Below are 143749 nucleotides of genomic sequence, written 5' to 3' on the forward strand. Positions count from 1 at the left end.
GGAGCTGTTTGTATTTAGGGTTACATGCTCACCAAGTTTTGTTCTAATCGAAGATCTGGCCTTCTTGTAAGCACCAAATTTTAATGCATAAGTATAATTTTTTCCTTTAATATGTACCTTGTTGAAATTAATTTCATTACATTGTACCTATCACAAAAAGATTTTATATGCCAAATTATGTGTGCATATAATTGCATTTTTTACATGTAGCATATTTTATATTTTCATGCATATATACTAGGATTTAAGCTTTCTGAATGATTGATCAATGTTGGACTATTATCTAAGTTTCAAAATATTGCACATTATCTTTACTATGAGATGAAAACAAAACAAAAACCTACAATTATCATCTGGAACTCTAATTGTAAGTCTACTAATCCTTATAGGAGAGGATATACACTAATTTCATTGTCAGTAATATTAGTGTTGGTCCCTCTCATTCAATGACTCACGAATTGGCCAGAACTATTGTTCTTTATTTGGTGAGTCACAAAAATTCTCCTAGATCTAGAAAGTTTTTTCTGTGATCTAAGGAAGCATTCTTCAACCTTTTCACACCTACAGACTGGCAAAAATAGGAATAATATTTTGCAAATTGTCAGAAGGCTAAAGATAAACTTTCTTAGACTGAAACTGCTTAGACATGGGTGACATGTGTGACTGTCATAACTGGCCATAACAAGACAGTGTTTACTGTTTATTGCAATGGTGTTGCTTTCCTTTTTCACATCAATCACTTGCTCTTGAGTTGTGCATGGCTGTACTATTACAGGAAGCAGTCCAATCACAATTACTCTCATTAATGCACATGTGTTGCTTATGTTAATTATTATATTGTTAAACTATGCAAGGATAAAATGTTATTTATTCAAATTTCGAGAAATATTACAGATAATGTAATTAAACATTGATTGTCCTAAACTTTCTCTATTTTTTTTTTCTATATTCTATAGATGATTTGTTTGAATTCCAATTAAAAAAAGATTATAATCAGTTTTCTTGGCTAAAAAACAGTAATTAGGGCAAAAATTAAATTAAATCCTCATATTAAACTGCATTCAAGAAATCCTATAACCTTAGGACAGAAATAAAAACCATTGTAGATAATATTTTATTTATTAAGATTATTGTTCTAAAATTACAATGTTTAGTTAGTATGGCATCTGCTGCTGATTTCTTTGTTAGAAAATTTGATATGCATGGCTGTAGTGTTGTTTCAGAAAGGCAAAGTATTGCTTTAACATCTATTCTATTTCTTTGTTTATTTTTATTATTGACATTGCTGAAAATGTTTTTTCACACTCAAAGTTGGATATTCTTTTTCAAGTGATAACCAAAATTGAGACAATGATTGCATTTTATGTCTGGATGTCAGAGTGATATCAGACGACAATTCAATCAGCTTTTCTTTTTCATGAGGTTCAAATGCACGTGATATCTTTCAATAAAGGATTTTTAATCTAGAGGTTACCTTTATGAGGATCTTCATTTTCAGAAAAATAATTATTAAAGTTTTCAGCTAACATCCTTAAATGATTACTTATGTTAAATATGACTTTCTGGTTGACATCAGCAGCAATCAAAAATTCTTCCAAAAGTAGGAACATATCTATATCTTTTACTAGCTTACCCATTGTGCATTGCTGCAGTCTCAGAAGAAACGAAATTCAAGCAAACTCGTTATGATAAAATTAAATTTACATTTTATCATTTTTATTGAAACTTATTATTATATTATTATTATTATTCATTTTCATCGGGAAAACATTTCAAAGTGTCGTTTCAATTCTATTTATTTATTGGAGTGCTTGTGGATACACGATATTTTTTGTTTTTCATCTGGTGCGTACACGAATAAATCAGAAGGTTTTCCGACACATGAGCTTGCCACATACAGTTGTACATGTGAGAAGCATGGATTCTTTAAATTTAGCCCACATACACGCAGAGATTGTTAGAAGTGCGATATTCCCCATTTTTATATATAATTTTTAATCCTTTATAATTTTGATTATTTAATTGCTTCTTCCTCTTTTCCTTGGCATGTTGTGAAATTTCTCATAGTTGGATAATAAACTGTTTTATTGTAATTTGTCTTTTTAAATTATTTTGAGTTGATATTAAAATTTGGAAAAGGGTGATCCCTAGATCGCTAAAATAGGTGAATTTCCTTCTACAACTTCAGTTGTTGTTCGGGATACAGTTAAGGTTTTAACAAAGTTTGAGCAAATACATAATTAGCAAAAAAAAAGTTAAAATAAAGTGATTAAACAAACATTATTACAAATATCGTAAATAACAAATGCATATATAGAGATATTTTTTGGAGGGGGAAATGGTCTTCACAATTTGAAATCGATCAAACACACAGTAAAATGCTCATATACACACACGCCATCTATCATAGGATAAATGTACACGGGAGTGTATTAAAAAACTTCCCAAAGCTTCATGGCAATCGTACTATGCCAGAAACCTTTGCGAGAGTATATTAAACAACTTCCAAAAGTTTCATGGCAATCGGATAAACGGTGTGGTAATGCATGAAGGACAGACACACAGACATACATTCATTTTTATATATATAGATTATATGCAGCTATCACAAAATGACATCTTTCTGAATGCATACATTTTATTTCTCAGTATAAAAATATTTATACTATGTCCTGGAGAGAAAGATTAAGTCTGTTAAGAATATCAAATATATGCACCCAAGTATGCAAGTTTAGCCTTCCATTCATCATTCAACAAAGGTTCTAATAGGTCAGGTTTTCACTCTTGCAGAAACTGCTTTACTTCTTGTCTCAGTTTGAAAAGGTGTGCAAGAACTCTTCTCTTGATATCCACCTCACTTCTGCATGTAGAAGCTGATGGTGTTGTAAGTCCATGCTCTCACACAATATTGTGAACAGACTATAAATTTCATTAATGATCTTAAAAGTGTCATTCATCTCAGTATTACTATGATTATAATGCTAGTATTTTATTAAAATTCTGTATAGTGAGCTAATAGGATTGTCAATAATCTTTCTTACATAGAAAAAGATCTTTTGGTACTTGTCACTGACATAACTATAATGCAACTTCTAGTTTGGGAAAAGTCCATAATGAAATCTACATTTTTTTCCAGCAAGGATGGCAGAAATTGTTCTTAAAACTTAAGTTAGAATTTTTCTCGGGTAGCTCACAGACTTTTCAGCAGCTTTAACTCCTAAAGGATCTGGAATTTGTCGTATGTTTTCTTTTGCTAACTCAATGTCTAACTGTTTCTAAAGTTACAATCTCTTTTCTTTTAAACTTTCTGTAGATTTTGCCAAAAAATTAAAATTTGATGGTTGGTGAGCAGTAATGTGAGCAGATTACTGCTCATCAGGAATATATGCTATTTCCTTATATGACTCGCAGATTGATTATTTGTTAATATATATTGGAGCAATCATATAAAAAAATATAAATATAGTAAAGCCAAACAATTGCCAAATTAGATGAGGCATTATTACTGCTGCTATTAAGAGTTAAAATGCTAAGTCATTTGGCCTAGAGGTAGATGCCTAAAGCCTCTAGTTTGGCTTTCTTATAACTTTTAATAATTAAATTTGTATACATAAATGTAATATTAGAAAAAAACAATATAACACCTCTTGGGTCACATATGCAAGTGTGATGATGTTTTGGTTGCTTATGATGATAGAAGAACCAGAAAGTTTAAAATACTTTGAGTTTCTAGAAATTTAGAGGACTATGAAAAATGAAATTGTTTTCAACTTCAGGAAATTGGACAATCTTCAATGGCATAGAGAGCATGGTTTCAACTATAGTAAATCATTTTGTGTATGCTCTCAATTTTATTTATCTTATTAATTATTTAACATTTATTTATTCACTTATTTTTTGTTATCATATTTATTCTCAGCATAGAGTGCATGCCTGAATCTCAGCTGTTTAAAATTTGATTTTGTGTTCTGTTCATTAATAGGCTCATGTAATCTGAGGATGTTGATTGATACAGATGAAAACATTTGTTATATTAAATGTTTTTGGTGTTTGTTTAACTGGTTTGGTATACTGGTGTGTTTTTAGATATTTGCCAGTTCTTAAGGTGTTTAATTTGCAATATTGCCCACAGGAGGAATGCCACTGTGATTGCTAGACAAACTTTGGAATTCAACTGTGAATCCTTGTGAATTGATGTGAAGCTATAGCATTAATGTAGTGAAAGAAATGTATTATTTATCTGGAAAACATTACATATTTTGACCAACAATACCATCAATAGACCCACATTAGATATTCCTGATTTATGGATATGTTTTTTTATAAACAGATAAAAAAACGAAATAAATAAGTAGCCAATGTAAGCCAGCCATTATTATATACTTTTAAGTAAAGCCCAGTATTATATTTTTACCTAATATCCATTGAACATGTTTCCAAATTTTAAATTGCATACTGCCATTCAAAAGTTTATTTACTGTTTTTAATTTAAATATAATTACTCTGTTTTAAATAGAATTTTAGCTGAAGAAAACAATGATAAATTAATTAAAGTACTTACATTTTTTTCTATATGTTAATAAATTAGTGTAATGCTGAGAGACAGTGCATTTTTCTTCTTTATAAGTATCTATTTAACCATGCTCAGGAAATTCGAAAATTGAGAAATCCAGACTACTTTCTGACTCAGTTTTGCTGGATATTTGGTCTGGTACTGTATTGGAGATTTAAGGAAATAGGGAAAAAATTCATTGTAATCAGTAATTTGCAATAGTTGGTTTTGTTATGAGTAGGTCTGACTGTACAACAAATAATGTTCTTGTTATACCCATTGTGATATCTGAACCAAATAATTTCAGTATTACAAATTTGTTTGAAGGGTATTTACGAAAAATTTATAAGTAGTATTAGTAAAAATAGGGGATGATTCCCTTCTTAATGACTCATTTATTTCACTGTATTGTTTCACTGAAACAAATGAGTGAAAAAAATTGCTAAACTGTGTAAGTAGTTTAGTGTTTTTTTTTTAATCAAAATTTCAGTTTGATGCTACAAACTTATTTTTAATAGATCTTTATAATAGGTTGCCACCTATTATAATTTTATATTAAAATATCACTATAAGAAAGCAAAACAATAATAAAAATAAACTATTTTTATTATTGTTTTGCTTTTATATAGTGATATTTTAATATAAAATGAACAGTATATAGTATATAAATTGTCTACTGCATATGAACAAACAGTTTCTAATAGGGATTATTATACAAATTTATTTGTTGTGCTTGTTATACAAATATCTTCTGATGTCCTTGTTAAGTGTTCATTAGTAAGACAGTTGAAGTTTGTAAGGCTTATATCAAATTCTAAAATCATTTATTATTAGGTAAATAAGTGTTTTGTAGTGTTTAGGGTCATTTGGGAATATTGGTGTGATGGTTCTTTCTATTATCAGGAATTTTCTTTGTTAAAATTAATGAAAAAATATCCCAACACCTGAATTTTCAATATTTGAATTGTTTTTAGTAATGTATTAGATTTGGATAAAAGTGTGGCTATACTTGTTTCATTCTAACCTATAAAGAATGTAAAATATTTAAGAGTAAAAGTTATAAATAAAATTATATTTTGCTTAGTTATTTTCATAATTTATTCATTATTAATTTTTTCTTTACAGGAGCGCACATGTTCAAGTATGCCCCTTTTACAGCGTGTAATCGAGCCTGTTCATGTGTGTCGTGAAACATTACCTTTTGATGAACAAGGTGCTCTAGCAATTGCAGTTCCCAATGAATTAGAATGTGTAACTAATGCTACATTAGCAAATGTTATTCGACAGTTATCATCATTATCCAAACATGCTGAAGATATGTTTGGTGCTATGTTCCATGAAGCAACCAGTCTTGCAGCACGTGCCAATTCATTGCAGGGAAGAATTGATCGATTGGCAATTAAGGTTACACAGTTGGATTCAAGTGTGGAGGAAGGTACTATTTCATAATGATTAACTAAATATGAAATTTATATGTAGATGATTAAAATTATGATTTACTGTATTTTTAATATCAATTTTGAAGTTTGTTTTTACATTTAAATTGAATGATTCAATCTTGGCATAAACTAGTTTATTTAATATAGGTGGTACTAGGAATTATAAAATAAATTTAAACTGAAAATTGCTGTTACTTAAGTTTAAAAATTTAATAAGTTTTATTATTTCATTATTCAGTAAGATTATCATCTTTTTAAAATAACAAGTCTCCAATATCATTTTTATGTCTTACACAGATCAACAAAAAAAAAATTTTTTTTTTGGTGCCTAGGATTTTAGAACTGATTTTAGCTATATTTGGGTCGCTGAATCCAAATATGAAATCAGTTTTTCTCTATCAGCTCTACTTTTTTAGATCTGTGTTTTTTTAATGTACAGTGCTACATGAAATGTGAAGCTGTAATTCCAGTTTGTACAGTTGTAAATCACATATGCAAGAATTGATTCCTGTATATTTTCCCCATTGTTAGTCTGCCATTCAGTTAGTTCCAGGTAAATCCACCAAATGAAGTAAGTATTCGGTAATGAATTGATGTTCAATGCTTCAACTAGAGTTGATGTAAGTTTGTAAGTTCTAGCCGTGCAGTGTCTAGATCAGTGTTTCCCAACCTTTTTTGTGCTATGCCCATCTAAGCCTTTCTAAAATTTTTATGCCCCCCTAATGTATACACTTAATTGCCACACTGTTTCATCATAACCACAATAAAACCTGATCCTTTCATCAAAGTCTCTTGTACTTTCCAGTCATTGCCAAACGCAACCTGGAACACAACTCATGTCTGTCCATCTCAAGGTCTGGGCAAAGAATGTCCTTTCTCCTCTTTCATCAGCATCAGGACTTCATTCATCTCTGTTCTCAGTGGTTCCAAGAATTGTTAATCCCACCCCAAGGGAAAAGGGTTATAAAGGAAAGTTCTAGAAGGAAAGGGAAACAAAGAACAAAGTATTGTGTTCTAGATGCTTTTATTTGTGTTGTTGAATAGAAATAAAATGAGTTCAAGTAGAAGTTGTGTAAATCATTCTGATGTGTTTTGCTACATATGCGGAGAATATACGTTAAAAGAAAACAGAAAAACTATTAGTGACTTTGTAAAGAGAGCTTATCTTGGATACTTCAGTGTTAAACTTGGTGATCAGGATAAAAGCTGGGCACCGCATCAGGTCTGTAAAACTTATACAGAACATTTACAACAGTGGACTACTGGGAAAAGAAAAAGTCTGAAATTTGGCGTACCGATGGTTTGGAGAGAACCCAAAAATCACTTTAATGACTGTTATTTCTGCCTAGTAAATATTAATGGAATCAATCTTGACAACCATAGCAAGTGGACTTATCCTGATTTAGTCTCTGCAAGATGCCCGGTCCCTCACTCACAGGAAGTGCCAGTTCCATCATTTTACCAGCTACCAGAGCTCTGTGAGGACAAGTATCCCTCTGATCCTAATGAAGGTGACTGTGATTAAGAGAGAATGTCATCAATTCCTCAGTGTTTCGACCAGGATGAGTTAAATGACCTCACCAGAGATCTCAACCTGCCAAAAGAAGCTTCTGAATTATTGGCTTCCAGGTTGAAGGAGAAAAATTTACTGGAGCAAGGAACCAAAATTACCTTTTACTGTACAAGAGAAAAGGATCTGCTACCCTTCTTCTCTCAAGAAGATTATTTTGTGTTTTGTCACGAAATTAGAGGACTCTTGGAAAAAATGGGCCTTCTTGAATATTTTTCAGATGATTGTGTCTATTTATTGACAGCTCAAAATGAAGTTTGAAATGTGTCCTTCTACACAATGGGAACAAATATGGTTCAATACCAATTGCTCACTCAATGAAAATGAAAGAAGAATATAACACCATAGCTCTGGTCTTGGAGAAGATAAAGTATCATGAACATCAATGGGTAATTTGTGTAGACTTAAAAATGGTAAACTTTCTCCTTGGACAGCAAATTGGCTACACCAAATATCCTTGCTTCTTGTGCCTCTGGGATAGCAGAGACAAAACACACCATTAGGTTAGAAAAGAGTGACCTAAGAGAGAAAACATGGACGTTGGAGAAAAAAATGTCATTAAAGACCCCTTAGTTGAATGAGAGAAAATCATCTTTCCTCCACTGCACATCAAGCTAGGCCTAATGAAGCAGTTTGTAAAGGCTCTTGATAAGAAGGGATCATACTTTGCACATATAGGGGAAAAAATGCCTCATTTAAGTATAGAAAAAATTAAAGTAGGAATATTTGATGGCCTACAAATAAGACAACTCATTAATGATCTTGCCTTCATAAATTCGATGAATGAAGCTGAGCGAAAAGCCTGGACTTCATTTGTTGCAGTTGTCAGAAATTTTCTAGGCTAATGCAAAGCTGAAAATTATGTTTAACTGGTAAACGAGATGCTTAACAGTTTCAAATCTCTTGGGTGTGTGTAAATAGTGCACCTTAATACCTATATTACAATATGAGTATTAAGTGCACTATTTACACAGTCACTTAGACCGTTTTCCTGAAAATTTAGGAGACACCAGTGAAGAACAAGGTGAAATATTTCACCAGGATATTAAAACTATGGAGGACCGCTACCAAGGAAGATGGGATACGCATATGATGGCAGATTACTACTGGAGTTTAAAAAGGGATTGCTCCAAAATACATTAACGAAAGTCACGGAGAAGAAGCTTCCTCAATGTGTAACTGTTTAGTTTTATTGATGACTTTTTCCTCTATCTTTGTATAGGATAATATTTGCATAATATAATAATAAAAATTCCGTGTTTAGTTTTTTTACTTGATCCATGGATTTAACTTAAGATATTGAAACGTATATTTTGCTAAAATGCTATATCTTAAAAATTAGAGCTCCTAGGCAAAAACTAATGCCATATTTGAATTCAGGACATCAAATTCATATGAAATCAGCTCACAATACCTGGGCACCAAAACCACTGTTGACCTGTGTTATCTATAGACTAAATTTCAGCAAAGATTTTAGTATACTAGAAAGTTGTTTTTGTGGTCATGTGTTTTAAATTGCATTACATTTTAATATAAAAAGGAGGAAATATACTATATAATAAACTTAAAATGAAGAGTTGATTTTTTTATGAATTAAAACAATTTTAAGGGTAAATTTAATTAAATTACTCTGAAAATTCTAATAATTTGGTTCTCTGGTTTAATTAATTTATATAATTTGAACTGTGATTTTGTTTAATCCGTTTTGTTAAAATTGAAAGAACTAATTGGAGTATCATCTGTTTTATAGCTTTTTTTTCTTTGATTAGCTATTTTACAGAATAAATTCATCATCAATAATGTTATATATTTTTAAATACCATAGCAAATGCACATTAATTTCTGAAATTTATTATATAAATAGTTTGTTTAGTAGTATTTTAAAAAATAGTTTACAGTATTAAAATGTCATACTGAGTTAATATGACGTTAATATAATTAATGATGAGTTAATATATATATTTTGTCATACTGAGTGCAAATAAATATTTGAAGAAGGTTTACATAAATCTCTTAACAAAAATTTTAAATACAGTAGATCTCCCTATAAGACGGTAGATACGTTCCGTTCTTTATGAATCAATTTTGTAGGAATCATAGTTTACGGACTACGGCTGTTTGAAAGGTTTTCTCTCATAAAATTAATCGATTCTAGACTAATTCGACTCAACATTTCCAAAATACGTATATTTTTTTAAAAATAATCCGTATAAACTACGTTATAAACAAAAAATTGTAGGATTACTTACCGAGTGTGTACCCTTTGACTACGCTCGTTGCTAAAGCTTGGTTTCGTCGCGGAACAGCGCATCAAATTGCGGCCGCGATTTCTGATATTATTTTTCTGCGAAAACTTCGTTGACCTTTGGAGACATCATTAATATAAATAATTTTTATGGCCGTTAAATAAGAAATGTTTCTTTCACAAGAAATGTATAAAATTACAGTACTAAACAGACGATAGGTCGCCTAACTCGCCGTAGCGTGACGCTAGACGGCGAAAAATATATATTTAATTATAATAAAGTTACAATAAATTAAGTTAATATATAATTATATATACAGTACCTAATTTATATATAATTTATATAATACTGTCCAGACGATAGAAATCTCTCCGTAGCGTGGCGCTACGGACGGCGGGTAAGTAGTTCGGCTGCCCGATGACGTTTTACGTATTATAGGAGTTATTTTTACCGTTGTTTACGGATAATGCCACAATTTTTATAGGAATCATAACTATAGGAAACGCTTTTATAGGGGGATCTACTGTACATAAATATTTTAATATATGAGCATTAACTGAAATAATAATTTGCAATTTTCTGTTTTTCAACTGTTAACTTTTACTTAAAAAGTATCCTAAAATGCAAACTAGAAACTGTGTGTGTATCTTTGTTATTAATATTATTAGATAGAATCTATCAAAGATGGAATCTTAAATAATCATTTTTGAATTGAAAATCATTACATAAAAACATTAGAAATGAAATGAAATTTATCAATATTTATTTTCGTAAAATTTAAACAATGGGATCGGTAATATTCTTAAAATTTGTAAATTCTAAAAATAAGTAAGATTATTTCCAGACTAAAAACTAGTAAAATTACTCGTTCTTATCTGACTTTGAGTGATTCATTTAAGCAGACAAACAAATAACGAAGAAATACTGAACTTTAATTATCAATAACTCCATTTTCAATGAGTTCACAAAATCCAAATGCATTTCACTTACAGTAAAGCCTCATCAGTGGACATAATGAACTAACAATTACTGTTCTTTTTATGCTGGGTGATTTTTTCCCAGAATGCATCTACATTCATTCCTGTATTTAGATTTATCACGTTTGCATATGCTACAATACAAAAATGTTCTATGATTCTTCTTTTAAAACAATTTTTTACTTTATATAATATTTTAACATTATTCCTGTTTATTTTACAATTAAATTTATTACAATGTAGACACTAAGGTGATTCTTGTCTTTTTAACCTAATAGCAGCTTCATGTTCTTTTAATGTTGTCTCTAACTTCCTTCCCGTTTCTTCTATGTAATGTTTCGGTCTTGGACAAGTACACGATAGCTTGCAAATAACACCTGCAAGTCGAAGTTGATTTTTCAATATATTTGGGTCTTTGTTATTTAGAACGTTAATTACATTTATCATCATATTTTTTTGTTTTGACACTATATACATAGAAAATTTATTAAAAACTGGTTTTTATTTTTCAAATAAATTACTGTATTTATATAAGGAAATTTAACATATAAATTATTCATTATTTGATTCTTAACTTTATATCTATGATTTATATAATATTTATACCACTTACATACTGTATTCTTTGGGTAATCATTTAATAAATATTTTTTAAAGAGTTGTTTTGTTTCTATTTCTATATCTTCTTGTAGCATTGTTCAATTTAATATTTTCTTTAATTCCATTATAAATACGTTCTTCTTTGTTTTTATAGAGCAATATGAATTGTAATTAATAGTTTTCTTTGTATTGCATAATTTTTCGTACTTACGGAACAAAATTTGGGTGTCTTCTCTTTTTATAATAACGCCTAAAAAATTCATTTCTTGATTTTGTTCTTCCTCACTTGTAAACTTTAAATTCTTATCCAACTTATTTGCATGTTCTTCAATGTCTTGGGGTAAAATTAAATGTGAATCATATATAATCAGTATATTGTCTATGTATTGTGCATAATATTGAATACCTTGAACCTGTGATTTCTTTTCATCTATTGGTATCATACAAATGTCAGCCAGTTTTGGTCCAACAATTGATCCCATTGCAATTATTTTCCTTTGTCGATAATAGTCCGTAGCGATTTTAAAATAATTGTTTTTAAATACAAATTCTATAAGATTTAATACGTGCTCAGGCATTTTATACTTATTAATAGTTTCTTTAATCATTTCTAAAGTAATAGATGGATACATCGATTACTTTATCAAATAGATGTATCAAAAGAGTAATTTTACTTGTTTTTAGTCTAGAAATAATCTTATTTATTTATAATAATTTACAAATTTTTTAATATTTATTTTATTTATACAGTGATGGATATTAGGATATAGTTTAGTTTAGTATAATATCATCATTGACATTAACAAGTTTATAAATTATAAAAGCATATTATATGTGATTTAAGCCTAATGACATACCTATACTATAGACTTGATTAACAGCTCATATGACACTGGACCTCTAGTTGTAAAAATAGATGGCTGGTTAATTCAAAAATTCATGCAAAATACCATTTATCACATGAAAAATTAAATAAAAAGCTAACACTGTAGGGGACTCCATGTACAGTTTTGGCTTCAGACATTTTTCTTCCAGGGAATTTTTAGGAGAAATATTTTATTATAAAGGTTGCTTTGTGGCCCCTGGCAATTGTCCTTTTTGTCCATATGATAATGCCCCACTGGATATGTTTATATATATCAGGTTGTTCGGAAAGTAATTTCGTTTTTTTCTGTGGAAAAAACACAATATTTTTATAATAAATAAATGTTTTATTGAATTATATATCTACTATTTTGGTCAAATACCTGTTGTCATTGTTTCTGGTAGTAGCATGATTTTACATTCATAAAAGTTTTGATCGTTGCTTACAAAAAACTGATTCAAGTGATTTTTGACATTGTCATTTCAAGTAAATGTATTACAGTTAAAAAAATTTGTATATAGACAGAACAAGTAATAATCTGAGTGTGCTCAATCTGGCAAATATGGTTGGTGTGATAGCACATCCCATTAAGTTATAACAGTTTCTGAGGAGTTACCTAACTTGTGTGAAATTTGACATTATTGTGGTAAAACATTACACCTGTTTTGTTGATCAATTCTGGCTGCCTTTTCTGTTTGATGATATTACTGAATTTGTTTACTCGATAGCAGTATACTTTTGAATCAATTGTTAAATTGTCTGGTAAAAGCTCCAAAAAAAATTTTCTCAAAATCCTACCAAAGAGAGCATCTGTCTATAAGAACATGTGGAATCCATATATTGAGCTTTGAAACGAAACCAATTTGTTTCAAGTAATCATAAACGGTTCAATTTGAAAAATTTAATCTCTTAGTGATTTCACATATTGTTATTCGGCAGTTTGCTTCAATCAGTATCTTTATTTTGTTTTCATTGGTTTCAACTGGCCATCCAGAACATGCACGGTGCATCTTCAATATTCAAATTGCCAGAACGAAATTTTGTAAATAGTTTTGGCACTGTCTTTCTCTCAACACATCATCTCCATACATGTATCATAATTTTTTTCTTGCTTGAACAGAATTTTGATTTTTTGGTAATAAAGAAGCAAAATATGCCGAAAATGCTGCTTTCGATCTTCCATATTTGATGGGACACAAAAAATAAACAATTGCACAAGATCAAACAAAATTTTTTACAAATAAGCCTTAAAATGCTAGCTATCAAAATATATAATGATACTATGGTTTAGAATGAAAATGGCAGGAAAAATACGACTAATCCGTCTAGTGGTAAAAAACCGAAATTACTTTCCGAACAACCCAATAAATATTTATTTTCATTAAAAAAAACCAGTAATTTTTATTTTTCATTTTGGTTTGAATTTTTTTAATGCAAAATCACACTACTACTTCTTCATAAGGATTATGTCAATGACAGATGAATTATTTTGCTGTTTGATATAGTCTATTGTAGTTTCAATCACTTTCTTTTCTTCCACATGACTTAACTCTTTTATAAGTTTTATGGCCTCTCGGTTCCCTTATTTTCTGCTTGCCTGCATTGATGATTTCATTAACTGTTAAAACACTTCATTCTCTAGAATATTTTCACTTACAAGGCATTTATTGATGTTTCTTTCTTATAAGTTATTGTACTTTGATAAGTTGTTTTAAATTTTTAAGCAGAGCACTGTTGTTAACTGTCAGATATTCAACATCAAACTGTTTGTCCAAATTATTTGCAGATAAATTTTTTTACATCAAGCTATAGTTTTCTTTATGACCTCTCAAGCAATAATGGCATTTGCTCAAAAGCAGATGCTAATATATAAATCACATATTTCATATTGATTTTCTTAAGATTTTGGTAAATTTGTTTCTTAATTGTCTTAAGAATTTCTGAAAGAAGATTTCTTTTGTTGTCCCTTTTCAGACTATCTCATCTTGATCTGTATAGGTTGCTCCAACGATTTAATGGTAGGTAGTAAAAACACCACCACGGTTTCAAGATAGCTCAATGGAATGCATTGGAGCATTGTCCAAGACAAAAATAACTTTTAGATCTTGTTCAACAAGTATTACTGTAAGAGAGACCTTTAGGGTTAGTGGTGTACAACAATTACTTTTGGTTTAATTGTTTTCTTCTTCTTCTATTGTTACGCAAGCTTGATATTACACGTGCTTTACAGTCGTTTTAGCGCGTGCGTAACATTCCATGAGTATTCTTAATCGGTTTATAAATTTTGAATCGTATACGTTCCGTTCCAAATGCGTTCGAATTCCTAAGTAAAGTAGCCTGATGAAGACCTCGATGAGGTTGAAAACGTTTGCTGAGGTGTAAACAAATACCACTGGAGCTGTAAAGGTTGTTTGAAGTGTTGAAGTATAACTCCTCTAGTGTTGGAAGACGTTTAGTTCTTAATTGTTTTCTTTTTCTCCATGAACAAGGGGTTCTAATGGATTCTCCCTCATCAGTAATGCTGACAGAAATAGTTATGAAGGCTTCAGAATGAAGTAGCTGTATGACTTCATTGACTATTAAATTTCTTATTCTCTATTTAACTTATCTATCTATAATAGTTAAGGTTGCAAACCATCAGCTTTGGACTTGTTTGGTTTTGTCTGGTATCCAGTTGTAAGAGGTCAAGCCAAACACTGGACAATTCATTTGAATAATGTACTGTGATAATTTTTAATAACTTATTTGCTAGTATAATCAAAATTATTATAGTAAATTATTTCTAACAAATTCTTACTAACTGGTTAAAACTAACGTCATCTAATGTTTTCAACCTACTCCAAAGGAATTTGGAATACTGGAATGTTATTTTAATTTCAGTTTTGAATTGAATGAATTTTTTAATTTTTCTGTCATGAGCATTAGAGAATTCCTTGATATGGAGCTTATAATGTGATGTCAAAGCATGTTTGCCATTCTTTTGAGATTTTTATTTTTTATTCTTTGTTATATGGAAAAAAAATCAGTTATTTTTAATAATTATTTTTTAATAAATTATGTAATCTGTTACAAAAATGTAATTTTATTAAATTTGACCTTTAATAATTTTCCTGAATTTTATATTAATAAATTGAAGAAAATTTAATCAAAAATTAACTACATTATTTTGTTACACAATCAAACTTGTGAAAATGAAAAAATTTAAATTTGATAAATTATTGTAATTTAAATGGTACTGTTTATCATTTTTTATGCATTTGTTTTTATTTTTAAACTATTTCATTAATGCCTGCTTTCAAACTGAGTGTATGAAGGATAATAAGCTGATTAATACTATGCTAGGGCATGTTTGATCTAATTTACTGTATTTTGTGACAACTCATTGTTATACATTGTTCTTACATTAACATTAATAGTAAATTAATGGAGAAGGTTTTTCTTGTACTGAAACATTACTTCACCATCATTTGGATTACAGTTCAACTAACTTCTAATAATTAATATAAAATAATATTTTCTAAAGGTAGATGGTAAGGTTACCCTATATAACATTACCCTTTACTAACATAATTCATAATTACAATAATTTTTGAATTAAATTTAATAATTTTATTTATTTTTATATCATAATTATTAAAAGTAATTCAAAATAATAATTAGCAAAATCAAAACTAAAGGTGACATTACCTTTTTGCTTTATTTTTTAAATTCTGTAATGTAGAAATTCATTTTACATTAGTAATAATCAATAACAATAAACGATAACTAGTAATTTGTTTAGCTAATTACTGGTTAATTGTCCAAGGAGCTGATTTGGATGATTATCAATTATCTATGAATTAATCTGTGCATCACTACCACATTTCTCATCATCTAGCCACCCAAGGGCTTCTTAGTGCCTAGGATGGAAAAAGTAAAAACAAAAAGGGAGTTCCACGTGTTTTCTGATTTTTTCTTCACATGTACAGTATCTAAATAGGAATCAGTTTTTCAAATAATGGAGGCACTCCCTTTTTGGCAGATTGCCCATTTGTTATGTTGCCTTATCCCATCAGTCCAATCTGATTCAATCCTTTCAATACGAAATAGTTTTTGTATTCCATTTAGTGTTAAAATCCAGAGATATTTTGAGGTTTAAAGAAGTCAAAAATAAAAATAAAATTGTGCAAATAATATAAATTATGAAATTTTACTGATAAATAAGTTACAAATGTCTTCTTGATAAAAATTTATTTTTATCAAGAATATTATATATCAAAAAATATTTATTTATCTATTTCTGTTACAAATGTTCCTGCTCTGACGTATTAACTGAAATTGAAATATTTTGTTTTAACATATTTTATTATATTAATTCGTTTATTGTGTTATTTTTATTGGTTTTTAAGGTTGGAAACAAACTTTTGTTTTTTCATATGGACAGTATACATTTTTTCCCCTTATATGGATTCAAGAATGCAAAAACAGAATTGGATGTATTTAAAAATCTTTATTCTACTAATTTTATTTGATTGATGATTATTTTAAAAAAATTCTTTATTGTTTTTAGAAGTTAATGATTCAGATCAATAATTTTATTAAAAACTTTCAAAATAAAAATAAATTTTGAAATTAAAAAGAAGAAAAATCAAATGGAGATACCAATTTTGCTTTTTAACAGTGAGAAAAGTTATTGGAAAAATATATTTTAATATCAGTTTTTATTTCAGCATTAAAAATGATTCTGGTTTCAATTCATATTGGCATTGATTCCAATCTTCAGATAAGATATTCTTTAAAAAATGTATGCATCTAAACTCAAATAACTTTTGACGATTGCATTTATACTATGACTGTTTTTAATTGATTAATTTAGGCTAATAAATTTAATAGCTTAAATTTTAACATTTATTTCTCTATGCAAGATAGAATATCAATTGCTATTAGTCTGAATTTTAATGAATACTTGAACAGATAATTGCAAATATTTTATTATGAAATATCAATGATATTTTGTAACAAGTGTTGATAAATCNAATTTTTAAAATATTTGAATTGTATATAGTGTAATTATTAAAAATTAAAAATAATATACTGCTATTTCTTTTAAATAATTTGTCAACATTCAACAATGAAATATCAAAATTAGTCAAAAGTATATGTAATCATACTTGAATATCCATATTCTCAGATCCAATATGAGCCGTATGGCGAAAATCTGTTGGAGTTCCAATAATTGATTTATCTATTCTTCGAATTCTTTTCTAAAACAACAAAAGACAAAACACATTAATACACTGAAAAATCAACACAATGCTAATTCTTACTTTTACTTAATTTTGAACAACAAAATAAATACATGTTGATTGACAAAGAAATTAAGTGAAAACAAACTGAAAAAAGTTATCACCACCACACAGATCCAAGCACTGGCATGCATAGAATTGGAGCAAATAGATAATGCTTCATCTGAAGTTTATTAAAAAGACCCTCCCATAAAAACTTGAACAGTGATAAGACTTGCACAATCAATTCCTAAAATTTCCTTACAATTGATGCTTAAACCATTTTCTTTAAAGGTTTGTTTGGACATTCCACGTAAAAAAAAAGGTTAGAGAGATTATTTGGTTGACAGAGGACAAACCATTTATATTGTTCAAATATTGGAAGAAGAAAACAATAGCATAAATGGTTGATTTTGAGTACTAAAACTCATGGTGAGTGAAAGTGGTTGTACCCCTACATACAAACAAGATTTGATCTTTGACTTCCAGCAGATTTCTCTGGCAAAGAGGAAGAGGAAGATGAGAGAGAGTTGAGTTTGCAGTGCAAAGACAAAAGGGATATACAAACTTTTAATAAGTACTGCAATCAAAGTCAAAAGATTAAAAGTTGGTGGTTTGTGTTTCTTGTGAAGTTTATGAATTTTTGTTTAATATTGTTCTAATTAAAGTTATCCTATTTAATTAAAAAATGAAGCAGCTGTAAGTTGTTTCATTTCTTACCTAACCTCAAGTAAGTTTCTGAAATCAGATTTTCAATTACTTGATTTCTTTGAAAAAAATCAAGGTCAAATAAAAATTCAGATAACATATCCAACAAGTGATGCAATTTTCAAGTCGATATTTTTAAATTGAGAACGATTTCTACTAGCCATTCTTCCTGACTAATGAGGCATATGAGGCAATTTTAAGAATTCCCAGACAATATATTTGTTGAAGCCAATACTCAAAATTTGTCTCATTAAAAGAAGCCAAATAAATAAGTAAGATATTTAGCTTTTAGTTTTGAGTGAGAGACCAATTACTAAAATTATTGAATCTCACCACTTGGTAGGATGGTTAGATAGTTCTACTTTTGAGCACACTGCTCTATTTGATGGCATCTTGAGTAACATTAATTCTCCTTTTTAAAGTCTGCTTAAAAATAATTATTTTATTTTTATGAAATTAATTTTAAAAAAGTTACAAATCGCGTTTGAGTTTTTTGAAAGGACTTTATAGGCAAACAATAAGAAGGATTCAAAAAGTTTCCATTTAGCACTGCAGTCCCAACTGAAAAACATTGTAAACAACTGTGTGTGCTTAGATTACATGGCCTGTATTAAGTGAATGTGGCATCATTGTGAACTATAATCAAGTTTAAATAATAATGATACCAAAATGATGATGTATAGACTATAACCAAGTCTGATCACAGGGCAGTTATTCAATTCCTGTGCACCAAGGGTAAGACAGCTATCTCAATTCATCATTGTTTGAGTGCAGTATATAAATACATGTGTGTGTTGAAAACATTGATAGTGGAATGATGCTTATATTTTAGACATGGCTATGAATCTACAGCTGATTTGCTATAAAGCAGTTGTCCATTCACATTCAGAATAGATGAGAATATTGCAGTGATAGAAGCTTGTATATGCTAATATTGCAGTATGTCAAAAGACATTGACATATGAGTAGGAAGCATATTGCTATCATAAATGGTTTGGATTTCATATCTGTTCCAGTTGGATTCCAAGAGTGCTAAATGAATCTCAGAAGAACGATTGCATTGCTTTTCAAAGACGTGCCAATATCATAATGAAGGCAACAAGCTCCTGTAGACAAAGTATGATGATGCCACTTTAAACCAGAATCAAAATAAATAAGTATGCAATGGTCCTTGCTCAAAAAAGTTCAGAGAACTGACATCCGTAAAAAAAATCTTTGCAATATCAGAATTAAAGCCATTCAAAAATTATTTAATTTTATATTATTACAAAATTAAATAAGAAAATGTTGTTTAAATATAAGAAAATATCTACTTAACTTGACAGATAAAATAATAAGCTAACTAATAATTTTCCTAAAAATACAATAGGAGTATTGTAACACAAAATTTTACACACATTTATCTAATTACATAAATACTAATATTAAATAAATTTAAAAGAGTATTATTACTTAAAGTACTATTACTTAAAGTACTTTATTAATACTATTAAATGATCTAAATAATAAGAAATATATTAAACATTAACAAAACTATAAATACTTGCCCTTGGCCTTTGTTGTGTAACACAGCAAGTAAAGCACTGGATTAATAGTTCACTCATTTTTTTTGATTGTTGATGAATTTTAATGAAAATAATTCAACTTTCATATATTATTTGTAATCTGAAAAAAAATGTTTTAATTATTAATGAAATTATAAAAAAATATGGTAAAGTGTTGAAAATCCAGATGTTGAAATCAGAATTTGGCCACTGAAAAATGAATAATCCTTTCAATGATAACTTTGTTATTGATGTTCTAACATTCATTCAGAATTTGTAATTTTTTAATTTTGAAATTATAATCAGTATTTTTTTTTTTAAATATAGTGATTCTGTAAATTATATTTTGAATCTTTTTAAGTATTCCTACATACTTTGTGAAATACTGGTTTGAACTTAGAAAACCTAAACTTTAATTATAGTGTATTTGGAATTTATGGTACTTAAAATGCTAATTGATAAGACTACGTCTCATCTCTAAAATTGTGCTGCTGTCAACAGCTACACACCTTAGAGGTATGAAGGAGTACATGTCAGGAGTTGCAATTTGGCAGAGTATTTGGTGCCCAAATCATGCACACACAAAATAAACCAGACTTGTAGGTAGTCAGGGGACCGAGAATTGGGTCAAAAGAAAATAAAAAATGCTGAGACTGTTTCTACAAACAGGCGTAAGTGCGAGATTTGCGCATGCATTGCTCGCACTCTCTGAGACAGTCTCATCCCAAAAATGGCTTTGCCATTTTACTTGTTTACAAATACATTTGAAAATCTGAATGGGTTCAGCTCCAATTAGTCCAGATTTTCAACACTTCAATGTATTTAAATTCAAAGATTATTTCACTTGTTAAATATTTTTTGCTAAAATATCTATATGTTAAATAAATTAATATATATATTAAACAGAAGCTTGTATTAAATAAATAAATACTGCAACATTTATTTATAACTGTATAATTAGTGAGAGTAAAACTAAATTATTAAAAAAATGTTTCAATTAAGATTTAACACTTAAAAAAAATCTCTTATATTCTTAATTTCAAAATCTTGTAAATTACATATTCCACACTTGGAAACAAATATTCTATATAATAAATTAAGGAAAATAATTAAAATAAAACACTAATATTAAACAAACAACAAAATTTGTCTTTTGCTATAATATTTTTTGACCTTTACAATTTAATATTGGTTATTGTAAATATTTAGACAATTACAGTTTCATTAAATAAGAATCAACTATTACACGATTTGTTCTAAGTCTTTCTCCTTATTTCAACGTTTTAATGTTTTTAAGTCTATTGTAACTGAACTTTGATAAATTACAAAATTTGTTTATTTTTTTTTTATCTATTCTTTAATATAGATGTCATGAATCATTATAAATATATTGAGATTACAATAATCCTAAAAGTTTGGAAAATTCTAAAAAGATAAAAATTAATTTAATCATCATTTAAATTACTAATAGAACTTCCTAAAAATCATCACTCAATGTCATTAACAATTTTTTAGCTAAGTTGGTTAAATCAATACAGTTTTGTAACAGTTTGATAGTGTTTACAAAATTGATACCACAAAATGCTTGCAAAATTTTGATTTGATACTGCCTGGAGGGTCTTATACAAGATCCAAAAAAATCTCATTGCAATATGAGATTTTTTTGTTTCAAACATGTCATTAATACTAACCGACCAATTGCAACATATATATATATACTAAATTTTAAACAATCCAACATGTGATATTATATTTTTAAAAATTAAAAAACATTTGCTACAAGCATCATTCTATGTTCATCATAAATGTTGTTCTATTATCAAAAGACTTCAGAACCTGAAGATGGAGACATAAGATCCCCAAAAACATTCCTTCTATAGTGTTAATTTTTTACCACAACAACGCGCCGGCTCATTTGTCCCTCAGAACTCAAGTTTTTGTCCAAAAACAAGACCGCTGTGCTTCCCCACCCACCCTACTCACCTGACCTGGCCCCATGCGACTTTTTCCTGTTCCCCATACTAAAAACACAATAAAAGGAAAAAGATTTGCCACCATTCCAGAGAAAGAAAAAAAATGACAGAGGTGTTTATGAGCATTCCAGAAAAAGCGTTCCAGGACTGTTTCAAAAAGTGGAAACACTGTTGGGATAAGTGTATACGTTGGGGAGAAGACTACTTTGAACGGGACCCTGACAAATTGTAAGTGAAATATCTTTTAGAAATAAATAACATAACATTTGGGAACTTTTTGAACCCTTGTACATGGTTTTCTCAAAAGTAACACACCGTAGGAGATCGTGCAAAGAAACTTGTAGACAAAACATCAGGGGCTAATGTATACTGTATTGGTTGTATGTTGCATCATTTCAGGTTTGCAATACTGTCAAATGGAAATTAATTGCACAAAATTCATTTACGTAGTCAAATCACTTTCAATTAATGAAGCCTAGCTGCACAGTTCTGTAACTCACAACTAGGGTATGTTATGAGATAATATAACCCACAACTTGTTCTATTTAATACATGAAACATTACCAATTTTTCTATTAAAATAAAACCAACAACAATTGAAAATCAGTAATATGTTGTGTTCTTGCTAAAATCTGCATGTTGAATATTAAAAAAAAAAACAAGTCAATCCTCACAATATACCACTTAGTTACAGAACTATGCAGCTGGGCCTACATCACTTGAAAGTGATTTGTTCACAAACATGAATTTTGTACAATTAATTTCATTTGACAGTATTTCAGACCCAAAATGATGCATCATACAACCAGTACACTATAAACTTGCTCCTGATACTTTGTCTACAAGTTCTTTGCACAATCTCCTATGGCACATTATTTTTGAAAAACCCTGTATAACAATTTTCACAATAATGAAAAATATGAGATTTATTAACAGTAACGTTTAATAAATATAAAACTAAAATCAATTGAAAACCTAATATAAAAATAAGAATTATAATTATCCAAACAATAATAAATGAAATGCATTAAAACAAAATGAAGTGACATATATATCATATTTCTATATGTATTTATTAGTTTCTCATTCTTGTTTATGTTTATAAGAATAAGACCAAAGGGCATAGAAAATCAGTTTTGACAAGAAATGTCTTTAGATACCATCTTGAAAACATCTCTTCAACATTATAATTTTTTAAAAATATACTTGTTTGTGATCTATGATGACTGTTAATAGAAAATATATTTGAAAAATTTGATAAATTGTTGTTTTATGTGATAAGTATATTTTTAAATTACTCATTATATAAATACATTGTCATTATATAAATACATCAATATTTTATAATCAAAGGACAGTCTTTTGTTTATTTAAATTGTTTTTTAATCTTTACAATTTCTCTAAAAATAATCATTTGTCCTTTAAATTAACATCATCATCCATAATTTTTTAATTGTAAAACAGCTATTTTATTTTCATTGTAATAAGTGTCATCAGTTTTTTTAACTTATTAAAATTCATGATAGAGGTACACATTAGAAGATAGTAGGTTCAGTCTTCTATGCACTTCTATTTTTACAGATGTGCTTTTCTTTTAACATTCTACGTCAATTCATATTATAAATGTTTAAGCCGAACTTCTGACTTAATTGTTTTGTCAGTCAAAATTCAATAAAGAAAAAATTATGTCTGGTTTATGTTATGCTTCTTTAACAACAGTTCATAACAGTCAAATGACTAAACGATTTTTATTTAAAATTATGCTTCAGCAAAATTTATATTTTATTAATTATATTATTATTAAATTTGCAAAAAAGCAAAATGCTATGTAAAGACTTTGAAGAATAAAAATTTGTGTTATTAATAGATATAATAAATTAATAATCTTAAAAATTAAGTTTGCCTCTAAATCTTTTCAAACATAATTTAAATCAATGTATAAAATCTAGAGAATTTAAAATAAATTCTAACTTTTATACTTGCAAGTTTTGGTACAGTAGATAGTAAATTTGATTTTACTCAAAACTAGAGGAAGAAACAGACCGATCTAGATATCACCTAGACCAGTTCATTGCTTATTTTTCTACTTTAGAACATTGCCAATTCTTTTGTGTCATGGTAGTTAAACAAATAAAACATTATTTGAAAGATTCAAGCCTTCAATTAAGTCATGCATGACTAATTTCGAATGTCTGTATCTTATTTGAAGAATGTATATGACAAGACCCAGATACTTCAGGAAAATTCATTTCTTTATACAGCAAATTAAAGACTTGTTTAATTTTAATCCAATTCTTACTGAGCTAGAGACTAAGAAAATATAATCACGCATCATTATTATAGTCTATTCTTATTTTTTAAATTAATTTCAAATGAAGATTGAATAGATTTAACACGAAAAATTCCCATAAAGTCATTTCCATTTTTAAGTTATTCACAAATTTAAAAAAATCAAATAAAATTTTATCAAATGCAAAACGCAACTTATATACTTTATTGGTGAAATAAAGCATATAAGTTTCAAGTGTTAATCTTACCTGCGACCCACTTAATATGAGTAAGCTATTTTATTATAGCGAATTAGCAGAATAATTAAAGTTAACGAAGAGAAATTTAACCTCGCCCAACTTCCGTTACAATTTGAAAGAATGCAAGTTGGCAATGTGCTACTTATGACACTTCCTTTAAATTCATTCTCACTAAAACTGATAAAAGAGTGAAAATATTCACCGTATCCTTCGAGTTTTCAAGCCGTACAACGCTATACGAAATTGCCGTCTTTACGTGGTATATCGTCGCTTAAAATAGCGTGGCGTATTATCTGTCTCGACGCGTATTTATATCAAAATAAGCAATTAAACACGTAATCAAACCTTAAAAGCCATTCACTCCGCCGTCACAAACTAACGGTGACAACTGACAGGAAGTTGACTTGTAAATTAGCGGACGTGACATCATTCGATGCGTGACGGAATCGCGGGAAAGGAGATGACTCAAGTCACATGTTCTGCTTTATCAACAATGAAAATTGCTGTTCCGTTTCCAAAAACAGTAAAACTCTTGTTATTTCTCGGTGTACTGTTATGAACAATTAATTGTTTATTTTAAATAATTTTCTTTTTGTCTTTCTCATTTTAATATATACAAAGCAAGAAAGTTAGCTTTGTAATTCTCGTATAGTATTTATCAAATTCATGCAAATAAAGCAAGAGACAACACTTACAAAATAGTATTTAAAGTAAATAATATTTTTCACAATGATTTTGAAAAAAAATAATAATTTTTGAATTAGCTATACGATATCACATTACGTTAATTCTATTCTCGTTAATTTGCTTATTGTTAGAATGGCATAATGTTCATTTTGTTACGACTTCGAAATCCTTTATGATATTTTAAAGCTTTTATTATTTGTGTACGATGAATTTATTTTGTCTCATTCAAAAATTACCTTGAAACAATTTGTTTATCAAAACTTAATTCGGACTGAACAATGACAGATATACACACAAGGTCGTTTCTTCCTAAACGCTAACTAACTACAGTAATTGGAATTAACTCTCACTTTCGTCATTACTAATCAAGGAAAGAACACGAGTTATCTCCGTAAATGGGAATTGTCTGTTTTATTACAAAAGGAGGACAGAATGCAGGTCGAATATTCTGATTAACCCAGAAATTTGTTGTTGTGCATGCCACGGTCACCCAATAACCGCGTGTTTCGTTTTTATTTATTAAGATTTTGGCATAAAACATACGAATAAACTAGGTCTATTAACACATATAAAATTATGTTTCACGTTTTGAAATGTCTACTACCTTGAGATGAGTTCTAGCAATTAACGAGTTTCGTTCATAAAAAAATGAAAATTTTCCCATCTGTTATAAGATACGGTAATATTTATACGATCTGCGCTCTAATATGCCTAAAATCATGCTTTATTTTTCAGAAAAATATTTAAAATATATTAAATAGGTTAATTAAATTTATACACGATACCCAAGTTATATTAAATCAGATAGAAAGAGTCTAGAATTAATATTTAAATTCTTTAGCGCAAAATATTTTATTTTCTGCTATAAAATCAATAAATTAAATCTATAAAAATAGACAAATTAATTAAAAATATGTAAAAGTTGTAATTAAAATAGTAGAATTTAAATACTTACTATAGCCGGAGACAATTTATCATTAGCTTTCAACCACTGACTGCATTCTCTCATCATCAACTGTGACCCACCCTAATGAAGTGCATTTACACTAACGATGCTTTTTGCGCATGTGTATAATTTTATGTACGACACATTGAAGTTTTCTTCCTTTTACGTAATAATTTCATATTAAATTATGGAATGACAGATGTATTTTTCGGAAAAAATTTTCTTAGAAGCTGAATTAAACTTCTTGTCCTTGTTTTGCTATTCTAATAATTTTAATAATAAATTCAATTTAAATTACGAAGAATTTTAACTGAAATTTAATAACTTGTTTTATTTTACTTGTATGTTGCATCATTTCAGGTTTGCAATACTGTCAAATGGAAATTAATTGCACAAAATTCATTTACGTAGTCAAATCACTTTCAATTAATGAAGCCTAGCTGCACAGTTCTGNAAAATAATTATTACTGTATTATAAAATATTATTTTATTGTTTCCGACACAAAAAATCTTACGTATCTACTTTTTGAGAAAAAGTGACTTAATTACCAATCTTCTTACTCAGCTGTACTATGTCCACTGCTGCCACTGTCTTCCCCATGCTTCTATCAATATGTCATATTTTGCTGTCTCAATACAGTGGCATAGCGTAGTGGGGGCGGCAGGGGCGGCACTTTTAGGGGCGACAAAATTTCACAATAAATAATATCTTGTAAAAATTTGAACCATTTCATTTCATATTTTTGTCGCACCTACGATTCGGACCGATTGAAATGAGCACGGAATTTTTCATTACTTATTCTGTGACGAAACTGAATTTTAGTCTTTTAAATTGAGATAAATAAATAAGGGGACGGCGAAGGGGGCTGACACCCACACTACGCCACTGACACCATTCATATACTTTATATTACACGGAGCATTAGCATCATTAAATTAGAAAATTGATAAGCAATTCCATGTTTACTATTCTCAGGAAACAATGAAGCAACAAACTACAGTACCTTTAATATATTGAATAAAATAAAAACATGAAATTGTTTACAAATATAGCAATGGGGATAAATTTGAATAAAAACTTTAAAATTTCTCGTTCGTGGAACACTCGAGGTAGGTTTCGGAACACTGGTTAAGAACCACTGTTTCTACAGACAGAAGCTTGATTCATCCGTAAACAATACCCGATGCCATTCAATGTTCCATTTGCGATGACGACGACGCCACGCTAGGCGTGCAGCCCCGTATCGAGCGGTTAATGGCATCCCGCTCCATGTTGCTGGTTGCACACAGGGAAACTGGCAAATGGTTTGGGTGGACAAAGATGCACTTGCCGGTGACGGCAGTTTTGGATGTCACGTGCCATGACAAACGTGTCCTGATGGGCCGTTCGCGAATCTGCCGGTCTTTGAACTCTGTCATGCACCGGTGTGATCCAATACCTCTTCGGCATGTTCGCAGATATTCCTGTGTCCATCGTGTCACACATTGGTGGATGGTATTCACGTCGTGCCCAACATGCGTGGCAACGGCGTGCATCAACAAACCGAGGTCGCGCAGCTCGAGGATACAGTCTCGTTCCCAGCCGTTAACTGGTGGTATTCAGCACGCTGTTGTTTCCGAGGTATTTTCTTTAGCTTCTTCGAAAGTTCGATGACGCGTAGAAAATGGGCAGTACAGCCTGAGGTGGTCCAGAGAAACAAATTTCAAATAATCCGACTATTCACAAATAGAATTATTATTATACACAGGTTTGTTAATTCTAAATTTATTAACAATCTTCCAAAATTCAGCAGAATTTTTTATTTGTGACATATGAAAGTTAATCTTAGTCCAAAACAATTTCTTTTTGGCCCTACAGTGAAGTTTGAAATTTTTATTTAAGTTAGAATAGGTAATAAATTGTTGCTTAGGTCTTAATCACCTAAAGATCTGGTATAGCTCGATTTTTCTCTCTCTTCAGTCGTAAACAATCAGCATCAAATAAAAACTTCATAAATTTTCTTGAACAATCATATCTGACAAACATATCACTTTGAACCGGGGATTCAAGAATCACCTCAACAAAAGATGAATAAAAAGATAAGGAATCCAAAAAGAATCTGCGTTTAAAATCTTCGTATCTCTTGATAACATTAAACAAATATTTATCAGAGTACAAAGATCTCCATACGTAATGAGAAATTTCAGTAGGCCGTCTTTTAGTGTGAAGAAGAGAATCAAACCGGAAAGCAATAGAAACTGGGAGATGGTTGAAATCAAATTTATTCAGAACCTTAAAATATATTAAATTATCAACTAATTCCGAGTTTATAGCAATTAAATCAATAACTGATGCATCCAGAGCGGAAATAAACGTAAAATTGGCAGGAAAATCAGTAGCAAAATGATCGTTTATTAAAAAAATCAAGCCAAAAGATTTAACAAAGTTCTACCCTATAGTTAAAGACCACATTCTTGGAATCCCTAATATTATAGAAATTTAAATTAGTACCTGTATATAATGTATCTATTTCAGAAGCAATTCTGCCCTTGCATCACCAAGAATCAGAATATCATCATCTTCCTTAAGTCAAGGATTAATCTGTCAAGATAGATACTCAGCCCACCAGTGGCCGAGCGGTCTTCGTACCCTAAACACTGGGAGTTCGGTCGTGGGTTTGCGCCGCGATCGGACAGGCTGGCTGCTTGGAGTTTTCCGGGTTTTTTCCTTGCCGATAACGACTAAATAGGAGGCCAGTTCCCCATAAAAGTCCTCCCGGAAGGCATTCTTCCCCTCGCGTAACATCGTGCCCCAGAGAAGGCAACGGGAAATCACTCTGGGTACTAACTTTCCCTAGTAACGCCTTGGCGTATTATTTACTATTTACTAATCTGCGCCGGGTGTCGCCGACGTCAGAAATCTGATATGGCACCAAGAAGAAGAAGAGTCAATGATTCATGTCTGTCTATAGAAATATAAACCAAGACAATTAAAAGTCTAGAACGATCATTAAACAAAGATTTATCAAAAATAAGTTTAGCGATAATAAAATTAGCAGAAAGATGACAAATTTCCAACTTACTCAGTTTTCGAGAGCATCATCAAACAATGATGCTTGACATCATGGTTTGATATCAAGTCTCTGGACCTGGAAGACCATCAAGCTGATGGTCTTCCAGGTCTCTCGGATTTATGTACCAAAAATTCAGTAAACCAAAATTGGGAATCCAACGTTGAAAGAAGGATTTTTAATGGAAGATGTCATCCATGTTTCAATTTTACCAATAAAATTATATGAAAAAACAAAATCAATAAAAGTGTCAGCAAAATTAGTATAGGAAGAAGGTGGTATTATGGAACCCCTCCATTTCAAACTGATAATAAAGGCGAACTGTAGCGGATTGTGGCTGAACTGCACTAAGCAGACATCCATAGCAAGGGGAAAACATGTTTCACTTCAGTTAATTTTCTTCCATTTGACGAGCCACCAACTTTCCTAGTAGTACAAAAGATTCAATCTTCATCAACTTATTATTCAGTAAATCAAACGTTAAACAGTCAGGTGTCATGACACACAGATTTACTTTTCTTCTTAGCCTCTCTATAAAAAGGAACAAGACTCTTTCCGAATTTTGATCTCCAATGTAAATCATCAAAAATCCTGACCCCAGAACATTTAGCCTTCTTTCGAATATTAAGTATATTCCTGTAAATCAGAATTTTTTTTAATCGGAAACAACGACAAGCTCAGCCACCACCAAATTATTTTTAGAAATTTTATTAAGAGCTTTCACCGAAATAGAGTCACCATTGAGTCTTTTAACAGATGATAAAATATCAGAAGTCAAAGTTAGAACCTCCAATGAATCACACTGCAATCCGGCGATAACAATATTATTTCGCTGACGCTCGTTAATTAAACGATGCGTCCAAGAGATATAAAAAATAAGAAGTCCGAACAGTAGAAAACACATTTGAATTAAAATTAATTTCTCCTTCTTCTCTACATTAATTAGATGATGTTCGAAGTTTTTATGCAAATTTGCTAGAGGATTTAGCTATCAAATTTGATAGCTAAATCCTCAAGTTTAGTTAGAATGGTGTCGAATCTCTCTTCCAAAAATGAAATTAAATTTTGAGGTACATTAGAAGACGAGCCTAATAGTGAAAAAGAGATTCGAGTCGTTGAGATTTTAAAACTGGTTCGCTAGAAGATCTTCGACGTTTTCAAACTGACGATATGGACGACTTTGAAGGAGGGGAGAGAGGACCAACACTGGCGAACGACACAAAGCGCCCCTCATATTTAAATAAATATTCCAATATTTATTGAGTTACTTTTTTGGCGTTTTTTTTCTTGTTCGGTTTGGATATCTTGAAGTTTATCAGAAGTTTTGATTACTGTTTTAAAGTGCATTACAATTTCTTTACATATTTTTTTTATTTTTATTGGTTTTTCATTTCCTACTAGAGCATCCTAAACAACGAGGTTTAAGCTGTGTACAAAACAGAGTATATTCCCGATTTTTAATATGCTGCATGCACCTAACATGTCTGCATTATCCATAGTTATACATACGATTTTATCTTCTAGAGACCATTTAAAAAAATCTTTTTTCGACATATTTGTTATATTCTCAGATGTATGAGCAGAAGACATTATCGGTATTTCAAGTATACACGATGTAAATATATCATTAAAAATAAAGTGGCATGTTAATCAGTTAAATATGACCGATTATTTATAGAAGTCCAAATATTTGTTGTTATGAATACGTGTTTCACTTCGCCGATCATAACTTTCAATTTTTCTTTACACTCTTTGTATAAGTTGAGTACAAGTATGTTGCCGATATATTTTGGTGAAAGTAGTTTATATCTTGGTTCTAATTCGTGCATAAATTGCACAACTCCTTATCCTTATAATGAAGGGAGGCGCCACCATCTGGGACAACCACCACACAAGTACACATCTCACACAGCATCTCTAGCGCCTACCTGCCGCTCATTTGCTTCTTTTCGTTCCCCTATATTTACTCACCGCCCACAGGAGAGCGATAGTGCCCACTTTGGGAACCAATGTTCTAGCTCGTTGGTTAACCTATAGAAATGACGCTATTAACAAATGTCGCCAGAGGAGAATAATATATTCCAGTGTTAAGTTATAGAGATGAAAATTAGATTACATGTATTTTTTTTCGTTTGTTTATTGAACGATACAACGAGTTTTATGGAATGTCGAGTTTTCAGGACTTTGCTGTATTATATAATTTTAAATCGATATAAAATATTAAAACATTGAATGATACATTAGAATTTTAGTAAACACATAATTGAAAGAAACGTAAATATTAATAAATTATATTTTAGATTTTAATATAAATAATGGATAATTTATTTTGTTTTTGTTTGTTAAGTTATTTAAAAAATAAACTACTAATTTAAAATCTATTCGAATAATCGAATTTAAAAATAAAAATTGCTAATATTCGCGTCAGCCAGCAGATGGCTGCATTTACAAGTCACGTGACGCGTTACAACCAATCGTTTTAGAAACATTTCTCCGAGTGGAGAGTTCTCTTCTAAAGAAAATGGCGTCGGTATCTTTAGCCACTTTATTACCGTTACCTACGCAAGCTGTGTACAATGAGGATGAGGTGGAGAAGTCGAGAAAGTTGCCTTTTCCTTCTCAAGCTATTGTTCCTTCACGTAAGTTACCAGCTTATGGCCAGAGACAAGGTTGGGTACCAAGAAATCCCGAGGATTATGGTGGTGGAGGAGCCTATCCAGAGATTCCTGTTGCCCAGTATCCTTTGGAAATGGGAAGAAAGAAGGGGAAAACGAATTCAAATTCGTTACCTGTCCAATTAGATGCTCAGGGGAAAATTAAATATGATGTAATTGTGCGTCAGGGTCATAGTAAAGACAAAATTGTTTATCATAAATTTCAAGATATGTTGCCTTCTGAAATCACTAATGACGAAGATCCTGAACTTCAAAAGCCCAATGAAGATGAAGTACGAGATACAACGGAAGCCACCCGAATGGCTTTAGAAAAATTAACTCACACCAAAATATCAGCTGCTATGCCAGTCAGAGCGGCAGAAAAACCAGGTCCTGCACAATATATCAGATATACACCGTCACAGCAAGGTGTTGCATATAATTCTGGAGCAAAACAAAGAATTATAAGAATGGTTGAAGTTCAAAAGGATCCAATGGAACCTCCTCGCTTCAAAATAAACAAAAAAATTCCCAGAGGACCACCGTCACCACCTGCTCCTGTCATGCATTCCCCTACTAGGAAAGTAACAGTGAAAGAGCAGCAAGAGTGGCGTATTCCACCATGTATATCCAATTGGAAAAATGCAAAAGGATACACAATACCATTAGATAAGCGATTAGCCGCGGATGGTAGAGGTTTGCAACAAGTTCATGTAAATGAAAATTTTGCAAAATTAGCAGAAGCTTTATATGTAGCTGACAGAAAGGCACGTGAAGCTGTGGAAATGAGGGCCCAACTTGAGAAAAAACTGGCACAGAAAGAAAAAGAAAGAAAAGAAGAACATTTGCGTCATTTAGCGCAGAAAGCTCGTGAGGAACGTGCAGGAATTCGCACTCAAGCAGTTTCGGACAAAGATGAAGAAGTAAGAGAGAGAGAACAATTGCGCTATGAACGACATAAAGAGAGACAAAGAGAGAGAAATATTGCTAGGGCTGCTCCTGATAAAAGAACAAAATTGGAAAAACAACGAGAAAGGGATATCAGTGAAAAAATTGCACTTGGATTGCCTAATACAAGACAAAATTCTGGAGAATTGCAATTTGATCAAAGATTATTTAATCAGAGTAAGGGAATGGATAGTGGATTTGGAGGAGAAGATGATTACAATGTTTATGACAAACCTTGGCGTGGAAATCAAAGTGTTGGACAAAGCATTTACCGTCCTCGAAATGAAGATAAAGACATGTATGGTGACGATATTGACAAATTAATTAAAACGGCACGATTTGTTCCCGACAAAGACTTTTCTGGAACTGATCATTCTGTCAGGCGTGATGGGCCTGTTCAGTTTGAAAAGCAAGAAGAAGAAGATCCTTTTGGTTTGGATAAATTCTTAACAGAAGCTAAAAAAGCTAGTAAGAGACCAACAGAGGACTCATCTAGAGATTATGATAGAGATCGTAGTAAAAGAAGGAAGGAATAAATTTCTTTGTAAAGATTTTTATTTAAACTTAGTGACACTAAGCTGGAACTGTCTTATAATAAACTAATCTTTTTATTATTGTATATTACAATAAATGGCAATAAATTTAATTATTGCAGTTGAACTTGTTTAACTCAAGCATGTTTATCTTGAAATTTATTTTCTCCTGCATTTTCAACCTAAATTCAATATATTTTCCATGTTTACATCAAATAATTTTCTCCAAAACACCTATATCAAATTATGGACTGAAGTGTCAATTACTAATTCAAAGCTCATTGACTACATTTTGATAGCATAAATTAAAGTTCAGAAACATCTCTTGTAATACAATACATATTTGCAATTCATGTTGATTTTCTCTGGCTATGAGTTTGGCTTGCATCTTATTGATTGAAGAAAGTCAGGCATCAGAAACTATTGACAAACTATTTCTGTTAAGGTATGTTAAAAACTGTTTTATTTATACCTAGTATTTGCCATTGTATTAATAAAATATTGTACCTCCAGTCAAACCTATTATTGTTTACTATGTAGGAACCTATATCTTGAAACCTGTCCATCTCGAATTTTTTCTCGTTCCAGTGAGATGCGAGATAGACAAGTTCAACTGTATATTGTCATATGAAAACAATTTTGAAAACGAAACAATTAAAACTTCATTCTTATATAATAATCTCATAAAGTACTACATTATGTGTGTTGTTATAATCATCTAGTTAGTTCTAAATTACTGTCACCAATATGTGTACATTAAATGTACTTTTCTAGCCATAAAAAAAAAAGGTGTAAAATACATGTGTATCACTTGTTTTTAAATATTATGACATCTGTATATAAAAGAATTCAGTTTTGTGTATGTCATGCTATGAAAGGCTTTATTTTGCCAAAATAAACAGTTAAAAACTCACAAATTGTTTTTTCTCTGCTCTTCTAATTTGATGTATAATATATTTTAATTCGGTAGTTCTTGAACAGTGGTCTATGGATCTCTGGTCACAAGCATACAGCCCACAGACTGACCAGGCATATTCCAAAATGCAATTGTATGCTGCTTAGTCAGAGAAAAATTTTCACACACCATATATATATATATATCAGATTATAAGATATTTTGGCACACAATCTACCATTACAAAAGGTAATATTTACAGGATAAGTGGACTGATCATACAGTCCTCAATTCATCTATGACTTGGTTTAAATGGTCTGCAGATTTGTAATTTTGAGAACTACTGTTTTAACCCTTTGGTGAGCATGCTTTTTAGAGTCATGAGAGGGCTTACTGTGGCTATTATACCACATTATATTACTTTATATTCTCCAATATTTAACTTTTATAATATCCCACTCTTCTGACTCAGTTTCAGTGTCATAAATCAGTGTCTTCTGGTTCTCTTTCCTCTATCAATTCCCTCACAACTTGTTCTAAAGCTCCATTTAGTTTCTGGGTCAAAGCTGTATGAGAACTACAAACCACAAAAATATAGGTATCCCTAAATCTGTTTGATATATTTTCAAAATAATATGTCTAAGAATTTATTGAAATTTGTCAAAGATGTTTGCAATAGGTATGCAAAAATTAAGCTATGGTTTCAAATACATAAAAATAAATAAAAAAAAAAAAAGTAAATGCAAATTATACTTGCATCACAAGACATGTGGCAAGTATACTTTGATATGTAATAACTATACAGATACAATTTTATCTAATTCATAGCTCAGACAGAATCAGTGAGGTCACGTGACATTGGTAATGACAGGACATTGTCATTACCAATGTCACGAGACAACTGAGTGACAAAATACGAAATTTATTATTATTATTTTTTTTAAATTGCCATTCTTTTCCATTGATCTATTACCCAGTAAATTTAAATATTTTTTAAGAAATTAGTTTAAAAGAATGGTTTTGTAATTAAAACATATTTATACATGATTAAAACAAAGTATAAAAAGTTTTTTGAAGAATGGCTTTTCTTTGATATGCTTAATTAACAATACTACAGTACATTGTTCCAAAACATTTTTCTTTTCTTAAGTTTGAAATAGTTTGTAACTTATAGTTCATATCTTATAACTCATATCTTGTAAGTTTTAACCATATTTATATTTATATATGGTTTACCAATATTTACAAAAAAAGAGAAAAATATCACAAAATTGTATGCTTGCTAAGTGTGCAAAAATTTTTTTGTTGCCCACTTGACTATCGCCCAGCTGTTCTGTATCCGTGGTGACATATGCTATGAATAGGGAATACCAAAGTGCATTTCTGCATCATCTATGCACATCATCTTAAAACATTATCAATATTCTATGGCAATTTGCCAAGGGTATACCCTATGAGGAGTTAATGACTATTTTAACTGATTTGAATATTGTTATTTAAAACATTTTTAAAATCAACTAAGTAAAATTGGTATACAAAGTAATTATTACACTGTTAGACAGAAAAAGTAAAACACCCAGAAGGCATTGTTGAAACTTTATTAAATGCATAACAAAATGAAAGACCAAACACATGGTAAATAATATGCATGACGTACTGTAAGTTGTAAAAATAAGGATGAGAGCTGCATAATAGTGTCCAACATAAGATTCAATATGGGATATTCCCCTCTGGAGGTGATGTGGATTGACCACTCAATGGGACAAGGAAGCATAAAGTTTCAAATAGTGTCTTGGAATAGTGCCTCCTCTAACTGCACATAGTAGTGCAAATGTTTGGATGGGTCTCTTGACATTGCAGCAGATATCCCAGCTGGTCCCATATGTGCTCCATTGGCAATAAATCTGGTGATTTCACTGGCCAAGATAGGGTGTCAATGACTTGTAGAGCTTGTTGCTCAATAGCCATGCATTATCATGCTGTGAAATGCCAGATGGAGTGTGCTCTAGAAAGAGTTAAAAATGAAGTTGTAGAATCTGTGACTTGTCATTGAGTCTGCACAAAGACATGATCTGGAATGATAACTAATGGCAGCCCACACTAACTTCAGGTGCAGGCAACCTATGATGATGATGATGATGATGAATATTTGTAGAGTGTCAACACTGACCTCTACAGTGGCATGTCCATTGTATATATTTAGACTGAAGAATGACTTGTCTGATAAAGCAATGTGATGCCATTCATTGTACCCAATTTTAATGCACCACTGCAGATGTTCCATATGATGGTTTGTTGTCAAAGGCAAATACTGCTGAGGATGCTACAATTGTAGTCCAACCTTGTTTATCCTCAGACAGATAGTTTTCTCTGGGAAACTGCAGATTGTATCAGGTCAGTCCATAAGTTCGTGCCTATTATATGACCTTGAGAAAAATCTTGTTTTGCTGTTAAAAATGCCAGTCTAATGTGATACTTTTTACATTGAAGTATTAAATTGGATCTCATTCATATAATACTGTTCAGAATTGGGAAAATTTCAGTTGTTTATTTTCGTTAAAATGGAAGTAACAGATGAATATAAGAGACATGTTTTATACTTTTTATTTTTAAGTGATGAGAATGCTACAAATGCAGCCAAAAAATTAAATACTGTTCATAATCAAACTGTAATCAGTGTAAGGACTGCGCAGAAGTGGTTTGAAAGATTTAGAAATAATGATTTTAGTGTGGAGGATAAGGCTCGTACTGGAAGACCCACTGACTTTGATGATGATGCTCTCTCTGCACTAGTTGAAGCAGAACCATCTTTAACAGTTGATAAAATTGCGGAACATTTAAATTCATCCCATTGAACTGTTCATAGACATCTACAACAAATCGGAAAAGTTTCAAAGCTAGGAAAATGGATACCACATAAACTGTCAATAGCTAACTGACAACAACGTCAACTGCTCAACTCAAAAGCTTCAACTGGGAAATTTTACCTCATCCACCATATTTGCCAGATATTGCTCCCAGTGATTATCATCTTTTTCGGAGTTTGCAGAATTTTTTAAAAGGAAAAACTTTTGAGGATGAGAACAATGTAAAAAAGGCTATTTCTGAATATTTTGATTCAAAACCGAAATCATTTTACAAAGACGGGATTAAAAAGCTATCATCAAGATGGCAAGAAATTGTACAAAATAATGGTGAATACATTATAGATTGAAATAAGATTTAATTAAAATTTTTTGTTGCTTTTTTTGTAGATAAAAATGCGCACGAACTTATGGACTGACCTGATAGTACAGGTCTCAAACCTCTCAAAATCTCTGTGGATGTTGCAATTGGGTTGACTGTAGCACATCACCAGATGTGTCTCTTCATGTTCTGTAGTGTGACATATTGCACCAGAATCTTGCCTATGTGACGTGCATCCCATGTCTGCCCATGCTGCAAGACACTGTCACAGTGCTGACTCTATGACCCATGTGTGTGGTAATTTTGTGGGCTGACCAACCAGCTATGTAAAGACAGACTCTGGCCTTATTCAAATTGATTTAATTGCTGATATTGCACTTGCTGTTGACATCCTGGAATACAGTCGACCCCCTATNGTGTAGCCACAAGTTAAATGCAAAATACATTGTTGTAAAATATGATGTAAAATGTTCCCGTTTACACGGTCTAAAAACAGTACACAGTTCCTTTATAACATAACAAAACAATTTGAACTTTAATTTCTCAAACAAGCGAGTAACGCTCTGGCACTCCACAAGTGAGCAACACTCAGGCACCCGACAATTATTTTATAACCACAACACTGGTTGTGGTTATAGCCACACAGCTACCCACTCTGGTCAGCACTGACTCGACACGCCAAAGGGAAGCGCACAATTTCTCCCTCTCTAGGCGGGACAATCTCACCTTGCATTCTTAGGGATACGATTACATCAACCCACCTGACACATGTGACAGTTCTATGGACTGTACATCAATGCTCGATAACATCCACACACCTGACACGTGTTACAACTGAACTTAACATACATATTCAAAGCAATCAACATATACATCATCCCAGTATCCACATTTGTTTAGAACTATACATTGGACACAGAACTAAAACAGTTTTAATGAAAAACACAAACATTAACAAAACATAACAAATGCTCCTTAAGTCCTCTGTGAAAAGACTGACTCTTTCTCATAAAGAGGAAGAAAGAGACCTTACAGATATTTAAAATCTGCATTACAAACACAGACACTGAGTGTTTATTCTACAGAAAAGAAGAAAATACACAATTACATAAAGTTGTAAATCTTGCAAACAAAAATAATACAACATTAAACTTAAACAACATTGACATGGGTGTAATACAGTACAGAAATGGATAGACACTGTGAAGCATTCCAGGATCTAGGAGGAGCTCTCCATCCTAATGATCTTGGACATGATCTCATTGACAGAACGCATCAAAATGCTCAGAGAATTGCATTTTGTATGACAATTGTAAACACTTCTGTCTCTAGACAGACAAATGGATTTACAATTGCCATAAAAATCAGGACAGAAATAAAACAAAATAACTACAGAAAGCACATTTTAAAAGATACAACACTGGACGGCAGTTGAAAGTGAACATTCCACTTTTAAGTACCATGTCTGAATTAGGTTGAAATTAGTGTGATTTAAACTTCATTCACAGTCAAAGGTGCATTGATTAATTCAGCTGAGTAACTGCAGTGGCTAGTTCACCCTTATTACTTAATATGTCATTTTAAAATACTATATATTATTTATATAATAATAAATTCAAAATAGACATAACATTATATACTGTTTTGAAACTCGAACACCAACTATATAGTGTATTCACTCGGACACAAGGCAAATCTCATCAATTTTTATTTAGTATCAACTAAATAAAAATTAATGAGATTTGCCTTGTGTCCGAGTGAATACACTATATAGTTGGTATTCGAGTTGCAAAACAATTACTGGCACAGTTTCATAAGTACTAAATTATATACAGTGGGTGATCGGTTAATGAACATAATTTGTTCCAAGACTTTGTTTGCTATCCGAATTGTTCGTTAACCGATTATCGATTTACCATAGGTTTCTATGGGAATTTGATTAATTCATTCTGGAAACCCCCCAAAAATAAAAAAAAATATATCCTTTCTGACTACATTTATTCACATGTAATAATAAAAATACATATATACACGGTCTTGCTTTTTTATTAGTCATGTTTTTTCCGTTTGTGGGAGTTAAAGAATCTGCCCAATGTCGCTTGCTTTTCTCTCTTCCTCATGATTTTTTGTAATTAATAGCATTGTAATTGTAGAGATCCCTAGGCCTATTAACCTCAATCTAGTTTGGATGCCATTNATCTTTAATAGCAGATATCGGCATAAATCTGCATTTTCAGAAGAAAACGTAAAAGAATTGTTTCTGTCAGAAATATAAAAGGCTGGAATTACAAGGGAGAGTTTCAAAGTTCGGGGGACTATTATTTGATCAGTATATACTGGGTAGAACGTCGATGTCTCCTGTGCTCCGAAAAGTTTTGAATTGTTGCTTGAAGACAAAGGAAGACCAATTGGTATTCGTTATTTTATGTCGCTTCTTCTTGTGTTTGTTCAGTGAAGTGTTTGTTATCCGAACATGTGTTCGTTGTCTGACCATAAAAATCTTTTGCAAAAGTGTTTGTTATCCGATTTGTTCGTTAACTGATCACTCACTGTACTGTATTTTATTTGTACTATGTTTTGAATTTTATCAGGTCAGTCCATAAGTTCATGCATATTTTATGACCTTGAGAAAAATCTTGTTTTGCTGTTAAAAATGCCAGTCTAATGTGATACTTTTTACACTGAAGTATTAAATTGGATCTCATTCATATAATACTGTTCAGAATTGGGAACATTTCAGTTGTTTATTTTCGTTAAAATGGAAGTAACAGATGAATATAAGAGACATGTTTTATACCTTTTATTTTTAAGTGATGAGAATGCTACAAATGCAGCCAAAAAATTAAATACTGTTCATAATCAAACTGTAATCAGTGTAAGGACTGCGCAGAAGTGGTTTGAAGGATTTAGAAATAATGATTTTAGTGTGGAGGATAAGGCTCGTACTGGAAGACCCACTGACTTTGATGATGATGCTCTCTCTGCACTAGTTGAAGCAGAACCATCTTTAACAGTTGATAAAATTGCGGAACATTTAAATTCATCCCATTGAACTGTTCATAGACATCTACGACAAATTGGAAAAGTTTCAAAGCTAGGAAAATGGATACCACATAAACTGTCAATAGCTAACTGACAACAACGTCAACTGCTCAACTCAAAAGCTTCAACTGGGAAATTTTACCTCATCCACCATATTTGCCAGATATTGCTCCCAGTGATTATCATCTTTTTCGGAGTTTGCAGAATTTTTTAAAAAGGAAAAACTTTCGAGAATGAGAACAATGTAAAAAAGGCTATTTCTGAATATTTTGATTCAAAACCGAAATCATTTTACAAAGACGGGATTAAAAAGCTACCATCAAGATGGCAAGAAATTGTACAAAATAATGGTGAATACATTATAGATTGAAATAAAATTTAATTAAAATTTTTTGTTGCTTTTTTTGTAGATAAAAATGCGCACGAACTTATGGACTGACCTGATAAAATAAAATTTTTATAACAGTGTAAAAATATTTCATATTACCAAAATTTTATATTCAAAAAATTGATTATTTTCTTTTTAAATTTTAGGTGCTGATTCTTTTAATTATCCACAAATTGTCTGTGATGTTTATTTTCCACCACACAAAGAATGTGGTGGAGGAATTCTAGCTTTAGATGGAAACAGTGGTCATGAACTTTGGAGATATTACACTTTACATGAAATATTTGCCATTAATTGTAATATTGATATTGATAAAGATGGAGTTAAGGATTGCTTAGGAGGAGGAAGAATGGCTGTGAGTTGATTAAATAATTTGATGAAATAGTTAAGAAACAATATAATTAGTAGGTAAATTCAATTTGCACTCTTCTGTTAGTCTTAGAAATAGTAAAGTAGAATGTTATAAAAGTTTAAACAGAAAAATACAGATAAAAGACATCTGTCTTAAATACAGTTTATGTCAATTTGATTAAAAACATTAACCAAATTGTGATAGTTTCAGTTTTCTTTGTCTTTTAATTTTTCATTACTTTATAATGGAAGCAGTCATATTTAAATTTCCTACAAAAAGTAAGTTATGATTGTCTCACCATCTATTTTATTTTCTGTCTCTTCTAATGTTGTAGTGTTTTTTTTTTTTCATGGGGATTTAGCCACATATTCATTGGGAGTTATAATTGCAGTTCCACTCTACTATACATAGTTCCATTTTTATTTTATTTTAAAACAAATATTTGTAAAAAGAAATTTGCCCTTTATTAAAAATGAGGATGATATTAATTACACAATAATGCTTATAGTATAGCATATGTAATTATAATAAGTCATAGAATTCAAATTTCACATGTTATCAAATTTTAAAATAAATTAACCGTTAATGTTATTTTTACTAACAAAAAACTAAAATATTTAAGACTGGTTTTTTATTAATAAAGAAACATTTTATGTATTTCATTTGTTCCAAGATAAATGGAAAATGGGGCCTACTCTACTCCCAGATCTGATACAAGTTCTCAATGGCCCTGACACTGAGACCAAACCAACAGACTTTTACATAGGGGAAAGTTTGACTCTAAGATACAGAGGTTTGAAGAATTGAAACAAAACATTGGTTTGAAGAAAAACTTCAATATTTCAATGAAGTTTTTCTTCAAACCAATGTTACGGATATTTCTGTGGTTGTGTTAATGGATTAATAGATAGACTCAAAAAATTAAAAATTTTTTGTAAATAGTCTGAACTTCTAATTGGAATTGTATACGTAAAAATAATATTAAAGTAGCCAAGACATAGCCAAATATTGTTGCACCACATCACTAGTGGACATTTGAATTTGCCGACTAGAACATGGTCAGTTAACCGATGTGACGGTTGATTGGGGGTCGGATAATCGATGCTCTACTGTACTATCATCTTGCACACATCATTAAAAGATAAAAAATATTTGAAATACTGTAATTATAAGTATTTTTTGAGTTTGGGTCCCCCTTCTGGGTTCTAACCTAATCTACATATTTTTGAAAGATTACTAAAATATATCAAAAATTGCTAAATTCCTTTCCTGCTACTGTCGCAATTAAGTGATTAAATTATGTATTAATTTATTAGTTTGGTTTCCGTTCTTTGAGATTTGGCCCAATAAAGCAGCTGCCCTGATTAACTGGTGTCCCAATTAAGCAAAATCCACTGTATTTCCAAAATATTATATGTATGTTTTGTATTAATACAAGTAAAGACAAATTATTCATATAATTCATTTGAAATAATAATTAAATGAAAAATTATTATTATTTATAGGGATTTATTGCATTGAGTGGTAGAGATGGTAGTTTACTTTGGAAATTTAATGATCCGAAAGTGAAAATTCCAACATCTAATTTTTATACTCCTATTTATATAAGAGATTTAGATCATGATACAATTCCAGATATTATTACTATTCATGGAGGAGATCCGCTAAAAGAACCAGGTGAGTTTACACACAATTTTTTATTGAAAAAAATTTTCTTATGCAATTTAAATTACTTACTATATACTGAAAATTGATTTTATTTTACAATTAAAATGTTTTTATAATTATTTCATAAGGCAGTGAAAAACGCTTGGTTGGAAGAATACTAGTTATAAGTAGTAAAACTGGTAAAGTATTGCAATGGGTTGAAGTTCCTGATGGTAAAGAAAGTTATTATTCACCTCAAATATATACTCAACCAGATGGTAATGTATCTTTTTATAATAATTTTTAAAAATAAATTGTTATATTGAAGTTAGTTTTGATCAAAAACATGTTAATTATACAATATATATTTTATCATTAATCAATTTATATCAATGATAAAAAACATAATATAATTACTATATATTAATGACTATTACATACAATATTTATAATAATGATTCTCAATTAATTAATAATGCTTAGTGTATTATAAACGACACAACTGACCAGATAATATAATACAAATAACTCTTTATTAATATAACTAAACACTTCTATATCCAGCTGGTTCCCTTGAGCTACTCCCTCACTGTCCGTTTTTTCCACACCCTTTCTCAACCCCTTTAAACCCGTGTTGCCACCTTGGCACCTACACAATTACATTTAATGTTTATTTAAATCAACAACATATATTACACTTAGAAATCCTATTTATAATTTCTGAAATAAAAATATATTACAGTTATAAAATAATTTACAGGAAAAATGATGATAAGACTTAGGCCAGTAGTTCCCAAAAGTTTTTGATTCTAGGCACCCTTGCTAAATGCAGATTTTCCCAAGGTGTCCTATGTCAAATTCTAACAAGTACATTACAGTCGACCCCCCTATAAGATCATTGATTTTTCCGTTTTATCTGAATTACATGTTGTACGAGTCACTTAGATTTTACAAATATGTGAGCCGTTCACAGTCCGGCACACGTATTTGTAAAATCTAAGTGACTCGTACAACATGGAATCCATATAACACAGAATTATCTACAGTGTTAAAGAGAGGTCTACTGTACAGGACCCACCAGTGGCTGAGTGGCCTGAAGACCGTAAGATTCCCCTCATCTCGTGTAGAGAATGAAAAACTTAATCATGATCTTAATATGTACAGAAACACATTAATCATCCGGATATCTTCTATCAATACAACACAATTCAATAATTCCCAAACTTTACATCTTAAATTTGAAGATTTAAAAGGATAAATATAAATTTTATATCCGTGACGTTTAACTTAAGCATAAATGGCTTTCATACTACTGTATTTGCAAAATCAGACAATTTCTTATATATTTAATGCAAATTTAATCATGTAAACATAATAAAGAGACTTAACGAGAAGACAGATAAGTTTTGTGTCTTGATTGACGTGCTTGGATGAACTAGGAGTAAGACTATTTATAAGAATCGTTTCACGTTGACGCCCTTTTCTTGTAAACAAGAAACTACCATCCGAATTTTATCGAAGTTTCCCTTATATCCATCGTCTCTAGTTAATGTTCGATGATGTAACTGCACTTTTTCTTGTTGATAACCATTAAAAACAATTGCTTTCGCTTCAGCTGAACTTCTTAATGAAAAAGAAACAATCGTTTAAGAATTTCTGTAGTGTTTTCGTTTCAATTTTAAGCCATCAATAAAATCGATCATATAATTATTAATTTAATAATACGTCAGTAATTTCTCTGGGGTAATTACTGTATTCATTTCATCCAATACATTAGGCACAGTTCACACTACACGTTGTACAGTACTTGTAAAATATTGACATCTGTAAACAAAACCTTTCAAACTTGTTTCATTAGTAGAAAAATTTTTAAAATTTTTATTTTGAGTTAATTAATTATTTTATTTTTATTCAGAAATAAGCGATGATTTTGGTAGAAACGTATAGCATAACAAACATCTTATAAGAAAGGGAATAATGTAAAAGACATTTTTCACCCCTTTAGCGTTACATCTCCACAAAATTCTGCTTTTAATAATTAAAATACAGTCGACCCCCCATAACACTGTTGATAATTCCGTTTTATATGAATTCCATGTTGTACGAGTCACTTAAGATTATACAAATACTTGTGCCGGGCTGTGAACGGCTCACGTATTTGTAAAATCTAAGTGACTCGTACAAAATGGAATTCATATACAACGGAATTNGGCACTGGAGGAGAAACTCATGGTGGCTCTTTGTGGTGTATTAAAGTTGAAGATTTATTAAAAGGAAATATTAGTATGGTAACAATTTCCCCCTCTTATTTAAAATAAAAACATACTGATAATTTATAAGAATTTTTAAGACCAGGAAAGAAAGTAAGAAATTCATTTTAAATTAGTACAATTAAAGTTTAGAATCCAGAATTATTAAATGCAGTCATTTCCCAATTTATAATCTCTTGACATAACAATCAGTACTTAAAATGGCTAAAACTGGTATATTGAAAACTCATTTAGGAGTCCAAATAATCAGTTGCACTCACAGCATATTCTAAATTTTCTGTACAATCACTCTTTTCGAGACTATCATTCTAATTTCAAATTTGTAGTAAAGTTAAAGTAAATTACAGTAATAATAAGTTACCAGTAAATAAATAAAAATTAACAGTGAAAATAAAATACATTCTATATTAAAGCTGAAATACCTTCTAAATTTGATGGTGATTCATTTGAATGTGATAGTTGTCTTCATATTTTTGTTCACTTTTGTATTAATACAATAACTTATCATATCTCATGTCTACTCCTACCATTTTGCATCATTTGAATGTGTCATACTTTGTCAATTGATATTTTAATATGGATAGAAAACAGGATAAATGTGTTATAGTTATGTTACACTTGAAATTTATAAGATTTACGATATAATTGGTTAAACTTAGTTACATGAATAAAGAATGAAAGACAAATTATTCGATGGAATTTTAATACTAGAAAGGGGAGAGTAAAAAGATTCCATAAAAGAATCTAAAATGTTCATAATTTAAAATGAATTTTACATTGTATTTGTTCATATTCCAGGCTAAACAAATTTACACTGATCATAAAAAGGGTATTATGACACCTCCTGTTTTAGTTGATATAACTGGTGATGGAATAATTGATATTGTTATGGCTATGTTCAATTCGAAAGTTATAGCATTTAATGGAATTGATTTCAAGCAAATCTGGTCATTTCATATTCCTTCTTCAGAGTCTTACAGGTAATTTATCTTATATATTATTATAGGTCTTAAAATTAAAAAATCTTATTATTTGATATGAAAAATGTAATTTTTTTTCATAATTTCTAAATTTTAAATGTGAAATTAATGTTAATATATAATAGCTGATTTTATAAAAACATTTGAAAAGTTAAATTTAGTTATAATTAAATTAGTTTTTTCTTTTGCAGTACTCCAGGTGTTGGATTTTTCAATAATGATGATATTCCTGATTTTATTATAAACTATCAAATTGGTCCAGGATTTCCCATTTATTATTATACTGAAGTGAGTTATAATATAATGATAAAGAAATATTTTAAATACGTTATTTTAAATTATTTAATACGAAAATTTATTTTAGTAATTTTTTTGTATAGACAACAATTTTGGATGGAAGAAATGGAAAACCTTTATTAGATAATCCTATTAAAATGGTTGTTGGAACCCAAACATCTCCTCTTGTTATCAGTTTAGAAGGTTTTGGAAATGATATATTTCTATATTGGATATCTGACTGTAATGGAAACAGAAAAAATCAGAATTTAGAATATGATTTTATTAAAGGTATGTTTTAGACATGAAATTTAAAATTCATGTATGGTAACTATTTTATAAAGAAATAATATTCAATTTCAATACTGAACCAAATATCCTGCTTCCAGAAAACTGGCTATTTTTTTTTTTTTGAAACTGATTAGTTTTCAATTTGGTGAACTGTTGTACTGTGTAGTACTAAGTGACTACAGTACTTCCTTTTGGTTTCCTTCGCATATGCTTTGCAAAACACTAGTTTCAGTGTGACTGCTGGCATACTGATGTGTTAAATACAATTTTGTTTTTACTTTCCTCCATTGTTTATTTTGTATTTTAAGTATAAATTTAACTTGTGTTTAGAAAACCAGAATATGCAGAAATCTGGACCACTTCCAGTCTCAAGCTTGCTGGCTGTTTGGTCCAGTTCTGTATTTCTCTGAAACTATTTTCAATTAATCTCAAATAGAAAATATTTTTTTTTTCTCAGTGTTTTATCTAGAGCTTCTTTTAAAAGTTTTTCTGATGCTTCTGGCAATTATTTAGTTGTTATTACATGTGGTTTAGCATTCCTCTTGAGAGTTATTTTAAATTTTACTCTTCTTGTATCACCTATTAAACCTATAGAACTGGTTATATAAACAAAGAACAAAATACATTTCACAGTTTGTTTAACAGAAAAGTTGGCACTAGAAAAAAAAGGGAGGTTATCATAACTAATCGTTCTCTAAGGAATTCTCATCAATTTTTTAAATTGATGCAATTGAAAAATATTCATTATAAAACCATACAAATGAAATAATACAGCCATAATCTAAATATATAAAATTGCTTGTCCTGACTGACTCACTGACTGACTGATTCATCATCGCCCAGAGCAAACCGCTTAACCTAGAGAGGTGAAATTTGGTAGACAGTTAGGGTACGTCATGGAAACGCACACTAAGAAGGGATTTTTCGAAATTCCCCCGCGGGGGGAGAGGGAGAGGATTAAGGCTTAACCGGAAAAACGGCTTCTACTGTACTATTTTAGATGCGACTTTTTCTTTTTATATGCGTTTTAGTAGGGTATGCCATGGGAATTCACACTAAGAAGGGATTTTTCGAAATTCCCCCACGGGGGAGAGGATTAAGGCTTAACCGGAAAAACGGCTTCTACTGTACTATTTTAGATGCGATTTTTTGTTTTCAACTACGTTTAGTCTTCATTGAGTACTTAGGTGTATTAAATTGATAACATTTCAGATATTTCGATTTTAAAAATGTTCGATCCGTTTTAAATTTGAATTTGTTATTGCATATTGGTTCGATTATAGAACGATTGTAAATGTTCCAGAAAATTGATCAAATTGAAGATAGTTCGTTTGATTCTCGGCAATTCTCTTCAGCGGTAGGTGTTATATGACAATTACTATGGTTATTGAAATATTGAATGTAAATGGGGTTTGCTTACAAAACCTCTGCGGACGAAGTTGCGGGTAACAGCTAGTAGATTATACATGCAGATAAGGTTACAAGAAATCCTGCTTTTTGACCATCTTTCCTCCCAAACAGGTCATCTGTCCTCCTCCTGGAGGCTGAGTGGTGTAAAGTTGACAACACTGGTTGACAGTGCATCCTCCATGTGCTACACCATGTCCTGTTTATATGACTATGTGGTGTGTTCTCTTGCTAGCTAGCTCATTCTCAGTAGACAGTGTGTCAGGCTGTGGGAAGATGACAAGCGATTTGCTTTTCCTTTTTACCCACATTCCATTCCCTTCGATTCCAGAGACTGACAAACAAAAGTGCCTTCCTTTAAGGCAGCTCAGTTGTGTAGTCAATGATAAGCCATTACAATGGGTAAGAGAAAATCGATTTTCACATCTGATATGGAAGGAACCTTTAAGTTGTCCAGGAAACTACACCATCCCCAAGTAGCTGTGCAAACCACTTTGCATGGGAAAGGAAGATCGGATCCTAAAGACAGTGTTCCTGTTACTTACAACCCGTATCTACAAAAGCTTTACTCTCAGATTGCTAGGAAGAAATGCATCAGCATCGCACATAGGAGATGTCCTAGTGTATTTGATCTACTCTGCAATGCTAAGGGTACTCCCAGCCAGGAGATGCTATCTGGAGTTTATATCATCCCACTAAAAGATCATAGGTATGATGAGGATTTAATATACATTGGCTCCACTAAGCAGTCATTAGGAGTGAGACTAAAGGAACACAAAGCGGACATACAGTGCAAGAGAGTAACAATTGCTCTAGCTCGTTACGCTACAGATTCTTATATCCAACCAATATTTAACGAAGCCAGGATCATCCATACCACGCCTCATATGGAGCATTTGAGGTGGATGGAGGCAATTTATATGTACAGAGCTGGCCAAGATAACAAATGTATTAACAATAAAGAGGAGTTATCCCTATCATGGCAAACACTTATATATGACAAATAAAATCTAAAACATATATAAATTTTTGCTTCCAAGGAATGCGCATGCCCATTGGTGATAACAGCTGCAGAAATAATCATTCAATTCGACAGATCAAGTCTCTTTCAAATTGTTTTCCATCGAATGTATTTTACAATTTCTGTTATTCACCTGATGAAGAACCTTATGATGGTTCGAAAACGTTTGTGAGAACTTTTTATTTTTATTTAATGTTGCACCGTAAAAGATTTGTGGATGTAAATTTTCTAACCTTTAAGTTCTTTAAGAAAGCATAAAACCAACAATAAAGCAAGTATCTGGTGTGCAAATTTGGATCTACATTTGTATCTGTTGCAAACCATGGCAGTACAGGTAGGCCTCCTACAATGCGGCACCTTTACAACGCGTTTTCGCTCCAACATGGTTGGAAAAATGCGGAAATTTTCTTACAACGCGGTACTTTTATAATGCGGTTTACGGTATTTAGAAACGAATTATCTTTCACATAACAGAAAAATTGCAACGGATAACGTAATATGCGCCGCAGTTCAGTGTACAGAGCTAAATGTCCTCAAAAACAGCTGTTTGTCCACGTTGACGTGTTATTCCCATAATAGTTTCAGGGGAAGACCAGTTTCTAGACAGATATGTATCAGTTACCATAAACACTCAAATATATCACTGAATTTTCGATAATTTATACTCTTTCAATAAGTGGGGACCACAAAAGTGGTCCAAAATACAGTATAAACTTCTATTGGGTGTATATTTTTAACAACATAGTGAAGAAAAGTTATTTTTTTGATTTTTACTGTCCACAAAACTGCTTGAAAAAATTTTAGCCACAACAATGTCGAATGAAAAGAAAGGACCGTCGTTAAAAAGGAAATTTATATCTCTTCAAACAAAGGTAGAAATTTTGGATTGAATTAAAAATCAAGAGTGGATAGATGATATTGGTAGGCATTTTAATTTAAATGAGTCAATTATTCAATTGATTAAGCAATAGTAAGAAAAGATTAGGAATTCAGTCGCATCCGGATCATCTATTCTTGCGAAAAATGTTGCTCGTCCCAGAGCACCTATAATGAAAAAAAAAAAAAAAAAAAAAAGGAACAAGCGTTAATATTATGGGTAGAAGATATGAACAAAAAACAGTTGCCTTTAAATAAAAGTGCAGTTAAACACAAAGCCTTAAAAATATTTGATTATTTAAAATAAATAGGGCAGTCGTCGGCTGATGAAACCAGTGTTAAATTCGTGGCTAGCAATAGCTGGTTTGAAAACTTCAAAAAAACGCCATTCAAATGCCAAGTTTTTCTCTTTTTAGAACCGAATCCCAGTTTTTGTATTAAGTTGGTGTCTCCTATAACGCGATTTCCCACAACGCGATATTTTCAAGGAACATATCTACCGTGGTGTAGGAGGCCTACCTGTACTTCTCTTCAGAAACCATAGAAACCAACAAACATAAGACAAGTGTGAGAAGAACAGCAAGCAGTTCAAAAATGATTATTTTATAAAATCTGACTCTTAGGAGGATGAGAATGTGCATGCTTCAGAAGCAATATTTTGCTACCATATAGTTGCACATCATACTAGTTACAATACTATGGACTGTACATCATGAGTTAAACTCAGAAATTTTTCCTGATTCAGAAATATCAAAGAAAATTGTGTGCACTTCAACCAAAGCAAAAGCAATAATAAATGGTGTAATTGGCCCTCAATCCATTGACAAAGCAGTTTTCTCAATTAGAAATGTTTCTTATGTGGATATCTCTACAGATGGTTTGAATCATGCCAGTACCAAGATGTTTCCCATAGTGGCACAGTACTTTAATTCCAAAGAAGGCAGACTTGTTCAAAATTAGTTGATCTAGAGTAGGGGTCCCCAAAGTGGTAGATATCGACCTCAAGGGGTTGATAAGAGTTTTTCAGGGGTCGATTAATACACAAGGGTCAAAAGGGGGTCAATTAATACCAAAGAGGATCAATTAAACTGTCTAGGAAAAAAATAGAATACTGTATTTCAATAAAAATTTGAAATACGGATATGATCAACATTACTGACTACAATAGTTATAACTTGAGTTTTGTCTTAGCCTACGCCACTTTAAGCATGTGTTACTCTGTTTTCACACATCTGGCAACTGTACTAGTGTTGCAAACATGTTATGAACACTGGTAGTTCATTATACTCAGACATATGTTGTATTGTTACACTCTAATAGAGTTGTCACTTTAAGTATTTTATATCTAAATGTAGATATTTTGTCCTTTGCAGAGAAAATATTATACTGTAATATATCGAAAATCATTAATATAGTACAGAAGCATTTACAAGGAAAAACGTTAAATTGTTCAAGTTCGAACAATCATAATGTCCTTTCAAGTAAAAACGGAGCTATTTAAATCTTCGCTGGCACGATCCGATTTTAAATATTTTTCAAACTTGTGAGTACTAAAAGAAAATGAAAAGATTTCCGACTGTGATTTGGAGATATATATTAAACATCTTGATAAATTAAGAGAAGACTTTAAAGCACATTTTGAAGACTTGGAGAATATGCATGTTCCCGAATGGTTTGCTAATCCATTTGATGTAAAAATAGATAATGAAGATAGTGAACCTGGCTTAGAAGATGAACTGATTGAAATATGTGTAGATCTCAAAGCTAAAGCGTTGTTTAAAAATAAAAACCTTAGTGAATTTTGGAGCAATAGCAATATTGCCACTAAATATCCCAAGCTCAGAGCAGAAGCCGAACCTTTCTTACTTTCATTCCCAACTTCATACATGGTTGAAGCTGGTTTCAGCCACGTGAATGCAATTTTGGCAAAACAGAGGAACAGATCAAACATGGAAAACCATGGTGATTTGCGACAAAAACTTACCAATTTTCAACCGAATATCAACAATCTTGCTGCTTCTCTTCAGACACATCCATCTCACTAATATCAACTATTTTAATAAAAAGGTATGTTAACATATTTTTAAGGTATTCATTAATAGTTGCAAAATGACAGTAAGAGGTTTTTTCAACCAATATAAATTATGTTATGTTTTCAAAGATAATTGTATATTTTATGTATTATGACATGTACGGTTTAAGAACTATAGGCAAATTTCCATCTATTCATAATTTTGCTATTATTTTTTAAGATTATAAATCAGTGGAAAATATCTCCTTTTTCCATTAATGTTATTAGGTGGATTTTATAAGATATGGGAATTCTTTTGTTGGGTTGTTATGCAGGTCTCCTTATCGCTTAATATCAGAAATGCAAAAATGATTTAATGTTTTTGTTAAATACTTAATCTGGGGGTCGATAAGAAGGCAAATATTCTATAAAGAGGTCGACAGAATAAGAAGTTTGGGGACCCCTATCTAGAGTATGAAAAATGCAGATATTATAGCCATTGTAGTTAAAAATTGCCTTGAAGAGAAAGACATTGTAAGTAAATGTATTGCCTTTGGAGGTAACAGCTATAACACAAACTTTGGTGGACATGGCAGGCATGAAAAAAAAAATTAATGTATATGTCAAACTAAAAGAACTGATAAACGATGAATTGGTAGGGGTTGGTGCCCATATCTTACATAACTGTGTGCAGCATGGTATAGATTTATTATCCTTTGATATAAGGGTGGATCAAATATAAACAGGATTTATTTTATGTTTTAAAATTATTTACAGTCGACCCCCCTATAAGATCATTGATTTTTCCGTTTTATCTGAATTACATGTTGTACGAGTCACTTAGATTTTACAAATACGTGTGCCGGACTGTGAATGGCTCACATATTTGTAAAATCTAAGTGACTCGTACAACATGTAATTCAGATAAAACGGAAAAATCAATGATCTTATAGGGGGGTCGACTGTATTAAAAAATAAAAATCATTATGATTTATTTTTCTACATAGCTTCCTGCTATAGAAATACATTTTTCCTAGCAAGAAGGAAGGTTTCTTATTCCAGTATTGTAGAATGAAGTTGGTTGTGTCAGAAGCCAGTTGCGCACGAATTCTTCCACTCCTGATCATCTTCGAATCGCTGCCCTCCTATAGCTTCTTTAAGTGGCCCAAACATGAAAATTACAGGGCGATAGGTCCAGGCTGTAGGGAGAATGATCAAGTGAGGTCCAGTGCATTTCGTTAAGTTTTGAGACTGTTAGAGCCGCAGTATGGGGCCTGGCATTGTCATGGAGAAGAATGACATCTCGAATCAGTTGGTTTCGTCCAATATGCAGCCTTAGCTTTATCCAACAGCTTGCAATAGTAAGCAGCATTGATTGTGCTTCGAATAAGGTCTCAAACTGCTCGAATGTTTTTGCTTGTAATGCTGGTCCGAGGATGGCGATCGTGTTTCTGATTTTCCACTCATATCCGTCCTTCCTTGAACTTTTTATGCCAGGCAAACACATGAGTCCTTGACAGTGTTTGATCCCCAAACTGTACAGTCAATCTGCAAAAAATTTCTGTCACATTGATTCCTTCAAAAGCAACAAATTGTATGATTATGCATTGCGCAACAAAGGGGTGTATCTGTTGCTCCGACATTGTGAGCACTACTGACGAATTGGTTTAAAGTATGAAACGGCCAGTGTTCCCCACTCCTAATGACCTTACCCAATCAGACCAGACGTGTGGACCCTGTACTGCCAACCTTAGTTGCTCAGGAACAAAAATCCCGTTTATATTTGATTCACCCTCATACTAAGAGCTTCATCTTAAAGATTTTCAACTACTTCTACACTTACACTGTTCTTGCTGCAGAGTTAATGGAGTTTTGCAACTTTGTAGATATAGGCTATGCTTCTTTGCTTTCACATTTGAAAACATGCTGGCTCTTTCTCTTTCCAGTTTTTGAGTATTGAAAATTTACCCTGCATTTAAATCATATTCCTTGCTTCAAGAGAACAGACATACTATTCTGAATAAAGTTCTAACAAATGAACTGTGTGAAAATTATCTCTGCTTTTATCATTCATTAATGTCTATATTTCACGAGAGAATTCTTTAAGTTGGGAAAGAAGATAACAATATGATAGAACTAATTAATATCATGTAGGACACAGTGAAAGTATTGGAAAGTCATTTGACTTTCCAATACTTTCAGTGTCCTGCATGAAATTTAAGGAAAATTTGAAACCATTTGAAATTTAATTAAAATTTCATACCATTAAAAGTTAAAGGATTCCTCCAACAAAAAACTGAGCAAGGCTCAAGGAACACTTCAAAAGTTAAGTGGCTATTTAAATAAAGTACAGTACTTAATTAGTTACAAGTAAAAGAGATAAATAGCATCTGCAGCAAAAGGGAGTACCCATAAATGACACAAAATTATTTGATCAGTAGCAAAACCTTCAAAATTATTTGGAAGAAAGTGAAAACCCACAGCTCTCCACCATATCTTGATATTTAATTAATTTAAATTCAGTTGTAGTTCAATCTTGATAGATGGAGACAGCAACTAGATAGATGAAAACAGCATACCATGAAGTAAATTTGCTTTTGTGTATAAGGTTGCATAATCTCTGGAGTAAAGCATTGGGACCAGTTATATTATCCCAACTGCTTTTATTATAATATAAAGCATTTTAATATGAATTCAAGACAAAATCCATTAAAAATTTGTGACACACAAGTGATAGAGTAGATGAATATGAATTACCTTTGCTTCTTAAGACTTATAATAATTTGTCTATTAAAATGAGTGCCAGTACTTTTAATAATGTGTTATTTAATTAAAAAGATATCTTATTAAAAATGAATATTGTCATCTAGATTCTTTTGATTTTGGCTTTATTATTATATAGAATAGATTATTCAAAGATTGCTCAAAGATAAATTGCAACAGTTTATCTTTGAGCAATGTTAAAAATTATATGTAGTATATCTTGTAAATGGAAATAATCTACTAAAAAAATCTAAACTTGCATTTATCATTCAGAAAAACAAATTAAAGAATTTTCATGATTACATTTTTATCAACTAGGTTTTACCCTGCTATACCCTGGTGTTGCCTGGGCAAAAAAATAAGAATAAACATTAAGATTAGCTAATTTCATACTTCTAATTTTCTATTGTATTATATTGTAGAATTTGGTTTATATAACTACAAAGGCTATCTTATATAGCCAATTTTACCCATTTTCATGGGTGGAAGAATTAAGTCCCCCCTCTTCCAAGGCTAATTAGAGAATTATTAGATGGGTCTACAAATATCTTGGATTTCCTGCAAAAATGCAAAACAATGAATCTAAAATAGTACAGTAAAATCTTAGAGAATCCTTAACTCTCTCCCTCTCTACCCCTGAGAAGGGGAAATTTCCAAAGATCCATTTTCTTAGTGTGCAATCTCATGACATACCCTAAGTGTGTACCAAATTTCAACTCCTAACAGTTTGGGCTCTGCACTTATTGTTATTATCATCAACTCATCTTGATTATATTATATGATTAGGGTCAAATTTATAAGAAATTCCGTTTTCACTATTCTATTTATTGAATATCTAATAGAAAAAAATGATTAAAATCATAATAAATCTTTAGTATTTAAAAAGTTTTTTTTATTTAAGTAACCTAAAAAATAAAAAATTAAATAATTTATAAAATTAAAAAAATCAGAAAATTTTTCATTATAATGGAGAATTAACTGACTTAACCTTTCTTGAATAAAATGATTAATTTTAAATTCTAAAATCTAAAAAAACTTGTTTGGAACATTACATTTCAAATTTGGAACAAATTCAAATATTCGCTCAAATTCATTTATTTTGGATTTATTGTTTTTGCTTTATCCGAAAGGTGAAATAATTAAAATATTTATTATTTGCCAAAATGTATACTATATGTGCCACTATTTATTTTCCTTCTTTATTATTTACACTTTATACTGACTAAAACTAACTTTCTCCTCCTCTTCCCTCAAGAGGTGGAATTTCCAAAATTCCCTTCTTAGTGTACATTCTAATGGTGTACCCTAACTGTGTACCAAATTTCAACTTTCAACACCTAACTGTTTGGGCTTTGCACTTATAATATAATCAAGATGGGTTAATAATAATAATAAGATAAGAGCAACTAAATATGATTTGACTATTTTTACTTTATTGAAATGTATAACTGTAAATTTAAATTCTTTATCATCTAGTTGCTCCATTCATAGCTAGTTAAATCTATGATGGGTGTAAACAAAGATTCTTTATTTTCTTTATTTTTTGCTTAATTTTAAGAGTTTAAGTTTGTAAAATTAATATTAATTTGGGAGAAAAACAAAGCAATCTTGTGGCTTGTTAAATTGGACCCAAGTAAGTAAGTAATGAAGTAATGAAAGTAATGAATATTTTCTCCATAATAATAGAAATAATATACAATTTATATTGTTTCATTTAAAGACTTTCATTACAGGGACAAGTGTTCATGAACAGTCCAGAGCAGATTTCTGTAAAATACGTTTCAAAGAAAAATTATTTACAAAAATGTTTGGATTAACAAGCAAGATGAGTCCACCTGGAGTTAATATTTATGATTCAGGTGAGAATTTTTCAAGATAAAATTTGCAAGATAAAATTTTATTCAAATAAAGTAAAGTATATTTGAGAACACAATATAAATATTTCAAAGTTTTTTAATGCAACAGAAATAACTGGTGATAATTTGCATCAGCTAATTTTTTAGAAACTTACCACCAATTATTTCTGTAACATTAATAATATAAGTTACATCTTCCGAGGTAAAATATTAAAAAATATTTCAAATTTCTTAATTTTTTAATATAATATTTATATTATTTATTATTATTAAAATAATTCAGAAAATGCTTTCATTTTTAATGTTATCTCTAATAGTATGTTTATTTAGTTAGATATTAGTTTGCCACCTTCTGAAAAACAGCTGACCCGGACAGCAGGTCAGGTTTGTTCAAACAGAAGTTCCTGACGCATGTGCAATGTCATTTTACAATGCGAAGAATAACATGCATGGCGGTTCTAAATCAGTTACAGTTAGGGACTAGGGACTTGCATAGGAGTAACCTAAATTAAGAAAGAACAGGTACAGATGACTTAACTCTATTGGATATTGGAGAGACATGTATGATCGTACACGTATCTCCAATATTCATGTTTTTTGCATGTACAATCATACATGAAAAAAAACAACAACAAAAAAAAAATCAACAGGTTGTGCGCCACACGTTGGCATAAACAGACTAACATGGCAGAATTGCAGATGAGTTTCAGTGAGTGTGAGTTCTTTTGCTGTTAAAATAGTGTAAATTTGTAAAAATATTTGCAAGAACTTTGTTTCATCGTAATTTCACAATTTCTACGAAATTCCCGGACAAAATTAATAGTTCACCCGGACAGTGAGTCAATTCCCAGACTGTCCAGATGAAAACCAGACGAGTGGTAACACTATTAGATATATATACTTCTTTTTTAATAAAAATCTAAAAGAATTGAAATATATATAAAACTTTTAATTTTGGTTTCTGTTTCAATGTGTATGCAAACTGGATTATATTTTAAATTTAAATGTTATTTAATTTAATTTATAGTATTCTATTTGATTTCATAGATATTCTTTTAAATTTTAATGTATAGGTATGTTCTTCAATTTCATGAATATTTTATTCCATTCTCACTTAATTTTGTTTGTTGAAGACATCCCAAGAGCATAGGAATCAAAATTGTTTTAATAGAATAAACACATTTGATTCCCAAGAAATTTTGCAGTAATTTATTTAACCTTTGAAATATTTTTTTAATATTGTATAAATTAAATTTTATTTTTGATACTTTACTTGATATATTATATTTTAAGTTAATAATTTGTACCTGTACATTGAGACACATGTCTCCTTTTTTGTCTAAGTTGCCCTTTTTGTAATTCTAAACTTCATTTAACCCCAAATTTCATTACAGTAGAGTCCCGGAAACTCGATTCTCAATAACTCAACATTCTGTAAAACTTGTCATTCAAAAATAAAATAATAATAATTTTTACCTCTAACTTAACACTAGGTCAAATAAGTTATTGTTCTTAACTGGCAACACTTTGACAATACACCAATTCCACATATTAACAAAGAATAGAACCCTTTTTCCAAGATGCCACTGCAAAATAGCACAATCCACAATGCAAATGTCACTAACTTAAAAATATCCACTAAGTAGCCATTATTTTTTAAAATTAAAATTTAACTACAAATAGAATGAGCAATTATTGTGACATCGTCACAATGTAGGCTGTAAATTTTTGGCTCTCAATGTATAATACTCTTGATTTTAGTGATGTCTTGCCCCTGTACATTATATTTTTCCTGTTAACAAGAGAGTCATGTCAATCATCTATTTAACTTTGTTCTGGAGAAAATTTTTGAATTGAAATAACATGACTTCCTGCCCAAACCAGAAGTTTGTATATAGTTAATTGTGCCTCTGGCTTCTAAGCTTGCCATATATTGTCTCAACTTTTATCTATCTAACTCTGTTAGCAAGATTAAGGAAAGACAGACTGTCAAACAGATGGATACCAGTGAGAATTTATAGGTCTGCAATTTTAAAATTGTAGCCCAAATAGTCATTTGGTACATAAAGATATTATATATGCAAATTCATATAAATATTAACTATGGAAGTTCTGCTATTTAGAGTAGCATCATTGCTATGCCACAAAATTCATCATTTTTAGTACTCATCACCTTTTCAGTCCACATTATGTCAGGTTTGTGGGACTCTATTGTATCACGAAACAACTTTGTGACTTTAACTAACCTATAAATATAAAAGAAAGTAATGAATATTTTGTCCATTGTTCCACACAACTATTTTTATGTAGTTATTTGTTACTTGTACATGGACAAAAACCATATTTCTTGTTTTCAAGGCCATGTAAGCCCCAAGTGCAACTAGCATAACCTTGTGAAAGCACTGATCCAATCTTGAATCATAGAGTTTGAAGCTTCTTGGATAATGTACAATGCCCAATTTTCATAACGTGTTCCTCTTTTCTATAGTTTGTGGGTGCTGCTGATTGGATCAATATGGTCTATTGCAGTGTTTTTCAACCTTCTGGCAACCCCTCAAAGCCATATTAAAACTATATCAGTGATTTTAAAAACTATGTATTTAATTTTCTTTCTGTTGAGACCTAAATATCGATCGAAAAACCAATTATACTGTAAAATAAACAGGTATAGCCTTCTCACTAAAATTGTAGTTTTTGTTTTTTATTGTAGTGTAGGACCTACAAACACTTGTCTTTTTCTTTTACCCGCAACCCCCGTGTAAGGCTTTGTGACCCCCCTGGGGGTCGCGACCCACAGGTTGAAAAACACTGGTCTATCAAATCTAAATATCTACATTTGATAAAAATTGCCAGGACAAAATTTTAAGTTTAAAAAAATTTAAGAGAATTCTTAAGTAGACAATACATAGATATTGAAAAGACACATTTGTATCTAAAATATATACCAGTAAATCTATTCATCCAATCTATTTTAAACGAAAATTTAGATCTATTAGAATCCAATATGCCTTTAAAGATCAGTAAAAATTACTATTGATTTTTATTAGTTTCTATTGTTTTCCTAATAGGATAATAAAATATTTTAAAATTAATAGGCTATATTAATTAATTAATATCTTAAATAAATTAGTATTATATAGTAATTTATTTTGTAATTAAAAATTTTATTTTTGTACTAGATTATAGAAAGGCTATAGAATTTGGTAATCAGCTAAATTACACAGCAATAGGTTTATCATTTAAACGGAAACAGCTGAATCATTATCGTAATCATCATATGTATAACAGTAACTCAAGATATAAGCAAACCAATGATGCTAAATATCAGTCATATGAACTTAATCACCATCCTGACTATTATCAACATCGTTTACCAAATGATGAATATTTTAAAGACTCAAGATATCCATTAAATGGTTATGCAGAAGAATCTGTAGATAATGATGATTTAGAAAATATAAACCAAAGAATATTTAGTCCAGAAGATGAACAGATATATAATCAAAACCCAAGTGCATATTATCCAAAAAAGTATAATGATTATGATAAGAATGGACCAATAGATGATTATAGGTATGAAGAAGAAAACAAGGAACCTGATAATGAAAATATGAAAAATTATTATAGCAAAGATGTATCAAGCAAATCTGAAAATAATTGGAAAGGATGGTATAATGAGGAACATCCAAAAATATACCATAGAGGACAAAACAGTAGACACAATTATTGGAAGGGTAGACGACCGTATCGTAAAACAGAGGAAAACATCAAAGAAAATTACAAAAATAATTCACCAGAAACAAAGCAAAGGACCAAAAATGGTTTGTCTATTTCAAATATTTTTTACTTTTTATGGTGAAAGTTGTCTAGTTATTACAGTAATTAAGTACAAATAAAATAAATATTGTATTTAATGGAATTTAAAAGACATAGTCAGTTCAAAATAATTCACTTCATAATAAATAAATAATAATTTTATATGAATGAACATAAGTTAAATAACTTAGGTATTTAATATAAATTATTTTTAATTGCTCTATGTTCAACTTATTATGTGAAATGTTGGTTAATATTTTTCCTTTTTTGTAAATTTTAAACTTACAAAAATAAAAAATAATGTTCTTCATTAATCTTTTATTTTTTATTTCAGTATATATCAGTATGCATTAGTACAGGCAGTAAGACAGTCCTTGACTTTCAGATCTTTTGCTTCTTCATAGCCCCTTTAGCTATTTTTTTTGTTTTTTTTTGAATAATGAAATACATAAACTGTTTCTTTATTAATTAATTAATAAAATGCAGTCTTAAAGATTTTATTTTCAGTCAACTAACTGAACAGTAGTTCCTATCCTACAGGGATAAGAACTAACGTGGGTCCTAAATTTTTCCAGGCTTAGGAAATTCCCAGCTCACCCCTCTTTTCCAGCAATTTTGGCTGAAAGTGCAAAATTTAATGTACAAAAAGTAATTCAGGATATCAAAATGTGATGTATTGTGAAAAGTGCAACTGTGCCCGATCGCCACTAAGGTGATATTACAACAATATTGAGACAGTAAAAAAATGAAATAATAAATTTATTGAGATAACACAAGGCATAATAAAAGGATTCATATACAGTCGACCCCCCTATAATTACGGTCCCTATAGTTACGATTCCTATAAAACTACAAAAAAATTGCTACCGGTATCCGTAAAAAATAGTAAAAGTTCCCTATAAATACCTCAAACGTCATCGGGAAGCCGAACTACTTTCCCGCCGTCCGTAGCGCCACGCTACGGAGAGATTTCTATCGTCTGGACAGTATTATATAAATTATATATAAATTAGGTACTGTACATATAATTATATATTAATTATATATAAATTAGGTACTGTATATATAATTATATATTAACTTATTGTAACTTTGTTATAATTAAATATATAATTTCCGCCGTCTAGCGTGGCGCCACGCTACGGAGATTTTTACGCTAACTATCGTCTGTCAGTATGTAAATTAGGTACCGTAAGTCTAATACAGTACTGTAATTTTATACATTTCTTGTGAAAGAAACATTTCTTATTCAACGGCGATTAAAATTATTTATATTAATGATGTCTCCGAAGTTCTACGAAGTTTTCACAGAAAAATAAGTTGTTAGAAATCGGCCGCTCTTTGCTGAGCTGTTCCGCGACGAAAACAATGTTGAGCAATGGCAATGTCGAATGGTGACACTCGGTAAGTAATCCTACAATTTTTTGTTTATAGCGTAGTTTATACGGATTATTCCCAAAAAATATATACGTATTTTGGAAATGTTGAGTCGGATTAGTCTAGAATTGATTAATTTTATGGAAGAAAATCTTTCAAACAGCTGTAGTCCATAAACTTGATACGTATCGGGTTGTGATTGGAAGGATTCGTAAGAAAGCGGATTCCTAGAGAATGGAACGTATCTCTATCTTATAGGGGGGTCGACTGTAACAACTCTAAGGCATTTGCCCAGCTCTGCCCAAGAACAAAAGTGTCCAGCATGTGGACCTGCATGACAAACAAAGATGTTCTCATGTTTACAATAATAAAAATAGAGCACAATATTTATTATAAAATATACTTTTTTAAAAACTAACCTATGCCTAAAAATGTAGAATGAGAAATTATGATAGAAGAGATTAGGGATACCATACTCGATTGATCCTTTTGTTTCTGAGATGACTATTTTAATTGATTCTTGGTGGGATTTCATCCTTTCTTTTTGGGGAGGGGTTGTCATGTACCAGTACCTTTTTTTCTGGGGATAACAGAGATTGTCTTATGATTGTCTTAAGCCTTAGGACTCTGATGGCACGAAGCCTTCAGAAAACTTCTAGGTTCTTCATTATGGTCTGGATTGACCTCCTCTGTCTCCCTTGTCTCAGCTCTTCTATCCCTTCTCGGAAATACAGAAACACAGTTACTTCCCATTATGGGTCATTAGGCATTTACTCTCCCCATGGGACAGTTCAGAATGTCAATTAACAACCAAGTGAAGTAGAAATAAAGGGCAGGAGAAAGTTCTAGAAACAGGAAATGATAAGAATCAAGGACAGAAACCACAATCCAGAATATTCTATAACAACTTAAAATTATGACTTACAGCCACAGTATGAAAGAGTGAGTTGTCCAAAAGCCAAAGAATGACTGTTTTCAAATATGTTGTATTTGCTGAAGTTTCCTTATTTAAGGATAAAAGTGATTTTTTACAAAATTTATTATTTATACCAGTATATGGTAAGATAATGTTTCTTGTGAATATTTATTATTATTATAATACAACATGTAGGAATTTTCAATCGTTTATTTTATTAAACATATACAACAATTAACTCCCCCATATTAAATTATTCACTCAAAAAACTCATTTATTCTAGTTTGCTTTGGTATAACTATTTGCAGAACAGTTTTTAATTTTGATTTTATTTCATTTTAAATATCTCTCTCTCACTGTTTCTGTGACAGTTTTAAGAAAATTTATTGATACATTTTGTAAACAGTGTTTATTGAATAAAACAATTAGCAGAAATCTTTAATCTTTATATAAAATCATTTATATATGAAGAATGTAGAATAAAGATGAAAAATGCAGTTTCTTCCCTTGTTTTAACATATTTGAAAATGCACTATACATTATAAATTTATATAAAATAATTTTATTTCTTTGTTCTTCTAAAAGAAGACTGGACCAATGCTTAACTTGATGCAGTAACTTTATTTCATTTTTACAATGATATGCAATTTATTACCTTTAAAATACAATTCTAATAATAATGAAAATAACATAAGGTTATTTAATTTTAATGTGACAAATGTGCACGATTTTCTTTGCACAACTTTGTAAAATCTGGTTGCTTTTTGGTCAGCTTCAGTCTCAAGTCATCTTCGAGTTGAAATTGGTGACAATGTTTAGTTTTCATGTTTGTCATGGCTGAAAATCCGCTCTTGCAGTTGTATGTTGTGCAAAATGATAGTAAATATTTTATTGCTGCTTCGCTGACATGATAATAATGTTAATTGTATAACATGAGAGCCTATTAGATGTCTATTAAGAACAATTAAATTTTTAGAATTTAAATTAAAACACTTTGTAAATACGTATAAAATTTTTGGCACGCATGCGCCTTAACATTTACGTATACAAATACGTATTTACAAAGTGTTTTAATGTTAATTGTACAATTTTTGTTTCTTGTGCAAGAATTTCATTTAGGTATTGTCACAAATGCATATTTTGATGAAATTTCGAGAATATATTTAGTTATAAATAAAAAAATTTGTGCATTCAACATCATGTTGTAAATTGCCGAATTTTTGATGGTCCACCAATTTTTTTTTGATTGCTTCATCTCATGCATTTAAATTTTAAATCGACCGATTTTAGATTGCCGCGCGTACCCCTTCATGCAATTTCGCATACCCCCAGGGTACTCATACCACTAATTGGGAACCATTGTTTTAGATGAATAAAGAAAATAAGGATGAAATATTTAAACATAAACAAATAAATTGGCAAAACACACATGTTGGCGCACACACTAAGAGAAGTTCTTTATAATTAATAATAAAATAATTTTTTTTATCCAATAAAATTTATTAAAAATTTGTAATTAAATGATATAATCTTTTTCTAGAAAAAGTATGGAAACGATATAAAAAACATGTGGGCCCTCATGATGCTGGAGGCATTCAGAGAACAATTTCCACAGGTATGTTGATCATTTATAAATATATAATCTTAATAAATGGTTAATTAGTATCATATGTTTAAAAAAAGTAGTTCACTTGTGTGGGTTACCTCTTGGACCAGTGCTTTTAGATCTAACGTCCTCAGCCGGTAATTACTTTGATGCAGACAGATTTGAGTTTGAGATTAACCGTCTGACCGTTGTAACAACGTGATGTTTGTTACGACAGTCAGGAAGAAACACAGTCAGTCACCACCTGAAGCAGGCCTCGTGGAGGTCAAAAGCGTTTGTGGAGTAGTTAAGAACATAACACTTGTACAGAAAGGTTTTCGTGGATTATTATTAAAGAGACATTTATACACAAGATCCAACAACATACAGTAACCGTAAAATAGAAAATTCATGTAGATTCTTGTAGTTAAAAAAAAAAAATGCATATTTACTTTTCAGTTTCTCATCCACAAGCAACAGAATGATGCTACCTTGATTCTGTCAAAAGTTTTGAATTTCTTATGAAATGTCTTCAAAATGATGTATTATTTATTATTTTGGAATTGGCATTACTTTTCAAAACAGATTCAATTACTCAAAAAACATGTTTACATAAGGTGTTGTAGGACTTTCACATCAAATTGTATACATGCAACTGCTTTTATTTATTATATAGATCAATAAAATTAAATTCATAAATAAAATAAAAATTTCATTTATTTTATCTATGGATAGGTGCACTGTTTCCCATAAGAAAAGGAATGCAAAGTGAAAACAGCATTGACATTGTTTTTGCCACTTTCTGGTTTTATCCTGCTCATACACAAGCTCTTCTTCCAGATGATATTGAATGTATTAAAAACCGTTTAGCTCAAGAAAAAGAACGATTTCATCATCAAAGTAAGATTTTAATATATTTAAAATTTTTATAATAATTTTCATATTATAACAATACTGAAATTATTTTTAAAATATTTAAGGTGATTATTATGGGATGGACCATGATGAATATGAAGCTGCAATCAGAACCGAATGTCTTCGAAAAAATAATCACTACGTGGATGCAAATAAATCAGTTTACGATAACTTTGAAGATTACGATCCCTTCGACCGTCGCATGGGTCAAATGACCGTTTACAGACTACGAATCTCTTGCCATTGCCTAAAACAAAATTTAACCTCAGATGCAAAATGTGCAAAAATTCTTCCATATGCACAACAAGGTTGGACAGCTTACATGGGAATGCATGGTAATTGTCTGTTTAACCCACATCAGTTTACATAAAATTTGAAAAAGAATCATATGTATAGAATACCATAAATGTTGCCTTCAAGTACGGATGATGATTTATTTTAAAATAAAAATGATGCAAGAATATTGATTTGTACAAAACAATTAATTTGACTTTTATCTTGGAACAGAAAAATATTTGTAGTAAAATGAAATCATAATTTAATTTTAAAATTCATCATTTTAAAGTGAAATTCAAAGCATAGAATGTCAAAAGGATAATTATGATAAACAAACAGATCTTCCAACAATTTAAGAATTGAAGAATTAGCTAAAAGAAAAATTTGCTAAATATTTTTTGAAAAAATTCATAGACAAATTATATAAATTTTCTAGAATAGTAAATATTCTCGATGAAATTCACTTAGCAGATAAAAAACACGAGTGGCTTATTCTGTAATATACAAAAATTTAATAAGACAACCATTTAAATATTAGCAATTTAATAATTTAAACTTTGGTCAAAAGTAATAAAAATCTGTTAACATATCAAGTGGAAAAAATTAATTAACATTAGAGTTTTTGTATGTTCATTTTTAAAAACAAGCACAAAATTTTGTGACATTTTTTAATTGGAAAATATTTTATTAACCAGTTATATATATGTATGTCAAAAAAATATTTATTTATATTTATTTTTAGCATTTTATTTACATATAGTAATAAATACATACTGTTTATTAATTACTTAAAAGAGACTGTGAAAAAGTGCATTGAAAAGAAAAATGTAATTGCAAAGAATTAAAGATTGCAAAAATAAATTTATTTCAAAAGTACAAAAACTTGCTATTTATCTTTTAACAAAGTTTTTACAAAATATAAAATTTGTAATACAAAAATTGTAAAAAAAGTTGTTCTAATATGTGTGATAAAGTTATTATTTTTAATAATGATTATCTAATAATTAATAAAAATTTGTCCAATTTTATTATGTTTAAACATATTAAAATTCTGGATTTGATTATTTTTTTCTAAATAAAAAATCTTAAGCTACCCAAGATATACAAAGATGTATGTATATTCATGTATTAACTTGATAGATTTGACTTATTATTTCATGTATGGCAAATTTTTGAGGATAATCAAAGTATTTTCTTATATATTTTCATTAATTAAAGAAATACATATTTATTTCATTATTTAAATATGTATTAATATAGATTTGATACACTTTGGGCTATATTTTATTTTCAGATGACATTTTCTAGGTTTTATCTAACAAGTAAGCCAATGATACCCAAACTATGTCCCCCAGACCAAATCCGGCAGTAAACAAATTTGACACATTACTTACAAATTATTGCACCTATTTTTTGTATGTGAAATACATTTGAAATATTTATGGCCTGCCTAATATTTACTTATGACTTAGGTACAATTTGACTCACCAATCAAAGAGTTTGGGCACCATTGATCTAAACCAGTAGTTCTCAACTTTTTTTTATCCATGAATCCCTTTTCCTCTTAATTTTTTTATGGACCCCCATAGACATTGCACAGAAAAAAAACCTTATATTTTTCACTAAGAAAAAAGAAAGGAAAACATTCACAAATGTCACTGTCAAGTGACATGATGCTGATGGTATAAGATTTCCTAACAAACCCCGGCTTTATAATCTCTCTTTGACTTTTGTCAATGAGATATATATGTTGTACACATATTCAATATTTTAAACCTTATGCAAGAAATGAATAATAAAGAAAACAATATATATATACTGTAGAAATTTAATTCTAAATAAAACAATTGTTCTGAAGGAGAATTACCCTATTGATCACTAAAATATCACCGTGAATCCCCAATTTGGTATTTTTTTATGTGGACCCCCAGTAATGTTACATGGACCTCAGATGAGAACCACTGATCTAAACTATTACAAATACAGGTAGGCCCACTTTACAAAAGTAAGGCATTCTTATGAAACCTTTTGTAAGCCAAAATGGCATAAGGTGAAGAAGCAATTATTATTAATTTACATAAAAAATTTTTTTTGAGTGTTCATCATCATCAAATTTATTTAATGTATTAGGCATTCATCTGTTACAGGGGCATGCTATTTTAACATAAATTATAACAACTTTACAATCAATAACTTCTTTACATAAAATTTATATCTGTATCTAACATATATTTCAGTTTAAGTTCTTGAATAACTGTTTATTATTTGAAAAATTTCCTCATATAGTTATAAAGATTAAAGATAGTGTTAACATTTGCTCTGTCCAATATCTTGTACTGTACATATCAATTTCATTCGTACAATTGGCTATTTGCTTAATTTCAGAACTTTTAGCATTATCGTTTTCATTGTCGCATTTACTAAAAATGTGTATTTTTGATAATGGCATACCACAATTTGGGCATTTGGATTGCAAATATTCTATGTATTTGTTTCCCAACATTATTCCATTTTGATTTAATCTTAATTGTATAAAGAATTTTTTAATGTTAAAGGCAAGATTTGTTAGCATATAATCGTTGATTAATGGGTAGTTTAAAATTATTTTATACCAATTTCTATTTGTTCTTTTTTAAATGTCTTCAATATCTTGTACGATGGAATATTCCATTACTCTATGTATTAATAACTTACTTTGTTGTTCAAAACTGTTAGTCTGATCCAAGAATAATTCCATAGAAATATCATATGTATTTAAAATCTTCGATAGTTGTACTATACTATCCAGTTAGTTTTAAGTCCATATCTCTTGATTTATCATATAGTAAATACAGTATTTTTGTTATTAAGTCTCTGGAAGTTATTATTTTTTGTAGCCATTTAATATATCTTTTTATCAATATTGTATTTAGTTTGTATCTATTCAGTTCTAATTGTAGCATGCTGCCTGGGATAAATTTTTTAAGTGTTCTCAGACCCAAAATATAATCTACCAAATAACACAAAACCTAAACTAACACTAAAATATAGTAAAAACACAAATGATATGATAAATAACAGTTTGTACAAAATAGAAATAATGTACAGTACACCTACATACAGTATAGTTTCACTTACTATCAGAATAAGGATGTCAGTGAGTGCATTATAAGATGCTGAGTTAATGGTGGCTATGTACTGTACCTTGTATGTTAGACTGTCATTAAAGGTTGGTGTAATGGAAGGTACTGTACAGGACACTGATGTAAGGAACAGGCTCATCTATAAACATCTCATCGTTGCCTGATTCCATCAGAACAGGCAGGTCACTAATGTCTACTACACCTATGTTTGCCTGCTTCAATGCTGAAGGTCAAGGATTGTCTGCTTTGGCTGATATGTGTACTTGAAATACCACAGTATGTTTGACTGCTTAGCCTCATGCATTTTTCTATCATTCAGTTCTTCATAGGCACTCAAAACATCCTGTAAACCTACCCTAAACCTACTCCTACATACCCTTTCAAAATTAATACTTTTCGGTAATCATTGCAAATGCTAATCTTACCTGTTAGCAAAAATCTCACATAAGTGGATCATGTTCAGTTGCATCATGATCATGATCAGATGCAGAGCTACAATTGTAAGACACTTATTGTCAAGATTATTTTCTCTATAGTATATAGCAAAGCATTGGCAACAGGGTTACAGCAATGACATCATAGTAGATGCTAAAACAAAATAAATAAATAAAATGGATGTTACCGTCGTACCTGGTAATGCCAGGTGGATGCGCATCCAATTAGGAGCTGTCCACATATGGACATAAATGACAAACATTGGAAGGGAAGGAAGGGTTATGACAAGAGGATGGAATTGAACTTCAATAAACATCAATTTTATTTCATTGAATTTTATACAGTACTAGCTGCAAGATCTCGCTTCGCTGGGTTTTTATTTGTATGTAATAGTATAGTTTTATATATATATATAAAAGACTGTTTTTCTAAGTAATCTAGAATCTAGCTGCAAGGACCCGCTTCGCTGGGCAAAAAGTAACGATAGTGAAGATTAAGATAATTACATTATAGCTAATCTTACCTGTTTTCACAAAATGCAAGAATTAAGTCCCCCATTTCCAGACTAATTAGAGAATTTTTACGTTTAGTCAAATGAACAAATTTCAACGTTTCTGGAACGTTTTCAATCGTTCTATAATCGAACCAATTCGAATTTTATGTTCGAATTTAATTCGAACAAATTCGAAAAAATCGAACAAAACATTCGAAATAGAAAGCCACTTTCAACCACTTTGCCTCATATCTCCTGCACCCTTATAGCTATCGAGACGCAACCACCCCTATGCACGAATGGAGACTTGGGGCTACCACCACATACAAACACCATTCACGTGCGATATGTAGTTTTGGCAAAAAAGTGAGATATAGGGACATACATGTCCATTTATACATATATATAGATATACATTTTATTCATAAAGTGGTAAAGATTTTGAAGGGAATTGAGTTTCACTGAACATCCGAAGAGGAGAGGGAGAGTAAAAATTTCGAGAAAAATGTGAACCTAATTTATGGACAGTCTCTTATCTACAGTCACAAGACATTTATTGTCAAGGTTATTTTCTCTATAGTATTTTTCACCAAAGAACTAACATAATCTACTCATGTACTCAGAAAGTTAAGCAACTCATTGCTGCTTTCCCAGCAAAATTTAAAACTGCATGTAACATATCTGTTCTGATATTTTATTTTCTAAAATTTTTATATTTTTAAAAATTCCTGGTTGTTATCATGTATGCTGTTATTTTATATTTTTAATTATTATAAAATGGCAAAAAGCTTAATTTTGAGAGTTGGGATAAGAGTTTTATTTGTATATATATATACACATAAAACTCTAAACATAATATATATATATATATGTGTGTGTGTGTGTGTGTGTGTATATATATATACACATTTTTTTGGTATATGTGGGAGCATGATTTTGATATTTTGATCACTCTCTTTGAAGCTTGATAACTTTTGTGTGTGTGTGTGTGTGTACCAAATATACCAGAAAAAACCCCAAATTGTTTTGCATTTTTTGATGTTTCAAGGTCACAGAGTCCAAAAATGGAGGGGGTCGTTTTTTTCACCAATCACCATACTTTCCCTCTGTTATATAGAAGAATGTTGGGCTCTGACATCCACAAGGAGACAGAGAGACGTTTGAAGTCTCCAATTCGAACAAAAGTTGGTGAGCATATAGCCCTAAACACGAACAGCTCCATGTCTAAAATATAGGACCCACTTCTCAAGCATTTCCGAAAGATGAGTCTCTGAAAATTGAGTGTTTACTTTTCAAGTCTTTGGAAGCTTCATTTCACCCTACATAGCATTACCAGGATGAATGGTACACTAGTAGAAGCCTAAGAACAGCATCATTAATTGCATTAATAGTAGGCATTAGCATAAATTTGTCTTTCAATGTCTTGTGTCTCATAGCGTGCTTTTCTTCTATCAAAATAAATGTTTTTCTCGGAAATTTCTTAATAAAATGAAGTTTCATCACAGTTAAGTACTTGCGTATACAAATAACCATCTTCTGTTATTATTTTTTTGTTTTTTAACTATTTCCACCCTGTGGACACTAAGAGAGCCTCTTTTAGCAAACCCATTATGAATTCGGCCAGGCACACAATGGGGCCCGAGTGATGAGAGATGGATTCAACATATCCAGACGGACTATCCCAAAAAATTCCTGGGAATTTATCGACCTGTCCGGATTCAAAACAAAATCCCCCAGAGCAGTAGGTTGCCACCTTGACCACTCGTCCATGAGGGATGGGGTGATAAAGGAGTAGGGTTAGACTTAATGGCAATTTTAATCGTTATTAGCATTTACAATTTTTTTCTAAAACCCATGTCTACCTTCAAAATTAAGCTTTTTGCCATTTTATAATAGTTAAAAATATAAAAAGATTTTAAACAAAATATCGTAACAGATGGCGCCACCAAATGTTGCAGGGAAAGTTAAGCAACTCGTTGCTTGTTTTTTTTGCTTTCAAACCAAATAATGTATGTATGTGTGTTTAAAGGGAGCATGGACTGTAGATGATAACAAAATAAATTTTATTAATATATCCTTAATAACGTACAAATATTTTATGTGTATCACTTGTTAAATATGATACACACAAACCGAAGTATTACGTCATTCGTTTATGGGGAAGTGGCATTCATTTGTAATTGCCCGGATTTTGAGATCTTTCTTACTTTCTAAAGAAATCAGACACGAACTTACCCTGTCGCTTCAGTTTACTTTTCCGGCTGTACATAAGAATACAAAGTATAATCGTGGAAATTTGAATTCTACCGCCACCCTACTAACAGACGACATTTCTTCTTTTCTCTTCTACGCATGTCTAATTTCCCGAGATTCCACGGGCGAATTAACATCGTCTGTTCGGTTGTCTTGACAACAGAAAAAGCAAACAAAAATGCATTCAGAATTGTAAACGTTGGCGAATTTATTGTATCCCAATATATTTATTGCTTTAAGATAAATTAATTTAAGAAATTTATTAAAATTTGAAACGAATAAATCTAAAAAAAATTTTATAATTAGAAACATCACGTTCTTGATCCAATGAACAATTTGGCAGCCTCCCGTTCTGGGGGACCCGAAAACAAATCCGGACGGGTAGAAAAATCCCCAGGAATTTTTTGGGAGTGGTCCGTCCAGATATGTCGGGCCCCTTCACTACCCGGCCGCTCCATTGTGGGCCTGGCCGAATCCATAATGGGCTTGCTAAAAGAGATCCTCTTAGTGCTCACAGGGCGGAAAGAATTAAAAAAAAATGTCTTCACCTTGGAATTCGATTACAATATTGTTATCAATATAACCACAGTTTTTTCAAGGTGCTCTTTTCAATGGCTTATATTTTGGCGAGCATAATTGATTATAAATTAATGAGAACACCACAAAATTTTACACCACAAAAGTTTACACCACAAAATTTTCGGTTAGAATAACCGAAAATTTTGTGGTGTAAACTTTTATGTCTCCGAAAAAAGCTCCATAATTAGAAGGCAAAGACAAATTTTAGAGTACAGTATAGAAGTATATCTATAAAGTATATCTAATTACAAAGATTTTTTTAGCAAATTGTCCAGGTTATACAATTAGGCCTATCATTAAAAACTGATATATTCAAAATATTTAATATTGTTACAATTAAACCGAATATTTTAGTGTAATGAAAAGTATAATAAGTTTTTATTAAAGATTGGTTCGTAATGTTGAAATTATTTAATAATGTGTACTTTTAGAAGAACAGTTAAACAGAAGTCATACATAAATAAATAGTAGAAAAAGGTTTTATTGCGTCGACACAAATTTAGTGATGTACTCTGAAACTGCATGGGAGAAATTCAATGCCAAAAAGTGTAGCATCCGGCATTGTAATGCCTTTATTTATCCCTATTTATAAAACAATGTAACCTTTTTACCTTTGGTTTACTATGAATGATTTACATTATCATTTTCATATATTAAAAATAGGTCATATTTATGTAGAAATCGTCTTTTACAATAGAATAACCCACTTTTAATGTTAATTTATTGTTGTATATCTCCGGTTTTTAATTAAATAAATTCATATTTTCTTTATATCTCCACGTACTTTTATGCAAAATTTTATAAAGAATAGCCGCGAAAGTATCGTTTGCTAAATCTAAAATGGTCGAATTGCTTCAAATTATTATTATTATTGCCGAATTTTTTCTGTTGGGTTTTAGTAGAAAACATCTTGATTTCGGTAAGTAAAATTCTACTTTATGAAATAATTTAAATTGTAATTCTAATAGATTATATTACAGGGAATGCGAATTACAGTGAAGAATTTGTAGTAAAAGAGAGAATAGTTGGAGGCCATAATGCGGATGAAGGGGAGGTGCCTTGGATGGTAATAAACTAAAATTTTCATCTAGTGAATAATTTCTCATACCTCTTAAAGTTGTAGGCTTACTTGTTTCAGGCAAAGATTTTTATATACGACAGATTTATCTGTGGAGGATCCATTATTGCTGAGAAGTGGATTATCAGTGCGGCTCATTGTTTTTTAATGTATGTTCAACACACCAGAATAATAAATCTAAGTGAATAATAATTCTGGTTATAAAATAATTATTTTCTTATAGTTCGTCTGTACCTTATATTTACTTTGTACGAATTGGAAGCCGCTATATTGACAGTGGAAACTTGGTTCATATGAACTTAAAGAAAATATGCATCCATCCAAACTTTGGCGATCCTTACATTTTTAGCAATGACATCGCTTTGCTGAAAGTTAATAACAGCATTTATTACAATGACTTTATCCGATTTATCTACTTGAATAAACAACTTATCGAACTGAACGATGAAATGGCTACTGTTGCTGGATGGGGTACAGTGAATGAAAGTAATTATATAAAAAAAATTCCATATTTTTATATTATGAAAGTATCTACTGTAGTTAATATTGATGAATAAATCATACACAATTTTACTTTTTATATTTTAGGGTATAGTATTTATCCGCGAGTATTACAGGTTGTAGATCTACCCATCATCGACAATAGAATGTGTGAAGATTGGTTTAATTATAGAGGAATGGATTTGAAAATCGAAGATAGTCAACTCTGTGCCGGTTTTAAAGATGGAGGAAAAGATTCTTGTCAGGTAAAGTGGATGAAGTTTATTGTTAAAAATTTTTTTACTTCTTTTCCAATGGTTTGTTATTATTTAAAGGGTGATTCTGGAGGACCTTTGTATCTTAAAGAGAATAATAATAGTGGTATACTTATCGGAATCGTATCTAATGGTCTCGGATGTGCTCGACCTTATGCACCAGGCATATATACTCGAATTAGTTCTTACATACTCTGGATTGAAAGAATTATAAAATAGAATGTTTAAACTTTATTAGCAAGGAGTTTAGACTTAGAGGACATATTTTATTTCTGTTGGCGGAAGGATGTCAAATGGCTTAATTCTCGATTGCTTGTTAATCGGCAACACAAGTTTATTAAATCTCTATTTATTTAACAGAAGTAATTGATAAGATTGATAACACCGTTACATTTAATTATAAAAATCTACACATTTACTAAATAAAACTAGGAAAATTACAACTTCTTGGAAAAATATAGGCCTAATGGCGAAGAATACAAGATTGACGAAGAATACAGATTAAGAATTATTCTTTTATTTCCGTCTTTATTAATGATTCTAATAAAAATAAAATATTAAAATAAATTTTAAATAAAATAAATAATATAAAATATGCAAAGTTTACTTATTTATTTGTTTATTTTAATTTAGATTTTATTTATTTAATTTAATTAATCTAAATTATTTAATAAGAATTTTGGGAAAAACTAAATAAACAATTTATTAATTAATATAATAAAATTTAATCTTAAATTAGTTAGTTCATTTACAATTTTATCGAGTTATAATTTTGTTTTACGATAAATCATATTTAACAAACAATTTTTGATGACTAGATAGGAGTTTTGTAGATACTGGTGAATTTAACTGAACTAAACTTAATACTTTAATAACCGTCAATTTAATTTAAATGAATTGGGATATTCCTGAAAATTGTGAAAAAATGGCCTCATAAAATCATTTAGGAAAAGCATAGAAAACAAAATGTTCGGCCGAAATCAAATCCGAATCTTACACTATTTCTTTTCCAGCTCTGTTATATATAACTGTTATAACAAGGAAAGTATGGCGATCGACCGAACGACCCCCAAGATTTTTACATTATTGGACTCAGGAAACCTTGAAACCTCGCGAAATCTAAAACAAAAAAAAAAAAAAAAATTTCGGGTTTTTTCTGTATGTATGATGTTAGTGTGTTGGGGGAACGATTATGTTCCTCCTCTTCTTCTTCTTCAGTGTTAATATGGAGAATTTAGCTCTTTCTAGCTCTTTCTCCGATTTTCCCACTCTCAGGTTCCCCTACTTAAATCGTCTGGTTCATGCGATGTATGCTTCTAACGCCACCACTAGATGGCGGGGTGTGATCTTTGTCGTCGGCGCATAGATTTCCCACATTGTGCTCTTATCAGTTAGTCTTACTCCTAGGGCGGTGCCCAGGTCTCTGCGAGCGTTGGCGTATTCCGGACATTCTAGCCAGAAGTGCGCTGCCGTTTCCCTCTCCTTACAGTGAGGGCATTGAGGCGTGTCGTGTAGCCGTCTGGAGTGCAAAAAATCATTCAAAGGGGCCGTCTCCGTATGCAAGCGCGCGAGTACAGTCTCCATATACCTGTTCGACGCGAATTTATAGTGCCAGTTGGCAAACGGACAAAGATATTCCCTGCCCTTTCTCCTCAAGTCGGATGTCCAACACTCCGTTAGCCGGTGAATTACCCTCACCCTGTCCGCCCTTGCCACGTCCCGTGGCATTAACGCCCGCCAGATCGATCCGTCAGGTTCCCCGACCCTTGCCAACCTATCTGCGCCTTCGTTAATAAGAACCCCTGTATGCCCTGGGGTCCACCCGGCCACGCAGGCTTCCTGCCTTAAACCCAGGCCCGCTGCGAAATCAATAATTACGCCCGGGGATGAAAATCCCACGTTCGCCACAGCAGTAAGTACCGACAAACTATCCGAAAAAACCGCGCACGGCTCTTTAACCTTCCCCATCACCCTTAGAGACCACAGGAGCCCCTGTGCCTCCGCCCCAAACACACTGCAGGCCTCATTTAGTAACCAGGCCCCTGACCTCCCCTGCGACGGGATCACTATCCCTAAAAACGTATGGCCCTCCGACTTCGAGGCATCCACCCCCATAAGTATCCACTTTGGCCACTTATTATCCGTTATCCAGCAAAAATGCGCCCGATACGCTTCCGGTAATAACCCTTCCACCTCCCTATAATCTGTCAAACTCAGCCTCCTCCTTACTGCCTCCGCCTCCGGCGGCACCGACTGTTGTCTGTAAATCCGGTTGATTGGAATTTTTGAACGGCTAGCCTCCTCATACAGCCACGCTACATATGGCTGTTGGTTCTTCCTCCATTTGTAGTATAGAATACCTTCCTTCGTTGCCAAGATCCGATGTAACGGACTATATTTCCCTCTGGAGAAGTTAACTATCCCGATCTTTAACGCCTTCATCCGGATCCGCTCCTTCAGTGGGATATAGCTTGTTTCAGCATATAATGACCTCAGAGGGGTCGTACGTGGGACGCCCAAGGCTGTCCGTAACGCCTCCCGGATCGGCCCCTCGATCCAAGCTAATGTCGTCTTCGGCGCTCCCACCAGCACCGGTGCCCCGAACACCGCCATTGGGCCCAATACCGCCTTTATGATCCTCAGTAGACACTCTCGTCTGGCCCCGTTACGCCTTGATGTAAAGTACTTTAATATTGCCCCTGCTTTCGTTAGTTTAGAACGCAAAAAAATCCGCATGCACCCTCCAGGTAAAAGTTTTATGAAACATGATCCCCAAAATCCTCAACACTGCCCTTTGGGGAAAACGATTATGTTCTCCCTCTTTAAAGCTTAATAACTTCTGTGCTTTCTGTCGAAAATTTCTGAAATTTTGCATGGAGATTTGTATATTAGTAAAATTGATGCTATTAAATCTTGATGCTTAAAGGCTAGGGGTGGGCAGATAAAGAGAGATCGTGTATCATATCTCAAGTAGGATCGGATTTAATGACTATTTTACTCGTTATTAGCATTTACAATTTTTTTATAAAATATGTCCCTACCCTCAAAATTAAGCTTTTTGTCATTTTATAATAATTCAAAATATAAAAAGTTTTAAAATAAAATATAACAGATAGCGTCACACGCAATTTTAAATGTTGCCGGAAAAGTTAAGCAACTTTAAACTCTTTTCCACCCACAGGGCGGAAAAGAGTTTAAAGAAAAAAACCTAGCCGATTATTTGAAAAATTTGCAAATATATTAAAATTTCAAATTAATTGATACAGATTTAATTTATATTAGATATTAGTTTTAATAATTTGTTAATAATAACGAGAAAATATTTATTGTGACATTGTCACAATGCCGAGCTGCAATTTTTAATCATATTTTTAATTTGTTTTATTTAAAATACAGTAGAGCATCGATTATCCGACTCAATTGGGGACTCGGGTTGGTCGGATAACTGAAAAAATCGGATAACCGAAAATAATGAAAAAATAATTATTAGTATAGTACTATAGTATATTAGTATATCCCATGTAATTAGTGTATTAGTATATCGCTATTAACCTACTTCGCGTTGAATTTTCATCGATGTTAAGTATAACAAAATTTTTTAAAAATAATAATCGTCGCTATTGTATCGTTAAAAATTATTTTTAAATTATTTTATTGCTCACAAAACAAACAACCACTCACAATTAGAAAATTAAGTCTCGTTTAAATACTGGCCTCCCTTTCATGGTCAAGCCATGTTGACAGCTAAATCACGCAAAAATTTAACAAAAATAATATTAAAGTAGCCAAGACATAGCCAAATATTGTAGCGCCACATCACTAGCGGACATTTGAAATTTGCTGACTAAAACGGTCGGTTAACCGATGTGACGGTTAATCGGGGGTCGGATAATCGATGCTCTACTGCAGTGTTTTTCAACCTTTTTGAATACGCGACCCCTTTACAAGTTAAAAAGTTCTGGCGACCCCCTAGGGCGATATTAAAACTATATCAGTGATTTTAAAAATTATGTATTTAAGTTTCTTTCTGTTGAGAGAAATTATTGTTGACTAAAATGAGAATTTAAGAAGGATCGACATTAACTTATGACACGTATGGTATGATACTTCCCTCTCATAGGAACATTGAGTTCGGAGTGCTGTTGACTTTCTTTTACCCGCGACCCCTCGTGTAAGGCTTTCGCGACCCCCAGGGGGGTCGCGACCCACAGGTTGAAAAACACTGCTCTACTGTATATGCTCTCCACCTCAAATTAGTAGTGGCTTGCCCCTGTACATCATACTTTACGTTTAACAATAGACTCGTGCCGGTTAGCTATTTAACACCTTTCAGAAAAAAATTTTAAATTGAATCAACGAGACTTCTGGCTTACATCAAAATTCGTATATAGGCCTGCTGCCCCTATGGTTTCCGTATCCAGTCTTGTCTCTCATCTTTCTAACTTCATTCTCGAGATTAAGGAAAGACAGACGGACGGGTAGACGACAGTAGAAATTTATAGATCTACAATTGTTTAAATTGCAGCCCGATAACTAGAATAAAACACGTTATTTATGTTAAAATGAAAAGTTTCAATTAAATAAAACGTTTCTAAATCAAGTCACAGCGATGGACAGCAAGATTACCAGTTTCGATACCCTATGCCGATACTGGCTGATATTTTTATTTTTATTTTTTACTCTTTCCGCCCTGTGGGTACTAAGAGGGCCACTTAAAGCTGGCCCATTCGACCAGGACCACAATGGGGCGACCGGGTGGTGAGGGACGGGGCCCGACATATCCGAACGGACAACCCCCGAAAAATTCCTGGGGATGCTTTGACCGGCTGATATCAATACTTTAAGTTCGATACAAATACCGATACCGGTATTGACACTTTAAACTACTCGTGATACTGGTGTGGATACTTCTGTGGTATCCGGACGTCCCTACTTGTTACACTCGTTATATCTATCCTTATCAGTTTGAATCTCACTTCTCTTTCAAAATTTAAAACCTTCTTTCTTCTGCCTTACCGCATCCTGTGTTTCTCTATTCTACAACAGCTTTCTCCCTTTCCTTGTCTTGCCACATAACTCCTCCGCAGTTTCTTTCATAATATTTGCCATCTTATTTCACTCTTCACTAATCTCACTTTGCTCTTGTCTCAAGACTTCCTCACTCTTTCCATTCAAGATCTACTAGAACTTTTGTCAACATTTTCCCCTTTCAGTTTCCAGACCTTGAGCCTTGAATAGTATTTTATGATATATTTTCTTTTTTTATCTTACTGTCTCCATGTAATGTCCATAACCAGAAGCGTGTGTTATTTAACTACGCCCTCTCCTATAATCATCTTACATTTTTTTTTTCAAGGATGTTATTCAATCTAATAAAAGACAAACTAAACCTAAGACTGTAATTTTACTTTTTTTATTATTATTTCTTTTGAAATTTCACAAGCTGTTTCTAAATTGTTTCCAGAGAAATATATTAGATGGAATGCTATTTTTGAAAGTTCTTCAAACTAGAGTTGAAATCCTAATTGCTTTTTTTTAATGTTATGTCTAATAGTAATAAATAATACAATGAAAAAATTGCCCAAAGAGCAGATAAAGCAAAAAATAAAAACAATAAATATTGTTCATCATATATAACATCTACAATAATTCTAGGTAACCATTAAATAATCTTTAGAATACGCAAATTCTTTAACAGAAACAGCATTAACAAATACAGTAGTTGTGTTTAGACTGGAGCACTGGTGCATCCTAGTGTGCACTAAGCCGTTCATGTTTGCATGCATTAAGCTGATGCGCATTCAGGTGGACGCCATTTTGAGAGAACCAAGATTCATTTCAGGTATTTTAAGACTATTAGAGCACTGTAGGGCGCACTAGTGCTCTAACCTGAACGCTACCTTTGGAGTTTCGACGCGATTGCAGATGTGTCCTTTTCTGGATATTATAATATACAGTACAGTAGAACCTCGAAAACTCGGCCTAATGTGGACCGAAGGGTGGCCGAGTTTGTGAAAATGCCGGGTTATCGGGAATGGGGTTAAAAAAATAAGTACGAGTGTTTCCTCAGAAAATACTGTACTGTACTTGTATGTATTGTTTACTTGAGAATATAACAGAGAATAAACTGCCCAAATACCCTTAAACAAAGGAAAAGTACGTCCTTTATGAAGGCATAGAGCCTTTACTACATGAAAATGAAAATTAATGAATACACTGTGTACAGTAATTTACCTGATAAGACAGACCTCAGAAAAATACTTTATGAGAGCTTTTATACTTTTATAAAGCTGTCTATAATGAAAATTAATTAACTAAGGATTTTTTTGCCCTGCCAGGGTGTGGCCGAGTTATCCGGAGTGCCGGGTTATCGAGAGCCGAGTTTTCGAGGTTCTACTGTATTTGTATTATAAACGATTTATTTAATACTTTAAGGTATAATACTACAAGTTTTAATATTTGTTGCATGTTACTCAGTTTCTGAATAGGGAAAAAAAATTTAATAACGAATTTTATAACTTTCCCGGTTTTATCACGGAAGTTTGCAACTTGCTTTTTTATCGGACTTCTTTCACCAAAAGCTATGTTGTTCCAAACTTCGATCCTTTGTAGAAAAATTTTCTAACACAAAATCTAAATCTACTAGATGCATAGTTTTATTTAGTTTTTTTTTGTTATTTTATTTCAGTTAGTAATTATTTAAAGTAAAATTGTGTGTGGTGCCATGTGACCATATATCTCCCTGTAAAGTATGCATTCGACAACGCACTCGACGGCGGATTGTAATTGACGGGTGCAGTTTTCCGACATGCAGAGAAATTTTGTCTTTTAATACGGCTAAGTTGAAAACACCGCCTTCATAAACAAATCTCTTCAAGTTTCTCCAGTGGCGTAGCGTGGGTGTCAGCCGCCCGGGGCGGAGGAAAATTTCGCCCCCCCTTATTTAGGTATCTCGATTTAAAAGACTAAAATTCAGTTTCGTCACAGAATAAGTAATGAAAAATTCCGTGCTAGTGTTGCTACCTTTTTAAAATCGCTAACCCGGACAGTAGGTGAGGTTTGTTCGAACAGCATGCGTATGTCATTTTGCAATGCGAAGAATAATGTGCAGTGCATGCTGGTTCTAAATCAGTTACAGTTAGGGACTAGGGAGACTTGCATAGGAGTAACGTAAGTAACCTAGATGACTTAGCTCTATTGGATATTAGAGGTGTATATGAGTATGAATGAATCATACAAGCAAAAAAATAAAAAAAAGGTCGACAGGTTTCGCACGTTATCGCCGGGTAAAATTAATAGTTCACCCGGACGATGAGTCGATTCCCGGACTGTCCGGATGGTAACACTATTGCCCGTGCTCATTTCAATTGGTCCGAATCGTATGTACGGCTAAAATATGGAATGAAATGGTTCAAATTTTTACAACATATTATTATTATTTACTGATATTATTATTATTTTGCCGCCCCCTAAAAAGTGCCGCCCGGGGCGGGCCGCCCCTGCCGCCCCCACTACGCGAAGCCACTGAGTTTCCCCATAACCAAAAATCACACGAAGTCAAGCCTGATGATCGTGGTGGCCATGAGTGACGCGTTAGAGCTTGATGGGACCCGAACGAATTTGAATTAGGCAGCCCATGTGCAGTGTTGACTTCAGACATTTTTCTTCTAGGAAATTTTTAGCGCAAAATATTTTCTTATAAAGGTTTGGTTTGATCCCAATAATAGGGAGCCCCAGGCAATTGTTTTTTTTTTTTGGCCATAGGATAATATGCCACTAGTGGCTATGCGATTGCAAATGATCGGCTAATCACTTTCATTTGTGAAATGCTGACGCAATAATTTTCATACATTGACACAAATATGAGACGGTGCTCGATCTTGAATAAAGATTGGGTATCCAAACAATTTCTTTGCTAAAGCGCAGGATGACAGAGTTTTGAAAATGTCTCCATACCTAATGGCATTATCACAGAAGACGTCACTGGTTCAGATGCAGTTTTCTTCAAATATATACAGTCCAATAGTAACGGATGCTGTGAATCCGCACACATTGTGATTTTTGGTTGATGCTACAGAATTTATTGACAAACATGCGGGTTTTCTCCAGGAGAAAAACAAAACGGAAGTTGCAAATATTCACCAAATCATTCAAATAAAAATAGGTTTCATCTGTTCATAGAATTTGGCAGGGCCAGAAATCGTCGATCATTATCCGAGCTATGAATTGCTTGGCAAATGATTTCCGCCTAGCACAATCATCAGAAAGCAATTCGTAACTATGAGACATCCCCGCAAAATTTTTCGCACTTTATGATATCCTACGCGCACTGGATCTGTCCTGAGGATTCTCCATTTGCCGTTTCACTAAGACGGTTGCAACAATTTGTTTTCACCGGTTTCACCGGTTTGAGACCCCTTTGTGAGAATCGGAATTAATTAGGTTAATTAGTATAAGAAAAGATATTATTTCTTACATATTATTCACAAAAAGGGTAGTTACATTCGTCGTGTTTTTCGAAAAAAGGGAAATCAACTTCCTTTCCCACAGAACTTTATCGGTAATTCTGACCACCATCTGTATTTTTATCACCTCTACACGTCATCGCGCATCCCGTTGTAACCGCGAATCATTTTATGCTATTAGAGAGCCCGATAAAAGGATAGTATTCCCATCTTTCAGGGCAGTTCATGAGAAGTCGAACGTGCCATAGAAGACGGTAGTTGGCCGAAGAATCCCTGGTCCGTATAATTAACTAGTGCGCATATAGGTTTCCTCCAAGATTCTCATTCTCCTCCCGAACTTCCATCGCCGTCGTCCCGCGTATCAAAGTCTAGCAGCCGACCAGAAGAAGTCTACTAATTGATTAACATTGTAAGGCAGTACAATTTATATCATACTTGTAAACTCTCTCTCTCTCGCGAGGATAGGATAGAAATTATTACTTTCTCATTTAAGATCAGCTGTATATGCTCGGCATAATAATATATCCAAGAATAGAGGCGTATTTAGAGTTAAGTTCGATTATGTTAACTTGTATTCGATTTGGAGCAATGTATATAGTATATTTCTTTTATCTATTAAACGTTAATTGTTATGTTTACTTATTGATCCCATTTATTTGCTAAGTTTGGACCATTCACCCGCTACGAGTCGCATACTCTCCTCACTCATCAACGTAACAGCCTTCCTAATTAAACGATAACTTCAACGCGTGATAGGGCGCGAATCTCATCCCTATCTGGTGTCGGAAATCCTGACAGGAGACGATGGTTATACGATCGCCTTGTCTCCGCACCTTCTTTAACTTTCAATTTAAAGCCATCCTACGACCCTGTGGGCATGTCTTACAGACTTGATTGCCGATTAAGTGATAAAGAGTAAAAAACTAAACTCTTTACTCCTGGTCATCCTCACACCTTCCTGGTTTCTCAGTGAATGATCCATTTTCCTCAAAACACAAAATTATTTTCCCCAGATTAATAATAGTCTGAGAACTTTTCGCAAATACTTTAAATCTCTCGAAATTTCTTTTGTGCAGCACTAGCATTGCTGCTCTTTGATAGTAAAATTTAACGAGTATGAAATCTAAGAACGATGTCTTGTCGTTAACCCACATTGGAGATATTTTGCAACCAGGGCTCTCGAGAAGAGAGAGCTGGAAATTTTTACTCGGGCATAGTAATTCCTACTCCTATAAAATTAATGTTATTTTTTATTAACAAAAAAATAAAATGTCTCATATTGCTTTTTATTAATAAACATTCTACGCATTTAAATTGTTCATAAAAAAATGATAATGTTGCTCTCAAAAAAAAACTAGCTCTTCCCGAGTTCCATAGAAATTCTTGACGGCCCTGCTTGCAACCCTTTATAAACCCTTAAGTTGTTCTGCATCTTACGTAATATGCAAATTACAGAGACATTAGCGCCAAATTTCCCATCGAGAAATTTTGGAACTAAACTTTTTATTTGAGAATAGAAAGTATGGTCAAGGACAATATCCCATGGTAAAAGAAGTGTGCACACCAAAATTGGTTGAATTTGGTCTATTAGTTCTTTCTGTATAGAGCTCTAAACTTCTATTTAATTATACAAAGTGTCTATAATTACCATTTTGTATAATTATATTTTATAAAATTATTTACTGTATAATAACATTTTATTTTAATTTCATTGAATTTTTATTGTTTCATGCTAGAATAAAGTAATTCAAAATATTTAAATGATACAAATTAATATTTATTTCTATTCATTAATTTGAGAGAAATTTACAAAAAATGCTATCATTATTTCAAATGTGTAGATCAGTGAGAAAATAATAATAGTAACACCAAAAAATAGCGATAAGAAGTTTAATTGAAAGTACATTTCTCTGAAATCTATTATTGCTTAAATTTTAAATTAGACAATTAGACACAGGAAAAATCAGCGAATGTTTTAACAGAAAGTGAAATTTATCTACGAATTTTCCTGAATATTTTCGTCAATCCAGTCTCTGAAGTATCCGATGCTAGCGTACACTCCAGGACGATTCTGTAGGGCGCATCCGATACCAAAAGATACAACTCCGCATTGATAACTTTCATCTCCATTTCGGATATATAAGGGTCCACCTGAATCACCCTTTGTGTACAAATGATTCAAAATTAAAAATATAAAACATATAAATCATGAGAATTGTTACATTAATACTTACCTGGCAGGAATCTTTGCCTCCTTCTTTATATCCGGCACATAAGTGATTATCGTTGATAACAACATTATCAGTCTTGGGGGTATTGTACCATTCTTGACATTCTATATTATTGATTATTGGAATTTCAACAGTTTGTAATTTGTCTTTAGGTTTTCCTGTAATAAAATAATAAAATGAATAATTGCCGTACACGGTTTAATCACGATAAGAAATTATATAATGAGCATGTTTAAAGTGCTAACCTTCTTCTGTTGTTCCGAATCCGGCAACAATTCCCATTAAGCCAGGTTTTCTACACATTTCTTCAGTGCCCAAAGAAATGGGTCCTATAGATTTCTTGAATAAAAAATTGCTTTTGCTTTTCAGCAAAGCAATGTCATTATCATGGTTGTCAGGACTATAACCTTCGTGATTTTTTATCGATTGCACTTCATAACTGTCCCCTCCTTCTCCATCTATATTGATTGTACCAACTACCAATAAGTAATCCTGGGGTCTGTTTGGACTGGAAAAAATTAATTAATATTTTAATGAGCATTGTATTTAATTCATGCTTCTTTAAATATTGTTTAATGAAATTTATAATTGTCTTACTCAGAAAAACAATGCGCAGCACTAACAACCCATTGTGCATTAATNGCAGGAATTTTTGCCTCCTTCTTTATATCCGGCACATAATTTATCATTTTTGATAACAACATTCAAATTCGTGCTTTTGAACCATTTTTCACATTCGTCATTGCTGATTATTGGAATTTCAATAGTTTGTAAATTCTCTTTAAAAATACATTCTCCTGTAATAAAATAATAAAACGAATAATCGCGGTACACGGTTTAATCATGATAAGAAATTATATAATGAGCATGTTTAAAATGCTAACCTTCTACTATTCTTCCGAATCCGGCAACGATCCCCATTAAGCCAGGTTTTCTACACATTTCTTCAGTGCCCAAAAAAATGGATCTTACAGGTTTCTTGAATAAAAAATTGTTTTTGATTTTCAGCAAAGCAATGTCGTTATCAAAGTTTTCAGGATTAAAATCTTCGTGATTTTTTATCGATTGCACTTCATAATTGTCTCCTCCTTCTCCGTCTCTCTTGATAGTACCAACAACCAATAACAAATCCTGGGGCCTGCTTGGACTAAAAAAAATTAACCAATATTGTAATGAGCATTATATTTAATTCATGCTTATTTAAATAATATTTAATGAAATTTATAATTGTCTTACTCAAGAAAACAATGCGCAGCACTAACAACCCATTGTGCATTAATAATTGATCCTCCACAATAGTGTTCATAACGTCTATTCCCGTTACTCCACTTCTTTACCGATACCTAGAACATATTTTAAAATAATTTTTAAAAATTTGCTATCATTAATAAAACGCGACTTTAAAAATCATTTACCATCCAAGGAACTTCTCCTTCTTCAGCATCTTGGCCACCAATAATTTTTCCTTCTTTAACAGGCCCGTATAAAGTTCCATTATCTAAAAAATTATTATTAGTTTATATTTTTATGTTTAGTTGAAAACATGTATTATTTTTTATATTCAAATTCATCGCTCTGTAAGCTTAACAAGGCCTTTATATTTATGAGTGTACGAGATAAACTAAAAGATGATTTTATGATATTCCAACATAATAAATCTAGAATTAATTGTTAATTTTCATGAGTAAATCAGTCTACACATTTAACTGCATCGATTAAGTTTCCAAAGTAAAATATTAAACAAATTTTTACTTACAATTACCAATTTCTTTCGCAAAAATTTCGACCAGAAAAAATTGAAAAAGAAAAGCAAAATATAACAATTCAGCCATTTTCTTTTGATGAAGTGATGGAATTTTTGAAATAATATTTAAAATAAACATACGTAAAGATAATTTCTGCTTATATACTAGTCCATATCACAAACAGGAAGAATTATTTCTAGTCATCCCGCAGTTAGAACCTTAAGGATAATTTTCTAAAAACAATATTCTATTGATTTCACATGATTGAAAATATATCATTATCATTTATAAACTATTCACTTTTGTTAACAATTTCCAATAAAGGAAACAATTTATCAAATGCTCTATAGGATAGCATCAAGTAGATATACTAAAAAGTTGTTCCACGCATCTCATTTTTTCACTTCCTGCATCTAATCGAGCGTATCTCTATCTGATTAGATGAAAAAAGAAAATACACATCGATAGATCCCATATGTTGTTACTATATGAATGCTTTTCTATGCTTAGAAGTTTAACGTGCAATCAATGTTGATTAATGTAATTAAAAGTTAAATATATCTTATACTTTTCTTTTTATAAACCATACATAATCTTGACATTTTTTATGGGATGTCCCGGATATGTCAGTCCCATCTACAAAAAATAATTTCAGTATTCTGACTTCCGCTTGACGTAATAATTAATGTGATATTACCAGNGAACCTTAAGGATAATTTTCTATAAATAATATTCTATTGATTTTACATGATTGAAATATATATTTATTTACATATCATTATTTACTTATCATTATTTACATATAAACTATTTACTTTTCTTAACGATTTCCAATAAAGGAAACAATTTATCAAATGCTCTATTCAATAGCTGATGCTATCCTATAGAGCATTTGATAAATTTGTTTAAGTAGATTCAAGCTACACTAAAAAGTTGTTCCACGCATCTGATTTTTTTCACTTTCTGCATCTAATCGAGTGTATCTCTGTCTCATTAGATGGAGGAAGAAAATATATTTCGATAGATCCTATATGTTGTTACTATATGAATACTTTTCTATGCTTAGAAGTTTAACGTGTAATCAATATTGATTAATGTGATTAAAAGTTAAATATATCTTATACGTTTCTTTTTTATAATCTAGACATTTTTATGGGCTGTCCCGGATATGTCAGACTCCATCTACAAGGAATAATTTCAGTGTTCTGACTTCCGCTTGATGTAATTAATAATGTGATATTACGAGCAGAGCCCACAGACTGTAAGAAGATGGGGCACAAGTTATAAAAATGGGCATCGTATGTAGATACATTATGCAAAAAAATACCTATATACATATATGTATATAGATTAATATATTAACATAAAAAATTTATATATTTGTATGTTAATTTTGTCATCAGTAAAAAAGTTTTCTGTAATAAAAATGAATAGCTAATCTTCTATATCTGTAAATGAGAATGTTTATTTGTTTTCTTAGGCCCTCTTAGGCCGTTCGAGAAATTGCTACAAAACTCGGCAGTTCCGTAAATATACTACTAACTCAGATAATGTCGAACTTACTACCCCAAAATATTTATTGGACTTTTATATATTAATTAATTAATTTTTGTCTACATTCGATTTGCAGGATATACATTTAGCACCATACGTGGGTTCGCACATCACCAACGGGGTGGACACGTGTAGTTTTTTGGGTTTTCTTCAAGTTAGTAACACTTTAATAGGGGCCAGTTTTCTATAAACCTCCTTCGGGAAGGCATCGTTTACGTGTCGCGTAGCGTAAACCAAACTAATTGTAATAATTTTTCTGTAAGCTCGCTATTTAAGAGAATAAACTTCTCACTTAGTTATAGGTATTTTGATATTGTTCTTAAAATTGGTTTTTCTACATATATTTTTGAAATTTATGTTTAATAACTCCAAGAGTAGCAATTACTGAGAGGGGTAGGTCTACTTTATAAACAGGCTAGTTTAAAAATAAAATGAGATTTTAGAGTTCCCTTGGGAATTAAGAAAATGACAACTCGACGACAAAGAAGGCCTTTTCTCTAAGCCCATTTTGGGTTGATTCAGGCACCTCAAACTGGATGGTGAGGAACGGAGGCCCCAACGTATTCAAGATAGACCACTCCCGAAAATTTTCTAGATTTTTTATCTTGCCAGGATCGATTCCGGATTTTTCAGAGCGTAGACTTCCGTGTTAACCGCTCTGCCATACAACCAGCTATATGCGATACTTAATGTATTTATTTATTGTTATTATCTTTATTATAGGCAAAGAACCTCCTTGGCTCTCTTGCACCGGCCCTCCCTAGTGCCTTTGTATGGCCTGTAGAATAGAAAATATTAAATTAATTTAAAATAAACGCATCGAAACTATTTAAAAACAGATAAGAATGGCCCATTTATGAAAAAATTAAAACAACTTAATAAAATATTATTATTGGGTTCTAAAATAATATATGTCACATGATCACTATATATTTAATATTTCTTATTAGAAAATGATAATTTACTCTATATTTTCTAGTGTTATTGCTTTTGAATACAATCAATCCTTGAATTAATTTTCATTTTTATGGAATTTCCATATTTTATGAATTAATTGAAATTTATTATATATTATATAATACAATATCTGTTTTCTAGAAACGAGAATTACGTCAGAGTTTTATAATTTATTTTTATCTATCATTTTAATTATTTATTTGTTTTATATATTTTAATATTATTGTCAAAACAATTGAATATTTGAAAACAGTTCTTTAAAATATTGCGATATTTAATTATATTGTATAATTAATGACGTAAATTCAGAAGAATTCCATAAAATTGATAATAATCAAAAATAAAAAATTAATTGAAGTACAAAAATATTGTAGATTATATGAACTACAATTAATGTCATTTTAAAACGTGTAATTGCTAATAACCTTCCATTTTTATCATATCTAACCATTTATTATAAATTTTTGATATAAAAGTAGCCTATGTTAAAATTCTCTAGAAAATAAACGAATGTTTATAGCTGATTTTAATGCTTTTTTCTTCTCTTTTAATTTTAAAAATTCGATGACGTACGAAGCAAGGTTAAAAAGGAAATTACGGTACGTCCGTTTATTAAAATTATATTGATTGGGTGTAACTTTTTTTTGTCATTAATAACAAAATAATGTAATAAAATTGACGTTTATGTATTACAATTCTTCTGGTTTTAATTAATTCTTTTAATTTTTCCATTTACTGCTTTTTTCTTTTTATTTTTTATATAAATTTTAAGAAAATTGAGATAGGGAGATACTTACAATACTTCATTACAAAAGTTAGAAAATTTTGTCTTATTTGGAAAACAGTTCCAACGTTCGTAAGTCAAATAAGTTGTAAATAAGTTGTGATAAGACGAATTATCAGCATAATTAAATTTATTTATTAATTTTTGAAGTATGTCCGAGCGAAGAAAACCATTAAACATGGCAATTGGTCGTGGGTTCGCTCCTCACCAATGAGCTGGCCACCTGTAATTTACCGGGTTTTCTTCTCATTTCTAACACCTAAATAGGAGACAGTTTTCCATAGAAAATTCTCCTGGAGGCATTCCCTGTTAACCATTTCCCTGATCGTCGTTTTGTGTTGCATTACTCATCGATCCAATCAAATCAAATTTTAAATTAATTTGTAAAATATTAATTTTTCTTTTTTAATTTCAAGTTACCTTTGTTCTATTCTTGAAATAAGGTTTTATAACAACTTTAATATTTCTAATTATCTCTATGGGCAAATCGATTATTCAAGCAATCTGAAGAATTTCTTCTCATCCTCAGATAAGAAAAGTTTGTCCATTCTTGTGTTACTATATGAATACTTTTCTATGCTTAGAAGTTTAACGTGTAATCAATATTGATTAATGTGATTAAAAGTTAAATATATCTTATACGTTTCTTTTTTATAATCTAGACATTTTTATGGGCTGTCCCGGATATGTCAGACTCCATCTACAAGGAATAATTTCAGTGTTCTGACTTCCGCTTGATGTAATTAATAATGTGATATTACGAGCAGAGCCCACAGANTAATATTTCTAATTATCTCTATGGGCAAATAGATTATTCAAGAAATCTGAAGAATTTCTTCTCATCCTCAGATAAGAAAAGTTTGTCCATTCTTGAGATATCTCGTTTAATGTGTGTAATTTAATATTGCACACATTAAACACATGTTTTTAATATTGCACACATTAAACACATGTTATTAATATTGCACACATATTAAAAACAATATTCTAATTTAATCATTTTATTCAATAGTACTGTACAATACTCGTATAGTTTGCAAATATTCCTAAAGGAATTAATTAATATATTTTAGTGAGGTAGACTGAAATTTTATTAGTGATTTCTCATTGATATTCAATAATATTTGAACCATTAATACTTGTTTCGAAAGTTCATTAAAATAATTTATTTTGTAACCAAAGAATGTGAGATTTATGTACATTAAAATTTACATTATAGCATTAAATATATATAAATATAACACCAATTTCCACGACTGTTGTTGAAAAAACGGAGGGAAATAAATAAGTGTCACAAGAATTAAATGAAAATACATTTTATTGTCAAAATAAAATGTCATACAAGTACACATACAATTCTGGATTGCATTAAAGAGCTGAAAAATTCAGATAAACAGGACATGTGAATGATAAATCCACGTGGAAACTTTTATAAAGATTGTCGTATGGAACATTGCGAAAAATAGAAACCGAATTGATGTAAAGAAACAAAATACAGTGGGTGATCGGTTAACGAACAGTTCGGATAGCGAGCAAATCGGACAGCGAACACTTTACTGAACAAACATAAAAAAGAAGCGACGGAAAATAACGAATACCGATTGATTTTCCCTTGTCTTCAGGTAACAATTCGAAATCTTTCGGAGCGCGGAAGACGTCGACATCGACGCTCAACCCGATACTGATCGGATAGTATCCCTCCGAATTTTGAAACTCTTCCTTGTAATTCCAGCTTTTTGTTTACCTTTCTGACAAATATTTTTTTATAGTCCTCGCGAGACTGTCGGATGGGCACTTGTTAAGTTTTGCGTCGGGGTTTATTTACGAAAGGTAAAAGTTTAACTGTCCCATCGGATATTCGTTAACGTTTTAATACCAAATTTCGAATTTCATCTGGCCTTGCATTTAAATAAATTTTGTGGGCTAGTTGATTTCTGTTCTCTGAATTTTGAAAGTGCTTTTCTGAACTTTTTATTTAAAAAAGAAACTGATAATATTATGGAGCCTAAAAAGAGCAGTGTCAAGAAGTGTGCTCACCGTAGAAATCAAGTGAGAGATAATAACCAAGGTAGAAAGTGGGCACAGGATGTCTGATGTTGCTAGGCTGTATGGCTTAAACAGGTCTACAGTAGGTACAATCTTAGCTAAGAAAGATATATCAAGAAGTCTCAAGCTGCTAATGAAGTAATGAAAATCACATTTGAGAAATAAAGAGCATTTTAGAAGTCATAACGGAACCTGAAACTGATCTGACGACAGAAAAACTCCGAAAACTCTCAAATGAAGAATACCAAGAAACTCAGCGAGATGTTTTCTTTCGGAAAAGAGGAAGACGAAAGAAGACCAATATCGACATCTGCTACTAAAGTTCTTTTGAAGTGGCATCCAAACTAGAATAAGGTTAGTGGGGTTGAGGATCTCTACAATTACAATGCTATTAATTACTTCCGAAAAATCCTAAAGAAAAGAGAAAAGCAATCGAGATTGGACAGATTCTCTAACCCCCATAATAACATGAACTAATAAAAATGTAAGACTGCATATATATGTATTTTTACTATTACATATAAATAAACATAGTAAAAAAGCATATATTTTTTAATTTTTGGAGTCTCCGGAACGAAATAATCAAATTTCCATAAAAACCTATGGTAAAAAGATANGTTAATTACTTTCTCTTCTTATATTAAATCATTCATCAATCATCATCTGTAGAAATGAAGAAAGATGAATGAATCTTACCATCGAAAGATTCTTAAAAATTACAATTTAGTAATTTTAAGAAATCAAAAACTTTATTCGATTAAAGTTTAACCAGATAATTTAATATTTTCTTTGAATTTTAAACGAGCAATTATTTATTGTGACTTTGTAACAATGCCAGGCTGCAATTTTAATCATATTTTTAATTTATTTAATTTAAAAAATAAGACAAAGCAAGCAATTATTTATTATGACATCGTCACAATGCCAGGCTAAACATATGTTCTCCACTTCAAATCAGTAGTGTCTTGCCCCTGTACATCATACTTTTCCATTAACAGTAGAGTCGTGCCGGTCATCTATCTAATACCTTTCAGAAATTTTTGAATTAATATAAACGTGACTTCCGGTTTTCATCGGAAGCTTTTATATAATTAACCAGGGCTTTCTATTCTTACGCTTTCCGTATCTTGTCTTGTCTTTTATATATGTAACTCATTCTTAAGATTAAGGTAGGACAGACAGACCAACGACAGTGGGAATTTATAGATCTATATTTTTAAAAAATGGAATTTAATTAAATTTTTAATAAAAATTTTAATGGAAATTTTTTTGTAATTATAACTTGATGAATTACTTATTGTCAAATTAAAAATTTTACTATTCTGAATGCAAAAGTGTCCTTGTGGTTAAAAGATTTAAGATCTATTGATACGTATCTCCATCCTGCATTTAATTAATTTAATTAGATAGAAAGATATGGCTCATTGGATTCAGGAAATTAAAAATAGGGACCACATGAGGCAACTTTCTATTCTAACAACTTGAAACTATTCCATAGAATGTTCCATTAATCATCTTCTTTATTGACTATAATAAATACAGTTCATAAATTAAAATGACTTCGATATGAATACCTTAAGAACTGCGGGTGAATTCAAATAATTCTTCCTGTTTTATTGTTTTAGATGGGATATAAAGCCAGCCATATACGTTTACTTTTACAGGAAACGTTATATTTCGTTCAACGATGATTAAATTCTTATGGTTTCTCTTCATGCAATTTTTCCTGATTGACATTCTCGCGCAAGAACTTTGTAATGGTGAAAAATATTTATTTTTGAAAAAATTGCGTATAATTTAACTATTACTGCATAATTTTATATTAGACTTAACCTTTGAATTCAATACGTTAATAAGCCTTATGTTAGATTTATAAAAATCCTAGTTTATATAAATTAATGTAAATATTTAAAAGTTATATAAGAAATTTAATTCGCACGTTTAGATAATGAAGCTAAGTGCGGATTGCAATTTTTAAATGACGAGAAGGTTGTAGGAGGCGAAGATGCTAAAGAAGGAGAAGTCCCTTGGATGGTATAATATATTCTTATAAAATACAGGATTTTAAAATAGGAATTATATGAACATTTGTTAAATTATTCTAGGCAATGCTTTCCTTTCATGGCGAATTTGTATGCGGGGCGTCAATTATTGATGTGAATTGGGCGCTTTCTGCTGCTCATTGCTTTGCCTAGTAAGTCAGCTTAACGTCTCTTTAATAGCATTATGTCTTCATTGTCCAGTAGTTGCTATTAAAATATGCATTTCTTTCAGCTCAAAAAAACCTGAAGATTACCATTTAACAATTGGAACTATTAATAGATATGGCATAGGCGGTGTTAATGTAACTTTAGAAAAAATAATAATTCACGAAAATTATGAAAACCTTACTAATGACATTGCTTTATTAAAAACTGAAACTATTGAGTTAAATAATAACATTCAGCCAATCCAATTAAGTACCAAAAAAGCAGACAGTGGCACACTTGCGACCGTTTCAGGATTCGGAACTATTTTTGAATGTTGGTATACGTTTTAAATACAAAATGCAGGATAAACTTTCCATTTATCCGAAAATATCGACAGATTCCTCTGAAATAATGCGTTTAAATTATTATTCTATACTACTTATACTTACATATTTTATTATTTCTACTGTTTTTTTTTATTATAGCTGCTATTTTGTTTAAAGAGAAGTTACAGCTTGCTAATTTAACAATCCTCAGCAACGAGGAATGCCAACAATGGTTCAATGAAATGAATGTATCAGTTGGAATCAAAGAGAGTCACTTATGTGCAGGGGATAGAAAAGGAGGGAAAGGAGCCTGTTTTGTAAATATTGATCTAATACTTTATATATAATTTAAATATTTTATATTTTTAAAATATTATTTGCTTTTATTTACAGGGTGATTCAGGAGGACCTCTTTATATCAAACATAATAATGGAGTCGATTCCCAATATGGGGTTGTATCTTTTGGCGCTGGATGTGCTCGACCTAATTTACCAGGAGTTTATGCAAATGTCAGTTTTTTCAATGATTGGATTGAAGAAAATAAACAGAACTGAAAATAATAAGTCTGTTTAATCAAGAATATAATTTTGTTATTGTCTATCGTATATTTCTAATTATTTAGCTAGAATATTCAAGTTGAATATTCACAGTATATGAATAGTTTTAAATTGCACTATATAAGCCTACCATAAATTTCTCATTTGTAGACATAGGCCTACAAATGTATTTTTTTTTTAATCTTATAAAACGTATAAATTTATATAGTTTAAGCAAAATTTTCACATAAGAGCTATTTTGTACATGTATTATTTAATTTAACAATTTTTCCATAGTTAATCTTATGTTATCTTTAAGTATACCCGTGCTATCCTCCCATTGAATATGACGTTCATTTTAACTTTTTAACTCTTAATTATTTTGAAAATTTATAATATTTGGTAGGTTTATTCAAATGACATTTTAATAAAAGTTTCATTAAATTAGCATTTAAATAACATTTGACTGATTTATTTTTATATTTCATAACACTCGTGATTAATGCCCGTCCGTACGAAGTAACGATAACACTTGATAAATAAAGTCTGGAATCAAGCTGATTCTCAAAATTAACTGGAAATGTTGCTGCTTTATCGTTTTACTTTAAGAATTACATAAATTTCGGCAATAACAAAGGAAATTATTATTATGATCTAGCTTAACTGATGGAAGTGGTATTTACTCCTAGATTATTTTTGAATTTGCTTAACCCTGTTTTTGAGAGGTAAACAGATTTAAATTCAGGATTAGCGTAGTAAATTGGTGCAAATAGTTAATGAATATATATTTTTTATAATAAATTAATAAGCGTAAAATTCAATGTACAGTACAGGATGTGTCAAGAAGAAGGATAGATACTTCGAGAGGGAAGAATAGAAGGTCTATGTGAATATATGGCGATTTTTTAATATAGTACACTATTAACAAATATACAGTGCAGTGGCGGCTCGAAGCATATAATATTGAGGTGCTGCCGAAGGAGGGCGAGAAGACGAAACGTAATAAATCGTTTAGTTTTAATAAAAACATTAAATCTAACTTAAAATTAATCAAAAACCAGAGTCGATCAAAACATTAAACTAAATCAAATCGATTCTTTCAAGATTGCGTGATCGCGCCCTCCTGAAACGTCATCTCTTAAGTAGACCCCATGAGCCACTACTGATAGAGCGACATGACTTTGTCGTAATTTGACATATCAAGCTTTAATGTAGCAGCTATGATTGCACTTACAGTCTGTTGCACCTGAAGATTAGCCATGACGGAATGGAATGGTGACATGAAAGAGGTTCTCGAAGTGGTCACGAAGACAGTTTAGGCTACTTCTTTGAAGACCGTCCTTATATTTTTCGATAACTGCGACAGTAATATTTATCCAGTCAATAAGTTGGTCACGGAAGTCTACCTTCTTTCGATACAACTCACCTTTCATCCAGCACATATATAGTAGTGCAGCAAAGTTAGATCCGAAGACCTAGGTATTCACGAATCGCGTGACGTTTGTGCATTTTGTCTGACACCATTAATTTTAGGGCACGAGACCTCGTGGACTTTTTACTTCTCTTGTTATGAGGAATCACCTTTCCTCCTGATACATCCCCAATATAGGCTATATATATATATATAGGGTAATCATAATTAATTAGCAAGTGTTCAGAGCTTTCTGTAGAAAGGATTATTGGAAAATCGTATCCAAATTTGACAAGAATTCTATCCTGAGTATGCTGTTTCGAATTCGAAACAATTTTCATTTCAAAATTCAGACACTGGACGAAATATGGCGCTGGTCTTCCTTTAATGCGCAAATTACATACATATACATTAATTTTAAATATAATACGATAAACTAAATCACTATATTTAAATTAAGAATTACCAGTAGAAGATGATTTTCCTATAAATTCTGGATTGAGTCAAGAAAACATAAATCCATCCTCATTTAATTAATTTGCTTATTTTAACGATAAATAACAATATGCATTTTAGTCCCACGCTTCTGGTTTCATTGATGGCATAAGATGTGTGGATTTAAGAAAACTTCAGATGCATAGTTCTTTTAAGCGTTTATTGTATGCCATTTCCCACAATATATTGGATGATCTCTCTTTATAACTTGAGTTTTATTATCAGATCTAAAAAAAAACAGTTAATAAAAATAACGTTACTTTTATTTATTACCGTAACAGAAGCATTTTACTGTTAAACCCTCACAAATTAAATAAATTCAGCCAACCATATTAATCATATTCATAAATTAATCTAATTTATCATTGCAGAACCTTAAAAAATGCACAATAAATAAATCAAGAATATTTACAAAGCATACAGTTTCTAATTTTCTTCGTTTTATAATTAAATTTTCCAATTAATTCAAATTTTAACTAATTATAAATTATTGTAATCAAGTATTTTAAATATTTTTAATACAAAATTTCGCAATCGCAGAGATGATGACAGACATATTTTCTAGGATTTACACAACTTAATAAGAATATGTAGCAGCAAAAGATAACATAAAGAAGTTAAACGAGTGGGCTTATCCTTGAAATATTTTTTCTAGATAAAGTTCCATTTATAAGTGCGTTTAAATAAAAATGCGGATAAACAAGTCAATAACATGAACTATTTCAATATGTCGCTTCCTATTTTTGTTATTAACGTACAAGTGTGGCCATCTGTTATCTGTTTTTAAAATGATTTTAGTTATTTTGTATTAAAATAAAGTGTGTAAAATATTCGATTGATACAAATAAATACATTTCTTTTTAGAATTATCTGTATACCATTTAGTTTTGTAGTTTACATGAAGATATCTTGAAAGTAATTAATAAAAATAAAAGGTTTCATAACTATGTCTCCTTTTTATTTTTTCTGCTATATTTTCATGTCAAATTTATGTAGCCTCAAAAACTATCTTTATAACAAGTGTACAGACCGGCCCCGCAATATGCATTACCGGTATCTACTCAGTAAATTACAATATTCAGAAAATACGTAGGTATGCGATTATAACACAAATGATTGAACAGTAAATAATAAAAATATAAGATAAAAGAAATTAATAATAAAAAAAACAAAATTAACAAACTATGAACAATTATATACATTTACAGCAAGTTGCCATAAGTAATACATATCAAATAACATTATGGTTCATATCATAGAGGAGTTTAGAGTTACACATAAGAAATTCAGAAGTAGCATCTTGCTTACTGGAAAGCAATGCTCACATCACAATTTCTTAAAAAGGGTTCACATCAAATTGAACAAGATACACACCGATGCATAAAGTAGAAACCTAGAATAAAGTTCAATGGTATGTAATAAGACAAGAATTTTATGAAAATGTGCAAAGTTTTATAGTTATGACACAGTATAGTACTTATGTCTGAGCACAGGTTCGTATTTCCTGGTAGAACTATGAGTAGTTGAAGCATACAGGTGCAAAGTAATTAGTAGACATATTCAGTTCTGTTTTGATACTTGGTTCGTTCTCTAAGATATGTTGGGCATGTTTTGTCCATGGTATTGTGGTTATGTACGGTTCTATTCTCCCTTAGACAGTTGGCACACTTAGGTATACGAGGGCTGTTCAAAACGTATCGGACCTTTGCTCGGCAAAAATATATTTATTGATTTTGAGGTACAAAACCCTAATCCCCTTCAAAGTAGTCTCCTTGGTAGTATATACACTTCTCCCAGCGTTCCTGCCATTGCTGGAAACACTGCTGGAATGCATCTTTTGGAATGGCCATCAGCCGGTCCGTCGCATTCCCCGAAAAACCTAAACACGCCCCTGGCCGTTAGTCATTAATGAAGATAATGATTTCTCACAGTACTTCCAAAAATTTAGGCTCTTCCTCATTACGGAAGTTGTTGATCCACCCAACGTCTATCGATAGTACAATTGTTAGACGTTGGGTGGATCAACAACTTTCATATTATAGATAGGTCTTGCGTGTCGATTGAATGACCCGCGCGATTCCCAGACCTTACATCGTTAGATGTTTTTCCAGGAATACTTGAAAGGCCACCGTTTATCAGCAATAACTTGCCGACATTAATCACATGAAAAAAGAGGATCATTGAGGCCTATCACTCCATCACTAAACAAATTGTTACGTTCCGACATGAATGGGAAGAACCTCTCGACATATGAATAACATGAAACGATGGACATATCGAATATACAGTACTTGTATATATATTCGACATGTCCATCATTTGGTGCCTATGTAATTTTGGTGCGCTTTTCTTATGTATGGAGATTTTTGCCACACAATTTGTATTTTTTTTCTTGTGGAATGGAAAGTAGAAATGAAAATATTGTTTTATATTTAAATAAAAACAAAATTTTTTTAACTTAGGAAAAATTAGTAGCAGCTGCAAGAATTAAGCAGTTGCTAATTTCTCCTAAGCATTAGTGTGAATAGAGTGAGGCCCACCAGTGGCCTCAGTCTATTCCGTTCCCTGAACACTAGGAGTTCGGTCGTGGGTTCGCACCACGCTCGGAACTAAAGAAAGAAACTATGGAGCGTGTCTCATGTACTCACTGGGTAAAAATAGATGCATTTGTTTGATATACTGTATATATATTTTGCTCTTTATTTATAAAAATAAATTATTTTTGTTGTTATATATTGGAGGAGAGGGAAGCGAATATTAATTTAAGACAGTTCTAAGGAGGCACGACTAAAAACGTTTGTGATATGATAATTTTAAGTTATAATCTAGCAGATAAAGTCTGCTAAATTTTAATTTTGAATTACATTATTCGACGTATTCAAAATTAATTTAATTCTTTAGTTTTCTTTCTTTTTTTGTAGAATGAAGAATTTTATATGCATATGTAAGCATTTATTTGTCTCATTTGAAACTATTTCGGGCTATGCAACTGATCGATGGTAACACGATGTATAGTAAAACATAAAAAACAAACAGCAATATATCAAATGAATTTGTTTTTAACATAAATAATGATTCACCACTCTCGTTTTTTGACATTAGAGCATTTTTAAGCAAATCAACATCAAAGATAATCTGAGAAAAATTGATTCAAAATATTTTGTTCTGATGTTTTAAAAAATTCTAACTACAAAGAATTTAGAGTAGGTTTCGTAATATTTTTGTCATATTAAAAAAATCATCAATTTCATTAAATAAAATCCCTCAGTGGCTTACATGTATTGTACCATCCATATATACACATTAAATATTCGTAAATATTTTTATCAATTGCTTCTTATATTGATTCTTTCATTTTTTGAACTCAATGAAGTATTTTCTACATCATTAACTAAAAATCTTCTATATTTTATAACGAAAGATCCTAAGATATACATTCCAAAGATCCTTTGAATATCCACAGCACTGGGTTTTTTGAACATAACTGTTTTCCCAAATGTCAGGAGCTTGCACTAGTGTTAAAAATTTTGGGAGGTTGTTGCAGCTATCACAATAATCACACAAACACAAGTTTGTGATTATTGTGATAGCTGCAACAACCTCCCAAAATTTTATCAACTTATCTACAGTTTATCAGCTGTGTAATTGAGGAACTAAACTTGCGTTTAGATCCTCAATTACACAGCTGGTAAACTGTAGTAAATTGTTTTCCTATTCGAGTAATGTGCAGATACATTGCACCCAAATAAGTACAGTAAAAATGTTCAAAAATAAGGAGCAAAAATTGCAATTCGATACTGGGCTTATCATCTACCAGTAAATTATCGATAGGGCCTATTTATCATTTTCAACAAATGTTGATATTTATCGTTGACAATAAATACTAATATTTAACATTGTCGATAAAAGTCGTTACTTTATTGGTTTCGGTTTGATATATCGTTTATCGACACAGCATTACTGAACAGCTGAAACTGCAAATAAACAAGTCTTGAGTATAAATCCTGTACTGAAAAACGAGATACCAAAATAATAATATATTTGTTTTAGCCCTGATGTGATCTAAACCCACATCTTTGTTAATATTTCGAATATTTTAATCGATTAAGTTAGTATACAAACATCTAGTACTGTACATACGGGTCAAGGGAAACGGATATTATAACAGAAACATTAAATATAGGCTAAAATTATTTAATATGATTTATGATTATTTAATACTCTAGAAAACGTATTTGAATAAACAATATTTCATAAAAAGCGTGTGTCGTAAAAGCGGAAATAATAACAATTCAACGTTTATCAATATCGTTTCGATATAACAGAGAGAAAGGAAAAAATAAAAGGTAATTGACGACTTATCTGATAGAAACCCTCATTTCCATTAATGTTTATGCGTGGAAAACCTTTACCGTGAAAACTAAATGGAAAAATATAGGCCAAGGACGCATTTAATCCGCTTCGATTCACGAGATTCCTTTTTTATAATGATTAATAACAGGAAATTTCACTGTTTGATACGATTCGAGCACGCAATATTGTAAATATTTGATTGACAGATGTTAATGACGGTCGTACCATTACATAATTTAATAACAAAACGTTTAATCAACACCTAATTATATTTAATTTTTAAAATTAAAAGTAACCACGTGTAGACATTACCATCTTGTGTAGGCAGCCATGTTTATAGTCCCGCATCGAATTAAACAGTTCCGAAATATTTTAATTAAATCTTTACAAAAACTTAGATTAATTATATATTAACTTAATATTTATTTTTTGTATAAATAATATTTTAAAACAATAAATATAAATTAATATTAATCAAGGCGTATATGATATTATGTTGTTGTTATTTACGTTTCGAAGAATTATATTTTTAACCAAACAATTATTTATAATAATAATTAATGTTAAATAATCTTTAAAAATAAATAATAAAATATTTTAAAAATTAATAAGAAATAAATACGAAAAAGGAAAGTTCTTGTAAAAAAATTCGTTAAAAAATTTTTAAAAACGGTGGCGCTCTATTTTTTAAATTTGAAAATTTGAATTTTTAATAGAAGGAAATAGCTAATAAATATTTTCATATATTTATTTTTATAGAATTTTTATATTTTATAAATGAACATTTTAATGTTAAATTCGCTTGAAATTTTATTACATCATTGCGCTATTGAGAAGTTCAGAGAATTGCTTCAAAACATTGGCATAAATCACACCCACATGATGAAGACATCGAAATCAGGTCGCGCGATGTTTTTGTCGACAAGGTGATATGCCATCCTGTATTGCATTAGTCGAAAGTAAAGGACATAGAGGCATTTTATTGACATTCTTCTATCATTCTTATTGATTAAACGGGGTCAATGGGTCGCACCTGCTTCAGAAACCACCCTTTGCAAGGTCCGAACCGCGGAATAACCTAAATCGGAACCTTAATAGTTCCTCCCTATGCACTTGAAACGTATATATAAGTAACGATTACCTTCACTTTTCATTGTTTAATCGAAGGTATCTCATCTTGATACGTTCTCCACACAAAAATGGCCGACGTATTACAGTTCTTTCTCATCGCGGTCTTTTTCCTAATCGAATATTCCATGCAAGAAGCTGATTTTGGTAAGTACATGTTTTATTTTAAACTCTAGACATTACTAAAGTTTATAAAAAATTATTTTTACAGTAAATTTTTTATTATTTAAGTTTTCTTGTAAACTTTTTAATTATTAATTTTATCAATACATCAAAACAGGCCTAATATTCCATATTTGTAATACTATAACATGAGTTATCGAAGTTGTCTTTTGTCAATTTATATAATGTAATATCAAGTTCTATTATAGAAATATTAAGTATTAATAAAAATAACAATAAAAGTTTTAAAAATTTATACTTTTATTGTTTTAGAGAATGGAACTCCCTGCGGAAGACAGTTTGTAAGAAATGGAAAGATTGTCGGAGGTAGAAATGCTGAAGAAGGAGAAGTTCCTTGGATTGTAAGTGGATTATGAAATTTTAATTTTAGCAGAATTGTTTATACTTTAAGCCGATTTTTATTGAATTAAAAAAAATTGTTCAGGCATCCATATATCTTCGTGGAATTTACAGTTGTGTGGGATCAATCATAGCAAAGAGATGGATTCTTACCGCAGCTCATTGTTTTATGAGGTAAATCAACTGAATATTAACCATTCAAATATTGATACAATATACATTATATCTATATTTTTGCAGCACGTCCAAACCTCGAAATTATTACATTCGTGTTGGGAATTTGTATATGAATGGTCAAGGAAACGATTTAGATATAGAAAGCATATACAAGCATCCAAATTATAGAAATCCTCGTCGTTATAATAATGACATCGCTTTGTTGAAGCTTAAAAACGATATCGTTTATAATAAATACACGTGGCCAATCTGTTTGGATAGGAATAATGTTTCTCTAAATGATAAAATTGCTACCATTGCAGGATGGGGAAAACTAGAAGAAGGTTAGTTTTTTACAATTATTATTCTATATAGTGAGCCTTCTTATTTATTACTTTTTCTTAACAATCTAATGATTATTATGAGATGCAGAATGAAACCTTGAAATATATCATACATAAGAATATAAGTAGTATTTTCATTATCCGGCTTTTATAATAGTTGTTTCTAATTTAAGGTGGTGCATATCATCCTGAGATATTACAATTAGTTCGGTTACCAATTGTCAATAATGAAATGTGCCAACAGTGGTTTAGAAACAACGGTAAAAAGTGGGTTATTGTCGAAGACAATCAGATATGTGCCGGTTATGAGGAAGGAGGGAAAGATGCCTGCCAGGTAAATTTAATGCATTTCCCGTAAACAAAAACCTGTAAATTCTTTAATTTCGTCTTTTTATTTTCATTTTTAGGGTGATTCCGGCGGACCCCAGTACATTAAGCAAGGCAATAGCCACATTCTTATTGGGGTCGTTTCTTCTGGTATCGGTTGCGCTCGACCACAAACACCAGGTTTATATACTCGTGTTAGTTCTTACATATCTTGGATTGATGAAACTATAAAGAACAATTCTTAACTTATATTACTATTATTTATTATGTAAATAGTTATTTTACTACGGGTAATTTTTATACATATGTTAGTAGTTATTTAACAAGAATTCGAATGATGTAACATATGAATATGTTATAAAATGTATACTAATTTCTGTATACAGTAAACCCTCGATTTAACGGACTAATTGGAAAAGTGAGAGTCCGTTAAATCGAATATATTTTTAAAAAATATATTAACGTTCTACTAGTGTTCTACTGGAGAATAAAGAAAAGGTTCTTGTACAGTTATTTCCTTCAGGGAAAAAAGTTTTGTCCGTTAAACAGGGGTCTGATAAATCGAGTGTTTACTGTATTTATAAAGTTCTGTACATTTTTATAATTTTAATTTTGTTGAATTATGTACCACCAAGTCTCAGTATAATTGTTTCATTACTTTTATTTAATTTTTATTTAAACTTCTGATTGTACAATAAAATTCCATTAAAAATTAGGAATATTTATCTTTGAGTAGATACAAGGAATAAAATACTGTATAAAATTTATTAAATAAATAAAATATATAAATAACAAAAAAATTTAAATGATTTAAACATAAATTATATATTTAACTAATACATTTTAAACGAGATGTTTTATATTAATCTTTAAAATTAATTTGAAAATTTTATATTAAATAATAATAATAATAGTTTTAAAATATTTGAATTTTTACTCGGCAGATGGTAGTAAAATCGATTTTAAATAATTTAAAATTCATTTTTCCCTTTTCCTGATTTAATATAATCAATGTTTAAATAAATAAAAAATTAAAAATAATCGAAATAATTTAATTGAAAACTTTAATTGCATTTTTGAGAAATTTAATTGTGTTTTTTTTTCGTAAATTAAATTAAAAATCCGATTTCATTGTTGAAAACTACAAATTTTAAATTATTGAAAAAAGAAATTTAATTTCATTTTTGAAAATAACACATTTAAATGTTTAACATTTTAATTGCATTAAAAAATTACAAATTTTAATTGAGTTATGAAAATGAAAATTTATAATTAAATTATTTGAAAAACGATATGTAAAATCAATTAAATTTTATCGTTAATTTAATGAAATTGTATCTTTTAGTTCAAAAAAAATTCATTTAAACTGTTTTTTTTACCAATTATTTATCTTTATTTTTTAAAAAAATATAAATAACAATTTAATATGATTTAGATTCTGAATTTGTAATAATAAACAAATCTTACAATTGAAGATACTAAAATTAAAATTTATTCAATCATTTAATTATTTCAATATTTAATTTCTCTAATTTTTTTAACAATGAAATAAATTTAAAAAAAAATACAATTGAAACTTATATTTTAAGATATTTTAAATTGTGCACTTTACGAACAACGTAATTAAAATTAATTATTAAAAATCGTTGTTATTAAAATTAAAGTTTGCATTTTTAAAATACTTTTCTTTTGCAAAATTTTTACGATATTTATTGCTGTAAAACTTAAAAAATTCGGGATAAAAATGGCTTATTTAAAAGAAATTTATTAATTTAAAAAAGTGCATTAATTAAAAAGAATTTTTTTAAAAATTAATCGCAATTAACAACCTATTTAAATTAATAGCTTTAGTTTAATTAATATTAAAAATTAATAAAACCCTTAGAAACAATTTAAAAAATGTTATTTAATAATAAAAATTATCAGTTTTCACTCACCGAAAATATAAATATAGATAATTGTCTATAGAATCTGCGTAGAAGATTTATATTACGTTGGAACATAATGTAAATCAGAATTATTCTTTACTTTTAAGAATAAATAACTGAAATCTTATGTGATATTCTTAATAAATATTAATATTAAAAATTTAAATATATGACAATATAATGCAAAATCGATTTATTGATAAAATAAACAAAGAAATAAAAGAGTTTATTGACAAAAAGACAGAATATCAGCATTTGAATATAATACAAATCTTATAGAAATTCCAAAAAAATAAAATATGATAAAATCGAAAATTCTCTTTCGATTATTTTTTTAATCTTTTTTTTTATTTTAAATTTATTTTTTAATAAAAAAAATCCAATGTTTTGTAGATTGGTTATCGGCATATTGAGGACAAATTATATTATCTATTGAAGTAGAACGGAAGATATGATTATTCTGAATAATTATTTTATTCTATTCACGAAATTATAATGGATAAATTTTAAAATATGCAAATTTATAATAAAAATTCTATTTTTCATGTATATAAATTTTATACACGTAAAATGTCAATGGTTGAAATTATTATTTTTTTTTAAAATTTTACTTTTATTTGTGATATAAATTTATTTAAAAAATAATTCTTGAAAAAATATATATATACATATATTTTTTTTAAACGTAAAAACATTAAAATTTATTTATAAAACTTGTTTTAATGTATACAGCATCTCAATTTTAAAATTGTATTTTATAGGACATAATGTTTTACATTTACATATATTATTACATAATTTGTTTATTAAATTATATAAATATGTATTCTTTACTTATTCAATTTTTATACGTATATAAATATAATAATAATAACTATTATTATTTTTAAATGAAACATTTACATTATTTTATAAAATAAATAATAGAATAACAATATTGACAATATTATTTACAGTAGAATAATGGATATAGAGGAACAAAATCTTGATACCAGCATTTAAATTAGTTAATAACTAACACTTTTTGTCTAATATACACCATTTTTTAGTTTATCTACCATTAGAATACATACAAACAATCAATGTTTGTTGTATTTTTGCAAAAATACAAGGGGTTATGTATAATTCTAATGATAGAAGTCAGTTCCACCTTTATAGTGTAAGCTGTATTTTTGCAAAAATGTAGCTGACAATGTAGATTTTCTAGTAATAGATGTCAGTTTTTATTCTTGATTCTTTCAGGTTTATTCTTATAAATTGTATTTTTGCAAAAATGCAACCGACATATCAGGTAGAATGCATCCTGATCTCATGGTAGAAAAACTAAAGATGACCTAGATCAAGATTGCAAATGTTCTTAATTAATTTAAATGATGATAGCAAGGTGTCTTTCTATATACCTTAAACTTTAACCAGATGATTCCACATTATTAAAATAATGTTAAATAATTTAAAAAAACACGTGCAACAAATATATAAATAATTTGGCAAAAATGTGCAAATATTTACAAGCAAAAGTTCTAAATAAAAATATCACAGTTATTTGACCATAGATACATTAATTTATAGGAAAAATAAGAAAATATAATCGACATAAAAACATAATTTTTTTAACAATGAAATACACAAAAAACACGAAACAAAATTATGTATAAATTAATAAAATATTCACAGTTTAAAATTTATCTTTAGAATAAATATAACAAAACAATAAACGATCTTTACAACATAATTTTATGTAACAAAATAAATATGAGATATGTAAATCATTTAAAAAAAATAAAAATAAATGCATTAACTAGAAATTCAATTAATTGTTTCTCATTGTAGATTCAATCCAAGTAAGATACGAAGCTACTTTTGTATAGATACCAGGCATTTTGGCATGGCCGCATTTTATTCCATGAGATACTATACCGACTATTGTATATCTATCGTTTATTTTCATAAACAGTGGTCCTCCCGAGTCTCCCTGCATAAAAAAGAATTATTAAATTTATATATTTTCTTGAAATATTGAATATAAACGTGAACTATTTGCAAATGACATACGTGGCATGAATCTTTCCTTTTATTTTCATATCCTGCACATAGCTCTGTATTTCTTACTCTAACATAAGAATATCCCGAATCATTAAACCACGTTAGACATTTACTAATGCTTATTATTGGTAATTCAACTTTTCGAAGACTGGGAGATAATACGCTGGTATCACCTGAAAAGAAAAGAAAAAAATAATATTTAAAAAGTTAAAATTTATGCTGAAAATTAATTTATGCTCTTTTATATATTTAAAAGTAAAATTTAAAGCATTAACATTTATATTAAACTAATATATAAAGAGTGAAGCGCAAGAGACGTGAAATTAGTTCTTATTGTGTATCGTGCAATTAACGTTTGATATTCTGCAACAGTAAGTGTTTACATTAATATTTTTACTTGCAGAAAAATTTAAAAACATGAAATATTTTTAATATAATTAAATCTTAGCATATTATTAATTTTTAAATTTCTAAAAAACCTTTACCTTTAGTAACTCCCCATCCTGCCACTATTCCTGTCTTTCCAATAGCATCAAACGAACTCTCAGGAAGACAAATTGGAGAAGCAAATGCATCGAATTCAATGTCATTTTCCACCTTCATCAATGCAATATCGTCATTGAAATCGTACGATTGATCAAAACCCTTATGTTTGATCACTTTAATCACTTTCTGAACGATCAGTTTACTTTCTTTTTCTGGATATACTTTGAAGCTTTTGATGCGAATTAGAAAATCACTAGGTCCTTCACTGTAAGAGATTATTATTTAGATTTAAAATTGATAAATAAATTAATATTTATCCTATATAAAACTGTAACTTACTCAGGATGAATGCAATGCGCAGCCGTTAATATCCAACGTTTATTTAAAATAACAGCGCCACATCTATGTGCCAAGGCTGTCCTATTCTCATTTAGCCCAACAACTGAAATCTAAAACGTAATTATAAAATTGTATCAGTTAAACTAAACTTAAAAACAAATAAATTAATACAAAAATAAAGCAAAAATAAACCATACCATCCAAGGAAACTCTCCAAGATAACTTTCTTCTCCATCTATAATTTTCCTCTCCCTCACGAATCGTCTACCACAATCCATATTAATCGCTAAAAATTCAAATTCTATTTGTTAATATTATATAAATTATATAATTTTTTTTTAAAATTAAATAATAAAATAACTGACCAGCAGCGTTAGATTCTTTCCAAACAAACATACTGCACATTAATATAAAAGTAAAGCATTTACGTAAAGATAGAGAATACATGGCCATTAGTATGTTGAGAACTAAATATATGTTCGACTGTTTATGTTGTTATGTTTATATATGTATTTATATACATACCTTTCAGTAGGCGGGGTGATTTATATGTGGGTTATCCGCTATAATGGAGAGCCAGGCCGAGATTTTGATCCAGGTGCTAACCTATTGATCCCAAAACACATCTTCAAGTTATATGGGATGTAATAGAAATTAGGTTAAATACATGACAGTGAAAGCAATGTCATTGTTTACCAACAATCGACGATCTCTTTTATCTTCTTGGAATTTCTGACTGAAAAAAAAATTTATTTTGTGTATAATTAAATTAAGAAAATAATAATTTCATTGTTCTTTATTTTTAATTTTTAATTGAAATATTTAAATATTAAATACAACGAATCGCACTTTTTACTTAATTTATTATTATTATTATTATCATTAATATTTTTGTGTATTATAAAACTGGATTTTTAAGTTACGTAATTATGTTTCATAATATTTTCAAATCATTCAGTGAAGTAAGAAGCAGTTTGCATAAATACATCCTATTCTGTTTTATTATTATTATTATGACAATTCATAAAATCTGATGGTGTTAACAATTCTTAGAATTTTATATAACATTATAAATTATTTAATAATTTCAATTAAGTGAAAAATAATGTTTATTTTAATATACTTGCCTCTATAATTATATCTAATTACGCTATTAATAATAAATAAGTTATTTTTTAACCCGAATAAAACGGAAACCTGTCAAAACGGACTCGTGCCATTCCAGTTTACATAAGTTTTGTTGTATTAAAGTACTTAGTTATACAAATTCATGACAATTTCGAAGTAAAATAATTCATTAAATTATTTAAATAAATATATTTATTGTAATATATATATATATAATTTTTAATCAGTAGTTTTCGTATTGTGTTGTATTATTAACAGTTCGTGTTGCTAGAGCTTGACGGTGCTCTCGAGGATGGCACAATTGACACTCTTCATTCTCCGAACACTCTACGTGATGAAGATCGATTATTTTGGCTTTTATGTTAAAGAATATCTACTCGAAAATCTGTCCTGCTACGCTTCAATCTTTCTAAATTGTCCTCTTCTTTCAGGTTCCTCGTAAGTTTTCAGCAATAAGGTTGATTCACGACCTGATTTTCAATTTCTTTTTCTTTTTTTTTCTATACGAAATTTGAATAATTCGCCTCAGAATTTTATGAATTCATTAGCCATAATGATCAACGTACAAGGTTTTATTTATTCATTTATTTATTTAAATTTATAAAAATTTAATTAATTCGAAAATATATTCAAGAATCTAATTACGCTTAACGAATGACATTTTTTTTTTAATTATAATTTAAAAAATATTCTTTAAAATTTTGAAAATTCTTAGAAAAGAATTTTAGAATGTCAATTTTAATTGTGTAATAAAGTAGGATGTTTCGTTATTCAAAGTAACTCTTAGGAATTCATTTGAATAATAAAGAGAAATGAATAGGCTCACCCATATATATATAACCAGATCAGGTCATAAAGATGTGGGACAGGAGCAATTATCTGGGCTAATTTGACAATTAACTGATTGCACTTTCTATTAATAATGAAATGTTTACGTTTTAACCACGAAAATTTTATTAATAATAAAATAAAATTAAATAATGACGTTTCTAATTCTGTACGATAATTTCGACGATTACATTTATTATTGTCACTTAATATATGTTTAAATTCACATTATTTTAGCGTAGGGGAGATCGGGGCAACTTCGGCATGCGGGGCAAGTTTGTCAAGCGCTTTTTTTAAAAAACAAATTAAAAGGAGACTTTGGTTATAGGTTAGGCAGTTGAGTTTTATTGGTGGCTTGTTGAGTGTAGTGTTTTTATTGTTCTCCAACAAGCGTAGTTGAATTATCAAGCAAATTTTCATTTTCGTTCAATTCCATATAATATTTTTTTTCCATTTATATTGAATTGGCAGGTTTTGTTATAATTCCATGATAACAAAAGTTACTTTTCCTGTTAGAAGGATGTAACTTCAACTTATTCACGTGGCCAGATCGTGGCTTGGCATTCTGTTCTCAGGGTTGTACTTAATGTTTCGAAATCATGACTAGCGGGGTAAGATCGGCAACATAAAGCCACATTAGAAGCAAAGGATAAAAATCAAACAGATGATAAATGAAAACATGTTTGCATTTGTTATTCATGTATTCATGTCTTTGAACTTGCATTTCGTTCTAATAATATTAAATGGGTGTTGGATTTGTATTTCTTTGTTTTAATAGTGAATTCCAACTTATACATTGTTAATAACATAATTTTATATACGTGCCTATGTTGCCCCATTACTGTTGCCCCTATACCAGGGGCAACTTTAATAAAAATAATTAAAATAATTACAACTTTACAAAAAGAGAGAAGTTGCCGATCTTGCCCCTATACCCGGGGCAACTTCGTCAATTTCTCTCTTCTTGTAAAGTTGTAATTATTTTAATTATTTTTATTTCCAAACTGATTTTAACCAGTTCTATAGTAAGGTAACATTCCAATAGACAATATGCAAAGCTTTTTTTTCAGTTTACAGCAGTATTTATTACACAAAATTTAAGTAAAGCTTAACATGCCGATCTTGCCCCGATCTCCCCTATAATCAAACAGTATTTATAACGCTAATTATTGAATGTTAGTAAAAATTTTCTATTTATATATTCACTGTTTAATATTGCTTTAAACAATAATAATGGTGAATCAACAAAGTTAATTACATTTAACTACAGTAAACTAATTAATTTATTTCAGTTTTAATGGCTTTAACTTGCAGAAATAATAAGAGAAATGTGAAGTGAGTGAGAAGTTAGTTTGATATGATAGGAAGAATCATAAACCCCTTTCATTCGAAGAATCACAAACGATCCTTCTTCATATAGTCAAGTTGTACGTGAAAAGTAGAGAAAAAGTTCGATTTTGCAACATAAAAAAAGGGAATATTTAATTTTTCTAAGCTATTAAATGAAAGTAATGTGTGCAAATTCTGTTAGATTCTCATTAATTTTACTTAAACACACATTTAGCAAGGAGACAAAAGATGTTGGAAAAAATGATGTTGATAGCAGATAAAATGATATAGAAAATATAAGAGAAGTGTAATGAAATATTGGAAATCATAATAGAAAAAGTTACAGAGATAAAAGAAAAGAAAAATCACTTCCAAAGCAAAAAGAAAGAAGAAATGATAACAAGAAAAAAATAGTGAGAGGGAGAGAGAAAATTTATAATGGCAACAAAGTTATGAAGTTCGAAAGAAGATAGAAAATAAGCTAAATTAAGTGAAAGTACACTAGTATTTTATAATATACAATTTTGTAAGTATGCTGTGTAAGAAAAGAAAGTGCTTATTGAATTTTCGCGTTTTATACCGCGTAGAACAAGAGCTTTAAGTACGATCTACGTAAACAAAATACAGTGTTGTAATCTAGTATTGTCCATTTTCATGCTTGGTTGTATCTCAGTGTAAACAAGAACGTATAACAGGTCGGCGGAAACTAAGTTGGTGGGAAGCTATGTGTCAGGTGACAAGAATCGAAAGTGCTCAACTGGAAAGCATGACCCAAATACGAAACCGGATGTTTTCTATCTCTACATAATCAAAAATGTCGTGTTCTCTAAATTTGTAATTTAAAGTAAAATATATATATATATAATTTTTAATCAGTAGTTTTCGTATTGTGTTGTATTATTAACAGTTCGTGTTGCTAGAGCTTGACGGTGCTCTCGAGGATGGCACAATTGACACTCTTCATTCTCCGAACACTCTACGTGATGAAGATCGATTATTTTGGCTTTTATGTTAAAGAATATCTACTCGAAAATCTGTCCTGCTACGCTTCAATCTTTCTAAATTGTCCTCTTCTTTCAGGTTCCTCGTAAGTTTTCAGCAATAAGGTTGATTCACGACCTGATTTTCAATTTCTTTTTCTTTTTTTTTCTATACGAAATTTGAATAATTCGCCTCAGAATTTTATGAATTCATTAGCCATAATGATCAACGTACAAGGTTTTATTTATTCATTTATTTATTTAAATTTATAAAAATTTAATTAATTCGAAAATATATTCAAGAATCTAATTACGCTTAACGAATGACATTTTTTTTTTAATTATAATTTAAAAAATATTCTTTAAAATTTTGAAAATTCTTAGAAAAGAATTTTAGAATGTCAATTTTAATTGTGTAATAAAGTAGGATGTTTCGTTATTCAAAGTAACTCTTAGGAATTCATTTGAATAATAAAGAGAAATGAATAGGCTCACCCATATATATATAACCAGATCAGGTCATAAAGATGTGGGACAGGAGCAATTATCTGGGCTAATTTGACAATTAACTGATTGCACTTTCTATTAATAATGAAATGTTTACGTTTTAACCACGAAAATTTTATTAATAATAAAATAAAATTAAATAATGACGTTTCTAATTCTGTACGATAATTTCGACGATTACATTTATTATTGTCACTTAATATATGTTTAAATTCACATTATTTTAGCGTAGGGGAGATCGGGGCAACTTCGGCATGCGGGGCAAGTTTGTCAAGCGCTTTTTTTAAAAAACAAATTAAAAGGAGACTTTGGTTATAGGTTAGGCAGTTGAGTTTTATTGGTGGCTTGTTGAGTGTAGTGTTTTTATTGTTCTCCAACAAGCGTAGTTGAATTATCAAGCAAATTTTCATTTTCGTTCAATTCCATATAATATTTTTTTTCCATTTATATTGAATTGGCAGGTTTTGTTATAATTCCATGATAACAAAAGTTACTTTTCCTGTTAGAAGGATGTAACTTCAACTTATTCACGTGGCCAGATCGTGGCTTGGCATTCTGTTCTCAGGGTTGTACTTAATGTTTCGAAATCATGACTAGCGGGGTAAGATCGGCAACATAAAGCCACATTAGAAGCAAAGGATAAAAATCAAACAGATGATAAATGAAAACATGTTTGCATTTGTTATTCATGTATTCATGTCTTTGAACTTGCATTTCGTTCTAATAATATTAAATGGGTGTTGGATTTGTATTTCTTTGTTTTAATAGTGAATTCCAACTTATACATTGTTAATAACATAATTTTATATACGTGCCTATGTTGCCCCATTACTGTTGCCCCTATACCAGGGGCAACTTTAATAAAAATAATTAAAATAATTACAACTTTACAAAAAGAGAGAAGTTGCCGATCTTGCCCCTATACCCGGGGCAACTTCGTCAATTTCTCTCTTCTTGTAAAGTTGTAATTATTTTAATTATTTTTATTTCCAAACTGATTTTAACCAGTTCTATAGTAAGGTAACATTCCAATAGACAATATGCAAAGCTTTTTTTTCAGTTTACAGCAGTATTTATTACACAAAATTTAAGTAAAGCTTAACATGCCGATCTTGCCCCGATCTCCCCTATAATCAAACAGTATTTATAACGCTAATTATTGAATGTTAGTAAAAATTTTCTATTTATATATTCACTGTTTAATATTGCTTTAAACAATAATAATGGTGAATCAACAAAGTTAATTACATTTAACTACAGTAAACTAATTAATTTATTTCAGTTTTAATGGCTTTAACTTGCAGAAATAATAAGAGAAATGTGAAGTGAGTGAGAAGTTAGTTTGATATGATAGGAAGAATCATAAACCCCTTTCATTCGAAGAATCACAAACGATCCTTCTTCATATAGTCAAGTTGTACGTGAAAAGTAGAGAAAAAGTTCGATTTTGCAACATAAAAAAAGGGAATATTTAATTTTTCTAAGCTATTAAATGAAAGTAATGTGTGCAAATTCTGTTAGATTCTCATTAATTTTACTTAAACACACATTTAGCAAGGAGACAAAAGATGTTGGAAAAAATGATGTTGATAGCAGATAAAATGATATAGAAAATATAAGAGAAGTGTAATGAAATATTGGAAATCATAATAGAAAAAGTTACAGAGATAAAAGAAAAGAAAAATCACTTCCAAAGCAAAAAGAAAGAAGAAATGATAACAAGAAAAAAATAGTGAGAGGGAGAGAGAAAATTTATAATGGCAACAAAGTTATGAAGTTCGAAAGAAGATAGAAAATAAGCTAAATTAAGTGAAAGTACACTAGTATTTTATAATATACAATTTTGTAAGTATGCTGTGTAAGAAAAGAAAGTGCTTATTGAATTTTCGCGTTTTATACCGCGTAGAACAAGAGCTTTAAGTACGATCTACGTAAACAAAATACAGTGTTGTAATCTAGTATTGTCCATTTTCATGCTTGGTTGTATCTCAGTGTAAACAAGAACGTATAACAGGTCGGCGGAAACTAAGTTGGTGGGAAGCTATGTGTCAGGTGACAAGAATCGAAAGTGCTCAACTGGAAAGCATGACCCAAATACGAAACCGGATGTTTTCTATCTCTACATAATCAAAAATGTCGTGTTCTCTAAATTTGTAATTTAAAGTAAAATATATATATATATATAATTTATATTGGTTAATTAATTAATTATTTCGTGGAATTGATGTAAACATAACGATTGCTTTTAGTTTAATTTAAAAAAAAACACAGTTAATTTTTAGTTAGTACTATAAAAGATTTTTGCTATGTTTTAAACACTATTCAAGAAATTAATGCAAAATTTCTAGCAAATTATAAAAATATTTTAAAATTCTTCGTTAAATTACATTATAAATAATGCTTATTTTCGTATCGTCGAATATTCGCGAGTTATAAAAAACATAGTTTAAAATTAATAAGAAAACCGAAAATAATAGAAAAAATGTTGATAAAACATTGTTAAAGTTAGAATATTGTGTTCGGGGGAGGAAGGAAAAAAGAAAAGAAAAATAGTTTAAAAGAAAATGAAAAGTCAAAAATAATAGAAAAGGTGTAAAAGATAGAATTGCTAGAATGGATAAAAATAGACAAAAAGAAAAATAACAAAGACTTAGAAAACACGAGAAAGAAAAAAAAAAGGAAGAAGAAGAATAGAAGAAAAGATCAGAATTTTTTTTATTGCTCTCTTCTAAAAAAACTTCGATTCTTCTAGCAGTTTTTAAAAACAGAGAAAGAAGAATCAAAGTAGTAAATATCAGAAACAAAAAGAATTACACAATGTCAAAATTACGAAGGTGTCAAAAATCATCCTTTGTACATTAGAAGGCAATTCTTTTTTTTTGTATCAGGAAAAAAAAGATATATATATAAACTCTAACTCGATATCTAAAATCGAATTCTGAAGGAAAGAAAAAAAAAACAACTTAAAATTGTGTAAAAGAATGAACGGGAGTAAATTCCAATTAATCGAGTCGAAGAGCTTCACTTTATGAACTTTTCTGAATAAGTTGTGCATCAAGAAACTTAAGCGCAAGTTGTGTTAATTGACTTGCCACTGTACATTGACGTCAAAGCTACAAGAGTTAACAGTTTATCTTTCCTTAATAGACTATTGATCTCATTACAACAGCTACAAACATCAATTGCTTTCTTCAGACGAGCCGGTAGCCATTTTTATCAATGTCCTCTTCCTCTGTATTACAAAGTGTTTAGTATTTTATACCACTAAATATTCGTAAATCTCCAAGCGAAAATTGCAGAAGTTTCGTTAAATAAATTAATTAAATTTTGTCATAAAATTTAAAAGGAAAAAATTTGCATATCAATCGCTTAATCATTAAAAATTCTCAAATAGAAAAGAAGATTGAAGGAGATAAATTTAAGACGAAATTTACGAAATTTAAGACGAAATTTATCCATTTATAAAAAAAATAAAGCGATTTTAATAAGTTTAAGGTTTATTTTTTCAAATTTAAATACAATTTTTTAATGTTTAAACACGGGAATTTTAAGTAAATATCTTCTGAGAATAATCGTCGAAGGGTAGATTTTGGTTTCTGTATCGAATTATCTTGACTCGACAAAAGTTACAAGATAAAAGCATTACAATTTTCGATTAGAAACAACATAAATCAAAATTGATGGAAGTTATTGGATAATCACATTTTTATACGATAATCATCACCCTTTTCTGTTGGATTTTCTCTTATCAGTTTTTGTTATCATAAACTGACAAAAGACATTTATTTTATTTCTGATATAACTCACGGTAATCTCAAAGAAAATAGAAATTTCCTTTGGATCTCTAATAAATATAGCTTGTGACAGGGGGGAGAAAGAAAAGAGGAAGGAAAGAAAGATTTTCAGAGGCTTTATTCTCTGTATTTTCAATCATGTAGTTATATCTTTCTCATTTGCATCAAAATAACTTTGATGCCCCCTCCTTGAAAAATCTGTTACTAGTTCCTCTTCCATCCGTGATTGCATTATTCAAATAATGTGATTCGAGTATTGCTTTTATCGATATTGAAGATAGGACCATGTCTCAAATAACTTCTCAATAGTTTTCGCTCCAGTAAATGTCTTCAAACAGTACAGTTTGACATGAGAAAGATATTCGGAAATTCCTCTGTTTCTTATTCTTGTGGATTCAATCGTGAGATGTTTCGTATATATTTGTATAAGAGATATATGGTACCGTGTGATATAAACAACTTCTACCAATATAGTTTTATATAAAATATGGTAAAAAGGTTGAGCATATAACTTACCACGATAGTTGATACAGAATTTGTTGTATATTCGCATATTATATGGCCTGTACTTTATATTCCTCACTTATCCTTTTCGGATTGTAATAAAATTATTTTAAAAAATACGGTCAAACCTCTGAACAACGACCATTTTTTATAATGGTCGTTGTTTAGAAACTATTCTGTATGCATTTCTATTCGAATTTCTGAAAAAGTGGCCGCTGTTTAGAGGTGGCCGTTATTAAAAGGTCCACTGTATTTAAGAAACTATATACAAAACTTGTAATATTATTAATTGTAATAATAAAATAAAACCATTTTTTGATAATATTTTAATATAAACAGTTCAGTTATTGTGTTTTTTCAGCTTCCAATAACGTAGATACGCTTACATTCAGCTTTAAACACCTTTAAATCTAGACACATTTAATTGTTAACCACTTTTAAACATATTTTCTTTATTTAAGTGTATTATAAACAGATATGCTGTGTTAAATTTACATCAAAAGACAGGTTAAAACGTTGAAAATTTCATTATAAATCACAAAAAGCTCAGTTTTTTTCATGTTATATTTGACACAATACTTACATTATACACTCGAAGTATTTCGAGTTTTGTGTTTACTCGTTACTTTAAATGTAATTTTATTAATTTTCTTTGCTCGAATCTCGAATATACTTACACAATTGATCACAAATGCCAGAATAGAAATTACTAATTAAGATTTCCTAGTATATTAATGCACTTACAACGTAAATGATTACAAGTTTGTATACTATCTAACACATATAAACTATTAAATTAAACAAACTTCAGAATTATCACAGCACTTCAATATGAATCCATATAAACTTGTATTTATCTCTTGTGTAATTTAATCAGTAATGTTTACCTAAAATTACATATATTTACCAATAACCCAACAATCTTTACTACCACAAATATCAAGCAATTAAAGTAGAAAATAGGATATAAATTCATTAAATGTTTACTTAAGAAATGAATGTACAATTAGAAGTCAACAATACACATAATACAGGGCATAAGCTAAATGAGCTTCAGATTAAGGCCTCCAGTTATGAATCTATGAGGGCCTCACAGTTTTTCATGTATCATTATTTGATAGAGGGATATAGTCTGCTATGTGCTACAGTATAAAGTAACAACAGTATATATATATATATAGAGAGAGAAGAAGCATATTATATGCTGCATACAGAGCCATATTGTTGTGGCTCTAAACATGTGAAAAACTGTGAGGCCCTAATATATATAGGCCTATATATATATATATACAATACATATACATATAGACAGAGAAACATAATTGTAAAAAAATTTCTTAATTATTGAATTAAATTAATTATTTTAATTATAATAATTAAATTTATTGTGCAGGTAAAGTTATAAAATTACAAATTTATCACACGAGATGGCGATAGAAGTAATTTAACATTAATTTTTCTTTTTTTTAATTTTTTTAAATATACATTTTTTCCCCTTTATAATTAAATAAAATAAATGTAAGAAAAGTAATTTTAATTAAATTATTTTTTAAAATCATTTTATAAAAGTTTTTAAGCGTTAAATTACAGGAAAAAAAAAACTGCAAAGATGTTTTACTTTATAAACTGTATTAAGGAACGCTTTAATTGCTTTTCCCCCTCTTACAAATTTAATTGTGTTAATTAATAATTAATTAACATTAATTGAAAATTAACAACAGTATTAAAGTGAACGTCGCTTAATTAATATTCTAATAGTGTTGTTATTCAAGTATCTCGAGGATAATTTAAATAAAATGAAGAAGAGAAATCTCTGAAAAGAAGGAAAAAAATTACTAAATTACATGTATAAAAGAATGAAGAAAAGGAGTTAAAAAAATAATGAATAATATAATATAAAAGTTTAGTTTTTAAAAGAGAATTTAGAATGAATATTTTTAGAAAAATTCCATCAACTAAAAATCCTGGAATTTCAAAAATAAACAAAGGAATTCGTATATATATATATATTTTTTTTGTGATTTTTTTAAAAAAAATAAATTTATTTCAGGGAAGAAAATATATAATAGTGAGAAAAATAACTTAGTTAAATATTTTTAAAACATATTTTTATACCCGAAAAGTCAAATAATATAAGCTGATATTCATTAAACACTTGGGAAATTAATTTATAAAATCGATAAAAATCGATTTTATAACATTAAATAATAATATTTAATCAAGACAAAGAGATTAATTAATACGATTTGCTTGTTTATTGTTAATGTTATTGTGTGATTAAAGTATTTGAATATTGTGAATCGCGGTATGTGTGTGTGTACTAATACACAAGAGTATTGTACAATAACACACTACAGTTCTAGTGTTATTGGAAGAAACACATCGTGCCATCTGTCGATTATATTTTTAATGGATTTATTTTATTATAATAGGCCTATATATAAATTGTATTGTTATAAAGCTATTAAACTTCGATTCGGCATCTCTGAAATTGGTGCTAAATCGAGTGAGGAGCTAAACTGAACTACCCAAAACAATAAGAAGTAGATCTATTGAAATCTATACACAAGTTCGGGGGGAGTTTGAAAGTCACGTGAATTAACAAAATCGTACCCATATACTGAAAAGTTCTCTGTTTAAAGGGAAAATTCGTTCACGAATATTCATGAGAATGGCGCTAATTAGAAGGGGCTAAATCGACATTAAACGTACATAAAGTTGCAAAGTAGCATTGTTAGATAAAAATCTTTAAGTCGTTGATACAAGACGACGAATTAATATATTTGTTAAATTAAATAATAATAATTAGAACAATTTGACTTTGAAATGAAATAGGCGAGATTTATCACAAGATACAGAAAAGTATCAGAAAAGAATCTTTAACATAATTGAAAGAGGATAAAGGATATTAAATAAGTAATAGGATCTTTGAATATTGTCGATTGTACAATTGATAGAAATCTTAAACGAATTTATCAAGAGTAGAAAGAAGAATAAATCAAGGTTAGAAGTAGATTGATAGAAGTGGTACGGTACAATTACGTTAAAGTAAACGATCAAAGTATCTAAACGTCCATAATGGATCCAATCTATCACCGACAGGTACACTTGACATTGAGGAACACTTGGCTCTATTCTATGAACTACATTCGTCCGTTTGTCTTCTAGAACCGGGAAAAAAAAGGGAAAGAAATTTTACTTCTCTATTTGTATTTGATAGAATATAACACTTTAAATCATTCTAATAAGAATTATCCATCAAGATTTAATATAGAACTTTACATTGTAACGTTTGATGGATAGCAAAGGAGGACGAGCAGTTTCTTCTTCTTTTCCTATTGTTATGCTCTTTCTATTCTACTCCGCATCAATAATGCTCGGATATTTTAGAAGAAGTAAAAGATTCTAAAACTAGTAAAACGTGGAAAATGTAAAGATTAAAAATTTAGAACTATTTCCGTAAAAAAAAAAGTAAGAATAAAAATGTAATTCTTTCGTTTTCGATTCGAGTATTTCAAATGGAAGGAACGTTTCGTATTTTAGACTTATTTACGGAAATTTTAAGGTAAATTTTCTCGAATTTTTTAAAATATTAAAAACGAAATATCACTTAAAAATTTGAAATTTATAATTAATTTCTTAAAAAATATATTTAAAAAATTAGAAAAAAAATGTGTAACTAAAGGATTAAGATATGCTTTTATTCTAAAATTTTCCTTTAAAAAAATATTATAAAATTAACTAAACAAAAATTAAACGCTTATAGGGTGGACCAAAAGTCAGTTAACCGTTGTAAAGACTAAATTTGCTGTCTTATATATAAAAAAAATTATTATTATTTATAAACTTTATAAACAAAGTCTTATATTTCTTCTTCAATACGCAAATTATGATCCTTTAACATATTTTAATTAACTTTTTACATTCACTACTATATCTGGGAAGGTGTAGGGCCTACAAATAAAAGACATTATTAATTGACTTTTGGGCCATCATGTACTTATATACATATTCAAATGCACTGATTTATATACTAACTTACTTTCTGAAATTTGGAATGTGTTATAAACTATTTAATAATTGTAATTTATTATTTATAATAAGAAAATCAATCAGAAATATGAAACAAAAAAGAAAAAAAAATCAGAAAATTGACTACCAATCCTGTTGAACTTATGAGACGAGAGTAAAGCAAGTTAAAGAAAAATCAAAAGATTAGATGCAAATGAAAGACATTCTTCATTCTTTCATCCACACATTCAGAAAAGAGGATAAATAAAACTTTTCTCTAGAATTGAATCTTTAATATTATAAAATGGTAAAAGATGTCGAAAAGTAACCAGAAAGGTTTCAAATAGATTTATGCATCCACTTTTCATCTGAATATTGCATTTCTTCATTTTCTATCAAATAAAAAAAGAAAAGAAAAAAAAAAACACCAGAAAACTCGAAGAAGAAGAGGAAGAAGAAGAAGAAGATGAAAGAAAAAAAAATTTGCAGATGGCGTAAGGATGAAAAACATCCTGAGATTTTATAAAAACTATAAAAAAAAATAACAAAACTATCATAAATCAAAATGCTTCAATTATGGCTCGACACAAACTCCTATTAGTTTTTATAAACAGGATACAATCTTATGCATTTATAAAGAAAAAAATTATTGTTTATTTTTATTTAAAGGCAAGACATTTTACTCTTTATTCATAATTATTAAGTAAATAAATTATTGTTTTTTAAGTAATTAATGGAGAAGAATGAACGTCGTACATACTTCAATTAGGATGAAGTCACCTTTTTTTTTAAAAAAAAAAACATAAATTGGATAATCTTAATTAGAAAAGTAACATAACTTTTGATCTTTTCCTTTAAAAAATAAAAGGAAAAAAATATATCTAAATTTGTTTATAAACACGTAAAAAATAAATTTAAATATCTTATAATATAAATTTAAACTTGGTCTACGAAACGAGTTCCGTTTTAAACAAGTTTTAACGTAATTATAATTTATGTTAATTAATTTAAATCTTTAATATATTTAGATATTTATATAAAACTTTTATTGGATTAATAATAAATATGGAATATTATAAAAGTATGATTGACAGATTTGATCCAAGTTTTCATTTGTTATGCTCTGCAAATCATGCATGAGACACGATATGGATAGACATGTCATACTTATCCTTCAAAAATATAGAATAACTTTAAGTTTTATCCAGTTATCTCGTATCTTTTTACCTTAAAAACTTTTAAAAGATACGATTTAACATAAATAAAATAATATATTCTAACACATACATATAGCCTATTATTTATAAGGGTCGAGTAAATCCCAATAAATGCGTTTATTCTTTGTTAATTTTACTTATTGTAAATGCTAATAATACATTAATAAGCAAATAAATCTCAACTTAAACATCAATAAGTTATTAATATATCGTTAATTAATTAATTCCATTTAGGATTTAATTAGATTAATTATATAAATTATATATTAATCACTTGATCTGAAGAGCATATTATGAGATTTAAACCTATATTTATGATAATTATAATGAATTATTATTGTTTAATATATGTAATTTAATATTATATTTAAAATTCAATTCTTTTTTTTAAACGAATTATTAAATTTTATTGTTTTAATTTATAAAATTTGCTCACTTTTAACTTTAGTATTAGCCTACTTCTTATTAAGAATTACTAGATACATTGGTTAACTGACTTTTAGGCCACCCCGTATAATATATTTAATAATTACACATTCCATTTATTCAAATGTTCAATCATATCTATCACGTTTTGATCAAATTTTCAAAGGAAACACATTGTTCTAAGTTCAGTTTACGATTGGTATTCACGGGTGTAACTAAAACACATGGAGAAACCACCACACTAGACACGTTTAACTGACTTTTGGGCCGCCATATATATTTTTAAAACTCGAATAAACATTTTAAATTGTGTTACGTAGAAAATATTCTAAAAAAGTTTGTAAAAATTGATGCAATAAAACGTAAAAGCTTCGAATTAAAAAATAAATTTACGTTAAATTCAGTTTGATCTTTACGTAAAATATTTAAATGGAAGAAGGTAGAAAACACTTAAAATTTAGAATAAAATAATGTTTTTTTTTTTATAAAGAATTATATATCCATAAATATTCAATGAATATTCACAATTTTATATTATTTTAGAAGAAATTTTTAAAATAATTTCTTTATTTCTGAGAGATTTTATCTATTCTTAGGATCTATTCTTAGGAACTTAAAGTGATAAATTGGCTCCTTCTTAAAATATTTTTAAATAAAAATAAATATTAATTAAAAATAAAAATATATAATTTTTGGCTTTTAAAAGTTACGATATTGTTTTAGAATCGTGTTTATATTTTATTTTATTTTTTAAATTTATTTAGTATATGTTGAAATATTCTTAAAGCGCTACTAGATTCTTGTTTTCGTCAAGATTTCTATTTGGTTAGGGAGATTTTCACTTAAATTATTCAGTAAATATTTAAAATATATTTTAATTCGAAGGTCAGTCGAGTAAAATTTTAAAATCTTGTTGAAGTATACTCAATGTAGCATTTAAATAAGTTTAAAATAAACATTGAAACAATATTACACGTTAAATAAATTTAAATAGGTTGACGAATATAAATATTTTTCAAATATAAATATAAAAGAAATTCTTTTTATCTGCTTATTTTTATAATATAAAAAAAATATTCGAATTTAAATTTTAAAAGAATTATTTCTTTATTTTTATCGCTATTAATTTTAATAAATAATAATTAAACAAATTTTGAATTTTTCGTAATTTCTGATTCTTTTAGAACTAGATTTGTCTCCAGAGTCTATATAGCTTAGGGCCTCACATTTTTTCGTATATCATTATTTAGTGAAAGGAAAGGGCCTGTTATATATTATAGCTTAGGGCCATAACAAGTATAAGTCTAGTACCGGATTCACCCTATCTGTTCAGAATCTTACTGAAATCTCTTCTTTTTCTAATCTTCTCACTTCTTTTTTTTTCAGTTTAGTTCCTTGAGTAGATTCTCTCCCCTAATAATATCAAAATCTTAAGATTTAGATATATATTTATATAATTTTTAATACTTTTATTTTACTTATTTTACTTAAGGTTTTAAAAAATCGATAATGCACTTTGTTAAAATTTAGAAAAGTAGTTTAAAATATTTTTCGAAATGCTGCAGTAATTGCGTTTATTAAGAGTTCTGTTTCCAAGAAACAAAGCGTGTCACATCGCATCACGTTTCATTCTATCCGATTTTGATCTTATCTTTCCTTCTTTCATCCCTTCTTTGTTGATATATATTACGTCCTCTCTTCTTGGCACCGTTTTTGAAATTGTATATTGTGAAAACACCACTCAAATCAGCACCCAACCATCAAGAATCAAGAATTCGATCGCTAGGTTGACGTTTCCAGCAACGAAAAAAATCCCTTTCCATTCAAATTTTTGGTAATTATAAAAGAAAATTTCATTTAGAAGTTATTTCTGTATTTCATCATGAATAACTGAACTAAATATTACAGGAATTGAACGAATATTTTTACCTAAAAATACGAATATTTAGCATGGTCTAATGATAAAAATCGAGAGTTTATCAAATTTTATTATAATGCAATTAAAATTATTGTGGCATCGTCACGATTCCGAGCTGAAATTTTTAATCTATTTAATTTAAAATATACGCTCTCGATCTCAAATTAGCAGTGGCTTGCCCCTGTACATCATACTTTTCCTTATAACAACAGAGACATGCTAGTCATCTAACTTCGTTTCGGAAAAATTTTTTGAATTAAAATCACATGACTTCCGGTATAGCCCAGAAGTTCATATATAGTTAATTAGGGCCTCCTTCCTCTGAGCTTTCTATATATAGTCTCGGCTTTCATCTATCTAACACCGTTCTCAAGATTAAGGAAGAATAGTGACACGCAGTGGTATATAGGTCTATATTTTTTAAAAATTTCAGCCCAATATTTTAATTATTTCAATAAGTATTTTGAAACTGCAATGTTTTTTATATCAACCAGTATAGTATCTGATAGTAAATAACTTTATTTCTTCCGGAATTAACGAGTAAATTGCATACGATACGAAAAGAGTTAAGGAAATTTATTCGAATTGATGCGATAACATTTAGAAGCGACTGCTTGGAAAATAGAGAGATTTTTTTTATTTTATTTAAATCTTGCAATACCAATTGTTTAAACTTTGTTGTATAACATTTGAATAAGAGAAAACAACCTTATTAAAATTTATCATCCGAAGAGAAAAATGATTTTTAATCAGATTTAAGAGACGTAAAGTTTATAAACTTGGCAACGATATTACATGATTTATCTGTTGAAATTTAACTATTTCTATATTTTGTAGAACAATTCAATTCGCAAATTTTAATTGTTATTGACATCACTGCCATGCCTAGGGACAGAATAATCAACTGTTTCACCTAGCAGCCATTTTGTTAAAATTTGATTTTTCTTTTTCTTTACAAATTAAATAAATCTCGAAATTGAAATAAACTTAAAGAAAATTTAAATTAAATGTAGATTAATGTGAAAATTAATTGAGAATTAAGAAAGTGATAACTAAACATTTACTCAGAAATCTATGAAAGTTTCTTTGCACTCAAAATTCCGAGTACTTTTTAGACAGTTTAATTTGTTTTAATATCTTTTTAATGGTATACAATTAATTTAGTATACAGAGTAATTCGAGTCTTCATACGAAACACTGACCATCCGAAAGGACAAGCTTGTGATGCGTTTGTGAACATAATATCAGACGTGTTAACATGGTATTCACAACGAGTGAGAGGAAAGCATTCATACGTGCATTCAGTTAAATGGCATTCATATATGTCATATTCTGTGTGACTTATAAGTGAATGTATGACGAGACGAACCCTTGCTTATGTGTAGAAACTTTAGAATCACCCAGTATTTTTAATTACTTTGATTAATTTATTTGTATGTCCTACCAAGGAACTTCATAAAGATGATTTTACTAATGTTACGGTTTGGTTTTTTTTAATGGTTTTCAAGGTAAAATAATTCAGTTTATTGTATGTGAAAAAAAATAATATAGTCATGAATAAAGAAAAACTTCGTGATGCAAAGCAATTATTAGAAATAATATTTAGATTTCCGATTGAAAACTAGCCTTGTTCTTCGGGAAGATTTATCATTATCGATGTTTTAAGTATGTGCCAAACGTTTCTTTAAAATGAAAGAAAGCACGAAACTTTTAAAGAAACAGTTATTGACAGAAAAATATAAAAGAAAAAGATTGAAAAACAAAACAAAAATTGCAAGGAATTGATCTTTGGCAGACTATAAAATGTATTACTTTTGATGAAATTCAATGTAAAGTACAAGAAAGTAGGGCATATGTTGTGAAAAGAACAGATGGAGTTATTCATGTAAGCAATATACAACAGGTATCAAAATTTCCTCCAGAAATAATGTTTTGAGCTGTTTCAATGTGGCCAAACCTGAAATTTTAATATATATCGAATAAAATGTGAATAATAATAGATAGGAAGAGCATTAAACAGTACATTGTTATCTGTTTTTGAGTCAAACAAAAGAGTTTTTTTAATAAGGAGTCTTGTTATAAGGTATAAATAAAAATAAAACTTTTTAAATATAATTAAATAATTGAAATATTTGATAATTTCTCTTAATATTAATACTATAAAAATTTGTTAAATATAATTAAAACCACCTTTTGAGTTCTTCCATAAAAAATACATACATATATCAATTTTGGTTATGTGTTAAAATTTATTGTGAAATTGTATGAAAAAAAAATACATTTTATTATAAATTTTTAATGCCAAAATATATTAAAGAAGTAATAAAATTAAAGAAAAATTTGTTGCCCAACTAGGAATGGCATTATAATGATAATTTTCGTACTTAATGATGAACACGTTTCAATTCCATACATCATTTTTGTAGATCCTGAAGATTCATTGCATCAAAAGAGAACTAAAAAATAGAGAATTTGAAATTTAAAACTGTCATTATCTTCAACATACTGTAGTAAGAAATAGATAGCAGGATTAAAGATGATCCATGTTCATGCTGATCAAATAATGTTAGATAGTAAGAAAGCAGAATGTATAAAGAAATTCAGACTTAACAGTATCTCAGTATTGGAAAAATACCTTCTTTAGAAGAAAGCCAAATCCATTCTTCATAATGTAAATTCGCTAGTTTTTTGGAATATAAAAAGGTAGTATTATCTACGAGAGTTATGAGATCGCTGGTAAGTATTATGTTAAATTAGATTTTACTTATTCCCAACTCTAACTATCTTTTGACTATCTTTCAAAATCTGTAATGCCTATTATCATTTTGATGGTAACATCATCAGTGCCATAGACATTTATTTTGATTTATAGGAAAGGTTTTTCTTTTGTAAGAGGATAAGAGTGTTAACTCGTTGCTTGAAAAAGTGTATGAACTTGAGAACTATCAAGAAATAATCTTTGTATACTTACTTTCACCCGTAGATTTATTCACAATTAATTGCGAACGAAATCGCTTCTTTATTCGTAGATAAATCCAACATATAGATAGGAAAAAAGTGTTTTACTGGAATAAAATCAAAATTGGTTTCATGTTACCGAAGAACGTGGGCCAAATATATTTATTTCTGTTTTCGTCTAAAATTATTTCATTAATACAGATATCTATTAATGGTTTATATATTGGAGTTTGCACTTGAATAATATTTACTAACATATTGATTCGTTTAGTTATTAAACGAACGTGATGTTTTATACATGACTACCCTCTATATGTATGTATAAATATATATATGTTCACACAACACATACGTATGTACAAAGACATATTTACAACGAAGATTCCAGTATATACTTTTGGAATTTTATCTTAAATATATATAAAAGAAACAAGAAGGTTTGGTTTGATGAGTTACGACAGTGCAACACATGGGCGATCTGCCAAAGGGGATGCCTCCCTGAAAGACTTTCAATGGAAAATTGACTCCTATTTAGGTGTTATACACATGACCAGTGTTCATTGGTTTTATACACTTAATTACTAGGGAGCAGAAACAAAAATAATCAGAACTAAATGTAAAATTATTTTGTTATTTAAAACATAATAAATAATTCAGAAATACAAATAATTAAAATTTTATATTATACTCAATTTTTTTTTTAATTTTCATTTAAAAAAAAACTAAATTAAATTAAAATGAATATAACGATTTCAAAAGAATAGAATTAATGTATTTACAAATTCTTATTGCATGTAAACGAAAGCTTTCTCTTTATTAAATGTTAATTATTAACAAAGGATGAAAAGTAATTCTGCTTAATAAAGAGAATGACTTTAAATTATTTATTAAAATTGTAAATAAATCAGATATTTAATGTATTATGTATTAAAATGTTTAAAATCATTAATTATAAATGCTTCATTACAAATAGAATAAACAAAAATATAAGTAATAACTTCATATATTCTACCAATTATTCATTTTTCATATTAAAACTAAAAATAATTAAAATTAAATAGTTTTTCACTTTTTAATTTAATTTTTAATTTGTTCAAATATTGAACATTATTGTTATTTACATGTGTATATTTCATAACTGTTTCCTCCCTGTGAGCATTAAGAGAGCATTTTTCCATACTTGCCATGGGTTCGGTTAGGCCCTGAATAGTGAGGAATGGGGCCTGTCAGATTTTCTATGAAACATTCCTGGAGAATTTCGACCAATGCGGATTCCATCTCGGATCCCCAGAACGTTATCCGCCTCAGCCACCTGGTATAATTCCAATAAAGTATATTAAAGTGAACATCATATATACAGAGTGGTACCTATGTTTGTCCTGGAGGAAAAATTACTCAAAAAGTACAAATGCAATTCAATTTAAATTAAATTAAATTATTTGAGTAGTATAAGGACCACAAAATACAATTTTCAAAATTTTTGTCCTCAGACACAATAAAATTCTGTGGGAGTTCGTAAAATTGGTCAATAATACGGTGTCTGACCACTCCTGATTGAGTTGTCAGACACCACCATATTCATCAAGAGAAAAATATGAAGATTCTCTATTGAAGACAAACCTTATTACTAGTTGCTCCACATTGAAAAATTTAGATGGTTTAAGTCGGGATTATATATAGATCATTTGACACCACTTCCAGCCTTTTCCGATGCCTCTAGAGTTATCAATCTCAACAAAATACAGTGTTTATTCTTTTGCATAGATGTACAAAGTGTGCTCCAACTATCCCATAAACACCAAAACACGTTTTTCTAACAAATCTGTTCGAAAAATTACAGTATTATCCCGCCAGAACATACATATATCTCACCCTTATGTGAAACAATAGACGTATTCTGAAGAGGAAGAGAAGATATATGCAACCACTTATAAGACCAGTAATTAAAAATGAACGAATAAATAAAATATACCTTAAAATATATATCTTATATATATTTTATACATTCATATTTATAAAATTTTAAATTTTTTACCATTTTCTATAATTTTCCCCCTCTAGAAATATAATTTATTGATGTAATTCAAAAGTAGTAAATCAAATTTAAACCATGAATAATTTTTTTTTTTTTTTTTGCAAAAGCAGAACTTCTAAATTAATTTTAAAAGCTAATATTTTATGATAAGAGTAAAATGATCATAATTTAAAAGTTTTTCAAATAATAAATTACAAAATTAATTTTCTTTCAAGATTGACTGAATTCATTTCTATCTTCTCGTTTATTCCGACTCGAAAGTACTTTCGAATTTTTTATTAAAAACTATATAAAATTCAATTTTTCGAATATTTTAATGTAGAAAACTATATAAAATTCTTTTTCCTTTTATAATATTTAATAAAACAGAAAATATTCTTTAACATCGGAAAAATATATTAATATTTTTTACTAAGAATAGCCGGACAATGTCAAATTTAAGTTATTATTTGATCCAATATAAGATTTCAATCCGGTTTTTTTCTAATATAAAAAATATTTACATTATTCTACATTATATATATACAAATTTTAGTATTATTTCTACTTAAAAAACTAAAAGAAATTCCATATTTTTGTCTGTATTATAAATAAAAAAGCAGTTTTAATAAAGATGTAAATGACTGTTTAATAAAGAATTTTTTAGAACTTTTACTAGTAAAATGCTTTTTTTAAAAAAATCTTTACATTTTATATCTTTATATTCTTACAATATTAAAACAATTTACATTTTTATAATCTTATAAATTTTATAACTTTTTCCATAAAAAAGGATTTTAAATTTGAATTTTTTCTCGTTCAAATATTTTCTCCGAATTTTCAGCTGTTGAGTAGGAAAAAAATGCAATAAAATTTAATATTTTAAAATATAATTACGATATTAAGTTTCCCATATTTAATATATTTTTAAATACTTAAAAAAATATATAAAAATTTCACGTTTCTTTATCAGAAGGAAGTCATTTTCACATGATAAAAGGAAGGTTACAAATTATTCAAGCTTTACTACTCGTCAACATCCGCATCATCATCTACGAAATGAAAGGAGAAGAAACCCATAATAAATAAAATAAATAAATAAATAGAAAAACAATTTTAAGTGAATTATACTATGGTTCCTTCGATTTTTTCCCTTCAAAAGGCTTTAGTAGAAAGACACTTGACATCAAGCAGAACTGCCATTCATGACAGTTTCGACATATTCTGTAGAGTGGACTCTATTGATTATAGAAATCAACTAAAGGAAGAAAAGGTGCTTCTGTATTTCGAATAAATCAGGAGGAGGGATTGCATTCTTCAATGCTCTTGATTGATAATAGACGGTTGATGATCTTCTTTGAGTGCGACGCCAAACACAGCTGAAGCAGTAATGTTTTAAAAATAGAAAGGAGGAAATTACTCTCACTATACTTTTTTTATTTTCTTTCCCATGTTTTCTACAGTAGTTCTACCGAATTTCACCTCCAAATCACTTTAAAGTGAATACGTGTTTATCACGCCTTCCACTTTCTAGTCATGTTTTAAGAGTTTTTAAAAAATAAAACTAAGTGAAATATTATGAAGATAGGAAGAAGACAAGCTGATGCTTTTCATTTTGAAAAATTAAGTTGAATAAACATCATGAATAAAAAGGAACATCTACATTTACAAGAGAAATTTTTAATTTATCCAGTTTTGATTAATTGTAAGACTACGAGAATGTCGTAAGTTAGTAAAATGGCTGCTATCAGTTTTAAGTGAATGACACTTAAAAATTGCTTTTTAACATATAAGAATAATATATGTTCTTTCTCTGTTTTACATAATTGTTTCTGTTTTTCTATTTATAAAATTTCGTTCTTGATATATTTTTCTTTTCTTGTATAAAATTGCCTTTGTTGTAGGAACAAATCATTCAAACATCCTGACTAAAAACAAGAAAATGAATTGATTTATAGCATTTTTCTCACCAGTTTCTTAAAAATTTGTTGATGATTTTTATGAATAATAAAAAGAATTTAAGACTTTATTAAACATTAAATTTTAAGAAACATCTTACTAATTAACAGCATCTTATATGCTTCTTATAATTAAAAACAAATGTTTAATCTACAATTCTATTTTTTATGGTTACATCGAATTAAAAGATTATTACTTGATTTTCTTATAAGAAGATAATTATTTTGTGAAAAAGAAAAGAAAATATAATTAACAGAATCTTTGATTTATTTTCTTTTATATTGCAGATAAATATAAAATAAAATTAGTTTCATGTTTATGTGCCAATAAAATAAGTACATTAAACAACGATACTTCTCTTGTGATTATTTTCCTTCATTGTCTGCTTGGATTGTTCGATTAAAAAAAGTTGTAAACTGATAAATATCAATTGTACACGTTCATCCGAAAACCTTCAAATATAAAGTTTCTTTTCCCCCCTTCTTTTTTCTTTGGAAATAAAAAGATATATATAAATTTGCTGTAAAGCTATTTTATATCTTTTTCTTTTGCTTCGAATTTACAAAGAAAAAAAAAAACAGGTAAATAGTATTGATTCTATGGCATTTAGGCACTTACCCAAATCATCTCTAGGCTAAAATCCAAAATTCAAGAATTGGACACAATTTCTATACTTTGTTTCTCTTGTTTTCTTAACATAGTTTTGGAAAGGATCCAAATAAAAAATATTTAAAAAATAAAAATAAAAATTTGATAAACTTCAGGTCCATCACAGACATCAAAAATGACTCCCTTTCTTAGAAAAATATACATTGTTCGTTTTTTTCCTCCATCTTTCTTCAGATTCAATTCTAATTCTTTTTTTTTAATGATATATGAATTATCTAATTTTTTGATTCTGTTTTAAATGCTAATTTTGAACAGTAGCCATTTCATTTTTATTTGATTATTTTCTTTTTATTTAAACTTTGAGACGTTATTCTTTCAGCTGTATTTGACATTGATACGAAAGAAGATCAACAACCTTCTATTATCAGTCAATTCCTCCTCCCGGATTATTCAAAAAACTGGAGCACCTTTTCCTTCTCTGACTGATTTCTACAATCAATAGAATTCTTCTGAAGAAAATGTCGAAAGTGTCATGAATGGCAATTCTGCTTGAATCGTTGTGTCAAGTGCTTTTCCTATGGAATTTTTAATAAAAACTGACAGAAGAGTTACATTATAATTCAGTTCAAATTGTTTTATTACATTTTCTTCCTCTCTCATAGGAATTTTTTTCTGTTTTTTTTTAAATTCTAGTGCATTAAAAATGATAATAATTTACTTTAAAACCTAAAATTTAATCTCGGTATTGGCCAATGTTTAAAATTCCTTCCAGCACACTTTTAAAGTACAAATCTCTTGATATTTAAACAGGAAAGCTTTATGCACGTTTTAATGGAAATTTACGTCTTAGAAAACACTTCGACGTTTGTGAAAAGTTTAAGAAGATGCAAGGAAAATGTTAAAATCAATCGATTTTTAGTAGAAATTAATTTGATTACTTGGCTTTTAAAAAATTTTTGTACTTAAGTAAGATGGTTTTATTACTTCTACAAAGAATCGCTTTATGAATTAGCTAAATTGATCCAAGCCTTCTTTTCTTGACATTTTTATATTAAGAAAATATGTTTTGAATAAATTTTTCTAAACTTTATATAATTTGATTCAAAAATTAGCTTTTTTTTACATTGATTTTTTTATACCTTTTAACAACAGAACCAATTAAAAATTCCAGAAACATTTTTATAAATAATTTTTAATACATTAAAATGAATTTATTTCACTTTAAACTTAATAAATTTTTAATTTATATATGTATATAATTATTTAATCATTAGATTTAGTTACAGGCATCTTAGGAAATCCTTTAAGATATGTTGAAAACCTACCCTAGTCAATTTTCATTATAGATATAGTTACAATACTTAAGCAAGTTGAATCTAATATAGAAAGACCTTCAACCTCTTAAAACATAAATCAATTAATGTAAAAGTCACTGACATTCATTGTTCATAATTATAATTGTAATGCAATTAATGATATTGTAGTGGAAGTCGATAAGGAGTAGCATTGATTAAGTTATAACATGTCATTCTAATAAAATATTAGATAAATAAATATAAATTTTAAGTATAAAATTATATTGTATTTTAAAATTNTATAATGATAATTTTCCTACTTAATGATGAACACGTTTCAATTCCATACATCATTTTTGTAGATCCTGAAGATTCATTGCATCAAAAGAGAACTAAAAAATAGAGAATTTGAAATTTAAAACTGTCATTATCTTCAACATACTGTAGTAAGAAATGAATAGCAGGATTAAAGATGATCCATGTTCATGCTGATCAAATAATGTTAGATAGTAAGAAAGCAGAATGTATAAAGAAATTCAGACTTAACAGTATCTCAGTATTGGAAAAATACCTTCTTTAGAAGAAAGCCAAATCCATTCTTCATAATGTAAATTCGCTAGTTTTTTGGAATATAAAAAGGTAGTATTATCTACGAGAGTTATGAGATCGCTGGTAAGTATTATGTTAAATTAGATTTTACTTATTCCCAACTCTAACTATCTTTTGACTATCTTTCAAAATCTGTAATGCCTATTATCATTTTGATGGTAACATCATCAGTGCCATAGACATTTATTTTGATTTATAGGAAAGGTTTTTCTTTTGTAAGAGGATAAGAGTGTTAACTCGTTGCTTGAAAAAGTGTATGAACTTGAGAACTATCAAGAAATAATCTTTGTATACTTACTTTCACCCGTAGATTTATTCACAATTAATTGCGAACGAAATCGCTTCTTTATTCGTAGATAAATCCAACATATAGATAGGAAAAAAGTGTTTTACTGGAATAAAATCAAAATTGGTTTCATGTTACCGAAGAACGTGGGCCAAATATATTTATTTCTGTTTTCGTCTAAAATTATTTCATTAATACAGATATCTATTAATGGTTTTTATATTGGAGTTTGCACTTGAATAATATTTACTAACATATTGATTCGTTTAGTTATTAAACGAACGTGATGTTTTATACATGACTACCCTCTATATGTATGTATAAATATATATATTTTTTGTATCTTGTGCATCTCATTCATTTAAAGTCGTTAAAGGAAATTATAAAATCGAGATTCACTATTTAAAAAAATATATATATAAAAAGAGATGATACATATACTTTGAATAATTTTATATTTTATCAAATTTATAGTAATAAAATATTTATTGTAGTTGTAGTGGTGTTTTAAAGCTTCAAAGAAAGATCTGTTAAATGCATTTTTCATAAGAAAACATGTATACTTTCTTCAGGTTTTTGAGTGTGGATGTGAAGAGGAAAACATTATTTTATTTTTTTAATTGTTAAAATTGTCAAAATCAAATATTAAAAGTAAGAGTGTAACCTTTGACAATACTTTTGTTATTGCTGCATCAATTACTTATCATCTCTCAGTATTTTCTATATAAATATATAAAATATCACCTGTGTTTATTTATTTTTAATCAATTATCAATCTTTATTAGTATAAAGGGTGAAAGCCCTGTTACTTAGGGACTAAGTAATTACAATTATCAAAAAGAAAATATATATTTTACAAACAGAAAATCATAGGTTACTTGATGAAATTTTATTCTTTAATCTCTGGCACTTCCAGTTTATCACTGCTAACATTTCATTATTCATGATATTTATTGTAGGACCGACTATTCGTCTTGTACTAGAACCCTTTGTGAGATAAGCTGAGATTTGCATATTTTGCCATTCACCCAGTAATTTTTTTTTGTTTTCATTTGACAAAAGAAGTGAAAAAAAATTGCGAATTTAGTTATTCCTTAACGATAATTTTATAACAGAGTTTTTTCTATTAGTTATGTCTAGGATATCTTCTAAAAGTACTGAATCTAGATTCAGAGTGTGTTTCATAAAATTCCATATATCTTGTTTGAAAATATTTTTCAAACTAGAATATTTATATAAAATTACAACTCAATTCAAGCTCTAAATGAGACGATTGGAACCTTAACAGAGCTGTAGAGCATACTCATAGGAACAAAAAAAAGTTAAAGGAACCATACCTCTGAGAACGACTCTTCGCCAGATATAGCTCCACAAAATCACTCTATGTGACATATTCCAATGCTTTTTTTTCCTATATCCAAACCCCCACCTTTATTTATTTTTATATCAACTTCTGATTTTTTTAAAATCATTTCTATTTATTTAAATACTCTTTCATTTTTAATAAATTACTTTACTTTAATTCTTGATTTGCAANTTGAATAATATTTACTAACATATTGATTCGTTTAGTTATTAAACGAACGTGATGTTTTATACATGACTACCCTCTATATGTATGTATAAATATATATATGTTCACACAACACATACGTATGTACAAAGACATATTTACAACGAAGATTCCAGTATATACTTTTGGAATTTTATCTTAAATATATATAAAAGAAACAAGAAGGTTTGGTTTGATGAGTTACGACAGTGCAACACATGGGCGATCTGCCAAAGGGGATGCCTCCCTGAAAGACTTTCAATGGAAAATTGACTCCTATTTAGGTGTTATACACATGACCAGTGTTCATTGGTTTTATACACTTAATTACTAGTGAGCAGAAACAAAAATAATCAGAACTAAATGTAAAATTATTTTGTTATTTAATTTAGAGAAAAATTAAGACTAGAATTTAAAGTTAAACAATAAATTCTAAAGATTATTTATTTAATTTTTAATTTGTTCAAATATTGAACATTATTGTTATTTACATGTGTATATTTCATAACTGTTTCCTCCCTGTGAGCATTAAGAGAGCATTTTTCCATACTTGCCATGGGTTCGGTTAGGCCCTGAATAGTGAGGAATGGGGCCTGTCAGATTTTCTATGAAACATTCCTGGAGAATTTCGACCAATGCGGATTCCATCTCGGATCCCCAGAACGTTATCCGCCTCAGCCACCTGGTATAATTCCAATAAAGTATATTATCCAATAAAGTATATTAAAGTGAACATCATATATACAGAGTGGTACCTATGTTTGTCCTGGAGGAAAAATTACTCAAAAAGTACAAATGCAATTCAATTTAAATTAAATTAAATTATTTGAGTAGTATAAGGACCACAAAATACAATTTTCAAAATTTTTGTCCTCAGACACAATAAAATTCTGTGGGAGTTCGTAAAATTGGTCAATAATACGGTGTCTGACCACTCCTGATTGAGTTGTCAGACACCACCATATTCATCAAGAGAAAAATATGAAGATTCTCTATTGAAGACAAACCTTATTACTAGTTGCTCCACATTGAAAAATTTAGATGGTTTAAGTCGGGATTATATATAGATCATTTGACACCACTTCCAGCCTTTTCCGATGCCTCTAGAGTTATCAATCTCAACAAAATACAGTGTTTATTCTTTTGCATAGATGTACAAAGTGTGCTCCAACTATCCCATAAACACCAAAACACGTTTTTCTAACAAATCTGTTCGAAAAATTACAGTATTATCCCGCCAGAACATACATATATCTCACCCTTATGTGAAACAATAGACGTATTCTGAAGAGGAAGAGAAGATATATGCAACCACTTATAAGACCAGTAATTAAAAATGAACGAATAAATAAAATATACCTTAAAATATATATCTTATATATATTTTATACATTCATATTTATAAAATTTTAAATTTTTTACCATTTTCTATAATTTTCCCCCTCTAGAAATATAATTTATTGATGTAATTCAAAAGTAGTAAATCAAATTTAAACCATGAATAATTTTTTTTTTTTTTTTTGCAAAAGCAGAACTTCTAAATTAATTTTAAAAGCTAATATTTTATGATAAGAGTAAAATGATCATAATTTAAAAGTTTTTCAAATAATAAATTACAAAATTAATTTTCTTTCAAGATTGACTGAATTCATTTCTATCTTCTCGTTTATTCCGACTCGAAAGTACTTTCGAATTTTTTATTAAAAACTATATAAAATTCAATTTTTCGAATATTTTAATGTAGAAAACTATATAAAATTCTTTTTCCTTTTATAATATTTAATAAAACAGAAAATATTCTTTAACATCGGAAAAATATATTAATATTTTTTACTAAGAATAGCCGGACAATGTCAAATTTAAGTTATTATTTGATCCAATATAAGATTTCAATCCGGTTTTTTTCTAATATAAAAAATATTTACATTATTCTACATTATATATATACAAATTTTAGTATTATTTCTACTTAAAAAACTAAAAGAAATTCCATATTTTTGTCTGTATTATAAATAAAAAAGCAGTTTTAATAAAGATGTAAATGACTGTTTAATAAAGAATTTTTTAGAACTTTTACTAGTAAAATGCTTTTTTTAAAAAAATCTTTACATTTTATATCTTTATATTCTTACAATATTAAAACAATTTACATTTTTATAATCTTATAAATTTTATAACTTTTTCCATAAAAAAGGATTTTAAATTTGAATTTTTTCTCGTTCAAATATTTTCTCCGAATTTTCAGCTGTTGAGTAGGAAAAAAATGCAATAAAATTTAATATTTTAAAATATAATTACGATATTAAGTTTCCCATATTTAATATATTTTTAAATACTTAAAAAAATATATAAAAATTTCACGTTTCTTTATCAGAAGGAAGTCATTTTCACATGATAAAAGGAAGGTTACAAATTATTCAAGCTTTACTACTCGTCAACATCCGCATCATCATCTACGAAATGAAAGGAGAAGAAACCCATAATAAATAAAATAAATAAATAAATAGAAAAACAATTTTAAGTGAATTATACTATGGTTCCTTCGATTTTTTTCCCTTCAAAAGGCTTTAGTAGAAAGACACTTGACATCAAGCAGAACTGCCATTCATGACAGTTTCGACATATTCTGTAGAGTGGACTCTATTGATTATAGAAATCAACTAAAGGAAGAAAAGGTGCTTCTGTATTTCGAATAAATCAGGAGGAGGGATTGCATTCTTCAATGCTCTTGATTGATAATAGACGGTTGATGATCTTCTTTGAGTGCGACGCCAAACACAGCTGAAGCAGTAATGTTTTAAAAATAGAAAGGAGGAAATTACTCTCACTATACTTTTTTTATTTTCTTTCCCATGTTTTCTACAGTAGTTCTACCGAATTTCACCTCCAAATCACTTTAAAGTGAATACGTGTTTATCACGCCTTCCACTTTCTAGTCATGTTTTAAGAGTTTTTAAAAAATAAAACTAAGTGAAATATTATGAAGATAGGAAGAAGACAAGCTGATGCTTTTCATTTTGAAAAATTAAGTTGAATAAACATCATGAATAAAAAGGAACATCTACATTTACAAGAGAAATTTTTAATTTATCCAGTTTTGATTAATTGTAAGACTACGAGAATGTCGTAAGTTAGTAAAATGGCTGCTATCAGTTTTAAGTGAATGACACTTAAAAATTGCTTTTTAACATATAAGAATAATATATGTTCTTTCTCTGTTTTACATAATTGTTTCTGTTTTTCTATTTATAAAATTTCGTTCTTGATATATTTTTCTTTTCTTGTATAAAATTGCCTTTGTTGTAGGAACAAATCATTCAAACATCCTGACTAAAAACAAGAAAATGAATTGATTTATAGCATTTTTCTCACCAGTTTCTTAAAAATTTGTTGATGATTTTTATGAATAATAAAAAGAATTTAAGACTTTATTAAACATTAAATTTTAAGAAACATCTTACTAATTAACAGCATCTTATATGCTTCTTATAATTAAAAACAAATGTTTAATCTACAATTCTATTTTTTATGGTTACATCGAATTAAAAGATTATTACTTGATTTTCTTATAAGAAGATAATTATTTTGTGAAAAAGAAAAGAAAATATAATTAACAGAATCTTTGATTTATTTTCTTTTATATTGCAGATAAATATAAAATAAAATTAGTTTCATGTTTATGTGCCAATAAAATAAGTACATTAAACAACGATACTTCTCTTGTGATTATTTTCCTTCATTGTCTGCTTGGATTGTTCGATTAAAAAAAGTTGTAAACTGATAAATATCAATTGTACACGTTCATCCGAAAACCTTCAAATATAAAGTTTCTTTTCCCCCTTCTTTTTTCTTTGGAAATAAAAAGATATATATAAATTTGCTGTAAAGCTATTTTATATCTTTTTCTTTTGCTTCGAATTTACAAAGAAAAAAAAAACAGGTAAATAGTATTGATTCTATGGCATTTAGGCACTTACCCAAATCATCTCTAGGCTAAAATCCAAAATTCAAGAATTGGACACAATTTCTATACTTTGTTTCTCTTGTTTTCTTAACATAGTTTTGGAAAGGATCCAAATAAAAAATATTTAAAAAATAAAAATAAAAATTTGATAAACTTCAGGTCCATCACAGACATCAAAAATGACTCCCTTTCTTAGAAAAATATACATTGTTCGTTTTTTTCCTCCATCTTTCTTCAGATTCAATTCTAATTCTTTTTTTTTAATGATATATGAATTATCTAATTTTTTGATTCTGTTTTAAATGCTAATTTTGAACAGTAGCCATTTCATTTTTATTTGATTATTTTCTTTTTATTTAAACTTTGAGACGTTATTCTTTCAGCTGTATTTGACATTGATACGAAAGAAGATCAACAACCTTCTATTATCAGTCAATTCCTCCTCCCGGATTATTCAAAAAACTGGAGCACCTTTTCCTTCTCTGACTGATTTCTACAATCAATAGAATTCTTCTGAAGAAAATGTCGAAAGTGTCATGAATGGCAATTCTGCTTGAATCGTTGTGTCAAGTGCTTTTCCTATGGAATTTTTAATAAAAACTGACAGAAGAGTTACATTATAATTCAGTTCAAATTGTTTTATTACATTTTCTTCCTCTCTCATAGGAATTTTTTTCTGCTTTTTTTTTAAATTCTAGTGCATTAAAAATGATAATAATTTACTTTAAAACCTAAAATTTAATCTCGGTATTGGCCAATGTTTAAAATTCCTTCCAGCACACTTTTAAAGTACAAATCTCTTGATATTTAAACAGGAAAGCTTTATGCACGTTTTAATGGAAATTTACGTCTTAGAAAACACTTCGACGTTTGTGAAAAGTTTAAGAAGATGCAAGGAAAATGTTAAAATCAATCGATTTTTAGTAGAAATTAATTTGATTACTTGGCTTTTAAAAAATTTTTGTACTTAAGTAAGATGGTTTTATTACTTCTACAAAGAATCGCTTTATGAATTAGCTAAATTGATCCAAGCCTTCTTTTCTTGACATTTTTATATTAAGAAAATATGTTTTGAATAAATTTTTCTAAACTTTATATAATTTGATTCAAAAATTAGCTTTTTTTTACATTGATTTTTTTATACCTTTTAACAACAGAACCAATTAAAAATTCCAGAAACATTTTTATAAATAATTTTTAATACATTAAAATGAATTTATTTCACTTTAAACTTAATAAATTTTTAATTTATATATGTATATAATTATTTAATCATTAGATTTAGTTACAGGCATCTTAGGAAATCCTTTAAGATATGTTGAAAACCTACCCTAGTCAATTTTCATTATAGATATAGTTACAATACTTAAGCAAGTTGAATCTAATATAGAAAGACCTTCAACCTCTTAAAACATAAATCAATTAATGTAAAAGTCACTGACATTCATTGTTCATAATTATAATTGTAATGCAATTAATGATATTGTAGTGGAAGTCGATAAGGAGTAGCATTGATTAAGTTATAACATGTCATTCTAATAAAATATTAGATAAATAAATATAAATTTTAAGTATAAAATTATATTGTATTTTAAAATTATCAAAAATTTATAGTATAAATATGATTTATGAACAAGTGTTTTGTCATTTTGTCTATTTTTATGCATATAAATTGCAAATTTATTTGTCAGAAAAAGTAAATTTTAGTACATTTTTGATTAAAATAACATGATAAATTGATATTTAAGAGTTTTAATATTAAGTTTTCTTTCCCAAAGCATTTTTTGAATGTAGAGAATATTTCAAATATATAAACTAAAATTACCTTTATATTACATAATTGTTGTATTATGAGATACATATATATATTGATATATATAGATGGTATTATTTATTGATAACTTTATATATTTTGAATCAACTTGATTTAAGCATAAGTGATTTAACATAATAAACATACTATAATAAATTATCATTATCATTGTGAGTTGTTATGAAATGAATTGTTATAATTAATGATGTGTTAGAAATTAATTACTACCAGAAGTTATACAACTCTATTAATATGGTTGTTTAAATCATTATCTGTACTGTTTGGTTATGTTTAATTCCATTTTACAACAAAATTTAAATTTTTATAACTAAAATTATATAAGAGATATTAAAAAAAATTTATCTGAATATTTGATAAAGTTCATAAAGTTTCATAAAAGATTTTTATTTATTCTTTAAATCAACTTTAATCTGTTTATTTATATTATACACACACTTTTGTTTGTTTATTTGTTTTTATTAATGTAATATTTTTATATTATATTAAAAAAATGTGGTCTTGTTTACAGTATTAAAATCCAATTTATTTCAAGATTTCCATTAAATTACTTTGATGAAATTATTAAAAAAATATATATATAAAAAGAGATGATACATATACTTTGAATAATTTTATATTTTATCAAATTTATAGTAATAAAATATTTATTGTAGTTGTAGTGGTGTTTTAAAGCTTCAAAGAAAGATCTGTTAAATGCATTTTTCATAAGAAAACATGTATACTTTCTTCAGGTTTTTGAGTGTGGATGTGAAGAGGAAAACATTATTTTATTTTTTTAATTGTTAAAATTGTCAAAATCAAATATTAAAAGTAAGAGTGTAACCTTTGACAATACTTTTGTTATTGCTGCATCAATTACTTATCATCTCTCAGTATTTTCTATATAAATATATAAAATATCACCTGTGTTTATTTATTTTTAATCAATTATCAATCTTTATTAGTATAAAGGGTGAAAGCCCTGTTACTTAGGGACTAAGTAATTACAATTATCAAAAAGAAAATATATATTTTACAAACAGAAAATCATAGGTTACTTGATGAAATTTTATTCTTTAATCTCTGGCACTTCCAGTTTATCACTGCTAACATTTCATTATTCATGATATTTATTGTAGGACCGACTATTCGTCTTGTACTAGAACCCTTTGTGAGATAAGCTGAGATTTGCATATTTTGCCATTCACCCAGTAATTTTTTTTTGTTTTCATTTGACAAAAGAAGTGAAAAAAAATTGCGAATTTAGTTATTCCTTAACGATAATTTTATAACAGAGTTTTTTCTATTAGTTATGTCTAGGATATCTTCTAAAAGTACTGAATCTAGATTCAGAGTGTGTTTCATAAAATTCCATATATCTTGTTTGAAAATATTTTTCAAACTAGAATATTTATATAAAATTACAACTCAATTCAAGCTCTAAATGAGACGATTGGAACCTTAACAGAGCTGTAGAGCATACTCATAGGAACAAAAAAAAGTTAAAGGAACCATACCTCTGAGAACGACTCTTCGCCAGATATAGCTCCACAAAATCACTCTATGTGACATATTCCAATGCTTTTTTTTCCTATATCCAAACCCCCACCTTTATTTATTTTTATATCAACTTCTGATTTTTTTAAAATCATTTCTATTTATTTAAATACTCTTTCATTTTTAATAAATTACTTTACTTTAATTCTTGATTTGCAATTTTTTCAAAAGTTTCATCTC

At 29.5% G+C, this 143749-nt stretch overlaps 7 protein-coding genes, 1 long non-coding RNA gene and 1 pseudogene across 9 annotated transcripts; 4 read left to right on the plus strand and 5 right to left on the minus strand.

The window, feature by feature from the left end:
- Nucleotides 1–26966: 26966 nt before the first annotated feature.
- Nucleotides 26967–30539, minus strand: LOC111636207 (annotated as a pseudogene).
- Nucleotides 30540–31373: 834 nt separating this feature from the next.
- Nucleotides 31374–33211, plus strand: LOC111636397 (SNW domain-containing protein 1-like). Its single transcript, XM_023381645.1, has one exon. The coding sequence runs from the start codon at nucleotides 31471–31473 to the stop codon at nucleotides 33085–33087; it is 1617 nt and encodes a 538-aa protein (XP_023237413.1). The 5' UTR covers nucleotides 31374–31470; the 3' UTR covers nucleotides 33088–33211.
- Nucleotides 33212–38354: 5143 nt separating this feature from the next.
- On the plus strand, nucleotides 38355–65840 carry LOC111636214. The gene is made up of 14 exons (XM_023381424.1): nucleotides 38355–38466; nucleotides 40742–40950; nucleotides 42453–42624; nucleotides 42744–42872; nucleotides 44034–44043; nucleotides 44795–44882; nucleotides 45663–45844; nucleotides 46036–46132; nucleotides 46225–46411; nucleotides 56223–56348; nucleotides 59525–60166; nucleotides 63995–64069; nucleotides 64775–64939; nucleotides 65020–65840. Exons 1-14 carry the CDS (start codon nucleotides 38355–38357, stop codon nucleotides 65322–65324), a joined length of 2499 nt encoding a protein of 832 aa, XP_023237192.1. The 3' UTR covers nucleotides 65325–65840.
- Nucleotides 65841–72934: 7094 nt separating this feature from the next.
- On the plus strand, nucleotides 72935–74384 carry LOC111636406 (anionic trypsin-like). 2 transcript variants are annotated; one of them, XM_023381656.1, is made up of 6 exons: nucleotides 72935–73031; nucleotides 73093–73178; nucleotides 73236–73339; nucleotides 73414–73676; nucleotides 73779–73936; nucleotides 74006–74384. In XM_023381656.1, exons 1-6 carry the CDS (start codon nucleotides 72953–72955, stop codon nucleotides 74162–74164), a joined length of 849 nt encoding a protein of 282 aa, XP_023237424.1. In that variant the 5' UTR covers nucleotides 72935–72952; the 3' UTR covers nucleotides 74165–74384. The 2 variants fall into 2 exon arrangements, with proteins under 2 accessions (XP_023237424.1, XP_023237433.1); XM_023381665.1 differs by having other exon boundaries at nucleotides 73251–73339.
- An 860-nt stretch (nucleotides 74385–75244) lies between these two features.
- Nucleotides 75245–76558, minus strand: LOC111636221. Its single transcript, XM_023381434.1, has one exon. It carries the CDS (start codon nucleotides 76556–76558, stop codon nucleotides 75245–75247), a length of 1314 nt encoding a protein of 437 aa, XP_023237202.1.
- Nucleotides 76559–84254: 7696 nt separating this feature from the next.
- On the minus strand, nucleotides 84255–86505 carry LOC111636423 (trypsin-like). Its single transcript, XM_023381673.1, is given in 9 exon segments — nucleotides 84255–84571; nucleotides 84645–84799; nucleotides 84887–85149; nucleotides 85239–85282; nucleotides 85284–85438; nucleotides 85526–85788; nucleotides 85878–85984; nucleotides 86057–86139; nucleotides 86398–86505. Coding segments are annotated over 9 exon segments (1311 nt in total). The 5' UTR covers nucleotides 86474–86505; the 3' UTR covers nucleotides 84255–84406.
- A 6896-nt stretch (nucleotides 86506–93401) lies between these two features.
- On the plus strand, nucleotides 93402–104202 carry LOC111636228 (transmembrane protease serine 9-like). The gene is made up of 12 exons (XM_023381443.1): nucleotides 93402–93487; nucleotides 93673–93761; nucleotides 93833–93921; nucleotides 94002–94249; nucleotides 94402–94559; nucleotides 94636–94785; nucleotides 102256–102313; nucleotides 102602–102690; nucleotides 102774–102862; nucleotides 102929–103188; nucleotides 103362–103522; nucleotides 103596–104202. The coding sequence occupies exons 1-12, from the start codon at nucleotides 93415–93417 to the stop codon at nucleotides 103758–103760; spliced, it is 1629 nt and encodes a 542-aa protein (XP_023237211.1). The 5' UTR covers nucleotides 93402–93414; the 3' UTR covers nucleotides 103761–104202.
- LOC111636433 lies at nucleotides 95906–102262 on the minus strand. Its single transcript, XR_002758534.1, has 3 exons — nucleotides 102180–102262; nucleotides 96657–96912; nucleotides 95906–96572 (listed from the first exon to the last, which is right to left on the minus strand). It is a non-coding gene; the product is annotated as an uncharacterized LOC111636433 (long non-coding RNA).
- Nucleotides 104203–107252: 3050 nt separating the features above from the next.
- Nucleotides 107253–108704, minus strand: LOC111636100 (venom peptide isomerase heavy chain-like). Its single transcript, XM_023381282.1, has 6 exons — nucleotides 108677–108704; nucleotides 108509–108597; nucleotides 108312–108421; nucleotides 107972–108237; nucleotides 107496–107659; nucleotides 107253–107415 (listed from the first exon to the last, which is right to left on the minus strand). Exons 2-6 carry the CDS (start codon nucleotides 108587–108589, stop codon nucleotides 107254–107256), a joined length of 783 nt encoding a protein of 260 aa, XP_023237050.1. The 5' UTR covers nucleotides 108590–108597; nucleotides 108677–108704; the 3' UTR covers nucleotide 107253.
- Nucleotides 108705–143749: the final 35045 nt, after the last annotated feature.

Source organism: Centruroides sculpturatus, unplaced genomic scaffold (genome assembly GCF_000671375.1).
Source record: "Centruroides sculpturatus isolate CEXI.00-Female unplaced genomic scaffold, Cexi_2.0 scaffold158, whole genome shotgun sequence".
NCBI classification, from domain to species: Eukaryota; Metazoa; Arthropoda; class Arachnida; order Scorpiones; family Buthidae; genus Centruroides; species Centruroides sculpturatus.

Excerpts from the sequence above, each read along its gene's own strand:
- LOC111636406 (XM_023381656.1), top strand. The coding sequence starts at position 72,953 with ATGGTCGAATTGCTTCAAATTATTATTATTATTGCCGAATTTTTTCTG. Across the intron at positions 73,179-73,235 it reads AAGGGGAGGTGCCTTGGATG|GCTTACTTGTTTCAGGCAAA; the intron begins GTAATAAACTAA and ends TTAAAGTTGTAG. Across the intron at positions 73,937-74,005 it reads GAGGAAAAGATTCTTGTCAG|GGTGATTCTGGAGGACCTTT; the intron begins GTAAAGTGGATG and ends TATTATTTAAAG.
- LOC111636228 (XM_023381443.1), top strand. The coding sequence starts at position 93,415 with ATGATTAAATTCTTATGGTTTCTCTTCATGCAATTTTTCCTGATTGAC. Across the intron at positions 102,863-102,928 it reads GCAGCTCATTGTTTTATGAG|CACGTCCAAACCTCGAAATT; the intron begins GTAAATCAACTG and ends ATATTTTTGCAG. Across the intron at positions 103,523-103,595 it reads GAGGGAAAGATGCCTGCCAG|GGTGATTCCGGCGGACCCCA; the intron begins GTAAATTTAATG and ends TTTCATTTTTAG.
- LOC111636397 (XM_023381645.1), top strand. The coding sequence starts at position 31,471 with ATGGCGTCGGTATCTTTAGCCACTTTATTACCGTTACCTACGCAAGCT.
- LOC111636221 (XM_023381434.1), bottom strand. The coding sequence starts at position 76,558 with ATGGCGGTGTTCGGGGCACCGGTGCTGGTGGGAGCGCCGAAGACGACA.
- LOC111636100 (XM_023381282.1), bottom strand. The coding sequence starts at position 108,589 with ATGGATTGTGGTAGACGATTCGTGAGGGAGAGGAAAATTATAGATGGA. Across the intron at positions 108,422-108,508 it reads TTGGAGAGTTTCCTTGGATG|ATTTCAGTTGTTGGGCTAAA; the intron begins GTATGGTTTATT and ends ATTACGTTTTAG. Across the intron at positions 108,238-108,311 it reads GCGCATTGCATTCATCCTGA|TGAAGGACCTAGTGATTTTC; the intron begins GTAAGTTACAGT and ends AATCTCTTACAG.